The sequence below is a fragment of the Dendrobates tinctorius genome, unplaced genomic scaffold, assembly GCF_039654945.1.
Source record: "Dendrobates tinctorius isolate UK_male_01 unplaced genomic scaffold, ASM3965494v1 ptg000111l, whole genome shotgun sequence".
Taxonomy (NCBI): Eukaryota; Metazoa; Chordata; class Amphibia; order Anura; family Dendrobatidae; genus Dendrobates; species Dendrobates tinctorius.
In genome coordinates, this window is record NW_027361779.1 from 19,232,943 (window position 1) to 19,377,121 (window position 144,179).

The window sequence follows — 144,179 nt, forward strand, 5'->3', positions numbered from 1 at the left end:
GATATGGTGGGTTGTATCAAGTTTATCAATAGAAATGTATTTTTTTAATCTGCAGGAGCTATGCAGACAGTTGAATTTCACCGCCAGTACATGACAAGGTTATATATGGCATGCTGAATCACAACAGCAACTGCCCCCTCCAAATTATTTTCCCGGTCAAGAATTCAAATCATAGAACAACATCACCACCAATAAATTACAAGGTGACATATGCCTTGCAGTATCACATTTTGCAACCGAAAAAAATAAAATTAAGAAATGTCTACTCGTGCATGGAACAAAATAGAAGCATTACACAAGAAAATTCTATGAAATGTGCCCTGTAGTGATGAGCGAGTATACTCGTTGCTCGGGTTTTCCTGATCATCCTCAGATGTCCTCCGAGTATTTTGGCATACTTGGAGATTTAGTTTTCGTCGCCGCAGCTGCATGATTTGCGACTGCTAGACAGCCTGAATACAAGTGTGTATATATATTTTATGTATCTATTCTTTCATTCAAGCCACCATACAGCTCCATCAGCACAAAAAAAGTTATAGTTCCTTAAAAGAAAGTGATGAAAAAATAATTTTTTCTATAAAATAGTTTTTATTGTGTAAAAGTGCCAAAACATGTCAAAAAGTGACACTAAAAAATTATATAAATGTGGTATCACTGTAATCTTTCTGGCCCAAAAGAATAAAACTGCCTTATCAATTTTACCACATACATTTTAAACCCATCCCCCCAAAAAATTCCTGAATTGCTGGTTTTTATTCATTCTGTCTCCCAAAAATTTGAATAGAAAACGATAAAAAAGTCTTGTGCCCAAAAATGTTACCAATAAAAAAAGTCAACTCGTCCTGCAAAAAACAAACCCCCACTTGACTCTGTGGGTCGAAATATGGAAAAATTATAGCTCTCAAAATATGATTATGCAAAACTATTTTTTTTGCAATAAAAAACATATTTTAGTGTGTGATAGCAGCCAAACATAAACACCCGATAAAAATCATATAAATCTGGTATCGCTGTAACCGCACTCAACTAATCACTTATACTACACGTGGAAAGGCATAAAAATTAAATAAAACCAATTTTTCACCTGCTGCTTTGTTCCTTCTGCCTCCCAAAGATCGCAGTAAGGCCTGGCGTACATTTATCCTGCTCTCTGCGCTGAGCGCTTGCACAGGGGTTTCCGTGAAAATCTAAGAAATATGTGATTCAGACAGAAGATTCCCTTTAATGAGGCAGATGGAGGCACTGTGGATGCCATCTGATCTGTGATCCGGTGGAGTATGCCTTTTTAGGATTGCATAAAAGTGCCAACGGCCACAGTTTTGTGCACTTCTGAAAAGAAGGACACCACTGAACAGAGGCCAGATGGCATCCAGAATAACACTGCTGCCTCATTATAGTGAATGGATCCCTCAGAGATTTAGATGCAAACCCCAGAGTAAGTGGTCAGTGTAGAGCGCCGGATAAATGTGATCACAAACGTTATGTAAAATGTTCCCAATAAAACCTTCAACTCAATCCACAAAAAAGACATGCCCTCAATCAGGCCTGTCATCTTTTAATGTAAATATGGGGGGCTTACTGGTAGCACAAAATCTCTGGAAAAGTGAAATTGCTTCTCACCCACCAAAAGAAATTCAAAAAATTCTCCGTTCCCAAATCCAAATGCCTCCTCCCTTCTGAGCCCCACAGTGTGCCTAAACGACATATAGCATCCACGGTTGCCATTTCTGATGCACTGAGAGCCCATCAAAATTATGGTTACATGCCTCAAGAAGCACAGGCTAGGCATAACGTACTGGTGACTGCAACGTACTGGTCACTACAGCATACTGGTAACAACAATGGTTGTTTGAAATTTTCACTCTCCAACATTTATTGTTGCTTGTTTCTGGAAAAAATACCTATGAAGTCAAAATCATCACTACACCTGTAGATAAATTCCCCAAGGGATATAATTTCCAAAATGGGGTCACTTGATGGGGGATTCTGCTCCTCTAGCAATTAGGGGCTTTGTATATGGAGTCTGCAAACTGTTTTAGGAATATCTGTGCTCCAGCAGGCAAACAGTGATCCGTTCCTAACCCATCTCTCCATATGGCTAAGTAGTACAGAACAGCCACATACCGGGTATTGCCACATTGAGTAGAAATTATGGGACAAATTTTCGTGCCATTTTAACCCACTTCTTGAGTGAAAATTTAAAATCTGAGGCTGAAACAAAATTTTGGTAGTAAAAATGCAGTTAGCTTTTCTTCACTGCCCAATGGTATAAAATTCTGTGACATACCCGTAGTGTCAATATGACCACTGCACCAATAGATGAGTTCAATGAAAGGTGTAGTTTGTAAAATGGGGTCACTTTTGGGGTTTCTGCTGTTCTGGCACCTCATGGGCTCTTCAGTTTGTCATTGCACCTGCAAACGATAAAGGTAAAATCTGGAACTCCTTGCCTTCTGAGCTTTGCACTATGCCTGAAAAATAATTTCCGATTGCATGTAGTGTATTGGCGCACTCAGAAAAAAATGGACCTAAGTTTGTTGTAAAAAATACCTATTAGCCCTTAGAAAAATTTAACACTTGGGGCTAAAACAACATTTTAGCAGTAAAATTGTAATTTATTCTTACTTCACTGCTCAAAGGTATAAATTTCTGTGGCACATGCGGTGTCAATATGATCACTGCAGTCCTAGTTGAATTCATTGGGGAGTTTGGTTTGTAAAATGAATTCACATATGGGGGTTTCTGTTGTTCTCGCACCTCAGGGGCTCTGCCAATGTGACATGGCACCCTCAAACCATTCCAGCAAAATATGAACTTGTACATGTTGACTCTTCCCTTCTGAGCTTTGCACTGTACCTCAAAAGTAGTATTCTTCCACATATGGGGTATCGGCGTTGTAAGGTAGTGCTCACTGAGGGTATTGGTGAACACTCACTTGGCTGCAGATAGACCAGGTCCAGCACAGGCTTTTTCATATAACATAGTCCATACGGTTTATTGTGCAGCATAAACCATAGCAGCATGAGGAAAACGAGAACAGTCTTACAGCAGACAAAAACTAATGTTCATAGTGGAGCTCCGCTCCCTTATCACTATGTTCACATAGGCTGTGCTTTATCCAGCAAACAGGCTCTACAGTCTCTCAGATAATTCCTTACCTCTTAGCTGCTTCTCAGTCCTGACGTCCCTTCCTTCCTGGGGACTGGCGAGCACTCACAGGCTATTACACACAGGCCACAAACGGTCAGCGGCGTCCACATGTGCGCATAAGGAAGGTAGCACACCTCCTAGCACGTCGGCCTTCCGGGACCTTCCACATGGACTAATCAGATCCAGGCATTCACTCATGTGACCTACCCTTGTCACGTTATATGGTCCATAGCCACGCCCACAGCATCACATGGCTATGACCTCATTGCAGGTCCTTCACAACCACAAATATAGGCTTTACTTCAGACACACGCCCCTGGGTGGGTTTGTAGGTGACTGGTCCCACCCATCTCACCAGCCACCTGGAAGCTCTCCCTAATGCAGAGTAACAAACCCTCAGCAGAATATCTGCTGATTAATAGCAGTTCCAGCTTCCATCACAAGGCCACCCACCTTGTGATACAAAACGGTCATTTACCATCCTTTCTCCATTACAATAATGGATATGCCTGAGTGCATGACCCATACAGCGCCCCCTAGCTGTCACAGCGGTCACTGCACCACAGCATGCACAGGAAAAATTGTGCAACAAATTGCATGGTGCAATTTCTCCTGTTATGAAAATGCAAAATTTGGGGTCAAAATAACATTTTTGTCTGGAAAATGTGATTTTAATTTTCACAGGCTCAATGTTATAAAATTCTGTCAAGCAACTGGAGTTCAAGGTGCTCACCACACATCTAAATACATTCCTTGAGGGGTCTAGTTTTTAAAAATGTGGTGACTTGTAGGGGGTTTCCACTGTTTAGGCTCATCAGGGGCTCTACGAATGGTACATAACATCTGCTAATAATTCCAGGAAATTTTACATTCAAAAAGTTAATTGATGCTGCTTCCCTTCCTAGCTTTGCTGTGCACCCAAACAGTAGTTTTCATATGAGGTATCGGCATACTCAGGAGAAATTTCTCAGCAAATTGTATAGTGCAATTTCTCCTGTTACCCTTATGAAAATGCAAAATATGGGACTAAAACATATTTGTGCAGAAAATTTGATTTTTTTTATTTTCATGGCTCAACATTTTAAATTTCTGTGAAGCACCTGAGGGTTCAATATGCTCAACACACATCTAGATCAGTTCCCTGAGGGGTCTAGTTTCCAAAATGGTGTCACTTGTGGGGAATTTTCAAGGTTTAGGCACATTAGAGGCTCTCCAAACGCAACATGTAATCCACCAATTGTTTCAGCAAATTTTGCATTCAAAAAGTCAAATGGCACTCCTTCCCTTCTGAACTCTGCCGTGCATCAAAACAGTGGTTTTTTTCCCTGATATGAAATTACACAACAAGTTTTGGGGTACATTTTTTCTTGTTACCCTTGTCAAAATAGAAAAATTTGGATCTGAAGTAAATTTTTTTGAGAAAAAAAGTTATTTTTTTCACATTAAAAACATTCATGTGATGCACCTGAAGAGTTAATAAACTTATTGAGTGTTGTTTTGAGCACCTTGAGGGGTGAAATTTTTAGATTGGTGTCACTTTTGGGTATCTTCTTTCATATAGAACCCTCAAAGTGACTTTAAATGTGATGAGGTCTGTAAAAAAAATGGTTATGTAAATTTTGCTGGAAAAAATAAAAATCGCTGGTCAACTTTTTACCCTTATAACTTCATATAAAAAAATATTTAGTTCCAAAATTGTGCTGATGTAAACTAGACATACGGGAAATGTTACTTATTAAATATTTTGCGTGACATATCTCTGTGATTAAAGGACATGAAAATTCAAAGATGTGAAAATGTGAAATTTTTAAAATATTCACCAAAATATTCACCAAATTTGTTTTTTTTCCACAAATGAACGCAAGCCATACCAAAGAAATTTTACCACTATCTTGAAGTACAATATGCCACAAAAACATTCTAAGAATCTCCTGGATCAGGTGAAGCATTCCAGAGCTATTGCCTCATAGACTGACAGTGAAGACCATAACGCACCAGGGTGTGTGCCACAGTAGTGATGGGCAAGCACTAAAATGCTCGAGTGCTTGTTGCTCGGATCAAGCAAATTGGAATGCTCGGGTGCTCGACCCAAGCAACAAGCCCAATGTAAGTCTGTGGGAAAACCATTTTTGGCATGAACCCCCGACGGTCCTTTTTATTGTCTAAGAACGTCTGAAATCAATGGAAACAGTGCTCAAATGCCATGGGATCATCATGGGGAATACCCCTGGAAGCATTTCTGACTCCCAGTTCACAGCTGTGAACAATGTTGTCAGAGTATTACGCCACTTCTACAGACTCACAATAAAACATACAAAAATGAAACCAAAATGGATTTTCCAGGGAAATATGTTAAGGAACATCCTTTCCAGGGTAATGACTTGTATATAAGACAAAATAAATGACCAAAAACAAAAATGCTCCTCCACACCTTGGGCTATGTTCACACGTAGCGCTTTTAATGTGTTTTTGATCATTAGTTTGCTCTCAACCAATACAAATGCAATCACTGGGAAATGTAATTTTAACATTTAACAACCTTATCTGGCCATGTGGTATTTGACACATCATCAGACACATCCTGTTTCATTTAAGAAGGAGGGGCTTTGAAAGTAACAAAGCCTAAGATTATAGGGTCATCAGGCTTACTTTACTATTCTTAGAGAGCCATCAGCCGACTATGCTTTGTTGTTTCCATTATTAAACAGTGGGTCTCCTATACTGCTATTGCCTATGCAGCAAGTGGCAAGGCTGCCCAAAATTTGGATGCACCCCAATACTAGAGTCGAGCGACTTTGGTCGGATCAGGTTTCGTGAATCCCAACAGAAACAAAATTTTAGTCAGATGAAACTGGTCCGTTTAGGGCAAAAAAAGTCAGAGTTTTGTCCGAAACCCAATCCCAATGCAAGTCAATGGGAATAAAAGTCGGCATTTAGCGGATGACATTCATCCACTCAGTGCTGACTTTTATTCCTCATTGACTTGCTTCCTCTGGGAACATGGACGTCGGGAAGATGGCTGCCGGCCCGGGGACGGCGCATACTCCGATTCAGATCTCGTCCCGAGATCTCGTTGCCGAGATTTGAATCTTGCCTCCCGAGATCTTGGGACGAGATCTGTAGCTGAGCATGCGCCGTCCCTGGACCAGCAGCCATCTTCCCGATGTCCATGTTCCCGGAGGCCTCCGCAACATGGCAGCCTCCGGTCTTTGAGAAAATGCCGCCGGAGCTGCTGCCTCTGCATCGGAGCACAGCGCCCCTGCATTGGAGCACAGCGGCCCTGCACCGGACCACAGCCCACCACCACCTTACCACAGAGCCACACGGCACCCGCACCAGCCACCCAGCCACAGAAAGTGAGTATATTGCGACCATAAGACGCACCCCCCACTTTCCCCAAAAATTTTGTGGGAAAAAAGTGCGTCTTATGGTCTGAAAAATACGGTATATCACAAAATCATTATCACACGTTAATTTTTGCGTGATTGCTATGGTTTCAACCGTACGATATGACGTAATGTATTGAGTCACATGACTGATTTTTCAAAAATGTAACCTTTTTCAACAAGTACCAATATTTATTTAAAATATTTCTTATCTCTGTATTAATACGATTAAAAGCGGTAATAAAATTGTACTGCCACCCATCTTTTTTTCTTTCCTTATTCCTATTTTTGTTTTTATTAATTATCTGCTCAGATTGTTCTCCTCCTCCTTTAGTTATCCCCTCTTCCACTTTCTTGTTTTTATTGTTCTCTCTAGATAAACACTCCTGCCGAGTTCTTTCTAGATTAGTTCTGTATGCTGCCATGATTAATCGTTTTGGATATTTCTTATCCGTAAACCCATCAATGAGAATTTTCGATTGTTCCACATAATCTTCCTTATTTGTATTGTTGCTCCTAATTCAATGGAATTGGCTATAAGGAATGTTTTGCTTCCATTTTTGATGGTGTGCAGTTCGATTATCGAGGGAACCATTGGTGTCAGTTTTCTTGAAATAAGTTTTTGTGCTAATTTTTTTTATTTTTATGGGATATTTCTAGATCAAGAAAATGTAGCTTTTCCTTATTAATCTTTGCAGAAAAAGTAATACACCAGTCATTCCTGTTTAATGCCACAATGAATTCTTGAGCTTCAACTTCAGTGCCTTTCCAAAATACAATCAAATTGTCAATAAAATGATGATAATATAGTATGTTGTTACAGTAGGGTTGCTGACACAGGGGTGATGAGGACTCGAAGCACCCCATGAAAAGATTTGTGAAACTTGGGGCTACCCGAGTCCCCATCGCGGTACCAAGCCGCTGTATATACAATTGCCTCTGGAAAGTAAAAAGGTTATGTTCTAATATGAATTTTAAACCCCTTATTAAAAATTGTCTCTGTTGTTCTGGCATATCTACTATCCCATTCAAATAATGTGAAACTGAATTAATCCCCAATATATGATCAATATTGGAGTAAAGAGCGTGTACATCTAAAGTTATAAATATGTACTTTTCTTCCCAAATGAAATTTTCACATTCTTTTATTAATTGACTGGAGTCTAGGAGAAAAGAAGGTAATTTTCTGACTAGATCCTGTAAGTAAGTAAGTCGATATAATGTGGCATTGTGGCAATTGTGGCATTAAACAGAAATGACTTGGGTATTACCTTTTCTGCAGAGGTTAATAAGGATGTATTTACATCTCCGTGGCACCTATTTTTTCTTTTATTGTATACAGACTGGTCATTTGTACCTTTGACATATCTAGTGTTTGTATCCAGATGTCTGTATAAGGCCGGCGTCACACTAGAGAGGAATACGGATGAGTGAGAGGCGTTAAAAAATGCATTGCACACGGACCAATGATTCTCCCATCAGCCATATTTTTGTTGCGTATTTTATACGGTCCGTGCCAAACGCAGCATGCTGCGATTGTCAGCGTACTACGACCATATTACGCCAATGCAAGTCTATGGGCGCGCAAAAAATACGCATTACACACTGACCACACGTGTGACTTGCGAGAAATACGCAGGACTTCTCCTGGTGACAGGAAATGTTCCAAGCAATTATCAGGAAGCTTAGCCATGCTAATCAGCTCAAAAAGCACTCCAGACATCCAGGAAGTACGCCTCCACAGAGTACAGCATCATGGCACCCTACCTGAATCTGAATGTGGAGATGCTATTTGTTCTTGTGCAGGATCGCCCGGAATTATGGGACCAACGGGATGCACATTATGCCGACCGGGCAAGAAAGGAGGCTGCATGGAGGCACATATGTCACCAAATGTTCCCCGATTTTGGTGATCGGCCACGTGAGGAGCAGCAGCACATAAGTAAATGCCCATAAATTATGTATGTCAAATTACCTGCAATCAAAAAATTATTTTACAAGTAGGCCCCCCACATCCTGTGCTTCTGATATTGGGCTCTTGTGGCTTGAATATTATTTTTGGACCCACTGTTTCACCCTGAGAGAATTTTACCCTGTCCCCAAGCTCCTCATAATGACTAGCAAAAACAGTTTAAAGAGTTGCTACTTGCCACATGAGCTACTGTGACCCTGTGCATCTGGCCTGGTTGCACCAATGCTATATGCCACCCTGGGTAGAACTCACACCTTAGTAGGCCACATGACTTTGATACTAGTTCAAAAACTTGTTTTAGGCAAATTGTAATTCATTCTTTTATGTCACATTGCAGTCGAAGATGTGATGAGACGCTAGCTCAGCATCCGTGTCCAGTATCGCCGTGAGCGGCAGCAGAGGGCAAGAAGTGGTTCTGCGGCCCCCACAAAGCGGAAATATATTTATTTCGACCGCCTCTCATTCCTCGCTCCAATTATGGATCTCAGACCGTAAGTATACCAAAAACACCACATGACACAAATGTGTTGTGAACTCATTTTCTGGTCTACCAGTTGTGAGTTCTCCTTCTGGGCTCCCTCTGGTGGTAACAGGAGGTAGTGAGGTTGATTTAATTTGTAGAGATCTGCCATCTGATGATGAGGATAACGATTGGATCTCTGGAATCTCAGACTGGATTTAAGACAGCCGACGCCCTATTCTGGTGCTGGTGATTCCTTCTGGCTTTTCAGGTCTTGGTTTTCAGCTCTGTTCCAGTCCTCTCAAGCTAAGTGCTTCTGCTAATGTTCACACTTGATTTTGTTGGTCAATTCAGCTTTTTGTGTGGTCAGCCAGCCCAGGCTGGGGCTGTGCTGAATTTCCACTCTTATTTATCTGTATTTGCCAATTTGCTTTTTGTCCCTTATTAGATTGGCCTCTTTTTTGCTCTGTATCAGAATATTTCAGAGTGCTGATATAGTGGGAGAAGTCTAGTGACTTCAGGGTTAATTTTGTTATCAGAAGTGTTGGACATTATTTTTGTAGGGTTTTTTGGGCAGATTGCAGACAGTGTCTTTCCTTTCCTGTCCTTTCTAGTTAGTTTGGGCCCCATCGTTTGCTCAGCCTATTTTCCTGCCTGTGTTTGTGTTTTCATCTTGTTTCACCGTCAATACATGTGTGGGGGCTGTCTATTCCTTTGGGGTCTGCTCTGGGGCAGTTAGTTTTCCCCTTTTCTTGCTTTAGGCTTGTTTAGTCCTCCGGCTGTGACGAGGCATCTAGATTCATCGTAGGAACGCTCCACGGCTGCTGCTAGTTGTATGGTTAGGATCAGGGGTCTACAATCTGCATAGTTACCAACCTCTCTGGTTTTCTGTGATTTAGCTTGTTTAGTTTTCCTCCTCGGTGACCCATTCATAACACAAATGCTTTATAGGGCCCACTCCAAATTTTCATTTTTCTACATGTTATATTTAGTCACAGAACTCAGTCTAACCTCACTGAAAGGGAGAAAGAGTCTGATTCAGAGGCAATCCTCAATCCTGTAGGTGGAGGGGTTGAGGTGTCTGGCCCATTTTGTGACCTTCTAAGGAGCAAGGCCCAAGTGACTTCTCCTGCTTGACCTGATCCTGCCCTAGAACCTGGCCCGCCACCAGAAACACCACCACCAGGAACAGAGCCACTACAAGGACCGTCAGCTGCAGCCCCACCCGACATCAAGGATGAATAGAGCAACAGCAGCAGCCCAACTGTTCGGCTAGAGCGCTCCCCCCAGCCTGCTGTGCCATACCAGCGAGGTAGACGGAGGCGCCATATCCCTGCCACTGATACCAGGACCAATGTGGATACAGGGGACCAAAATTATCTTACCAGAGTTGCCACTGATGATGAGGAGGAGGAGTACTCACGCAGCCTTGCCCATTATCTTTGTTCCCTTTCCCGTGAGGTGCGGCTACATGTGCGAGGATCCATTCAGATCCTAATTGACGCAAGCACACCCCTCAATACGCCTTATGAGGTGTTTGAGTTTCTGGAGAGGTGGCAGCTGTCACCCAGGAATCTCATGAATCTTAACCCACACCCCCAAGTGCTTGCTCAATCAGAGTCTGAGGATCCTCCTACACATGGGCCTACACCTCAACCCCTTCCCCCCTACCCAACATTGGCAACATCATTCCCAAATGTCAGGGTATAACCCAGCACACCAATATGGCCACTTGTTCCCAGCCAATGTTGGAGGCTGGTCCCAATCTGTTAGGGATGACATGGCCATTTTGGTGGTTTAGACTCACGGCCCTACCAACCCCAACAGGAGAGTCGTCTGCAAAATCATAGTGCTCAGTATTCACCTCAAGCCCATGGGCCGGCCCACTACCACCATCATGGGCAAGAGTATGCCCCCATACAGGCCGAGGGACAAGTTGGCCAAACTAGCCATCAGGCAACACAGGCTGGGCAGCCGCCTTCTCCCCCCCTACATACTACAATTTATAAGTTTGTGTGTTTTTTTGTGGTTGTAACATTTTATCTTTTTTTTGTTCTAAGGCCAATTAACATATGGCTTGAATATGGTTTCACAAGGCCTTGAAAAAAAGGATACATAAAAATTTTAACTTTCAATTGTTGTTGTCTTTATCAATGATGCACTTACATCACGACATGTTGCCATATGCTTACACAGTGATTTAGAAACAGAGAAAACACATAAGGGGTTGTAATATATATAGTTTCCCAAAGGCCAAAAAGAAAAATTTACAACATAGACGTAGCATGCTCTTGCCAAGAAGTTTCCCCCTTAGGTGACAAAAAGTAATTTGTGAAAATATCACGCACTTTGAGCCCAGAGTCTATGTTGAGGATTGATAGGTGGTCTCGCCCTACGTACATTGTCTGACCCACGCACAACACCAGCAGAGGAGGAACAATCATGTATTCTGGTGAAGTTATGAAGAATGCCACATGCTTTAATTACTTCATTTACATTTTGTTCACTCAGCTGAATGGCAACCTGTAGGACCCGCCATTTGGCCCAAAGAATGCCAAAGGAACACTCCACCAGTCGCCGAGCACGTGATAGGCACAAGTTAAAAATTCTGCGCCGCGGGTCCAGGTTGCGCCTGGGATATGGCCTCATGACATTGTGCATTAACTGAAATGCCTCATCTGCCACAAGGACATAAGGGACTGATTCTTGAGTGGAGCCTGGTAGCTGGCATGGTGGTGGTAGATCCAACTGGTTGGTGCGTAGCCGCTGACCCATAATGGAAGTATTGAAGACTCTAGAGTCTCCCTTCCTTCCATAGGCCCCAATGTCAACAATTATAAGCTTGAATTGAGGGTCAGCCAGAGCCAACAATACAACAGAAAGGTATTGTTTATAATTGAAGAATTGGGAGCCAGAGTTCGGCAGCTTACACACCCGGATATGTTTGCCATCAAGGGCCCCAATACAATTAGGAAACTGGCATTCCTCCTCAAAGTCCCTTGATATCCTCAACCAGTCTTCCATCCTGGGCTGGGGCATGATGAGTTGATGTAGTCTTGACCATATTTGACTACATGTCGACCTGACTATGCCAGAAATGGTAGATCTTCCAATGAGAAACTCATGGTGGAAGGCAGCATAAGACAGGCCAGTGGACAAGAAGCTGAAGAACAACAGAAATGGAACATTTTAGAATGCACAAAATAACAAAACACCAGGTACATACATACCAAACTTGTTAGTGATTCATATCTGCTAACACACATATATTTGGTCGCACTACGTGATATTCAGTACATATTACACATAACATTCTGCTGTGTAAGTTTATATATATATCTGGAATAAGATGAGGGCATTAAACTTACTAAAAGAAAAATATACTTTGGGCAACACATCATGAACATAGAGAATGTGGTTGTGTAGTACATACCACAATGTGAGTAGAAGTCGCTCCTCTGCAGATATAGCTTTGCACATCCTTGTGTCCTGAAAGGTTATCCCAGGGTGCACTGTCTCCAAGAGTAGATCAAATGTTGCAAGGCTCATGCGACAGTATTGGTAAAATTTTTCCAGATGATCCCGCAGAGAAGAATAGAGGCGGTGAAAATGACATCTTGTGAGTCGTTGCCTCAAAAGTGGATGGACCCACATGCTTCTCCTCGGATCCACAATCACTGGGTATGGCTGGCCAAAGCGGCGGGACAAAACCCAGTTGGAGAGAACACGGTGAGTTGGGGTGAACTGAAGTGTGTCTGACATGTTTTCTACCAACCACCAATACACCAACAGAAGCACAGGACCAAAATGGGCAGATTGGAGACTGCCACCTGATGTTGAGGTAATAAATAGGGTTGGTGCTGATGATTTAAATTATGTGCAGACCTCAAAACCGTTAAATGTCCATTTTGCAAGGTTGCGAGAAAAAACGCTATACGGATCACATACGGATGTGTTGTGAGCTCATCTGTTCATTCATCTTTTGTGTCCGAGGATCTCCCTCTTCTGGTGAAGGAAGGTAGTGAGGATGATTTGGATGAAAGAAACCAAACACCTGATCAGGTGGATCGTGACTGGGTAACGGGAACTACAGACTGGATATAAGGCAGCCGACGCCCTTCTGAGTCGCTGGTGATTTCACTGCTGGATTCTTGGAGACCAGTCTGATTCCTGCTTCCCAAAGATAAGTTTTTGCTCTGCTATTGAACTTATTAGTTTTGGTTTTGTTTACCTTGTTTTTTGAGTTCAGCCATCCTCGGCCGGGGGTGTGCTGGATTCTTTTCCTTGATCAGTGTTCTCTTTTGCTCTGCTTCCAGAATATTCTGAGTGCTGATATAGGTTTTGAAGTCTAGTGACTTCAGGGTCCTTTTTGCTTATCAGTTGTGTTGGTAGTATTTTTTGGCAGGGTTTTCTCGGATTGCAGACAGCAGCTTTTCTGTCCTGTCCTTTTTAGGTAGCTTGGGCCCCATCATTTGCTCAACCTATCTTTCTATCTGTGTTAGTGTTTTCATCTTGCTTCACCGTCATTATAAGTTGGGGGCTGCCTATTGCTTTGGGGTCTGCTCTGGGGAAGTCAGTTTTTCTCTTTTCTCTTTATGCTTATGTAGATCTCCGGCTTTGACGAAGTGTCTAGGATCACCGTAGGAACACTCCACGGCTACTGTTAATTGTGTGATAGGATCAGGGGTCTGCAATCCGCTAGTTTCCAACCTCTCTGATTTTCTGGGCTGAGCTTGTGTTTTGTTTTTTTCCTCCTCGGTGACTCAATCATAACACGGATGCTTACATGAGAAAAATACGTGGCCACACCCTGACGACGGATGACATACGGAGCACTGTTTAGGGACCATTTATGCGTATTATGGCCGTACAATACGGTCCATATTTTTCTACGTTGTGTGTGACTCCAGCCTTAGGCTGGAGTCACACTAGACGTATAATAAAATCGGTCCATTTTTCACGGACTAGAATTGCACAAATGTTTTATGAACAGTGATTCTTTTGTTATCCGTGTGCAATGCAAGTATGCGATTTCCTCGCATCAAAATATCTGTGTGACATTCATATACCATCCGTATGGCATCCGTACGGCGACATTTCATCGCCGGCTTGCAAAATGGACATATAACGGGTTCATTGCCTCAAATATTCGTGAAAACATATATACAGTCTAAATATATATATATATGTGTCAGTGAGACACACACACATATATATATATATACTGCTCAAAAACAATGCATTGTATTGTATATATATGCATATATTTATATTTCATACAGAGGTAGATAGCAGAAGAGCCGATAATTCAATTGTCGGCTTGTCTTACTGAGGCTGCGCAGACTCCCCGCCTGACCCGTGGTGAACTGACATCGTGGGAAAGTATTCAGAAATTTTTCCACGCTAATCAGTTCATCTCCGGTCAGGCGGGGAGGCTACGCAGGCAGCTTCTCAGTCATTCCTCCGTGGTTTACAGCCGGGCCAGTCGCTTCAGATGGATTGCTGCATGGGGCTTGACTGTGCAGCACACAGGTATGGGATATTGTTGCTTTTTTAATTTGGATTTTTTTACAGGAGAACGATGGCTTCAAATGGATTGGGAGTGAAATAAAGATGGAAAAAATGTGTGTTTATTTATTTCACTGAAAGTCTTTTTTCTTAATGTGTGTGTGTTTTTTTTAATCCTTTCAGACTAGTGGATTAATAATGGATAGGTGTCTTATTGAGACCTCCGTTATTAACCAGGCTTAATGTCACCTTATAATAGCAAGGTGACATTAACCCCTTATTACCCCATATGCCACCACTACAGGGCAATGGGAAGAGAGCGGGTAAGTGCCGGAATTGGCATAAGATGCGCCTTTTCTGGGGTGGCTGAGGGTGGCCAAAAACAATGGTCCCTGTCTAGGCTAATAATTTCTGCCCTCAGCCAGAGGTGAGATGGCTGGGGAGGATGGAGGGGGGAAATGACTAGTTCCTTACTAGGTGGGGGGATTACAGGAGTTAGGGAAAAATAAAGTAGTATGGGTGGAATAGTAAGAAGAAGCCTTACTGGCAAATTCCAGTCCAATTCTAGTCTAATTCAGAGTAGTGTAATTAGAAATCTATTTTTTCTCTGAATTAATCCTTTAATTAAACACCTACAGCTCCAAATTTTACACACACACACACACACACACACACTACTAATATTATTAGTGAGGGACATATAAAAAATAACGTGTATTCATTGGTTTACTATATGTAAACCATGTTTCATATCCTGTTGGGTTCTGTAATGATTTTACAGATGCCGACAATTGAATTTTAACCTATTCTGCTATCTATATCTCTATGAAACATAAATATATATATGTGTATTCATGTATTCTATATTTTCTATTTTAACCTGTCAGTGTGATTTTACAGTATAGCGCACTGAATTGCCGGCTTTTGTAACGGACACCGGTGCATATTTCTCGCAAGTCACACACATGGTCCATGTGTAATCCATTTTTTTCTCGCCCCATAGACTTGCATTGGCAAGTCTTGGCCGAAATACGATGGAAATCGCAGCATGCTGCGTTTTCTCTCGCACGTATATTACGGGTGAGAAAAAAAACGGATGATGGGAGCTGCCCCATAGATTAACATTGGTCCAAGTGCTATGCGATTTTTTTCTCGCATAGCACTTGTCCGTAATTCTCTCTAGTGTGACTCCGGCCTTATTATGCCAGTTATACTGATAGTGTGTCCTAATCGTAGTCACATTATCACTGTGAGGCCCTTCTCTTTTAGGCCTTTGTTATCCCTTGAATTGTTTCATTAACTTGCTATTTATGCTTATATATTTATATATTTTTTCAGTTTATTTGCTTGCGGTTCCATTTTTAATATATTTTTGCTTTTTTATTTAATAATGTTTCATATTTCATCCTTAAATCTATTGTACTATTCTTTGCTTCTTTGACCATAAAGTTCGGGTTCTCTCTTTTTTGTCTTCACAATTTCCGAATGGTCTTCCATTCTCCCACCTACAGCAGATATACTGTAGTGAAATAACTGCTGTTTTACTGCGTGGACTATTCCGTCCTTTATATAACAACCATAATGATAAATAAATATGATAAATATGAGAATGCAGGACTACTAGATCCCACCTGTGCTCTGAAGTGGTTCACACACTGCTTTTTTATGTCAGTTTTCTGCTAAAAAAAAATGCAGAGTGTTGTCAGAAAAAAAGGCTGTGCACAGTATGTGCATTTTTGATACATTCATTTAAAAAGGTAAAAGAAATGCAACAAAAACACTGGAAGACTTGACATGCTGCAATTTTTTAAAACAAGGCACAATGGCTCAAAAACGCAAAAAATATTTTGCGGCTACTGTAAAATGTTCACATATATATATATGTACAGTGTACAAGTTTGTGACGTCTGCTCATTGTAGATGAGGTATGTTATTAAAGATAAGACTCATTGAGGGTGATAATTCTTGATCATACACACGTGTGCTGGCATTAGGGCAAAGAGCGCAGCGCTCATGTGGAGACATGGCAGCTCTACAGTCCCTTTACACTGATAGCACCACATACAGTATACCAGTACCCAGCAGGGGATTATTTATTAGGGGGGGGTCTATTACATCAGGTGTCCAATGGGAATCTGTCAGGAAGGGTTAATTATGGCTTCAAGCCTTATCACACATACACTAGAACATAGGCAGTATAGGCTCACTTATTTATCAACAGGAAAATACATATACTGTGCACTATACATTACATAGAACATACACTACAGATACACTATTACATATAGAAGGATCATCTGTAGTATACCCATGCACACTCATTTACAAACAAGAAAATACATATATTACACATTATATATTGCATACACTATATACACATACTATCATCCTCACACTATTATTTATACTTACCTATGCTGCAGCAGGACCTTCACCACCTACCCCATCATCCCAGGAGAGCAGACAGCCAGGGCAGATATCAGTAGGAAGAATCCACAGCACAGCAGAAGACTATGAGCAGCTGCTTCCTCTTCCAGAATAGACACTTTGTCACCCCCTCCCCTGGTCCTGACTGCTGCTGGTGATGTGAGTTCAGGGAAACTTGTACGCTACAGTTTCCGCACCAGTATTTGTGTTAAAGTGAAGGTGCCATCAAATTTTTTTTCAGCAACTGAAAAAATGTAAAGAATTAATGTTTAAATTTGCTTAAAAAATATTATCATTTCTTTATAATTTAGTAAAATATGAAAAATAATTTTAAAAGGTTTGGTATTTCCACTTTTAAACACTAGGGGGAGCAGCTACTGAAATTTGACAAAACCTAGCGCACATTACTGCCCTGCAGTAATTATGGGCTGAATCTGCTGACATGTGTGTAATATCACTCCTCTCCTCCCCTTCTGAGTGTTTGCTAAGGGATAAGAGAGGATGACATTTAGGCCGGGGTCACACTGGCGAGGAATACGGGAGAGTGAGAGGCGCTAAAAGCACGCATTAGACACGGACAAATGATTCTCTATGGGGTCCCTCGCACCAGGCGTATATTTCTCCTCCGTATCCTACGCTCCGTGCCACTCGCAGCATGCTGAAATTGTCAGCGTACTACGGCCGTAGTACGCCAATGCAAGTCTATGGGTGCGCAAAAAATACGGATTACACACGGACCACATGTGTGACTTGCGAGAAATACGCACCAGGTTTCTTTTAGCAAAGCCGGCAATTCAGTGCGCTATACAGTAAACTCACACTGACAGTTTTAATAAAGAAATGAAAGAATAGATATAGACACACAGAATACATATATATATATATATATATGCATTCTATGTGTCTATATCTATATTTTCATTTCTTTATTAAAACTGTCATAGGGCTCCATTATATGTCCATTTTGAAAGCCTGCGAGAAAATCTCGCCATACGGATTACATACGGATGCTTACATGCGCAAAATACGCGACCACACCTTGATTACGGATGACATACGGAGCACTGTTTAGGGGTCTGTCTTCCGTATTACGCATGTAAAATACTGACCGTATTTTGCACAGGTTAGTGTGACTCCAGCCTTAGGAACACAGTGCCATTTTGTTTGTGACTGCAAAGTTATACTGACAAGTAGACGGTCACGCAGGATGCCAGGTAGCAATGATTCTGTTAGTTGGTGCTGCTCGCTGTATCACGCAGACATGCGGGGTTGAGAGGAGTGCATAGGAGGGAGAGCAACCCATGGGGAGAGAGACATGCAGGGTGGAGAGAAGTGCATAGGATGGAGAGCGACCAGGCACAGGGGGGATAGAGAGCACACATGGGGAGAAAGACCAGACACAGGGGGATAGAAAGGACACATGTGGAGAGAAACCAGGCACAGAGGATAGAGAGCACACATGGAAAAAGAGACCAGGCACAGGGAGATTGAGAGCACTGTGCTGTTCTATGGGAGGTCACAGAAGGAGATATATGGTGGAAGGAGCAGGGTGACAGCAGCACATAGTATTTCAGGAGAGCAGTGTGCTGGTCTATGGGGGGAGTGTGCTCACATTCACGCTGACGCACACTCATGTTGCACAATGCAAAGTGATGCGTACACAAAACTACATGCAGATCCTTATGCTGCAAGGTCTGAGGTCTGATACTAGAGTGTCAGTCCTGTGGCCCCGGCCTGGATATACAGTACAGAGTGGACACTAAGGTCTGATATTAGAGCATCAGCTCTACGGCCCAGGCCTGGATATACAGGAGTATATAGTACAGAGAGGCCACTGAGGTCTGATGTTAGAGCGTCAGCTCTGCGGCCCAGGCCTGGACTGAATATTGTCTTTGTGTTGTTACTATTTATTTTGAATATAATGTATTTAAATGTTTCAGTTTTATTTAGTAATTTGTACTTTCATTATTGATTCAAATGTATAGGGTCACCAGTCAAGTGACATCTCATATTATGGATTAGGTATCAGTGACATGTAACAGCAGAATTGACTGCAGCTCTGGAGATGACTGTCTCTCAACATGTGTGCTGTCTCTCTCCCCATTTGTGCTGTCTCCATCACCCTGTGCCTGGTCTCTCTCCTCATGTGTGTCTCTATCCCCGCCCTACATATGTCTCTCCCCATGGGTCACTCTCCCTCCTATTTACTCCTCTCCCCCTGCCTGTCTCTCCCCTTGGGTCACTCTCCCTCCTATGCATTCCTCTCCCCCTGCATGTCTCTCTCCCCATGGGTCGCTCTCCCTCCTATGCACTCCTTTCCCCCCTGCATTTCATCTCTCCCCCTGGGCACTCTCCCCCATTCCATGTTCAGAGCACAGTGTGTGATGATCACACTCCTGCACTCTGAACACTGCAGGTTTCAATATTTAAAATATGGGATGCCAGTACTATGAAGGTTTATTACTTGTTTGTAAGATGCAGTCTGAAAGATGCTTAATCCCATCTTTTTCCCAGGATGCTGGCTTCATACTTGCGCTGGGCAGAGCTGCGGAGGGCTGCGTACTTCCTCCGTTAAGCACCGCCCACTGCCGCACCTCTTCCATTCAGCTCCGCCTATGTCTGCATGCGTCCTGCATAGCTATCTTTAACATTGGGTATGCAAGCTATACGAATGTATGCAGATGCCTCCGCATGGGTCGTTTTGATGCTGCACCGACTGCAACAAAATGCAACATGTTGCGTTCTATGCAGTTCGGCGCAGAGTCAAAACGATGCATGTGGAGGCATCTGCATACATACGCATGGTCTGCATACCCATTGTTAAAGATAGGTACGCAGGATGCATGACGACATAGGCGGAGCTGAATGGAAGAGGTGCGGCAGTGGGAGGGGCTTAATGGAGGATGTACGCAGCCCTTCGCAGCTCTGCCTAACGCAAGTGTGAAGCCAGCCTTAATTTGATGATTTAGTGGGAGGTTCGACTGCTGGGACCGCCAAAGATTCTAAGAAAGGGTCTCTGCAGAGCTTCATCCGAATGGAGCACTGGTTGGACACACACCAACCAATGCTCCATTCACTCTCTATGGGACTGTCAGAAGAATCTGAGCTCTGTGCTTGGCCATCTTCTGCAGTCCCCTAAGGAACTAATGGAGCTGGGGTGCGCATGTCCATCCAGAAGTGACACCTCAGAGCAGTGTTCTTCGGATTGTTGGGAGGGCCACCAGTCATACCCCCTCCAATCAGCAATTTATCCCCCACTTGTATGTAAAAGTGAGAAATTATTAAGATTGGAATAATCCTTTAAGTGCACTCTATACAATTTGTAACATAGAAATATATTCTCCTCTATACACACATTTACTATCAAATATTGGTCAAACATACAGGAAAAAGTGTCATTAAGATTGGCCAGTGTACATCTAAAGGCACATGGCCGTATGCTTTGGTATGTTTTCTAATGAATATACTGACTATGCAACATAACATGGGGTGAGCAGAATCCTTTTGAATATTACAGACTGCAGATTAGTTTGCATGATTGATGGCAATAATTTTATAAGCTATTTACTGCACTTTAACCCCTTCATAACCCAGCCTATTTTGACATTATTGTCCTGGCCATTTTTTGCAATTCTGACCAGTGTCCTTTATGAGGCAATAACTCAGGAACGCTTCAAGGTATCCTAGCGATTCCGAGAATGTTTTTTCGTGACATATTGGGATTCATATTAGTGGTAAATTTAGGTCGATAATTTTTGCATTTATTTGTGAAAGAAACAGAAATTTGGCGAAAATTTTGAAAATTTCCCAATTTTCAAATTTTGAATTTTTATTCTGTTAAACCAGAGAGTTATCTGACACAAAATAGTTAATAAATAACATTTTCCACATGTCTACTTTACATCAGCACAATTTTGGAAACAACTTTTTTTTTTTAGGAAGTTGTAAGGGTTAAAAGTTCACATTTCAAGTCACTTTGAGAGGTCTATATGCAGAAAATACCCAAAAGTGACACCATTCTAAAAACTGCACCCCTCAAGCTACTCAAAACTACATTCAAGAAGATTATTACCCCTTCAGGTGCTTCACAGGAACTAAAGCAACGTGGAGGGAAAAAATGGACATTTTAATTTTTCCAACATAAATTTTCTTTTAGCATCAATTTTTTCATTTTCACATGGGTAATAGGATAAAATGGATCCTAAATTTTGTTGGGCAATTTCTTCTGAGTACACCGATATCTCATATGTGGTCATAAACCACTGTTTGGGTGCACGGCAGGGCTCACAAGGGAAGGAGCGACATTTGACTTTTTGAATGGAAAATATGCTTGAATATTTAGCGGTTGCCATGTCGCGTTTGGAGAGCCACTGTGCGCCTAAACATTGGAGCTCCTCCACAAGTGACCCCATTCTGGAAACAAGACCCTCCAAGGAACTTATCTAGATTCATAGTGAGCACTTTGAACCCCCAGGTGCTCCACAAATTGATCCGTAAAAAAAAAAAAAGTACTTTTTTTCACATAAATTTTATTTAGCCTCAGTTTTTTCATTTTCACATGGGCAACAGGATAAAATGGATCCTAAAATTTGTTGGGCAATTTCCCCTGAGCACACCAATACCTCATATGTGGTCATAAACCACTGTTTGGGTGCACGGCAGGGCCCGGAAGGGAAAGAGCTCCATTTGACTTTTTGATTGGAAAATTAGCTCAAGTCGTTAGCGGACACCATGTCGCGTTTGGAGAGCCCCTGTGTGCCTAAACATTGGAACTCCCCCACAAGTGACCCCATTTTGGAAACTAGACCCCCAATGGAACTTTTCTAGATGTGTGGTGAGCACTTTGAACCCCCAAGTGCTTCACAGAAGTTTATAACGCAGAGCAGGGAAAATAAAAAATCATTTTTTTTTGCTCAAAAATGATTATTTAACCCACTATTTTTTATTTTCACAATGGTAACAGGATAAATTGGACACCAAACGTTGTTGTCCAGTTTGTCCTGAGTATGCTGGTACCCGATATGTGGGGGGGAACCACTGTTTGGGAGCACGGCAGGGCTCAGAAGGGAAGGAGCGTCATTTGACTTTTTGAATGGAAAATTAGCTCCAATCGTTAGCAGACACCATGTCACGTTTGGAGAGCCCCTGTGTGCCTAAACATTGGAACTCCTTCACAAATGTCCCCATTTTGGAAACTAGACCCCCTAAGGAACTTATCTAGATGCATAGTGAGCACTTTGAACCCCAAGGGGCTCACAGAAGTTTATAGCGCAGAGCCGTTATAAAAATATTTTTTCCTTAAAAAATTATTTTTAGCACACTATTTTTTATATTCACAAAGGTAACAGGATAAATTTGGACCCCAAAAGTTGTTGTCCAGTTTGTCCTGAGTATGCTGGTACCCCATATGTGGGGGGACCACTGTTTGGGCACATGTTGTGGCTCGGAAGGGAAGTAGTGACATTTTGAAATGCCGACTTGATGGAATGGTCTGCGGGTGTCATGTTACGTTTGCAGAGCCCCTGATGTAGCTGAACAGTGGAAGGCACCCTCAAGTGACCTCATTTTGGAAACTAGACCACCCAAGGAACTAATCTAGATGTGTGGTGAGCACTTTGAACCCCCAAGTGCTTCACAGAAGTTTATAAAGCAGAGCCGAGAAAATAAAAAAAAATTTTTTCCTCAAAAAATGGTTTTTAGCCTACAATTTTTTATTTTCACAAGGGTAACAGGATAAATTTGGACCCCAAAAGTTGTTGACCAGTTTTTCCTGAGTATGCTGGTACCCCATATGTGGGGAGGACCACTGTTTGAGCACACATTGGGGCTCGGAAGGGAAGTAGTGACGTTTTGAAATGCCGACTTCATGGAGTGGTCTGCGGGTGTCATGTTACGTTTGCAGAGCCCCTGATGTACCTAAACAGTGGAATACACGCTCAATTGACCCCATTTTGGAAACTATATCACCAAAGGAACTAATCTAGATGTGTGGTGAATACTTTGATCCCGCAAGTGCTTCACAGAAGTTTATAAAGCAGAGCCGAGAAAATAAAAAAAATGTTTTCCTCAAAAAATGATTTTTAGCCCACAATTTTTTATTTTCACAAGGGTAACAGGATAAACTTGGACCCCAAAAGTTGTTGTCCAGTTTGTCCTCATTTTTCACAGTCTTCTACTAGGCATTGTTCCTACTGGCCAGTTTCCTACTCCACACTGATGAGGGGCAATACCCCGAAACAGCTGTTTATGGATGGATACCATGTTTTGGCATAGGTGGTTTCCTTCATTGGAGACTGCCCTTCCCGTGGTTGTTCCTTCCCGGGGAAAGACCTGGCTAGTCATTGCTTGTGTTGAGAAACATGTGATGGTGTCTCCGCGGCTTGTGTTTTGCATGTTTCTACATATTTCACATAAGGGATGGGGGCATTGCTCTAGAATCACTGCATTGAGAAACACATGATGGTGTCTCCGCAGTGTTGGATGTTGATCTCCATGAGTTCATTCATCCTCATTTTTCACAGTTTTGAAATGCCGACTTGATGGATTGGTCTGCGGGTGTCATGTTACGTTTGCAAAGCCCCTGATGTACCTAAACAGTGGAAACCCCCCACAAGTGACCCCATTTTGGAAACTAGACCACCCAAGGAACTAATCTAGATGTGTGGTGAGAACTTTAAACCCCCAAGTGCTTCACAAAAGTTTATAAAGCAGAGCCGTGAAAATAAAAAAAATTTTTTTCCTCAAAAAATGATTTTTAGCCTACTATTTTTTATTTTCACAAGGGGAACAGGGTAAATTTGGACCCCAAAAGTTATTGTCCAGTTTGTCCTGAGTACGCTGATACCCCATATGTTGGGGGGTAACAATATCAAACAATGTAGGATAGATCTTCAGCTCACCTGGTTCAGCCTGCCCAGTCCTCCTTTCCATAATCTCGGTGCACCGAGTGGATCCATCCCCATCTGGGAGAAATGCTCAATGAAAAAAAGTTTTTTATAGTTCCAGCACACGATGTGAAAAAATTAAGAAAAGCCTTTATTTAATCCATAATTAAAAAATGCAATTCCAGTGATGATAAAAGCATGTGTAGGCTTACGTGTTTCGGATCATATTTGACCCTTAATCATAGCATAAAATACTGAATAAATGTTGGACTTATCAAGGAAAAGCAACCAGAGAAGGCTGCCTTGGGTAACACCCACCAAAATCAGCTGTGAAACTGACACCACTAATTCAAAGGTACCTCACTGGTTTAACCCTATGATGCATTCATCTTATACAAACATATTACAATGTGAATTCTCACTTAATAATAATCTGATGATTAAACCAAAAACAAAAACAAACAAACTTCAGCCTCCCTAGTAGCTGGGATTAAAGGTACATACCACCGCACCCGGCAAAAAAAAAAAAAAAAACCTCCAGAAAAAAAAACAAAAAAAACCTCGAGAACAAAAAGATTGTCGGAACACATTTATGACATCAATAATATTACTACCCGTAGTCTTTCGGGGGCTTCTAAACATTTTTTGTATGAACATAAGGGAGAATTGAATAGCCTGCGAGTAAGTGCTTTGGAATTTGTTCCTGCTCCTCGGCGTGGTGGCGATAGAATTAAATTACTCCAGATGATTGAAGCTCGATGGATATTAAAACTTAATACTAGATATCCAGCAGGATTAAATTTGAAGCATGAATTGATGTATCTATATTAATATGGTTTTATTTTTTTCTCGATTTTTTTTTTTTTTTTTCGGAGTTTTTTTCTTTTTTTGGAGTTTTTTTTTTTTTTGGAGGTTTTTTTTTTTGCCGGGTGCGGTGGTATGTACCTTTAATCCCAGCTACTAGGGAGGCTGAAGTTTGTTTGTTTTTGTTTTTGGTTTAATCATCAGATTATTATTAAGTGAGAATTCACATTGTAATATGTTTGTATAAGATGAATGCATCATAGGGTTAAACCAGTGAGGTACTATTGTTAACTTTGAATTAGTGATGTCAGTTTCACAGCTGATTTTGGTGGGTGTTACCCAAGGCAGCCTTCTCTGGTTGCTTTTCCTTGATAAGTCCAACATTTATTCAGTATTTTATGCTATGATTAAGGGTCAAATATGATCCGAAACGCGTAAGCCTACACATGCTTTTATCATCACTGGAATTGCATTTTTTAATTATGGATTAAATAAAGGCTTTTCTTAATTTTTTCACATCGTGTGCTGGAACTATAAAAACTTTTTTTCATATGTTGGGGGGACCACTGTTTGGGAACACATTGGGACTCGGAAGGGAAGTAGTGACGTTTTGAAATGCCGACTTGATGGAATGGTCTGCGGGTGTCATGTTACGTTTGCAGAGCCCCTAATGCACCTAAACAGTGGAAACCCCCCACAAGTGACCCAATTTTGGAAACTTGACCACCAAAGGAACTAATCTAGATGTGTGGTGAGTGCTTTGAACCCCCAAGTGCTTCACAGAAGTTTATAAAGCAGAGCCGTGAAAATAAAAAAAAAATTTCCTCAAAAAATGATTTTTAGCCCACTATTTTTTATTTTCACAAGGGTAACAGGATAAATTTGGACCCCAAAAGTTTTTGTCCAGTTTGTCCTGAGTACGCTGGTACCCCATATGTGGGGGGACCACTGTTTGGGCACACGTTGGGGTTCGGAAGGGAAATAGTGACGTTTTGAAATGCCGACTTGATGGAATGGTCTGCAGGAGCCATGGTACGTTTACAGAGCCCCTGATGTATCTAAACAGTGGAAACTCCCCACAAGAGACCCCATTTTGGAAACTAGATCACCCAGGGAACTAATATAGATGTGTGGTGAGCACTTTGAACCCCCAAGTGATTCACAGAAGTTTATAACGCAGAGCCGTGAAAATAAAAAATATTTTTTTTCCACAAAAATAATTATTTAGCCCACTAATTTTTATTTTCCCAAGCATACCAGGAGAAATTAGACCCCCAAATTTGTTGTGCAATTTTTCCTGAGTGAGCTGATTCCCCATATGTGGGGGTAAACCACTGTTTGGGCGCACGTCGGGGCTTGAATTGGAGGGAGCACTGTTTAACTTTTTGAATGCAAAATTGGCTGGAATAAATGGTGGCACCATGTTGCGTTTGGAGACCCCGTGATGTGCCTAAACAGTGGAAACCCCTCAATTCTATCTCCAACCCTAACCCCAACGCACCCCTAACCCTAGTCCCAACCCTAATCATAACCCTAACCACAACCCTAACCCCAACACACCCCTAACCCTAATCCCAACTCTTACCCTAACCATAAGCCTAACTGTAATCCCAACCCCAACCCACCCCTAACCCTAATCCATCCCTAATTCCCACTCTAACCGTAATTCCAACCCTAACCCTAATTCCAGGCCTAACCCTAATTCTAACCCTAACCCTATTTCTAATCCTAACCCTTATTCCAACCCTAACCCTAGCCCTAACCCTAATCCTAGCCCTAACCCTAGCCCTAACCCTAACCCTAGCCCTAACTGTAACCCTAATGGAAAAATATAATAAAATAAAGAAAATATTTTTATGTCCCTACCTATGGGGGTGATAAATTTGGAAAATTTCAAAAAATGATTTTTAGCCTACAATTTTTTATTTTCACAAGGGTAGCAGGATAAATTTGGACCCCAAAATTTGTTGTCCAGTTTGTCCTGAGTACGCTGATACCCCATATGTGGGGGGGACCACTGTTTGGGCACACGTTGGGGCTCGGAAGGGAAGGAGTGACATTTTGAAATGCCGACTTGATGGAATGGTCTGCGGGTGTCACGTTACGTTTGCAGAGCCCCTGATGTACCTAAACAGTGGAATACACGCTCAATTGACCCCATTTTGGAAACTAGATCACCAAAGGAACTAATCTAGATGTGTGGTGAATACTTTGAACCTACAAGTGCTTCACAGAAGTTTATAAAGCACAGACGAGAAAATTAAAAAAAAAATTTTTCCTCAAAAAATGATTTTAATCTACAATTTTTTATTTTCACAAGGGTAACAGGATAAATTTGGACCCCAAAAGTTGTTTTCCAGTTTGTCCTGAGTACGCTGATACCCCATATGTGAGGGGGACCACTGTTTGGGCACACATTGGGGCTCGGAAGGGAAGTAGTGACATTTTGAGATGCCGACTTAATGGAATGGTCTGCAGGTGTCATGTTACGCTTGCAGAGCCCCTGATGTACCTAAACAGTGGAAACCCCCCACAAGTAACCCCATTTTGGAAACTAGACCACCCAAGGAACTAATCTAGATGTGTGGTGAGCACTTTGAACCCCCAAGTGCTTCACAGAAGTTTATAAAGCAGAGCCGTGAAAATAAAAAAAAATTTTTTTCTCAAAAAATGATATTTAGCACACTATTTTTTATTTTCACAAGGGTAACAGGATAAATTTGGACCCCAAAAGTTGTTGTCCAGTTTTTCCTGAGTATGCTGGTACCCTATATGTGGGGTGGACCACTGTTTGGGCACACGCTGGGGCTCGGAAGGGAAGTAGTGACGTTTTGAAATGCCGACTTGATGGAATGGTCTGCGGGTGTCATGTTACGTTTGCAGAGCCCCTGATGTACCTAAACAGTGGAATACACCCTCAAGTGACCCCATTTTGGAAACTAGACCACCCAAGGAACTAATCTAGATTTGTAATGAGCACTTTGAACCCCTAAGTGCTTCACAGAAGTTTATAAAGCAGAGCCGAGAAAATAAAAAAAATGTTTTCCTCAAAAAATGATTTTTAGCCTACAATTTTATATTTTCACAAGGGTAACAGGATAAATTTGGACCCCAAAAGTTGTTGTCCAGATTGTCCTGAGTACGCTGATACCCCATTAGTGGGGTGGGGACCACTGTTTGGGCACACGTTGGGGCTCGGAAGGGAAGAAGTGACGTTTTGATATGCCAAAATACAAGCCACGGAGACACCATCACATGTTTCTCAATGCAAGCAATGACTAGTCAGGACTTTCCCCGGGAGGGCACAACCACGGGAAGGGCAGTCTCCAAAGAAGGAAACCACCTATGCCAAAGCATGGTATCCATCCACAGACAGCTGCTTCGGGGTATTGCCCCTCATCAGTGTGGAGTAGGAAACTGGCCAGTAGGAGCAATGCCTAGTAGAAGACTGTGAAAAATGAGGATGAATGAACTCATGGAGATCAACATCCAACACTGCAGAGACACTGTCACATGTTTCTCAAAGCAGTGATTCTAGGGCAATGCCCCCACCCTTATGGGAAATATGCAAATATATGCAAAACACAAGCCACGGAGACACCATCACATGTTTCTCAACGCAAGCAATGACTAGCCAGGTCTTTCCCTGGGAGGGAACAACCACGGGAAGGGCAGTCTCCAATGAAGGAAACCACCTATGCCAAAACATGGTATCCATCCACAGACAGCTGTTTCAGGGTATTACCCCTCATCAGTGTGGAGTAGGAAACTGGCTAGTAGGAGCAATGCCTAGTAAAAGACCGTGAAAAAATGAGGATGAATGACCTCATGGAGATCAACATCCGACACTGCGGAGACACCATCACGTGTTTCTCAATGCAGTGATTCTAGAGCACTGCCCCCATCCCTTATGGGAAATATGTAAAACATGCAAAAAAACATAAGCCGCGGAGACACCATCACATGTTTCTCAACGCAAGCAATGACTAGCCAGGTCTTTCACCGGGAAGGAACAACCACGGGAAGGGCAGTCTCCAATGAAGGAAACCACCTATGCCAAAACATGGTATCCATCCACAGACAGCTGTTTCGGGGTATTGCCCCTCATCAGTGTGGAGTAGGAAACTGGCCAGTAGGAGCAATGCCTAGTAGAAGACTGTGAAAAATGAGGATGAATGAACTCATGGAGATCAACATCCAACACTGCGGAGACACCATCACATGTTTCTCAACGCAGTGATTCTAGAGCAATGCCCCCATCCCTTATGGGAAATATGTAGAAACATGCAAAACACAAGCTACGGAGACACCATCACATGTTTCTCAGCACAAGCAATGACTAGCCAGGTCTTTCCCTGGGAAGGAACAACCACGGGAAGGGCAGTCTCCAATGAAGGAAACCACCTATGCCAAAACATGGTATCCATCCACAGACAGCTGTTTCAGGGTATTTCCCCTCATCAGTGTGGAGTAGGAAACTGGCAAGTAGGAGCAATGCCTAGTAGAAGACTGTGAAAAATTCATCCTCCCTCCTTTCCTCTGATCACTGTTCTCCATACACAAGTACGGGTAGTAATGCCCTGATGGCAGCCCTGCTTCTGCTAAAAGAATACATAGACTCCTAATGGAGGTCAAAAAAGTGTCCTTTTAGTCACGGTTGGATTCCTAGATATCGGTATACCATTGCTCTGTTGAAGAGCATGTGGATCTATTGGCAAAGAATTCCAGTGTATGCCTATACATTAGCATCTGTTAGAGGCATCTGCTGGAGATTTACAGAAACCCCACCGAGGCATAAGAGTATACCTCCAATGGATACTGCAAATGTTGTGTAGTGGGTTGTTTAATTGACAGAGAGTGAAGTGATAATATGGATGCTGAAATATGCCCACGTCATTGACATCTGAAACTAGATGATTGTATTAAAACAGCTGCCATGTGTCTATAATGCTGACAATTATCATGGTACAATCTAGCAGCCAATATATCCAAGCTCTGTCACTTATTTCTGCACGTGTTGATGAGACTGCCAGTCAGTTACTGTATCAGTCTGTCCCATAGCATCTGATTTGTGCAACTATGTTGAATATTTTTTTCCCACTTAACATAAGCAAGCGAAAATAATACACAGCTACTTCCAGAAACTTGAAAAATCATTATTCTCAAAATATATTTTACATTAAAATATCACTAGCTGACAATAAATGTGGATGAAAATTAAATACTTTATCCCATATGTTAGTTGCCATAAAAGCAACAAAAATGAAAACTGGCTTGTATCTTGCTGTGAATGCCAAATTACCATGCAAATCAATGAAACAGGTGCAGAATTAAGGTATCTAGGAAAAATATGACATTACATCTGATGAGATTTCATTCTGCCATTCCCTACAGTGGAGGATTCAAATATATTGCTTCATCACGCATCATATTTCACTTTGCATTTTATGAGTCTTGTTAATACATATACAGTGTCTACTTTTTACTGAATGGAATATATCAACATGTAGAGAAATCTTAAATCACATCTAATGTTGTGTTACTGCTCCAAATAAATGGTGCAAGTCAACTTTTTTTCTTTTAAGCCGTTTGATAAAGAAATGTTTGCAATGTTTAAAAGCACATTATGCCAATTCCAAAATGGAGGTGACATAATGTGTAGGTTTATATTACTGACCATTAGATTTTTAATGCATATTTTCAATGTAAAAAATACCTTTTATATTTTCAGAAACAGAGCTTAAGTTTAACAGGGTTTTTTATGCAGCACTTTTGCAATTTTTGTCACTTAAAAAAATGAAAATGCTGTATTAGTTAAAAGTTTGTAGTAAAAAAATAAAAATAACTTACATGCCGTCTTGGTTGTGGTATTCATAATTTTCATAGCCAATGGTTAGGACTTAAAAAAAGACTGGAAGAAAACATTGCACAAAATTTTATTTATTAAAAATGGCATTAAAAACATATGAACAAAAACCCCATAATAATATACAACTAACTGCAAATGTTTTACATGTGCTAAAAACAACTAGGAAATGCTGAGACCAGTCTGCTGAGCTACAATCATCAGAATTCTACCTTAATTTGTGGCAAAAACTAATTTTAGGTTAAATTCTCACAATTAATTATTGGTTGGTTTTTGACGCATAGCATTTTCACTGAGCAAAAAATGCAGTGTCGTGCAGTTCAAGCAGAGTGGGTGGGATTTTTAGAACTCTCATGCCCACCATGCTTTTCTTTAAGCAGTGCTATATGCTGAATCTTTGAGAAAGCGAAAATATGCAGCTTCAAAAACACATCAAAAATTCACTGTCGGAATCTAACTTCACAGTGCCCAAACCTTGAAGCAGTTAAAAAAAATTAAATCAATCTTATTTTAATTTTTCATTTGTTGCAATAGTTTTCCCCTGGAATCTTCCTGAAAAGACATCACATGCACTTTAGGGTGAGTCCTTAGCCACCAACATACTTCTTTACTTGTATTTACTTGTATCCAAGTGGTCCTGTCAAGTCACAGTCATCTGAATGTTGGGTATTCTGATATCGTGCTCTATTACTGGCTCGTTAATGCTGATCTGAGCCGGCAACAGAGCACGCTGTCATTCTGCACATCACACAGGGAATATCGCTCAAGCAATAGCCCAACCCCTGACACCTCATTTCAGAGAGGGGGCAGATTTTGCAGCACTGACATCAGCCTCTGTCGCCTGATGTCACTTTGTTTGAGTATCATAGCGTGCACCGGGATTCTTAAAAAAAGCATCGTCAAAAAGGAAGTATGGAAAAAAGCAGAAAAACAGTTAGTGCAGTTAGGGAAGGATAGGGAATGCAAGTGCATATAATACTTTAGATTCAGAATGCAAATTACTTTAGCCTTCGGACCACCCCTTTAAACCTAATGAATCATGCACTGGCCCATCAGGCCTTGCACCTGGAATAGAATAGTGTAAGAATTTCTACTGGATCATATATACACTTTATTTGATATAATAGTTGCCACAAAACCAACATAAAAGGAAGCTGGCATGTATCTTGTTGTGAATGCCAAATTCATAGAATCATAGAATGGTAGAGTTGGAAGGGACTTCCTGGGTCATCTGGTCCAACCCCCTGCTTAATATAGGATGCACTAAATCATCCCTGACAGATGTCTGTCCAGCCTCTGTTTGAAGACTTCCATTGAAGGAGAACTCACCACCTCTCGTGGCAGCCTGTTCCACTCATTGATCACCCTAACTGTCAAAATGTTTTTTCTAATATCTAATCTGTCTCTTCCCATTCAGTTTCATCCCATTGCTTCTAGTCTTTCCTTGTGCAAATGAGAATAAATATCCTTCTACAATGTGACAGCCCTTGAGATATTTGTAGACAGCTATTAAGTCTCCTTTCAGTCTTCTTTTTTGCAAGCTAAACATTGCCAAATCCTGTAACCGTTCCTCATAGGACATGGTTTACCATTCTGGTCGCTCTTCTCTGAACTTGCTCCAGTTTGTTGATGTCTTTTTTAAAATGTGGTGCCCAAAACTGGACACAGTATTCCAGATGAGGTCTGACCAAAGAGGAGTAGAGGGCAATAATGACTTCACGTGATCTAGACTCTATGCATATGTTAATACATCCCATAATTGCATTTGCCTTTTTTGCTGCTGCATTACACTGTTGATTTATGTTCAGTTTAGGATCTATTAATATATCCAAGTCTTTTTCACGTGTGCTGTTGCTTAGCCCTTTTCCTCCTGTATATGCTTTTTTCATTTTTATTGCCCAGATGTAGTACTTTGCATCTTTCCTTGTTAAAAACCATTCTGTTAGTTGCTGCCACTGCTCTAGTTTATTTACAGTATATCTTTTTGAATCCTCTCTCTCTTCTATAGTATTAGCTATCTCTCCTAACTTTGAGTCATCGGCATATTTAATAAGTGTACCCTCAATTCCTTCATCTAAATCATTGATAAAGATGTTGAACAATATGCTGCCCAGGACAGAACCCTGTGGTACCCCACTTGAGACAGTCTTCCAGCTGGATATGCAGCCATTTACGACCATTCTTTGGGTCCAATCACTAAGCCAGTTATGAATCCACCTAACAGTTGCCATGTCCATTGCATAATTAGTCATTTTTTCAATAAGGATGGTGTGAGATACTTTGTCAAATGCTTGGCTGAAGTCAAGATATACTATATATACAGCATTTCCCTGATCCACCCAGTCAGTGATTCTGTCATAGAAGAAAATTAAGTTAGCCTGACATGACTTATTAGTTACAAACTCATGCTGACTTCACTTCACTTCACTTCATTCTTATCCAGGTACTTACATAAATGGTGTTTAATAATTTGTTCAAAGATCTTTCCTTGCATAGAAGTCAGACTCACCAGCCTATAGTTCCCTGGGTCCACCGTCTTCCCCTTTTTGAAGATAGGAATCATAGAATCATAGAATCATAGAATCATAGAATCGTAGAGTTGGAAGGGACCTCCTGGGCCATCTGGTCCAACCCCCTGATCAAAGCAGGATTCGCTAAATCATCCCAGTCAGATGTCTGTCCAGCCTCTGTTTGAAGACTTCCATTGAAGGAGAACTCACCACTTCTCGTGGCAGCCTGTTCCACTCATTGATCACTCTAACTGTCAAAAAGTTTTTTCTAATATCTAATCTGTGTCTCTTCCCATTCAGTTTCATCCCATTGCTTCTAGTCTTTCCTTGTGCAAATGAGAATAAAGTTGATCCTTCTACAATGTGACAGCCCTTTAGATATTTGTAGACAGCTATTAAGTCTCCTCTCAGTCTTCTCTTTTGCAAACTAAACATTCCTAAATCCTGCAACCTTTCTTCATAAGACAGGGTTTGCAGACCGGTCACCATTCTGGTCGCTCTTTTCTGAACTTGCTCCAGTTTGTTGATGTCTTTTTTAAAATGTGGTGCCCAAAACTGGACACAATATTCCAGATGAGGTCTGACCAAAGAGGAGTAGAGGGAAATAATGACTTCACGTGATCTAGACTGTATGCTTCTGTTAATACATCCTAGAATTGCATTTGCCTTTTTTGCTGCTGCATCACACTGTTGACTCAGGAACAACATTTGCTCTTCTCTAGTCTTCTGGGACTTCTATTCTATAAGAATTTTCAAAGATTATGGAGAGTGGTTCAAAAATTTCTTCTGCTATCTCTTTTAGTACTCTCGGGTGTAATTAATCTGGACCTGGAGACTTGAATTCATTTATGTTGCTAAGTGTACTTTTGACATATCCCCAAAATCCTTTTTTATTGCTTTTGACATCTATTGCAAGCTTTAAATCATTGTCAGCTTAATGATATCCAGCCATTGGATCCCTCCAATTCTCTTTCTTAGTCCCTTAAAATCTGCCTGTCTGAAATCTAACCTTGAAGTTTGAGTCTTCACAGGTCTTCCTCCTCTAGTTATCCAAAATTCTAAAATAGCATGGTCGCTACCTCCTAGGGTCCCAGGCTCCAGCCACTCTTACCTCCTCAACCAATTTCTCCCTGTTTATGAGGATTAGATCCAAGGTAGCAGATCCCCTTTTTTTCTCCCCTGCATTTTGGAATATAAAGTTGTCAGCAAGAGAGGATAAGAATTTGCTTGACCTGTTAGGTTTGCCTGAGAGAGATTCCCAACAAATGTCTGGATAGTTGAAATCTCCCATGACTAGTGTTGAGCGATACCTTCCGATATCGTGAAATATCGGATCGGATTGGATCGGACCGATACCCAAAGAGTATCAGATATCGCCGATTCCGATACCGGAACCCAATACAAGTCAATGGGACAGAAATATCGGAATTAAAATAAACCCTTTCTTTCCTTGTAGGTTAATTCTACATGAAGAAAAGCAACTAAGAATAATGTAGAATGTATTGGGGGAGGTGGAGGAGACACTAAAGGCATAGAGGTTTAGCCCAATCAAATGGAATAGCAGGAATAAATTTTTTTTTTAAGACGTTTGGAGTTACAAAGATATTGACTATGTTAACCTTTGTTATATTTTGGCAGATATGTATGTTTCACTACTTCCATGCTCTTCACCTTCTTTTTTACTACTCTCCCACACTTTCTCCTTCATGATCCTCAGCAGCAGCATCATTTTCATCAACTTCTTCTTCACCTTATTCATCTTCTTTTTCTTCACCTTCTTCCAATTTTTCTTTTTTTTACATTCTTCATCTTCTTCTTATTCAACTACTATTCTTCTTCATATTCTACTTCTTCATCTTCTTCCTATTCTTCTTCATCATATTCTTATTTGTGACAGGCATTCCTGTAGTTGTTATCTATAAAAGTTTGAAGATTACACCTTCCGTTCTGCCTGTCACAAAAGATTTACAACAGGATTTGTCCGTGTTCAGTTTGGCCTGCAGTAGCAGGCATTTTCCAGGGGCACCATGAGGAGGAACGGACTCACCCCCATACACTGCTTTGTCTTCTTCTGCTTATAATTTAGATAATATCTTTTGCTCTGATTTTTAGTCTTATGCTTAATGTTTTCTGCTTTTTGTTCTTCTGCTTCTTGGTCTTCTGTCTCTTGTTGTTCTGTATCTTGGTGGTTGTCTTCATGTTCTTTGTCCTCTTGGTCATCTTCTTCAGGGTCATCTTTTTGGTCTTCTTTGGGGTGGTCTTCAGGGTCGTCGTCAGGGAGATCCAGAGTGATTACCAAAAACCATTTCAAAAAGCTTGAACTTGGAAATGTAGCAGAAGGTACAAGAAGGCTGAGGAACTGCCGATAACCAGCTGACGGTACTGGAACCCGGATGGGTAGCAGAAGGAACAAGAGCCAATGGCACTACAGAGGACCAGCTGACGGTACTGGAACCTGGTTACTAAGCAGGAGGTACCTGTGCTAGAAAGCACTACCAAGGACCAGCAGACGTTGCTGGAACTCGGATACCGAGATGGAAGCACCTAAGCCAAAGGCACTGCCGGGAACCAGCTGGCGGTGCAGGAACCCAGGGTAAATACTACAAAGAGAGTGGAGACAGAGGTCTATTTGGAGCAAGTTTAAAATCAGTTGTTGTGTGAATGTGGAGGGAGCAGGAGATATTGCCGGACACACAGCAGGGGAGCAGCTGACGTTACTGAACTCCACTAACACAGGAGCTAGTGTTTTTCTCTGTGCAGATGGCACTTCTGAGCAGCAACTGGCGGTGTTGGAGCCCAGGGTCAATCATGGAGTAGGCTGAGGCCTATTTGGAGCAAGTTTAATATCTGATGTTGGGATGAATGTGGAGGGAGCAGGAGATGTTGCCATACACACAGCAGGGGAGCAGCTGGCGTTACTGAACCCCACTAACACAAGAGCTAGTGTTTTTCTCTGTGCTGATGGCACTTCAGAGCAACAACTGTCAGTGTTGGAGCACAGGGTCAATCCTGGTGTAGGCTGAGGCCTATTTGGAGCAAGTTTAAAATCAGTTGTTGTGTGAATGAGGAGGGAGCAGGAGATATTGCCGGACACACAGCAGGGGAGCAGCTGACGTTACTGAACCCGACTAACACAGGAGCTAGTGTTTTTCTCTGTGTAAACAGCACTTCTGAGCAGCAACTGGCGGTGTTGGAGCACAGGAATTACAGTTCAGGTGGTAGAAACATGAACACAACAGGAGACCTGGATACTGTTGCCAACCAATTATTTAATCTGGAAGAGGACTGGCAAATTCCGGTGAGATTCAGGCCTTGTTCATTTTCAGAAAAGTTAGCCGGTCAATGTTATCGGAGGATAGTCGCATGCGACGGTCTGTTAGTACACCACCTGCGGCACTAAAGACGCGTTCCGATAATACACTAGCAGCAGGGCAAGCTAGCACCTCCAACCTCCAATGCATACTGGCTAAGCTCTGGCCATGTATCCAGCTTAGAGACCCAAAACTTGAAGGGGGAAGAGCCGTCTGGGAGTACACTGAGAGGGCAAGACATGTAGTCTGTCACCATTTGACGGAAACGTTGCCTCCTGCTGACTGGAGCCGTCTGTGATGGTGTAGACATTTGTGGCGGGGACACAAAACTTTGCCACATTTGGGCCATACTGGTCTTGCCTTGTGCTTAGGTGCTGCCTCTGCTCCCTCTTTGTGCAGAGCTTCCTCCACTGCCTTGACGCACAGAGCTGCTTTGTAAAGCACTAGCAGCACTGTTCTCGGGTGGAATGGAGAACATGATGGAATGCACCAGTGTGTCTTGCTACTCCTGCATTTTATGCTCCCGGTTCAACTTTGTTATGAGGCTTTGTAAGTTGTCGTGGTAGCGAGGATCTAGGAGGGTGTACACCCAATAATCAGCCGTGTTGAGAATGTGGGCGATGCAGCGGTTATTTCTCAGGCACTGCCGCATGAAATCAACCATGTGCTGCAGACTCCCAACTGCCCAAGAAACGCTGTCCCCTACTTGAGGCATCATCTCTGCCTGCTCTGCATCACCCCACCCTCGCTCTACATACTGACTACTAGAGCATTGTGTACCTCCCTCCTCTGGAGAGATGTCTTCCTCCTCCATTGACTCCTCCTCATCCTCCTCACAAAGTGTCCCCTGCCTAGGCCTTTGTGAGGAATCACGTTGCGCAGACTGTCCAGAAGCAGATGGCATTTGTGACTCCTCATCCTCCACCTCTTCCAAAACCTCCTCCCTTAGTGCGTGCAGTGTTTTTTGAAGCAGGCAGATAAGGGGGAAAGTCATGCTGACTAGTGCATCATCTGCACTCGCCATCCGTGTGGAATCATGGAAGGCACGCAAAGCGTGGCAGATGTCCTTTATAGAGGCCCACTCAGTGGTGGTGAAGTGTGACCGGCGCGCAGTGCGACTTGTTTGCGTCTGATGCAGCTGGTACTCCATTACTGCTGCCTGCTGCTCACACAACCGCTCCAACATATGTAACGTTGAATTCCACCTGGTGGGTAGGTCACATGTGATGCGATGTTCCGGAAGGCGGAATCGGCGCTGCAGAGCTGCAATGCGCGTTCTTGCCATGCTGCAATGCCGCAAGTGATCGCACTCTATGCGGACCTTGTGCAGCAGTGCATCAAGATCCGGATAGCCCCTAAAAAAACTCTGCACGACCAAGTTGAGCACATGTGCCAGACATGGGATGTGAGTGAGGTTGCCTAGGCCCAGAGCTGCCATCAGAGTTCGGCCATTGTCACACACTACCCAGCCTGGCTGGAGATTCGCTGGCACAAACCACACATCGCTCTCCTGCTTGATGGCATTCCAGAGCTCCTGCACTGTGTGGCTTCGATTCCCCAAACAAATTAATTTCAGTACGGCCTGTTGACGTTTGGCCACGGCTGTGCTCATATCGGTCGTAACAGGTAAGCGTTCATGGGTCCCTGTGGAGGTAGACCGTGACAGCTCTTGCAGCGCTGATTCTGAGGAACTGGAGTATGAGGAGGAGTCAATGTGTACAGACTGGATTCCTGCAATCCTTGGCAGAACACGTACAGAGCCACTCTCAAGATCTGTACCCGGCTCCACAACATTTACCCAATGGGCAGTGAGGGAAAGGTATCGTCCCTGTCCATGGTTACTGGTCCACGCATCGGTGGTCAGGTGGACATTGCTACTGACGGCGTTTAGTAGCGCATGTTTAATTTTTCCCTCCACATGCTTTTGCAGGGCAGGGACGGCTTGCCTGCTGAAATAAAAGCGGCTGGGCACATTGTATTGTGGGACTGCCAATGCCATGAAGTTACGGAAGGTGTCAGTCTCCACCAGCCTGACTGAGAGCATTTCAAGGGCCAGTAGTTTTGCAATGCCAGCATTCAGTCTGAGTTCGGGGATGGTTTGCGAATATGGCCACCTTTTCTCCCATGCCTGTGCTACCGATGTCTGTAGAGTGGCCTGGGAGTGTGAGGATGACAGGGAACATGGTGCTGTGGGTGTAATGACACTGGATCTCTGTACAACAGTGCTAGAGGTTCTTCCATGGCGATCCTGTGAGGAAGCCGAACCAGCTGTGTGTGAGCTGGAGGAAGAGGCTACAACACGAGCTGAAGAGGTGGTTGGTGGCGCTGTAGGTTGGCCTACGTCTTCAATGTGTCTTTGTAACTCCACCACGTGCTTGGTCCGCACATGTTTCCACATATTTGTGGTATTGAGGTTGCTGACACTTTTCCCTCTTTTGACTTTCTGATTACACAGCTTGCATTTGACAAAGCAAATGTCATCTGCAACTGTGTCAAAAAAGGACCATGCACTGCAAGAACTGGGAGCGCCCATTTTGGGTTTTGGAAGAGGAATGCTCCTAATGGGTGCCGAAGTGGAGGCCACAGGCAACCAAGTCTGCCCCCTCCCTCTCCCTCCTTTTTTGGCCGTTCGGGGAATCTCTTTCTCAGAGCTGCTCCCACCACCTTCCTGTTCCTCATGCCATGATGGGTCAAGGACCTCATCATCTACACTCCCCTCTTCAAACACCAGCTTCTCCTGGGTAGTCTCGCCTGCACAGTACGCACCAGAAAGTGGCACCTGAGTCTCATCATCAGATGTGTACTGAGGTGTGCTGATCATAGGCAGTGGCCCACCCGCCTCTTCAGATTCAGAGAGACAAAGCTGTTGCGCATCTCTGCATACTACCTCTTCTTCACATTATAGAATGCTGCTTGGCTGGCCTCCTCTTTCCAAGCCAAGAGATTCAGAGAACAGAAGTAGAGAATGAGATGGCTCCTGTCCAGGGCTCTCTGACTGCCTGGGCAATTTGGCAGGTGGTGAAGAGACAGATGGTTGCTCTTCAGTGCTCTGGACCTGAGAGGATGTGGAAGTAATTGAAGTCGATGCGTTAGCTGCCATCCATCCGACAACGGCTTCAATTTGTTCCTCCCGCAGCAGTGGGGTACGGTGAGCTCCTACAAAGCTGCGCATAAAGGACTGTTCCCTGTTAAAACTGGGGTATGCTGAGTCATTGGTGCCCACAGCAGGCACAGAATCCCCACGTCCTCTCCCTGCTGAAACTCCACGCCCACGACCACGTGCCTTACTCCCTGCCTTCTTCATCTTGGTAGACTGATAAAGATAGGCAGAAAAGTACTAAGGGCTTAGTGTGCTTATTCCTGAACAGCTGCTAACAGGTATAAGAAACACTAATTTTATAAAGTGTGTGGACTACACTTTAATATGAGCTAATGTGGCCTACACAACTGTAAAGTGGAGTGTTTGGTGAACTTTATTTATGTGTTTTTTTTCAAAAAAACAAAAAGGATGTGACCAAAGATGTAAAAGCGATAGTATCACAAACTTTTTGGAGCTATTACAATGCAGGAAGGTGTCCTACAATGCAATAGATGAGGCTCCAAACAATAGGCTAATACTAATCTGGCTGGGGCTGCAGGGCACAAGCCAGCAAAAAGGCTCCTCTATCTACTCCTATATAGTGTTTGCAACCAATCTAGCTGGATACGGATGGAAGCACACTAATAGGAGAAATTCAGGAAAAATAAGCAGCACTACCTTAAAAAAGGACAATGTATGAGGCAGTGACGCACGCTGAGCAGACTACAACCAGAGGTGGCTGTAGAACACACTGCAGCGTGTGCTGCACTCACACACAGAGACCTCACAGACAGCCGTGAACACAACAGTGCAGAGAACTGGGCACTAGCACTGAAAGGCTGCAGAAAATCTCCGCTAGCTACTCCTATATAGTGTTTTCAACCAATGTAGATGGATACGGATGGATGCACACTAATAGGAGAAATCAGTAAAAATGAGCAGCTATAAAAAAAAATATGTATTGCTTAAAAACTATGTATGAGGCAGTGACGCACGCTGATCGGCCTACAACCAGAGGTGGCTGCAGAACACACTACACCGTGAGCTGCACTCACACACACAGACCTTGCAGACAGCTGTAAACAGCGCTGCAAGGCAAAAGAAAGCTTCACACAGGGGTTGATACAGTAGCCTGGGTAAAGCACTATATAGCAAATCACAATCTCTAACTGTCCCTCAGAGCTAGAAGAGCAGCGTCCTGTCCCTTACTGAATTCACAGCAGAGTGAACCCAAAATGGCGGCAGCGGCTTTTATAGTGTATCATGACATCATTTCAGCAGCCAATCACAGCCATGCCATTAGTTAACATGCCTACATGCCTAACAGGATGTGCCCACACTTCTTAGGATTCCTCATTGGCTGAATCAAATCAAACTGGCTCATAGCATTATGGGAACTTCCGATTCCGGTATTCGATATGCTAAAACTATTGGAACTCAGTATCGGAATTCCGATACCGCGAATATCGGCCGATACCCGATATTTGCAGTATCGGAATGCTCAACACTACCCATGACCACTTTGTCATATTTTTTGGAGAACTTGGCCATTTGATGCATAAAGAGTTCATCCATATCTTCAGCTTGCACAGGCGGCCTGTAGTAAATGCCTACAATGGTGTCCTTTCCGTTGTTCTTTCCTTGTATTCTTACCAAAACAGTTTCCACAGAACTCCCAGTCTTTGAGGCTTCAATCTCTGTGCAGATATATGCTTTTCTCACATAAAATGTGACACCTCCTCCTTGATTATCAAATCTGTTTCTTGCAAATATGTTGCATCCTTCTAGCCTTGTATTCCAATCATGTGTGTCGTCCCACCAAGTTTCCGTGATTCCAATGACATCATATTTCATCCCCTGCGTCAGTAGTTCCAATTCTCCTTGTTTGCTGCCCATGTTTTGTGCATTTGTATGGAAACATTTTAGTTTGTGATTGGTTTCTCTTCCTCCAATATTTTTATTATTTACATTTTTTTCTCTTTTTTCTTCCTTTCCACTTCTAATAGAGTTCTCAATAGTATTTGTCAGGTGTATGGGTGACTTAATTGCTTAATTCATAAACAAAATAGGTACAGAATTAGAGTATTTTTGAAAAATATGACATTACTTCACACAAGATTATCGTTTTGCTATTCTCTTCAGTGTAGGATACAGATGTGGCACCCCTGCGGGTCCAGTCGCCACAGAGGTACTGCACCTCATCCAGAGGTGTGGTATCTCATGACCAGGTAAGATGGGGGCACCTCACCAAACTCTTAACACTGCATTCAACACACACACTAGCTAGTCAGGGCACCTGGGCGTACCCTACAGGAGGATGGCCTCATCCCAGACTGGCTAGGAAAGGGTGTGGGGAGCTAGTGGGGAAGGTAGGTAATGGGGAGGAGCTTAGACAGTGGACTGATGAAGAGCAGCCAATGGGAACAGCGAGTGGGCAGAGCTTAGAGAAAGAGTGGGAGATTTGAAGACAATTGAGAGAGTTCCCTCAGTGGAAGAGCAGGTATAAGGATGCGCTTGGAGCAGCTCCTGTCAGGAGGAGCTGCTGGGTAGATAGGCTGGGAGGAGAAGCTCCTGGGAGAAAAGAAAGGAATTTCTAGAGACCCACGCTGATTGCTATCAAGTGGGAGAAGAAAATAGGTCGCAGAAGGTTCTCAGCCCCTAGCCTAGCGAAGTAAACAACGAACTTAACTAGCAAGCTGACACTTGTGATTGCTGTATGGGCCACAGCGAATCCCACAGTTGTCTTCCCAGAAAGGCAGCCATATAGGATCAAGGAACCGCGTGAGTGACGAATTCTGACAGGATCTGCTGCAGCTAGCCTGAGACACTGACTGTGAAGGTGCTGGAAAGGGAGAAAGGAGAGGAAATCAGCACAGTGAGACGGCCTAGAAAGGAACATACTTAAAAGGGAGTGTTAGAGGGGTCTACTCATCTACCTGGAAGTTTACTGAACCCCTGACCTGGAGGACTCAGTACCGAAGCGGGCGTCTGTGTGCACCAGACAGTAAGTAAAGCCCATTGAACTACATGCGACTGTGTCCTTCATTTTACTTCTGCACCACTCCTTCACTCCACTTCACATCTACCAACTCTACTAACAACTACATCTATTCTGCCCTGGGACTACAGCCCTACTTGTGAAGGGCTACAACATCACAGCTGCACACAACATCCATCCCAGAGAAGCAACACTGCAGCGCTGGTCACCTCTGACCAGATTACCTCAGGTGGCGTCACGTATTCTACTATAAACTTTATTCTCATCTCCTTATTTACCCCCACCACAAACTATAGCCATTCACCTCCTGGGGCCACGGACCGGGTCGCCGCCGCCGTGACACCGTCCCCCATTGAAGTCGACGGGCCTGGTACCGAGTACCCCGCGGCCCCTCGGGCGCATCACAGATATATTGCTTTACCATTGGCCATATTTCACTTTGCATTTTATAATACAAAAAAATAATTAATAAGCCTATACAAAATTGCATGAATTTAAAAACGCTGTTTAAAATGTATTGTATGTAAAAAACAGCATAAAAATTATGCTTCAAACTGCACGTGTTTTTGATGTGAGCTAGATGGATTCACTCTCTGGGCTGTTTGTTTGCTTTTTCAAATGTCTATTTATTAGGTCATGTCTCTTTTTAATGTACATATTTGTGTTTCTTCAGATATTTTGTCAGACTTCTTTCACACGTCAGTGTGTCTGGTACGTGTGGTGACACTTTTCACATGTACCCGAGACACTTACACTTGTAGACCCATGGGCAAAATATGCTGACATGTCCATTCTTTAACAGCGGCACAGGCCGAAAATCATACCTCACACGTGCACATTGATGACACACGGATGACATCTGCGTGTCATCAGTGTGACACATGTCAGCGGTACTGGTCATGCTGTTTCCCGGCTCCGTTTGCTGAAGACAGATCGAATCATTCTCCCCTGCTCACACAGCGATCAACGCTAACAAGGGACAATGTTGAGAGTTGTATTCAACTGATAACAGCAAGAGCATGTGTATGTTTAATACGTGTGGCATACGTGTGGCAAACGTGTGTCGCTCGTGTGCCGTATCAGTATATCAGTATCACATGTACCGGTGCCTGGAAATTAACGGTACTGTTTATGCTCTTCCTGATGACAGCTCACATCATTATCCCCGGCTGGTGCTGTGATCAGCACTAGCAGAGGACAATGTTTAGAGTTGTATTCACCTGTTAACAGTGAGATCAGGCGGCGGCTGCTGGGAGCATTTTGCCTGGCTGGTTATCAAAAATACAGGGGAACCCCTCATCATTTTTTAAAATTATTTTATTTATACTGCAGACAGCAGCTGATGAATGTTCTCATCAGCCAGCGCCTGCTCTCGCTGTACTCCAAAGATATCTCTTTCTGTCAACAAGCACAAACACAGGCCGAGAAAAGACATAGTTCAATCTACCTACATTCTCTATTGCTATATTATTTATAACTCACAATCATGTTTGTTCTGAGATAATGCTCTAGTCATTTTTTAAATACTAATATATCTGGGGGGATTTAGAAATGTACAATAGTGGTTGTGGCCTCTCCTGGGTAGTGCTTCCATATCCAACCATATATACCAAAAAGGTTTTGTTAAGAGCTAAGGCTGGTTCCTATCATTTCCCCATTATACCTGAGGCCTGCCCAGGCACATAAATAGTTGAGTCATTAAAAAATTTAACTAAGAGCCTTATGCTTTTCAAGAGTATGGCAATATTGAAATACATGTATTGATTAATCGTTGCCTGAGAGGGTCCTTACTCACCCTGGGTCTTTACCCACCCATCTTTCTCCACACACCAATGGAAACTACAAAAGAAAAAAGGCCTACACACCTTTAGTATTAAATTACTATACAGGTGTACAAATACGTTGAGGCCAATATACAACCATATACACATACATAATGAATCCGTTATCATTTATTCAAGTGAAAGTGTAGGAAGATGGACCAGGCCAGTGGTGCCTCTCCTGTGCTGGTCCCGGAATCAATGGGACTGTCACCTTTGTTGCAGGAGGGAAGGCATTCAGACCTTTGCACTGGACGGAAGGGGGTATGACTGAGATAAAAGGGGCTGTGCGTGGGAACTGGGGAGACTTGGCAGGAAGACACAGTACGCAGCAGGAGACAGTTAACTCTCTCTCCGTGAGATGACTCCTGGATACCGTTCCTCACTGTTGTACTCTGCCGGACATCTCCCCTGACCATGAAGGCATTGACTGTGTGCCTATACCTAACTCTGAGACAGAATTGACCATGCATGCTGATCCGCAGACCAAATTGGGCACTCGGCCTACCCTTGAACAGTGTTGTCAGACGGTGCCAGCTGGCTTGCATCCCGACTCCGACACTGAATTCTGCGTAACTCCGGTTGAGTTAGAGACTGCTCTGCGATCCGTACATTGCTCCGTCTCCGCAGGACCTCACCCAAGTTAATCCAGACACACCACTTTCGTCAGGAGACAGTGCCTCGACTATCTTCAGGACCAAGCCAGAGACTTCATGCGCTTCCTTCGGTGCCACTGTGGGAGCACCAACCGGCTATGTTTTGCATAGTTTATCAAAACATTTTTCCCTAGTGCATCAGAAAGACCCGAAACACCTCAAACTGATTATTATTGATCAAATACCTTATACCACTTCTAACCGTTAGAGAAGTTTGATTAATCATGAGAGCTATTGGATATTTAGATTAGGTACACTAGCTCCCGATGGTCTGATTCTTACCATTGAAAATGCAGTAAGGTAGAAATATGATTGGAATTATTGTAAATTTTGATGAATATATAATATGCATATTTTACAATTATTGGTATTGTTATTAACTTGTTTTTATGTTGATTTTATGGTATTTTATATTGATTTTATGTTTTTATTGATTCTTGAAATTGATTGGTGCACTATGTATATATATACCCCCTCCTCCCTATCTAATTATGTACCCACCTGATGAAGACAGCGTTTTTGCTGTCGAAATGCGTTGTGGAATAAATACATCAAGCAATCCTCCTCATCCTTGGCGCCCTTCTGACCGCAGTTTATTGCTACACAGTCTTCATCTCTCATCAAGAGTCTGCGGCTGGTGCGGCCTTGGACTTGGCATTCACTTTCCCCTTTATCGGTGTGGCTTATGTTAGCGCTCCATTGAGACCACGTCCAGCTTATTTTAATTATCTGATATCACAATGTCATTGTTACTTCACGTGTAACATCACGATGTGCATTGCCCAAGACTTAAGGGCCCTTTACACATAGCGATATCGCTAGCAATATCGCTAAAGCGCCACAAGTTTTGTGATGCAGCAGCAACATTGCTAGCGATATCGCTACATGTGATACTTACCTCCGACCAGCTCCCCCGCTGGCTATCGCAGATCGCGCAAGATCGTCCTGGTCCATTTCTCGTCGGCTGCTTCCTGCTGGGAGGACGTCATCATCGCCATGTCTGAAAGGTAAGTAACGACCGCTGCTGCGTCGCTGTGTCGCTGGTGAGATCTGCCTGTTTGGCAGCTCACTAGCGACCATTTAGCGATGCACCAGCGATCCTGACCGGGTCATATCGTGGTCCGGATCGCTGGTGCATCGCTAATGTAAAGGGGCATTTAGTCAGCACCTTGATTGAAACATGTTGCAATGACTTACTCAGCATTGGATGCCTTGATGAAGAGTAAAGAAAAGGATGTTGAGTGCTCGAAGAAAGTGACCGAACAGAGGACCATTTCAGTTCCTTTGCAAAAAGACATTGCTTAGAGAGGTCACATGTCACTGAGTTGTCAGTTCCCTTTGGCCCTGTGCCCTTATGAATTGTGAATCTACACATGATAAAAAATGCAAATTCTGTACTAAGTCAATTTTTTTATAATAACATCCATACAAGAATCCCATATTTGTATAAATTATAAAGTTCACTAACTCAACATTTATGTGCATCAAATTAAAAAGTCGGATCATTGAACAATTTAAAATACATGTACTTTATGACACCTGCTAGTAATACCGATTACTAGCAGGTGTCAAAAGAAATTTGCAGGTCACAGCAAACTCAATTTATTTTCCAATTTGATTTGCGTACATCACCAAAACAAAATACCCCTAAATTTGTAATATGTACTGTGTATACACAGTGGCTTTCAAACGTGTTCACCCCTTGGCTTTTTACCTATTTTGGTACAATACAACCTGTATTTAAATATTTTTGCAATCTGATTTGTGTGTAATGCATCAGCACTGAATAGTCTAAGTATGTGAGGTGACGTGAGAAAAATATAGACATAAATTGAATTTATTTGATCAAAAATCTAAAGTATGTCATGTGCATATGTATTCACTAGTGATGAGCGAGTATACTCATTGCTCGGGTGTCCTCCGAGTATTTTGGCGTGCTCGGAGATTTAGTTTTCACCGTCTTATCTGCATTATTTGAGACGTGTAGACAGCTTGAAGACGTGTGGAATGCCTGTTTGTTAGGGAATTCCCACATGTATTCAGCCTGTCTACAAGTCCTAGCATGCTCGGAAAAACCCGAGCAACGAGTATTGTCGCTCATCACTAGTATTCACCCCTTTTGCTGTGAAGCCCATAAAAATTTCTGGTGCAAGCAATTACCTTCATAAGTCACATACTTAGTGAAAGTGTCACATCGTCCATCAGTATAAACACACCTTTTCTGAAAGGCCACAGAGGCTGCCAAGTGAGGGCCGCCCACCAAAATTCTCAGCCCAGACAAGGAGGGCACTAAACAGAGAGGCAGCACAAAGGAAACCTTGAAGGTAACCTTGAAGGAGCTGCAGAGTTCTCAGAGGCTGGAGGGCAAGAGATTACTAGGGTAAGCGGACGTTGAGTGGTGGCACTACTGTCATGACGCAAGGGTACCAAACTTCCGTGGCTCAGGCAGGGATCCTGAGTAGGTTGAGATCCCACCTATAGGACCTACACAGGTACTGTGACCATCTTCTTAATTTTATTCTCAAAAATGGGATTTAACGTAATTTTTTAATAGTTGTACTTATTGTGTGTTCATTATGGGTACTTTTAATATATATTTAGCAAAGAAAACTTGATGAAGTTGAATTCATGTTCTTTACATGGACTGATGCAAACCCTTAAAAAAAGTGAAATTCCAGGTTGTGAAGTAGAAAAACATGAAAAATGTCAAGGGGGTGAATACTTCCACAAGCCACTGTATGTATGTACACTGATCAAAAAAATAAAAAAGGGAACACTCAAATCACACATCCTAGATCTGAATGAATAAAATATTCTAATTGAATATTTTGCTCTGTACAAACTTGAATGTGCTGACAACAAAATCACACAAAAATCATCAATGGAAATCAAATTTATTAACCAACTGAGGCATGGATTTGGAGTCACACATAAAATTAAAAGTGAAATGTAATGTCTTTAAAACAAGTCAAAATGAGGCCTAGTATTGTGTGTGGCCTCCACGTGGCCGGAATGACCTCCCTCCTGTACAATGCCTGGGCATGCTCCTGATGAGGTGGCAGATTGTCTCCTGAGGGATCTCCTCTCAGACCTGGACTAAAGCATCCGCCAACTCCTGGACAGTCTGTGGTGCAACTTGATGTTAGTGGATGGAGCAAGACATGATGTTCCATGTGCTCAATCGGATTCAGGTCTGAGGAACTGGTGGGCCAGTCCATAGCTTCAATGCCTTTATCTTGCATGAACTGCTGACACATTCCAGTCACATAAGGTGTGGCATTGTCCTTCATTAGGAGGAATTCAGGGCCAACCGCACCAGCATATGGTCTCACAAGGGGTCTGAGGATCTCATCTTGGTACCTAATGGCAGTCAGGCTACCTCTGGCAAGCACATGTAGGGCTGTGCGGCCCTCCAAAGAAATGCCACCCCACACCATTACTGACCCACTGCCAAACCGGTCATGCTAAAGGATGTTGCAGGCAGCAGATCACTTTCCACGGTGTCTTCAGACTCTGTCACATCTGTCGCAAGTGCTCAATGTGAACCTGCTTTAATCTGTGAAGAGCACAGGGTACCAGTGGCGAATTTGCCAATCCTGGTGTTCTGTGGCAAATGCCAAGCATCCTGTATGGTGTTGGGCTGTGAGCACAACCCACATCTGTGGACATCGGGCCCTCAGACCATCATCATGGAGTCGGTTTCAAACCATTTGTGCAGACACATGCTCATTTGAGGCCTGCTGGAGGTCATTTTGCAGGGCTCTGGCAGTGCTCCTTCTGTTCCTCCTTGCACAAAGGTGGAGGTAGCGGTCCTGCTGCTGGGTTGTTGCCCTCCTACAGCCCCTTCCACATCTAATGGTGTACTGGCTTGTCTCCCGGTAGCGCCTCCAGCCTCTGGACAGACACAGCAAACCTTCTTGCCACAGCTCACATTGATGTGCTATCCTGGATGAGCTGCACTACCTGATCCACTTGGGTGGGTTGTAGAGTCCGTCTCATGCTACCACGAGTGTGATAGCACAACCAACATTCAAAACTGACCAAAACATCAGCCATAAAGCATTGGTACTGAAATGTGGTCTGTGGTTCCCACCTGCAGAAAACACTCCTTTATTGAATGTGTCTTGATAATTGCCAATAATTTCCATCTGTTGTCTATTCCATTTGCGCAACAGAATGTGAAATTTATTGTCAATCAGTGTTGCTTCCTATGTGGACAGTTTGATTTCACAAAAGTTTCATCCACTTGGAGTTATATTCTGTTGTTTAAGTGTTCCCTTTATTTTTTTGAGCAGTATATATATATATATATATATATATATATATATATACACACTCACTGGCCACTTTATTAGGTACACCATGCTAGTAAGGGGTTGGACCCCCCTTTTGCCTTCAGAACTGCCTCAATTCTTCGTGGCAGAGATTCAACAAGGTGCTGGAAGCATTCCTCAGAGATTTTGGACCATATTGACATGATGGCATCACACAGTTGGCGCAGATTTGTCGGCTGCACATCCCTGATGCGAATCTCCCGTTCCACCACATCCCAAAGATGCTCTATTGGATTGAGATCTGGTGACTGAGGAGGCCATTTGAGTACAGTAAACTCATTGTCATGTTCAAGAAACCAATCTGAGATGATTCGAGCTTTATGACATGGCGCATTATCCTGCTGAAAGTAGCCATCAGATGTTGGGTACATTGTGGTCATAAAGGGATGGACATGGTCAGCAACAATACTCAGGTAGGCTGTGGCGTTGCAACGATGCTCAATTGGTACCAAGGGGCCCAAAGAGTGCCCAGAAAAAATTCCCCACACCATGACACCACCACCACCAGCCTGAACCGTTGATACAAGGCAGGATGGATCCATGCTTTCATGTTGTTTACGCCAAATTCTGACCCTACCATCCGAATGTCGCAGCAGAAATCGAGACTCATCAGACCAGGCAACGTTTTTCCAATCTTCTACTGTCCAATTTCGATGAGCTTGTGCAAATTGTAGCCTCAGTTTCCTGTTCTTAGCTGAGAGGAGTGGTACCCAGTGTGGTCTTCTGCTGCTGTAGCCCATCTGCCTCAAAGTTCGACGCACTGTGCGTTCAGAGATGCTCTTCTGCCTACCTTGGTTGTAACGGGTAGCAATTTGAGTCACTGTTGCCTTTCTATCAGCTCGAACCAGTCTGCCCATTCTCCTCTGACCTCTGGCATCAACATGGCATTTCCGGCCACAGAACTGCCGCTCACTGGATTTTTTTTCTTTTTCGGACCATTCTCTGTAAACCCTAGAGATGGTTGTGCGTGAAAATCCCAGTAGATCAGCAGTTTCTGAAATTCTCAGACCAGCCCTTCTGGCACCAACAATCATGCCACGTTCAAAGGCACTCAAATCACCTTTCTTCCCCATACTGATGCTCGGTTTGAACTGCAGGAGATTGTCTTGACCATGTCTACATGCCTAAATGCACTGAGTTGCCGCCATGTGATTGGCTGATTAGAAATTAAGTCTTAACACACAGTTGGACAGGTGTACCTAATAAAGTGGCCAGTGAGTGTATATTACATTGGTTCCTGTCTTATTTTGTGTTGCCCAATCTTTTACTACATAGACTATCATACTCCATAATTCAAACATCTCATTTCCATCTCCAAGACATCTATTGTGCTGCATTCAGTTTTCTAGAATTCGCTGCACCAGACGATCCAATTAATACCTAGTCCCTTCATTTTTAAGTGTGCTTTAACCCCTTTCTGACATATGACGTACTATCCCGTCCATGTGCTCTGGGACTTAATTTCCAAGGACGGGATAGTACGTCATAGCAATCAGCGGTGCTCACGGGAGGAGCGCCGCTGATTGCGGCCGGGTGTCAGCTGATTATCACAGCTGACACCCGGCACTATGTGTCAGGGGCAGTTACGGACCACCCCAGGCACATTAACCCCTGGCACACTGCAGTCAAACCTGATCGTAGTGTACCAGAGGATCAGGGAAGCATCGGCGGGGAGGGGGCTCTGACATATGACAGTGATGTCCCCCCTGGGACAATGTAATAAAGTAAAAAGAAAGTGTAAAAATAATTTATAAAAAAATCACTAAATAAATTAAAAAAATATGTATTCCCTAATAAATTCATTTTTTGGAAATAAAAAACCAAAACAATAAAAGTACACATATTTGGTATTGGCGCGTCCGTAACGACCTGCCCTATAGAAGTGTCCCACTAGTTAACTCGTTTATTGAACCCCTTAAAAAATAAAAATAAAAAACAAACCAAAAAATAATGCTTTATCATCATACTGCCGAACAAAAAGTGCAATAACGCGCGATCAAAAGGACGGATATAAATAATCATGGTACTACTGAAAACGTCATCTTGTCCCGCAAAAAACGAGCTACCAAACAACGTCATCAGCGAAAAAATAAAAAAGTTATAGCTCACAGAATAAAGCAAAAATAATTATTTTTTATATAAAATTGTTTTCATTGCATAGAAGCGCCAAAACATAAAAAAACGACATAAATGAGGTATCGCTGTAATCGTACTGACCCGAAGTATAAAACCACTTTATCAATTTTACTAGACGTGGAGCAGTGTAAACGCACCCCCAAAAGAAATTCATGAAATGCTGGCTTTTGTTCATTCTACGTCCCAAAAATCGGAATAAAAAGCGATAAAAAAAAGTCACGTGCCCGAAAATGGTACCAATAAAAACATCAACTCGTCCTGCAAAAAATAAGACCTCACAAGACTCAGTGGGTCAAAATATGGAAAAATTAGAGCTCTCAAAATGTGGTGATGCAAAAACTATTTTTACAATGAAAGCATCCTTTAGCGTGTGACAGCTGCCAAACATAAAAACCCGCCATAAACAGTAAATGAAACCCCCCTTTATCACCCCCTTAGTTAGGGAAAAATAATAAAATTTTTAAAAAATTTATTTATTTAAATTTAGGGTTAGGGCTAGGGCTAGGGTTAGGGCTGAGATTAGGGTTAGGGGTGTGTTGGGGTTAGGTTTGGAGTTAGAATTGTGGGGTTTCCACTGTTTAGGCACATTAGGTGCTCTCCAAATGCAACGCAACATGGCATCTGATCTCAATTCCAGCCAAGTCTGCGTTGAAAAAGTGAAATGTTGCTCCTTCCCTTCCAAGCTCTGCCATGTGCCCAAACAGTGATTTACCCCCACATATGGGGTATCAGCCTACTCAGGACAAATTTTACAACAAATTTTGGGGCCCAATTTCTCTTGTTACCCCTGGGAAAATAAAAAATTGGGGGCAAAAATATCATTTTTGTGGTAAAAAAATGATTTTTTTATTTTTATGGCTCTAGGTTATAAATTTGTGTGAAGCACTTGGGGGTTCAAAGTGCTCACCACAAATCTAAATAAGTTCCTTGGGGGGTCTAGTTTCCAAAATGTGGGTCATTTGTGGGGGTTTCAACAGATTAGGCACTTCAGAGGCACTCCAAACGTGACATGACACCTGCAGACCATTCCATCAAAGTCTGCATTCCAAAATGTCACTACTTCCCTTCCAAGCCCCGACGTGTGCCCATACAGTAGTTTTCTCCCATATTTGGGATATCAGTGTTACTCAGGACAAATTGGACAACAACTTTTGGGGTCCAATTTCTCCTGCTACCCTTGGGAAAATAAAAAAATTGGTGACTAAATGATCATGTTTGTGGAAAAAATATGATTTTTTAATTTTCACGGCCAGGCGTTATAAACTTCTGTGAAGCACTTGGGGGTTCAAAGTGCTCACTACACATCTAGATAAGTTCCTTGGGGTGTCTAGTTTCCAAAATGGGGTCACTTATGGGGGGTTTCCACAGTTTTGGCACATCAGGGGCTCTCAAATGGCAACATGACTCCCGCAGACCTTTCCATCAAAGTCTGCATTCCAAAACGTCACTTCTTACCTTCTGAGCCCCGACGTGTGCCCATACAGTAGTTTTCTCCCACTTATGGGACATCAGCGTACTCAGGACAAATTGGAAGACAACTTTTGCAGTATAATTTCTCCTCTTTCCCTTGGGAAAAAAAAGTAGGGACTAAAAGATCATGTTTGTGGAAAAAATATTTTTTTATTTTCACGCCCGGGCGTTATAAACTTCTGCGAAGCACTTGGGGGTTCAAAGTGCTCACCACACATCTAGATAAGTTCCTTGGGGGGGTCTAATTTCCAAAATATTTTCATTTGTGGGGGGTTTCCACTGTTTTGGCACATCAGGGGCTTTCCAAACGCGACATGGCATCCGATCTCAATTCCAACGAAAAAAGTCAAATGGCGCTCCTTCCCTTCCGAGCTCTGCCATGCGCCCAAATAGTGGTTTACCCCTACATGTGGGGTATCAGCGTACTCAGGACAAATTGCACAATAAATTTTGGGGTCCTGTTACCCTTGGGAAAATAAAAATTGGGGGTGAAAAGATAATTTTTGTGGAAAAAATATGATTTTTTAATTTTATGGCTCTACGTTATAAACTTCTGTGAAGCCATTGGGGGTTCAAGGTGCTCACCACATATCTAGATAAGTTCATTGGGGGGTCTAGTTTCCAAAATGGGGTCACTTGTGGGGGGTTTCCACTGTTTAGGCACATCAAGAGTTCTCCAAACGTGACATGGCGTCCGATCTGAATTCCAGCCAATTTTGCAGTGAAAAAGTCAAATGCCGATCCTTCCCTTCTGAGCTCTGCCATGCACCGAAACAGTGGTTCCCCCCACATATCAGGTATCATTGTACTCAGGACAAATTGCGCAATAACTTTTGCAGTCCAACTTCTCACCCTTGGTAAAATAAAAAAATTGAACCTGAAGTAATTTTTTTGTGAAAAAAAGTTAAATGTTCATTTTTTTTAAACATTCAAAAAATTCCTGTGAAGCACCTGAAGGGTTAATAAACTTCTTGAATCTGGTTTTGAGTACCTTGAGGGGTGCAGTTTTTAGAATGGTGTCACCTTTGGGTATTTTCTATTATATAGACCCCTCAAAGTGACTTCAAATGTAATGTGGTCTCTAAAAATAAAATGGTGTTGTAAAAATGAGAAATCGCTGGTCAACTTTTAACCCTTATGACTTCCTACCAAAAAAAAATTTTGGTTCCCAAATTGTGCTGATGTAAAGTAAACATGTGGGAAATGTTACTTAAGTTTTTTGTGTGTCATATCTCTGTGATTTAAGAGCATAAAAATTCAAAGTTGGAAAATTCCAAAATTTTCAAACATTTTTGCCAAATTTCCATTTTTTTCACAATTAAATGCAAGTTATATGAATGAAATTTTACCACTAACATGAAGTACAATATGTCATGAGAAATCACTGGGATCCATGGAAGCGTTCCAGAGTTATTACCTCATAAAGGGACAGTGGTCAGAATTGTAGAAATTGACCCTGTCATGAACGTGCATACCACCCTTGGGGGTAAAGGGGGTAAAAACAAATCAGAGACAGACCTATCATCTCACTTCACTAATCTAACTGTTCCCTGTTCTCTATTTCTACACTTTCCTCAGAATCTCATACCTTCCCTTCGTCTGTCTCCACCCCCTACATGCATGCACTTAGTAATTGTACTTAGACAGATGCTGGCTGATAATTGCTAGTTCATGAAGAATTATTTTAAATGCCCTATTATAATGATGGCTGGACCTTACACGACAAGCACTTTTTACCTATTATGTCCCCCCTATTTTTTTATAGATTGTAAGCTTGTGAAGAGGGCCTTCACTCCACCATTCATTGTTGAACTATGTGTTACTTTTTAATGTTATAATTATTTGTACTTGTCCCTACTTAAATGTAAAGTTCTGCAAAATATTTTGTGCCATACAAATAAAATTATTATTACGTAGCATCCTCTCATTACGTACATCGTCATTCCTTACTATGAATCATCTACTTTTTTTTAAGTAGAACTCTGTTCCTTACATATCGTATTCTCTTGTTATTTTTGTTAATCATATTGCTCTCTTTTTATTACATAGCACCCTGTCAATATTTCATAGCATCTTTTCTTGTATATAGATATACTGTATAATGAAATGACTGCTGATAGAATTTGGGAAAGCGTCTTTTCTAAAGGAGGAACTGATGGACTGGTCTTCTGGTCAGATGCTTCTACAACAGCATTAAACGTGTAGGGTAAGCTCGCAGCACTCTTCAAAGGTCAAAAGAGCAGATGAGAGTATTTTCTCGTATAAAGGCGCAAGGTGCAAAATCCAAGGAACCCACTTGGATATGGCATGCACAGGAAAATAGTAGACACCGTTCAACCGGTGATGAAGTTCAAAACATCTTTATTCTGCCATGCACAAGAAGCTTGAAAAAGAGCTGTCACAAGTTGAAACGTTGCATTTTGTGTATGGCAAAATAAAGATGTTTTGAACTTTATCACCTGCTGGACGCTGTCTGCTGCTCAACCAGCATTCATTTCATGTCTAATAAAAGAGGACTCTGTAATAAAGAGAGGGCGCTATTAATCACAAAAGTAACAAGAGAATATGCTATGTAAAAGATGATACTATAAATAACAAGAGATGATATCTATAATATAACGGGCTAAGCGCCACTCTGTCTGACGCCTCTATAGACTGCGCAAGTGTGACATGCCTGCGCAGTCTGGACCCAGAGTGACGCATCCCCCACAGAGTGACGCAGACCCCCAGGAGATCGCAGTAATGCGTAAGCACTGAACGCATACCGCGATCTCCACAACACCTTACCAAACCTGGTGAGGCTGTTGACGGCGGGGTCTTGCGTCTTCAGGAGTCTGGAGTGGCGTGTTGTAGCGCCGGAATTGGCGCCTGCGCAGTCTGCGCTTACCGCCGCCATTTTGTTGAGCACACACTGCAGTGTGTCTTCAAGAACATGGTGGCGGAAAGTGAGGGCTGCGCATGCGCTGAGTCCAGCATCACAACACGCCCACTCCAGACATGAATCGGCGCCTGCTCAGTCAGTCTGCAGTGTGTCTTCAAGAACATGGAGGTGGAAAGCGAGGACTGTGCAGGCACCGAATCCAGCACCACAACACGCCCAGAGCAGGACAGCGCTGGACACAGGGAAGAAAGGCGAGTATAAATGTTTTTTTTAATGTGTGCAGCTTAATAGGGGTGAGGGGGACCATTCATATCAGGATTAGGGGTGAGTAGACCATGTATTCCATGAAAGGGGTGTGAGGGGACCATGCATACCACAAAAGGGGGGTGAGGGGACCATGCATACCAGGATGGGAGGGTGAGAGGGCCATGCATACCAGGATAGGGGGGTGAGAGGACCATGCATACCAGAATTGGGGGGGTGAGAGGATCATGCATACCTGGATAGGGGGGTGAGGGGACCATGTATGCCAGGATAGGGGGTGAGAGGACCATGCATATCAGGAATGGGGGTGAGGGTACCATGCATACCATGATTGAGGGTGAGAGGACCATGCATACCAGGATAGGGGGGGTGAGAGGACCATGCATACCAGGATTGGGGGGTGAGAGGACCATGCATACCAGGATTGGGGGGTGAGAGGATCATGCATACCAGGATTGGGGGGTGAGGGCACTGTGCATATCATGATAGGGATGAGTGGTGCAGCACATACCAGGATGGCAGACCACATACCAATAAAAATGCCCGCCACCTGTGCGTAGAACGGGTTCATAGCTAGTTATGTAACAATGGGACAAAGCTGTTCATAGTAACAGTGGACACTATGGAATACAGGACGGTGCCATATATGACTAATCATACGCAGAGTGGCAGATCATGCTGAGAGGAGAGAGAACAAACACCTACAAAACATAACAATAATAGAGAATTCAGTGTGCCTGAAAGGGTGAGATGGAATAAAAAGGGAATAATAAAAATTATTTTACCATTTTATAGATAAAGCAGCACAGGTAAAAGAAAGATGGAAAGCCAGGAAGTAAGACAGAGGGGTAGGAGGGTTGGATACTTAGTGGAGCCTGCTAATTTAGTGACAGGCCTTGTCTCTGCTGCATGACAATGTAATCGAGTAGAGTTGCAGGTTGAAAAAGATAACATGAAAAGGAAAAAAAAAAAAAAATCACAGTTTATGGTACAGTTTACTTGAAATTTTTTTATACTGTATAAACATTTTTTACTAAAATGGAAAACCCATTTAAATGGGTTGTCCTCTACAGGACAACCCCTTCTTGATCAAAATGTTTGACCCCATGAAATAATACAGCTTATACTCACCTCCCGTGCTGGCGCCATTCCTGCCATGACGGCACGTTCTCTCCCCGGGGTTCTTGTGCGGTGTTGTGAAACGTGACCCAAACAGCGCTGGCATAACTGTCCCATCTTCAGACAAATCGATCATGAAGAGGAAGTCAGAGATTAGCTGCAGCTGTCACAACACCACATAAGAACAGCGAGGAGAGGGAGTGCCGACACCACGGGATAGACAAATAGTTATAGTATTGTTTAAGCATTTAAAAATGTAGTAAATAACACTAAACCAGAGGGAAAAAAAATGTTTATAATTACACACAAACAGTACAATCTTAATCTTCAAAATGTTCATAAAGTCTAATTATATGTAGAGCAAATACTTACAGTCATTTCAAGAGATAATTCAGTACTTGGGTCCCTCTGGTCTTGTTATATTCGTGTATTGTTTTTTTCAGCAATTAATTAATGTAGTCCTGTGCAAAAAGAACTAGAGAGTAATTTGTAATTTTCTCTTAGGCATTTGTGCATGGTACACTATTTTAAGGTAAAAACAACTTTTTCCTGACTCAGGGATTTTCATTGCTTTTTTCTTTAATTTCTTAAGTGCAAGCTTCCAAGGGCAATAATTTTTTATTTTTTTTTCCATCATCATATTCATATGTGGGTTTCTTTTTTGATGGATAAGTTGCATTTTGTAGGTGGATGCGCCATTTAACGTGGATGTATTACCAGATTTCACAATAAAAACATCATACATTAATACACAGTTCTCTTAGATTTCAGGACGATTTGAAAATCAATGTCAAAATGGCTGATATTAACATAACCATTCTAAGAGTCCAGTTTTTCAAATAATCACAAGAATTTCAGGCTTCAGTTTATGGGGATTAAGACAATGGTCAAGTTGCCTCCTGATGCATGGCAGCAATTCTTACATCTTGTGGCTTTTTTTCCTCATGTTTTCAAGCTGTGAAAGTGCTTGTCAGTACTTTTCCTTGCTTGAGTGCGAGCGGTACTATCTTGAGAAAATCTTTAGAGGAAAAAAATTTCCTCCTCCAAGATGGCGCTGCCTATGCATGCGCAGTAGCAGCTGTTGGCGATCGCCGAAAGCTGCTATTGCGCAGGTGTGGGTGGTGCCATCTTGGAGGAGGAAATTTTTTTCATCTTCCCCAGCAAGATGGCGCCATCGGTGCCTGAGCAATAGCAGTTATTGGATCACCTCTATATACACCGATAACTGTTACTGGGCAGGCATGGTGGGCACCAATTTAAAATTGAGGCCTTTTTTGCACTGGATAACCTTAAGAAAAATTATTAAGACAGTAAACATGCGATTATGCTGCAGAGTAGGTGCCTTGGCTGGTGCCTGCCTGCAGGAGGGTTTTCTTTTTCTTCAGTATGCGCATATATTCATTATGTAAACTAGGGGGCAGGTCACTGAGGGATCAGTGATCTGTCAGCAGTCTGCATTATGAGTAGCTAATCAGAGCACCACATGAAGACCCCCCACAGACCTCCCTAAAGCACATGCATGTCATTAGCTCAAAACTGAAAATAAAGATTAAAAAACAACCATAAGATGGATTTCATCAACCAAGGTATCTTTTTAATCAGTATAATGGTGCAGACCTGACACTGTGTTTAGGTTACTGTGCACAATCCTGCTGACAGGTTCTCTTTAAGTAATGGTCATAGTGGCAAACTAGTTCTCCTAAAATAATGGAAGATGCTGAACAATGGGTTGAGGATAGGATTCTCACTTACTGAACTGTAGTACAGTGCTGGGTTATGGTGAAGCCAGAGGGACTTGGGGACAAAAACAAGTAAGCCTGGAAGACGAAGAGAAACCATGTGTGAAGATGATCAACGTTATTGAGGAAACATTCATGAAGTTACCCACTATGTATTGTACATAACCCCCATCAAGTTGATGTTCAGTAAAAGTCTGTTTCTATATGGTTGTGGTGGTGTCCCTCATTGAACTTTACACCATCTGGTCCTGGGCAGCCAAGGTAAACAGCATAATGCAGCCTGCAAGGGTGTAGCAGCCGCATAGACAAAGCCCACATACCCAGCAATGATCCTTATCTTCATGTACTAGCCAGTTCATGGAAGACCAGTACCTCATCCACGGCTAATTTTCTATACCACATTACATATATTTTGCCCCATTTTAATCCCTTGTGTTACCCCCAAACAAAACAGTACATACTGTCTTCTCCTGACTTTTAAATCAATTAACCATCAATTCATTGTGTTTTGCAGTACTGTTTTAGAGACTCTCTTAATTCCCATTATGGAATGCTAGAAATATTTATTCTCACCTATACCAGTGGTCTAGGTGCACCTACCTTGTCTTTTAGGTCAATAAAACCATCTCCATGCATTTGACAAATTTATTTTCATTGAATCAATAAACTATTTTATTAAAGTTTTGCTATTCTCAATAATGAAATCTTCACAAACTTATGAGAAAAAAATAAAAGGTCAGCAATGTTTAATAACAGTTTAATTTATGTGTTAGTATTTTTTGATAAACAACCTTGGAGAGAGATTGAACAAAACTACTACAAAACAAAAAAGGTGTTAATAAGTAGAGATGAGTGAATGAATTTGAGTAAAATTAAATTCTACTCAAAGTTTACAAAAATCCCCATTCACCAAACTGCAGATTTTTTTGAAAATTTCTCCTGTGCTTATTTAGCAAAAAGTTGCCATTTTTCTGAACCAAAAGCCATCAAAAAGTTATAAAAAATCCTTATACTCACCTCACAACTTACCTCTTTGCCCCTTAGGCTACTTTCACACATCCGTCTTTTTGAATCCGGCACGATTCGGCGAAAAGTGTGAAAACCGGATCCGGAATTGGATCCGGTTTTGTCACATAGAAAGTAATGATCGCCGCATCGTGCCGGATATGGCAAAAATGCGCCATCCGGCGTCTGCAAAAAACGTTCCCTGCAACGTTTTTTGGCAGCGCCGGAACGGCTTTTTAAAGTGCGCATGCCCGGACACTGTGTGATTTAACCCCACAGGTGCCCGGCAAGCACAAGACTCTCTCTGTATCTCTCTCTCTCTCTCTGTATCTCTCTCTCTCTCTCCCTCTCCTTCCATACCTTTCTTTGTCTGACTCACTCATCCCCCGCTCTATCCAGATGGCTCTCATCGCTGCAGCTCCCCTCTCTACAGCTGGCTCTCATCGCCCGGTGCTGCGGCTAATTTAAATTTTATCCAGGCTGCATCCGGCGACGCATCCCATCCGGTGTCAGCGCTACAGGCCGGTTCCAGCGGCACGGCTTTTCGCCGCACGCCGCCGGAACCCTGAAACCGGATGTGTGAAAGAGGGCTTATGCTTCTTATAGTCACCTACCTGTTCGCTTCTCATCTTCTGATCAGCAGCACTTGTGCTTCAATCACCAGGCCTCTCACATTGAGCCTGGACATGAGGCTCTGATGAGGTCTCAGATGGTTTTGGGTATGCATGACCATGACGTTGTGAGCTTTTGCGCTCCTTCATAGAACCCTCCTGGGCTTCATTTGAGCCAGATGACCTGGTTTATTGTGAGAGGTCTGGGGATTTCAGCACAAGTGGAAGAGATCAGAAGATCTGTCGTTTACTGGATGGGTGACAGTGAGACGTGAAGGGGCCAGAGAAGTGAATGGTGAGATGAGAAAATCGATATTTTTTTTACATATTACATTATGTTCTGGGGTCAGGAGGGCCCCCAGAGCATAGTAAGGGACAATCTATTTGTGGAGAATAACTCTGTTCGAATTGAATTTCCCGGTATAAAACACACAATCAGGTGAATTTTAATTTTGCATGATCTGATCATTTCTGTTAAAGAAGCATTTCCATCAAAATTGTATCCTCTAAATATATTGCAATCATATTATATAGCACTGTACTTACATTTGCTCCTTTGGCCATTCTACCCAGCTAATTCTTCTGTTTTTCTTTAGGTCTATTACATAATGTGATTAAAAACTGACTAGCTGAATCCTTCTAAGCTCCACATAGAAACAGGTAGTCAATTTTCTCTGTATGACTGACTCATCAGTCAATGAAGAAGTCAATGGCAGGGTGGAGGGAACAGTGGGGTCAGGGGTTAAAGAGGGCAATGATTTTTACAGGGTCAAGAGAAATCCTGTTTCTACATAGAGCAAAGACACAGAAGAATTATCTGGATAGAAAACCAAAATGAGCAATTGTAAGTACACAGTGCTACATAATATGAAGACTGTAATATATTAAGAGGATAAAAACTTTGAAGAGAGTGCTTCTTTAATATTCAGAACGTCAGGCATCAGGTTGCTGCTTTCATTGTTCAAAAGCAAATAGGAGTGATTGAATGGTTAACACTTCCACTTTTCGACTACTTTTCCTATTCTCTACTGTGTTCTAGCAAAATGGTACATTGTCTACACTTTTTATAGTGTTTTTAACCCCTTCACATCCAATGACGGACGTCGGCGATCCACCCACGGCTGTTAACATGTTAAATGCCACTGTCAAACTCTGACAGCGACATTTAACATGCAAGTGCAGGAAGCGCATCATTACCTCCTCCCATTGGTGCCCGTGTCTCATGACTGTGGGTCGCCGATGTGTTCGCATTACAACCCGGGGTCAGCAGGAGACCCCTGTGGTTGTAATTGCTGGATCGCTATGAGCACCACCTGGTGGTCTTCACTTATAGCAAGTGAGCATATCTGCTACATAGAGCAGGGTTGCAGCTCTATGCAGCAGAGCTGATCGGACAAATGCAGCTTCTAGTCTCCCATGGAGACTATTAAAGCAAGTAAAAAGTAAAAAAATGTTTTTAAAAATAATAAAAAAATATAAAAATCTAAAAGTTCAAATCATCCCCCTTTTCCCCCATTCAGCATAAAACAATAAAAAAATCAAATATACACATATTTGCTATCACCGCATTCAGAATCACCCGATCTATCAATATATAAAAATAATTAATCCAATCGGTAAACGGCGTAGGAAGAAAAAAAACTGAAAAGGCAGAATTACTTTTTTTGGTCGCTGCAGCATTGCAATAAAATGTCACAACGGGCGATCAAAAGATCGTACCTACACCAAAATGGTATCAATAAAAATGTCAGATTGGCGCACAAAGAGTAAGCTCTCACTCAGCTCCAGATCTCAAAAAATGGAGATGGTATGGGTCTCGGACAATGGAATTTTTTTTTCCTATTTACAAACTTTGGATTTTTTTTTTCACCACTTAGATAAAAAAGAACCTATACATTTTTGGTGTCTATGAACTCATAAAGACGTGGAGAATCATAATGGCAGGTCAGTTTTAGCATTTAGTGAACCTAGTAAAAAATCCAAACAAAAAACAAGTGTGGGATTGCACTTTTTTTGCAATTTCAACGCACTTGGAATTTTTTTCTTATTTTCTAGTACATGATATGGTAAAACCAATGGTGTCCTTCAAAAGTACAACTCGTCCCACAAAAAGCAAGCCCTCACATGGCCATATTGACAGAAAAATAAAAAAGTTATGGCTCTGGGAAGAAGGGGAGCGAAAAATGAAAATGTAAACCCGAAAAAAGCTTCGGGAGTTAAAGGGTTAAACAGTCTTGGAGAATATGCAAGCATGCATATTATCAGATTGTGCAGTTTCCTCATACACGTTTCTTCTTGTGGGAATTCATTATGGGCCTTTGGAAAACAATGTTAGTTTTTCCTCGAGTAAGGCCGGGGTCACACTAGAGAGAAATACGAGTGAGAGGCGCTAAAACCACGCATTGCACAGGGACCAATGATTCTCTATGGGGCAGCTCCCAATAGGCGTATATTTCTAGGCCGTATTTTACGGGCCGAGACAATCGCAGCATGCTGCAATGGTCAGCGTATTCCAACCAAAATATGCCAATGCAAGTCTATGGGGGCGCAAAAATATATGGATTACACATGGACCAGACGTGTGACTTGCGAGAAATACACACCCAGTGTCCTTTAACAAAAGCTGGCAATTCAGTGTGCGATACAGTAAAATCACACTGACATGTTTAATAAAGAAACAAAAGAATAGATATATACACATAAAATATATATATACACACACATGTTCATTGATGTCATTGAGACACATATAAATATATATATAAATCCAACAATGTAGACCAGCTCACTCCTGTGAACCACCTGGAACCTCAGCTGACCTGGTTAACTCCTTTGTGCCCGGATCTGGATGTAGGAGTCCATCCATACAAATGTGAACAACGACAAAGCAAAGTCCAGCAATAACGTGAGCAATCCAGGATGCTGTTAAAAATTTTTTTCTTTTTATTCATAAATCCAATAAAATGCAATGGTCCAAGCAGTTCAAAACAGCAATAACGCAGGAAAGTCGTGCAGATAGGACTACACGTTTCAGCGGTAGAACCCGCCTTCTTCATGGTCCAGACTCCGTGCAGTTCCGTAGCAGATTTGGCCCTGCAGAACCGCAGCAGAAAAGCAACAGAACAGCCCGTGATGCACAGTACAATTTAAGGCTATGTAAAACAAAAAAGGCTGTGCACATGCTGCAGATTTTTCTGCGCAGATCTGGTGCAGAATAAAAGAAGCAGCATATCGCTTCTCCTGTGCGGCTCTGCTGCAGCTCTCCACCCGCTCCATTACAGAAATCTGCAGGCGGAAACTGCAGGGGAAATCCGCACAAAAACTGCACCAAATCTGCAGGCAAAACGCAGATCATCTTACCTAAAGATTTAGCAAAATCTACGCGGAAAATTCCACAGCAGAATCGGCACCGTGTGCACATAGCCCCAGTGGTACAAAAACATAGTTTCCGCCTGCAGATTTGCTTTTCTGCTGCGGTTCTGCAGGGCCAAATCTGCTGCGGAACTGCACGGAGTCTGCACTGTGTGCACAGGGCCTTAAATCTTATGGTCAGGTTATTGGTAGAGTTGAGCGATACCAGCCGATACTTGAAAATATCGGATCGGAATGGATCGGCCGATCTTAAAAAAAAGTATCGGTATCGCCGATTCCGATACCGGGAACCAATGCAAGTCAATGGGGCCAAAATATCGGAATTAAAAAAAACCCTTTCTTTCCTTGTAGGTTAATTCTACATGAAGAAAAACAACTAAGAATAATGTAGAATGTATTGTGGGAGGTGGAGGAGACATTAAAGCCATAGAGGTTTAGCCCAATCAAATGGAATAGCAGGAATTAAACTTTTTTTTTTAAAGATGTTAGGAGTTACAAAGATATTGACTATGTTAGCCTCATTTATATTTTGCCAGACATGTATGTCTTCTTCTTCTACTTCCTTTTTTTACATTCTTCTTCTTCTTCTTCTACTTCCTTTTTTTACATTCTTCTTCTTCTTCTTCTACTTCCTTTTTTTACATTCTTCTTCTTATTCCTTTTTTTACATTCTTCTTCTTCTTCTTCTACTTCCTTTTTTTACATTCTTCTTCTTCTTCTTCTTCTTCTTCTTCTTCTTCTTCTTCTTCTTCTTCCTTTTCTTACATTTTTCATATTCTTCTTATTCAACAATTATTATTCTACATATTCAGCTTCTTCATCTTCTTCCTATTCTTCTTCATCATATTCTTGTTTGTGTCAGGCATTCCTGTAGTTGTTATCTAGAAAAGTTAGAAGTTTACACCTTCCGTTCTGCCTGTCACAAAAGATTTACAACAGGATTTGTCCGCGTTCAGTTTGGCCTGCAGAAGCAGGCCTTTTCCAGGGGCACCACGAGGAGGAACGGACTCACCCCCATACACTGCTTAGTCTTCTTCTGCTTATAAATAAGATAATATCATTTGCTCAGAGTATTAGTCTTATGCTTAATGTTCTTCTGCTTTGTTTTTTTTATGCTTCTTTGTCTTCTCTCTCTTGTTGTTCTGCATCTTGGTGGTTGTCTTCCTGTTCTTTGTCCTCTTGAACCAGCTGACGGTACTGGCACCCGGAGGGGCAGCAGAAGGAACAAGAGCCAATGGCACTACCGAGGACCAGCTGACGGTGCTGGAACCCGGTTACTAAGCAGGAGGTACCTGTGCTACAAAGCACTACCAAGGACCAGCAGACGTTGCCGGAACTCGGATACCGAGATGGAGGCACCTAGGCCAAACGCTCTGACGAGAACCAGCTGACGGTGCTGGAACCCGGAGGGGTAGCATAAGCTGCAAGAGCAAATGGAAATAGCGAGGACCAGCTGACAGTGCTGGCACCCGGAGGGGCAGCAGAAGGAATAAGAGCCAATGGCACAACCGAGGACCAGCTGACGGTGCTGGAACCCGGTTACTAAGCAGGAGGTACCTGTGCTACAAAGCACTACCAAGGACCAGCAGACATTGCCGGAACTCGGATACCGAGATGGAGGCACCTAGGCCAAAGGCTCTGACGAGAACCAGCTGACGGTGCTGGAACCCGGAGGGGTAGCATAAGCTGCAAGAGCAAATGGAAATAGCGAGGACCAGCTGACAGTGCTGGCACCCGGAGGGGCAGCAGAAGGAATAAGAGCCAATGGCACAACCGAGGACCAGCTGACGGTGCTGGAACCCGGTTACTAAGCAGGAGGTACCTGTGCTACAAAGCACTACCAAGGACCAGCAGACGTTGCTGGAACTCGGATACCGAGATGGAGGCACCTAGGCCAAAGGCTCTGATGAGAACCAGCTGACGGTGCTGGAACCCGGAGGGGTATCAGAAGTTACCCCTGAAAAGCAAAGTTGGCATGCCGCAAGCTGGCCGCAGTTACCGAATCACACAGTCCTACAGGGGGTGCTTGTCCTACTGGCACTATGGAACAAACCTTTCTTACCAGAACCCGCAGTCCACATAGGAAGCACCTAAACTGCTGGCACCCTAGCCTCGGCTAACCCAACCGCAACACGACATGGCAACTTGGGGTGGCAAACTGACATTGACACTTCCCGGAAACAGCAGGCAGGGCTGGAACCAAGCTGGGCAGGAGGGAGTACCCGTGCCAAAGTCAGTTATGAGCAGCAACTGGCGATGTTGGAGCCCAGGACAAGCACTTAGCAGGCTGAGGCCTGATGTGCTGTCAATTGGGAGGCAGCAGGACAGATTGCCATCAAAACAGCAGGGGAACAGCTGACGTTACTGAACCCCACAAACACAGGAGCTAGTGTTTTACTCTGTGAAGACGGCACTTCCGAGCAACAACTGGCTGTGTTGAAGCCCAGGGACAAGCACGGAGCAGGCTTAGGCTGCATTGAAGAAATTTTAAGATCGGTTGTAGACTACTAATTTGAACCAAGCTCCACTTAGGCCTGTGGATTCACTGATTTTCGTATTTCCCCTGTCCTCCAACCCCGCCAGTTACAGCTCCGAAGTGGCGTCTGCACAATCCACACTTGTTCCTGTGTTACAGGTGTTCAGTCCGGTCAGTTAATCCCCTGATGTGTGTCCGGCAATGTCGCCTGCTCTGTCCACATTCCGATAATGGGAATGTGGACAGAGCAGGCGACATTGCCGGACACACATCAGGGGATTAACTGATCGGACTGAACACCTGTAACACAGGAACAAGTGTGGATTGTGCAGACGCCACTTCGGAGCTGTAACTGGCAGGGTTGGAGGACAGGGGAAATACGAGAGACAGTGGAGCCACAGGCCTAATTGGAGCACGGTTAAAAATCAGTAGTGGTACGACTGTGTAGGCAGCAGGAGACTTTGCCATCCACACAGCAGGGGATCAGCTGACATTACTGAACCCCACTGAGACACGGGAGCAAGTATCTCTTTCCGTGTGGACGGCACTTCCGAACTACAACTGGCTGTGTTGAAGCCCAGGAAATAGGAGGGTGTAGGCAGAGGCCTACTGTATTTTGAATGAGTTTACAGCAGGAGAGACTGCCATCCACACAGCAGGGGATCAGCTGACGTTACTGAACCCCACTGAGACACGGGAGCAAGTATCTCTTTCCGTGTGGACGGCACTTCCGAACTACAACTGGCTGTGTTGAAGCCCAGGAAATAGGAGGGTGTAGGCAGAGGCCTACTGAATTTTGAATGAGGTGACAGCAGGAGAGACTGCCATCCACACAGCAGGGGATCAGCTGACGTTACTGAACCCCACTGAGACACGGGAGCAAGTGTCTCTTTCCGTGTGGACGGCACTTCCGAACTACAACTGGCTGTGTTGAAGCCCAGGAAATAGGAGGGTGTAGGCAGAGGCCTACTGTATTTTGAATGAGTTTACAGCAGGAGAGACTGCCATCCACACAGCAGGGGATCAGCTGACGTTACTGAACCCCACTGAGACACGGGAGCAAGTATCTCTTTCCGTGTGGACGGCACTTCCGAACTACAACTGGCTGTGTTGAAGCCCAGGAAATAGGAGGGTGTAGGCAGAGGCCTACTGTATTTTGAATGAGTTTACAGCAGGAGAGACTGCCATCCACACAGCAGGGGATCAGCTGACGTTACTGAACCCCACTGAGACACGGGAGCAAGTATCTCTTTCCGTGTGGACGGCACTTCCGAACTACAACTGGCTGTGTTGAAGCCCAGGAAATAGGAGGGTGTAGGCAGAGGCCTACTGAATTTTGAATGAGGTGACAGCAGGAGAGACTGCCATCCACACAGCAGGGGATCAGCTGACGTTACTGAACCCCACTGAGACACGGGAGCAAGTGTCTCTTTCCGTGTGGACGGCACTTCCGAACTACAACTGGCTGTGTTGAAGCCCAGGAAATAGGAGGGTGTAGGCAGAGGCCTACTGTATTTTGAATGAGTTTACAGCAGGAGAGACTGCCATCCACACAGCAGGGGATCAGCTGACGTTACTGAACCCCACTGAGACACGGGAGCAAGTATCTCTTTCCGTGTGGACGGCACTTCCGAACTACAACTGGCTGTGTTGAAGCCCAGGAAATAGGAGGGTGTAGGCAGAGGCCTACTGTATTTTGAATGAGTTTACAGCAGGAGAGACTGCCATCCACACAGCAGGGGATCAGCTGACGTTACTGAACCCCACTGAGACACGGGAGCAAGTATCTCTTTCCGTGTGGACGGCACTTCCGAACTACAACTGGCTGTGTTGAAGCCCAGGAAATAGGAGGGTGTAGGCAGAGGCCTACTGAATTTTGAATGAGGTGACAGCAGGAGAGACTGCCATCCACACAGCAGGGGATCAGCTGACGTTACTGAACCCCACTGAGACACGGGAGCAAGTGTCTCTTTCCGTGTGGACGGCACTTCCGAACTACAACTGGCTGTGTTGAAGCCCAGGAAATAGGAGGGTGTAGGCAGAGGCCTACTGTATTTTGAATGAGTTTACAGCAGGAGAGACTGCCATCCACACAGCAGGGGATCAGCTGACGTTACTGAACCCCACTGAGACACGGGAGCAAGTATCTCTTTCCGTGTGGACGGCACTTCCGAACTACAACTGGCTGTGTTGAAGCCCAGGAAATAGGAGGGTGTAGGCAGAGGCCTACTGTATTTTGAATGAGTTTACAGCAGGAGAGACTGCCATCCACACAGCAGGGGATCAGCTGACGTTACTGAACCCCACTGAGACACGGGAGCAAGTATCTCTTTCCGTGTGGACGGCACTTCTGAACTACAACTGGCTGTGTTGAAGCCCAGGAAATAGGAGGGTGTAGGCAGAGGCCTACTGAATTTTGAATGAGGTGACAGCAGGAGAGACTGCCATCCACACAGCAGGGGATCAGCTGACGTTACTGAACCCCACTGAGACACGGGAGCAAGTATCTCTTTCCGTGTGGACGGCACTTCCGAACTACAACTGGCTGTGTTGAAGCCCAGGAAATAGGAGGGTGTAGGCAGAGGCCTACTGTATTTTGAATGAGTTTACAGCAGGAGAGACTGCCATCCACACAGCAGGGGATCAGCTGACGTTACTGAACCCCACTGAGACACGGGAGCAAGTATCTCTTTCCGTGTGGACGGCACTTCCGAACTACAACTGGCTGTGTTGAAGCCCAGGAAATAGGAGGGTGTAGGCAGAGGCCTACTGTATTTTGAATGAGTTTACAGCAGGAGAGACTGCCATCCACACAGCAGGGGATCAGCTGACGTTACTGAACCCCACTGAGACACGGGAGCAAGTATCTCTTTCCGTGTGGACGGCACTTCCGAACTACAACTGGCTGTGTTGAAGCCCAGGAAATAGGAGGGTGTAGGCAGAGGCCTACTGAATTTTGAATGAGGTGACAGCAGGAGAGACTGCCATCCACACAGCAGGGGATCAGCTGACGTTACTGAACCCCACTGAGACACGGGAGCAAGTATCTCTTTCCGTGTGGACGGCACTTCCGAACTACAACTGGCTGTGTTGAAGCCCAGGAAATAGGAGGGTGTAGGCAGAGGCCTACTGAATTTTGAATGAGGTGACAGCAGGAGAGACTGCCATCCACACAGCAGGGGATCAGCTGACGTTACTGAACCCCACTGAGACACGGGAGCAAGTGTCTCTTTCCGTGTGGACGGCACTTCCGAACTACAACTGGCTGTGTTGAAGCCCAGGAAATAGGAGGGTGTAGGCAGAGGCCTACTGTATTTTGAATGAGTTTACAGCAGGAGAGACTGCCATCCACACAGCAGGGGATCAGCTGACGTTACTGAACCCCACTGAGACACGGGAGCAAGTGTCTCTTTCCGTGTGGACGGCACTTCCGAACTACAACTGGCTGTGTTGAAGCCCAGGAAATAGGAGGGTGTAGGCAGAGGCCTACTGTATTTTGAATGAGTTTACAGCAGGAGAGACTGCCATCCACACAGCAGGGGATCAGCTGACGTTACTGAACCCCACTGAGACACGGGAGCAAGTATCTCTTTCCGTGTGGACGGCACTTCCGAACTACAACTGGCTGTGTTGAAGCCCAGGAAATAGGAGGGTGTAGGCAGAGGCCTACTGTATTTTGAATGAGTTTACAGCAGGAGAGACTGCCATCCACACAGCAGGGGATCAGCTGACGTTACTGAACCCCACTGAGACACGGGAGCAAGTATCTCTTTCCGTGTGGACGGCACTTCCGAACTACAACTGGCTGTGTTGAAGCCCAGGAAATAGGAGGGTGTAGGCAGAGGCCTACTGTATTTTGAATGAGTTTACAGCAGGAGAGACTGCCATCCACACAGCAGGGGATCAGCTGACGTTACTGAACCCCACTGAGACACGGGAGCAAGTGTCTCTTTCCGTGTGGACGGCACTTCCGAACTACAACTGGCTGTGTTGAAGCCCAGGAAATAGGAGGGTGTAGGCAGAGGCCTACTGTATTTTGAATGAGTTTACAGCAGGAGAGACTGCCATCCACACAGCAGGGGATCAGCTGACGTTACTGAACCCCACTGAGACACGGGAGCAAGTATCTCTTTCCGTGTGGACGGCACTTCCGAACTACAACTGGCTGTGTTGAAGCCCAGGAAATAGGAGGGTGTAGGCAGAGGCCTACTGTATTTTGAATGAGTTTACAGCAGGAGAGACTGCCATCCACACAGCAGGGGATCAGCTGACGTTACTGAACCCCACTGAGACACGGGAGCAAGTGTCTCTTTCCGTGTGGACGGCACTTCCGAACTACAACTGGCTGTGTTGAAGCCCAGGAAATAGGAGGGTGTAGGCAGAGGCCTACTGTATTTTGAATGAGTTTACAGCAGGAGAGACTGCCATCCACACAGCAGGGGATCAGCTGACGTTACTGAACCCCACTGAGACACGGGAGCAAGTATCTCTTTCCGTGTGGACGGCACTTCCGAACTACAACTGGCTGTGTTGAAGCCCAGGAAATAGGAGGGTGTAGGCAGAGGCCTACTGTATTTTGAATGAGTTTACAGCAGGAGAGACTGCCATCCACACAGCAGGGGATCAGCTGACGTTACTGAACCCCACTGAGACACGGGAGCAAGTATCTCTTTCCGTGTGGACGGCACTTCCGAACTACAACTGGCTGTGTTGAAGCCCAGGAAATAGGAGGGTGTAGGCAGAGGCCTACTGTCTTTGTAATGCGGAGACAGCAGGAGAGACTGCCATCTCCACAGCAGGGGAACAGCTGGCAGTGCTGAACCCCACTAACACTTGAACGAACGTGTTTGGTTCTGTGGAGACGACACTTCTGAACACCAACTGACGCTGTTGGAGCCCAGGATTAGGCGAGGAGCAGGCTGGGGCCTACTGGATTTTGGCAGGTGAAGGCAGCAGGAGACTTGCCATCTCCACAGCAGGGGAACAGCTGGCAGTGCTGAACCCCACTAACACTTGAACGAACGTGTTTGGTTCTGTGGAGACGACACTTCTGAACACCAACTGACGCTGTTGGAGCCCAGGATTAGGCGAGGAGCAGGCTGGGGCCTACTGGATTTTGGCAGGTGAATGCAGCAGGAGACTTGCCATCTCCACAGCAGGGGAACAGCTGGCAGTGCTGAACCCCACTAACACTTGAACGAACGTGTTTGGTTCTGTGGAGACGACACTTCTGAACACCAACTGACGCTGTTGGAGCCCAGGATTAGGCGAGGAGCAGGCTGGGGCCTACTGGATTTTGGCAGGTGAAGGCAGCAGGAGACTTGCCATCTCCACAGCAGGGGAACAGCTGGCAGTGCTGAACCCCACTAACACTTGAACGAACGTGTTTGGTTCTGTGGAGACGACACTTCTGAACACCAACTGACGCTGTTGGAGCCCAGGATTAGGCGAGGAGCAGGCTGGGGCCTACTGGATTTTGGCAGGTGAATGCAGCAGGAGACTTGCCATCTCCACAGCAGGGGAACAGCTGGCAGTGCTGAACCCCACTAACACTTGAACGAATGTGTTTGGTTCTGTGGAGACGACACTTCTGAACACCAACTGACGCTGTTGGAGCCCAGGATTAGGCGAGGAGCAGGCTGGGGCCTACTGGATTTTGGCAGGTGAAGGCAGCAGGAGACTTGCCATCTCCACAGCAGGGGAACAGCTGGCAGTGCTGAACCCCACTAACACTTGAACGAATGTGTTTGGTTCTGTGGAGACGACACTTCTGAACACCAACTGACGCTGTTGGAGCCCAGGATTAGGCGAGGAGCAGGCTGGGGCCTACTGGATTTTGGCAGGTGAATGCAGCAGGAGACTTGCCATCTCCACAGCAGGGGAACAGCTGGCAGTGCTGAACCCCACTAACACTTGAACGAACGTGTTTGGCTCTGTGGAGACGACACTTCTGAACACCAACTGACGCTGTTGGAGCCCAGGATTAGGCGAGGAGCAGGCTGGGGCCTACTGGATTTTGGCAGGTGAAGGCAGCAGGAGACTTGCCATCTCCACAGCAGGGGAACAGCTGGCAGTGCTGAACCCCACTAACACTTGAACGAACGTGTTTGGTTCTGTGGAGACGACACTTCTGAACACCAACTGACGCTGTTGGAGCCCAGGATTAGGCGAGGAGCAGGCTGGGGCCTACTGGATTTTGGCAGGTGAATGCAGCAGGAGACTTGCCATCTCCACAGCAGGGGAACAGCTGGCAGTGCTGAACCCCACTAACACTTGAACGAATGTGTTTGGCTCTGTGGAGACGACACTTCTGAACACCAACTGACGCTGTTGGTGCCCAGGATTACGCATGCCGCATGCAGAGGCCAATGGGCAGCGGTTTTTATGGAGGTTGTGGACTACTACTGATTCTAACCATGCTCCACTTAGGCCTCTGGCTCCACTGTCTCTACTATTTACCCTGGCCTCCAACCCCGCCAGCTACATCTCTGAAGTGGCGTCAGCACAATCTACACTTGTTCCTGTGTTACTGGTGCTCAGTCCCATCAGTTGATCCCCTGATGTTTGTCCGGCAAGTTCGCCAGCTCTGTCCTCATTCCCACTACTGGTTATGGGAATGTGGACAGAGCAGGAGACCTTGCCGGACACACATCAGGGGATAAACTGATGGGACTGAGCCACAGGAACACAGGAACAAGTGTAGATTGTGCTGACGCCACTTCAGAGATGTAGATGGCGGGGTTGGAGGTCAGGGGAAATAGTAGAGACAGTGGAGCCAGAGACCTAAGTTGGGCACGGTTAAAAATCAGTAGTGGTTTGAATGTTGATGGAGCTGGTGACTCTGCCGTCCACACAGCAGGGGATCAGCTGGCATTACTGAACCCCAGTAACACAGGAGCTAGTGTGTTTCTCTGTGCAGACGACACATCTGAGCGACAACTGGCTGTGTTGAAGCACAGGGATTATAGTTCAGGTGGTAGAAAAATGAACACACCAGCAGGCCTGGATACAGTTGCCAACCACTAATTTAGTCTGTAAGAGGAATGGCAAAGTCTTTGGAGATCCAGGCCTTGTTCATTTTCAGAAAAGTCAGCCGGTCAACATTATCGGAAGATAGTCGCGTGCGACGGTCTGTTAGTACACCACCTGCGGCACTAAAGACACGTTCCGATAATACACTGGCAGCAGGGCAAGCCAGCACCTCCAATGCATACTGGCTAAGCTCTGGCCATGTATCCAGCTTAGAGACCCAAAACTTGAAGGGGGAAGAGCCATCTGGGAGTACAGCGACAGGGCAAGACATGTAGTCTGACACCATCTGACGGAAGCGTTGCCTCCTGCTGACTCGAGGCGTCGCTGATGGTGTAGACAATTGTGGTGGACACACAAAACTTTGCCACATTTGGGCCATAGTGGTCTTGCCTTGTGCTGCGGCACTGCCTCTGCTCCCTCTTTGTGCAGAGTTTCCTCCACTGCCTCGACGCACAGAGCTGCTTTGTAAAGCACTTGCAACAATGCTGTCGGGTGGAATGGAAAACATTATGGACTGCACCAGTGACTCTTCGTACTCCCGCATTTTACGCTCCCGGTTCAACGTTGGTATGAGCCTTTGTACGCTGTCCCGGTAGCGAGGATCTAGGAGGGTGTACACCCAATAATCAGCCGAGACGAGAATGTGGGCGATGCGGCGGTCGTTTCTCAGGCACTGCAGCATGAAATCAACCATGTGCTGCAGACTCCCAACTGCCAAAGAACCGCTGTCCCCTGTTTGAGGCGTGACCTCGACCTGCTCTGCATCACCCCACCCTCGCTGTACATACTGAGTAGAGGTTTGTGTACCTCCCTCCTCTGGAGAGATGTCTTCCTCCTCCATCGACTCCTCCTCATCCTCCTCACAAAGTGTCCCCTGCCTAGGCCTTTGTGAGGAAACACGTAGCGCAGACTGTCCAGAAGCAGATGGCATTTGGGACTCCTCATCCTCCACCTCTTCTGAAACCTCATCCCTTAGTGCTTGCAGTGTTTGTTGAAGCAGGCAGATAAGGGGGACAGTCATGCTGACTAGTGCATCATCTGCACTCGCCATCCGCGTGGATTCATCGAAGGCACGCAAAACGAGGCAGATGTCCTTCATAGAGGCCCACTCAATGGTGCTGAAGTGTGAACGGCGCACAGTGCGACTTGTTTGCGCCTGATGCAGCTGGTACTCCATGACTGCTGCCTGCTGCTCACACAACCGCTCCAACATATGTAACGTTGAATTCCACCGGGTGGGTAGGTCACATATGATGCGATGTTCTGGAAGGCCAAATCGTCGCTGCAGAGCAGCGAGGCGCGATCTTGCCGTGCTGGAACGTCGCAAGTGAGCGCACTCTATGCGGACCTTGTGCAACAGTGCATCAAGATCCGGATAGTCCCTCAGAAAGCTCTGCACGACCAAGTTAAGAACATGTGCCAGACATGGGATGTGTGTGAGGTTGCCTAGGCCAAGAGCTGCCACCAGATTTCGGCCATTGTCACACACTACCAAGCCCGGCTGGAGATTCGCTGGCCCAAACCACACATCGCTCTCCAGCTTGATAGCATTCCAGAGCTCCTGCGCTGTGTGGCTTCGATTCCCCAAAGAAATTAATTTGAGTACAGCCTGTTGACGTTTGGCCACGGCTGTGCTCATATCGGTCGTAACAGGCTCCTGCTCTGCTGTTTCTGAGGAACTTGAGTAGGAGGAGGAGTCTATGTGTACAGACTGGAGTCCTGCAATCCGTGGCGTTGGAAGAACACGTACAGCGCCACTCTCCAGATCCGTACCCGGCTCCACAACATTGACCCAGTGGGCAGTGAGGGAAAGGTATCGTCCCTGTCCATGGTTACTGGTCCACGCATCGGTGGTCAGGTGGACCTTGCTACTAACGGCGTTTAGTAGCGCATGTTTTATTTTGCCCTCAACATGTTTCTGCAGGGCAGGGACGGCTCGCCTGCTGAAATAAAAGCGGCTTGGCACGTTGTATTGGGGGACTGCCAATGCCATTAAGTCCCGGAAGGTGTCAGTGTCCACCAGCCTGAATGACAGCATTTCAACTGCCAGAAGTTTGGCAATGCCAGCATTCAGAGACTGTGCTCTGGGATGGTTTGCCGAGTAAGGGCGCCTTTTATCCCATGCCTGTGCTACCGATGGCTGTGATGGATGGGAACGTGCTGTTATGGGTGGAATCTGACAGGGTCTCCGGACAACAGTGGCAGAGGTTCTTCCTTGGCGATCCTGTGAGGAAGCCGAACCAGCAGTGTGTGAGCTGGAGGAAGAGGGCCCAACACGAACTGAAGAGGTGGTAGGTGGTGCTGTACGTTGGCCTACGTCTTGAGGGTGTCTCTGCAACTCCAACTCGTGCTTGGTGCGCACATGTTTCCACATATTTGTGGTATTGAGGTTGCTGACATTTCTCCCTCTTTTGACTCTCTGATGACACAGCTTGCATTTGACAAAGCAAATGTCATCTGCAACTGTGTCAAAAAAGGACCACGCACTGCAACTCTTGTGAGCGCCCGGTTTGCCTTTGGAAGGAGGAATGCTCCTAACGGGTGCCGAAGTGGAGGGTACAGGCAACCAAGTCTTCCCCCTCCCTCTGCCTCCTGTTTTGGCCGGTAGGGGAATCTCTTCCTCCGAGCTGCTCCCACCACCTTCCTGTTGCTCACGCCATGATGGGTCAAGGACCTCATCATCTTCCCTCCCCTCTTCAAACAGCTGCTTCTCCGGGGTTGTCTCGCCAGCACCGTACGCACCAGAAAGTGGCAACTGAGTCTCGTCATCATCTGATGCGTACTGAGGTGTGCTGACCATAGGCACTGGCCCACTCGCCTCTTCAGATTCAGAGGGACAAAGAAGTTGCGCATCACTGCATACTCCCTCTTCTTCACATTCAGGAATGCTGCTTGGCTGGCCCCCTCTTTCCAAGCCAACAGATTCCGAGAACAGAAGTAGAGATTGTGATGGCTCCTGTCCATGTCTCTCTGACTGCCTGGGCACTTTGGCAGGTGGTGAAGAGACAGATGGTTGCTCTTCGGTGCTCTGACCCTGAGAGGATGCGGAAGTAATTGAAGTCGATGCGTTAGCTGCCATCCATCCGACAACGGCTTCAATTTGTTCCTCCCGCAGCAGTGGGGTACGTTGAGGTCCTACAAAGCTGCGCATAAAGGACTGTTGCCTGCTAAAACTGGGGGATGCTGATCCACTGGTGCCCGCAGCAGGCCCAGAATCCCCACGTCCTCTACCTGTAGAATCCCCACGTCCTCTCCCTGCTGAAACTCCACGCCCACGCCCACGCCCCCGCGCCTTACTCCCTGCCTTCTTCATCTTGCAAGACTGCTTAAGATAGGCAAAAAAGGACAAAGGGGGGCCTTAGTGTGCTTATTCCTGAACAGCTGGTTACAGGTACAAGAAACACTAATTTTATGAAGTGTGTGTGTGTGGACTAGACTTTAATAGGAGCTGATGTGGCCTACACAAGTTCAAAATGTAGTGTTTGGTGAACTTTTTATGTGGTTTCTTTGTTTGAAACAAACTCAAAGTATGAGAACAAAGAATTGAAACTGATAGTATCACCAACTTTTTGGAGCTATTACAATGCAGGCAGGTAACCTACAATGCAAAAGATGAGGCTCCAAAAAAATTGGGTAATACTAATCTGGCTGCGCCGGCAGGGCACAAGCCAGAAAAAAAGGCTCCTCTATCTACTCCTATATAGTGTTTGCAACCAACCAATGTTGATGGATACGGATGGATGCACACTAATAGGAGAAGAAAAAATGAGCTGCACTCAGAGACAAATATGTGTGAGGCAGTGACGCACGTTGAGCGTCCTACAACCAGACGTAGCTGCAGGACACTCTACTCAGCGTGAGCTGCACTCACACACAGTCAGAGACCTCTCAGACAGCCGTCAACAGTGCAGCTAAGTGGGCACTGGCACTGACAGGCTGCAGAAAGGCTCCGCTGTGTACTCCTATATAGTGTTTGCAACCACCGTAGATGGAGACGGATGGATGCACACTAATAGAAGAAAAAATGAGCTGCACTCAAATAAAAATATGTGTGAGGCAGTGACGCACGCTGAGCGTCCTACAGCCAGACGTAGCTGCAGGACACACTACTCAGCGTGAGCTGCACTCACACACAGTCAGAGACCTCTCAGACAGCCGTGAACAGTGCAGCAAAGTGGACACTAGCACTGAAAGGCTGCAGAAAGGCTCCGCTGTCTACTACTAGTGTTTGCAACCAACGTATATGGATACGGATGGAAGCACACTAGATTGAAATTATTTAAAAAATGCAGCTCAAAAAATAAAAGATGTATGAGGCAGCAGTGATCACACTGGGTGGCCTACAGCCTGACGTGGCTGCAGGACCCACTCCACAGCGTGAGCTGCACTCACACAGCCCTTGCAGACAGCTGTGAAAACAGCGCTGCTAGGGAAAAGCAAGCTACAGTGGTGGTTTATGTAGCCTGGATAAAGCACAATATTGTTTTTAGAATCGCTATTTCTAACTGTCCCTCACAGTCTTCTACAGCAGCCTGTCCCTAACTGAATTCACAGCAGAGTGACCAGAAATGGCGGCTGCGGTGGCTTTTATAGTGCATCATGACATCATTTCGGCAGCCAATCACAGCCATGCCAATAGTTAACATGCCTACATGCCTAACAGGATGTGCCCACACTTCGGAGGATTCCCATTGGCTTAATCAAAGCAAGCAGGCTCATAGCATGATGGGAACTTCCTATTCCGATTCCGATCCCGGAATCCGATATGAAAAAAGTATCGGAATTAAGTATCGGAATTCCGATACCGCTGATATCGGCCGATACCCGATACTTGCGGTATCGGAATGCTCAACACTAGTTATTGGACATTCCTAATGTACTTTTCTCCAATATGTTGAATTCTTTCCTTATAATCTTTATGCATGTTGTATACTGATCAATATGTGGATAGTTTATATGTTTGATCTGCTTTTATAGCACGTTTTTAAGTCTCTCACATATGTTTATAATTACCCTGATGGGAGTGGGATGTATATAAGGTTCCATGTTTGGAAAGCAGATTAGATTCTGGACCGTGAAGAAGGCGGGTTCTACCGTTGAAACGCGTAGTCCTATCTGCACGACTTTCCTGCATTATTGCTGTTTTGAACTGCTTGGACCATTGCATTTTAATGGATTTATGAATAAAAAGAAAAAATTTTTAACAGCATCCTGGATTGCTCACGTTATTGCTGGACTTTGCTTTGTCGTTGTTCAAATATATATATATGTATATATATTTTTACATTTCATAGAGTTCTACATAGCAGAGTAGCCGCAAAATCAATTGCCGGCTTCTGTAAAATCATTCTAAAACCCGACATGAAATGACACATGGTTTACAAACAGTAAACTATTTCATTTCATGTATTTTTTATATGTCCCTGGTAAAGCAGGTGAGTGAGGGCAGATTTTAATAGCCTTGAGAGAGACCATTGTTTTTCCCCCCCGCTACAAAAATCTGCCCCCAGACAACCCTGACACTGGCACTTATCCTCTCTATTCCCATTGCCCAGTAGTGGTGGCTAATGAGTTAATATTAATGGGTTAATGTCACCTTGCAATTGGAAGGTGACATTAAGCCGATTAATAATGGAGAGGTGTCAATTAGACACTTATCCATTATTAACCCTAGACTATTAAACGGTTAAAAAACACACAGACATTAATTAAAAATGATCTTAATGAAATAAAGACACCTAGTTTTTTACAAGATTTAATGCTATGCTAATCCAAAAAAAACCATCGACCTGTAACAAAAAAAAAACAAAAAAAAAAAAAACAACAATATCCTTACCTCTCCGCTGCTGAGTCTCGTTCCCCACTGCAATCCATCAGAAGGGGTTAAGTGGTTTACACAGGGACAGGTGCAAATGCGACCAGCCCCATGTAATCCACTGACAGAATGAATTAGTTTATCTCTCTGCAGCCTCCCCGGCTGACCGGAGATGAATTAATAAGCGTGGGAAAGTTTCTGCATTTTTTCCCACACTCATCAGTTCACCTCAGATCAGCCAGTGACGTCACTGAGGCTGCGCGGAGTCCCCTGGCTGACCTGAGGTGAACTAATGAGCATGGGAAAAAATGCAGAAACTTTACCACACTTATTCATTCATCTCAGGGCAGCCAGGGAGGAAGTGCAGAGATGAACTAATTCATTCTGGCAGTGGTTTACATGGGGATGGTCGCATTAGCACTGGTCCCTGTGTAAACAACTTAACCCCTTCTGATGGATTGCAGCGGGGGACCTGACTGACCAGCGGAGAGGTAAGGATATTGTTGCTTTTTCATTTTATTTTTGTTACAGGTCGATTGTCTATTTTTTGATTAGCAGAGTAATAAATCTTGTCAAAAACTAGGTGTCTTTATTTCATTAAAATAGTTTTTAATTAATAAAACCAAAAAAAGCTACATATCCAAAGAGTCAATAACATAATTACAACATTGAAATCAATATAACTAATTTTATTATGGACACAATAGGACACATTAAAATCACAACACAAAAAGACATATAATAAAAAAGCAAAAAGAGGGGGAAGTGAACCAGCACATGTATTCCATATAATAGCAATCCAATTCAGTAAATTATATTATATTTAGAAATATTGACCAAAAAATACATCAAAATTAAAGTGCAGTGCATTTATAAAGAGATTTTTAGTCAATAAAGTGCATAATAGTGAATAATAAATCCCATAATAGATTAAATATAAAGGAAAAGTTTCAAATACTAACCAGGATTCATCATAAATGTGCCGTCACTGCCTCCCCACACTCCAACGCGTGTTTCACACGTTGCTTCCTTCACTCCTTGAGGAAGCAACATGTGAAACGCGCGTTTGAGTGTGGGTTGGCAGTGACGGCACATTTATGATGAATCCTGGTAAGTATTTGAAACTTTTCCTTTATATTTAATCTATTATGGGATTTATTATTCACTATTATGCACTTTATTGACTAAAAATCACTTTATATATGCACTGCACTTTAATTTTGCTGTATTTTTTGGTCAATATTTCTAAATATAATATAATTTACTGAATTGGATTGCTATTATATGGAATACATGTGCTGGTTCACTTCCCCCTCTTTTTGCTTTTTTATTATATGTCTTTTTGTGTTGTGATTTTAATGTGTCTTATTTTGTCCTTAATAAAATTAGTTATATTGATTTCAATGTTGTAATTGTGTTATTGACTCTTTGGATATGTGGCTTTTTTTGGTTTTATGATGTTTTCTTGTCCATATCATTGATTGATGTTATAGGTTATTCGTACTCCTATATTTTTGGCTAAGTATAATTTTTAATTTACGTCTGTGTGTTTTTTAACCATTTAATAGTCTAGGGTTAATAATGGATAAGTGTCTTATTTACTAATCGGATTAATGTCACCTTCCAATTGCAAGGTGACATTAACCCATTAATATTAACCCATTAGCCACCGCTACAGGGCAATGGTAATAGAGAGGATAAGTGCCAGAAAAGGCGCATCTTATAGATACGCATTTTCTGGGGTGTCTGGTGGCAGATTTTTGTAGCCGGGGGGGCAAAAACAATGGTCCCTCTCAAGGCTATTAAAATCTGTCCTCACTCACCTGCTTTACCTCTCTGGTTGTGATTTTACCGCAATTAACCCCTTTATTTAACATCTAGATGTACAAAATTTTACACACAAACCCAAATTTAATTATTAGTCAGGGACATATAGAAAAATACATAAAATGAAATGGTCTACTATATGTAAACCATGTGTCATTTCATGTCGGGTTTGGCATTGATTGATTTAGCGGCTATTCTACTATGTAGAACTCTATGAAATATAAATATATATAAATATATGTGTCTCAATGACATGTATATATATAATATATATATGTATATATATATATATATATATATATATAAATATATATATTCATTCTATGTGTATATATCTATTCTTTCGTTTGTGTTTTAACCTGTCATTGGGCTCCATTATATGTCCATTTTGCAAGCCTGCGAGAAAATCTCTGCATACGGATGCCATACGGATTACATACGGATGCTTACATGTGCAAAATACGTGGCCACACCTTGACAATGGATGAAATACGGATCACTGTTCAGGGACCATTTCTGCGTATTACGACCGTACAATACGATCCGTATTTTTATACGTTAAGTGTGACTCCAGCCTCATTGTCTCAAGCTGAAGGAATTTCAAGTTCTCTCCATCCTCCCAGAATGATGTCACAAGTTGTGGAATCACTGTTTTAGCTAAAAATGTGTAAGTCAATTAGAAGAAAGCTTCTCATATTTTGCCTTCTGCATGTGTACGTTTTTAATACAATTAATTCAAATTTTACTGTTTTGCAGCTTTCATTTTAACTAAGACTTGTTTTTTAGTAGACCTATGCCTAGGTAGAAGCAATTATTATCATGGAAGTGTCTTTTCTCTCAAACTGCTGTGACTTTGAACTTGAAACATGGAAACACAAATTAAGCATACACATTTTTTTGTTTTGTTAAAATAATGCCTTAGGGATTATTTTGTTTGAACACAAGCCAGATGGTTTTCGCAGTATCTCCTAGAATCCCACTGGCTTGGCTATCATATCATGGACAGTCTTACTCCATATCACTTGAGGTGTTTGACTGCCAAAATGTCCATTCCACACACAGCTTGAATAAATATGTGTTCACATCATGTGGAGAGTAATGCCAGCTCCGAATTATTGCCAGAGCTTTGTAAGGTAGACACATGTGCCTCATCACAGCTTCCTGCAAATGAGCTTCTGAGTGAGAACTGACTTCTTCACTGTTCTCTATCAGGATGTTTTCCAACTCCCACCACACGCATATTTGTTTTCTGCTGGCTAAGTACTTCAAATACTTCCCTTTCTTACTTATAAGCTTATTACTGGGTCTGCACATTTTTTCCTTAACTATCTTTATCATTTTGTCCTCCTCTTACAAATCTTGCATCTGGTAAATTAATTTATGGCACTTTTTATCGTTTTCTGTTTTTTCCAGAGATTATTTTTCGATTTAATATCAATAACAGAAATGTAAAAAAAAAAAATAATGTTCATTTTTCCATATCTTATTTTTATGTAACTTGTTTAATGGAAAATAATGAAATAAATTATCTGCCTTGTAAAGTAGCCACCTCCTAAAATCTTTTGACTTTTAACTTTAGTCATTTTTTATAGTTAGAGATCATTGTGAATAACCTCATGGATTTGGCCTTTTGCTTAGTTTTCTTCGGTGAAACAGATCAGTTTTATATTTTCTTTGCCCAGTGTTTAGTTTTAACTACTTGGATCCATTAAAATGTTACATTCCTTGCTAGTCCTGCTTTCCTCAAGACAAAAGTGCAGCTCATCTTAGTGAGCTAACTCTAAGGCTAGGGTCACACTTGCGTGTGTAATGCGAGAAACTCGCGCATTAATACCCAGCACTGCCACCAGCACTCGGGACCGGAGTGTGCGGCTGCAGGTATTTCTATGCAGCTGCACACTCCGGTCCTAAGTGTCAGCAGCAGTGCCAGGTATTGATGCAAGAGACTCTTGCGAGTTTCTTGCATTACACATGCAAGTGTGACCCCGGCCTAAGGGTATGATCGTACTACTGTATAACACTGCCAAGTGCTTGATGTTTTATCCGCTAGCACTTGGCCTGATGTTATATTATGGTGCAGTGCAGATCTCCAATTATTTTCTTATTCTGATTCGGCATGAGAAAACAATCATGGCATGCTCTGGGTGTATGTGATTGGCTCACACTCACCCATTCAAGCCTATTGGTGCTTGTGAAATATCAGAATGCACTCAGATGCCCATCAGAGTGCAATCTGACATCCGGAGACACAGAGAATGGATAAGATGGAGAAATTAAGTTCTCCATATTCTCCGCACCTGTTATGCAATTCTCTAATGCTAGAGGATCAGAGCACAGTAAGATGACATTTGGTTCAATCTCTGACTCTTGCATGAGATAATTGACGGCCGTGTGAGCAAGCTCTGAGGCTACGCTTGCACAATGAGCTTTTGGTGAGTTTTTGAGGTTACAGATTTTCTGCACAATTTCTGCACCCATTAATGGGTTACTTAAATTTTTTCGAAAATACGCATCGTAAAACTCACCAAAAACTCATCGTGGGAATGTAGTCTGCGTTGAATTTTTGTTGATTTTTTGACGCTGCATATTTTTGTTATGCCATAAACTTAGTGTCTTACAGTACCAGTAAAATGTATGGGATTTGTAGAAATTTCATGGCCACTTGGCTTTTTTTTTTTACACACTGTAAACTGACCTGCGGTGCGTGTTTCAAATTGGCAACATGTCAGTTTCTCTTATGGGTACGCTGAGTTTTTTTTTCACATAAACTTACTTTAGATGTTGTGAGAATCATGTGGGAATAGTGGATGAGGGCAGGTATATCTCGCCCAGATTCCTTTCCTATGTGGCCTAGTCTGGTCAGTATCGCACCTGCTTGCTAATGAATAATGGGAGGTGGATATAAAAGGATGCCAGGTGGTTGTGTGAGTGTCTCAGCCTGGGAACACAGAGAGCCTGTCTGTGTGAGAGACACACGTGAGTGGAAGCAGTGCCCACTGCAACTGTGGTTTGGCTGGACGGGAGAAGCCCGCCAGTTGGTAGTTAGGTTGTCCATTGTTTAGTTAGTGCCGGACAGGCAAGGATTTGTTTTATGTTTTATTTCCTTTTGCATTGCTTTCACCATTGATAAACCTGACCCAGGGTCAGTTATACACGAATCCCAGCTCTGCGCCTGAGTTTCATGCTGAACGCACATGACCTTTGACCCCAGCAAAGGCGATCCCGGAGTGTTTTATCACATTGTGGTGGAGAACGCGGGCACCACGTTGCAAGCATGAGCATGGAGGACGTGGTGAAAGTGCTGGTACAGTCCACCGCCGTCCAGCAAGAAGCTAATCGGGTGATGATGGCCCAGCTGAAGGAGTTGGTGGACATGACAGTTACCGATCGTTCGCTTCTCCAGCAGGTGGCGCAGCGCTTGGCAAGCTTACCTGAGCTTAACCTGGAAGCCGAGTCGAGAGTGATTCACGTGAGTCGGTACTGGCAGAAAATGACGCCTGATGATGACGTCGAGGCATATCTGACCACGTTTGAACGGACGGCGGTGCGAGAAAAATGGCCGAAGGCACGATGGGCCTGCCTGATTGCCCCGTTTCTTTCCGGTGAGGCCCAAAAGGCGTATTATGACTTGGAACCTGAAGCTGCGCAGGACTTTGACAAATTGAAAGCCGAGATCTTGGCCCGGCTGGGAGTGACGACCGCTGTCCGGGCACAGAGAGTGCATCAATGGACTTATCAGCCGGATAAACCACCGCGGTCACAGATGTTCGACCTGATCCACGTGACGAAGAAGTGGCTACAACCCGAGGTGTTGACAGCGCCAGAGATAATCCAGAGAGTCGTCCTGGACAAGTACCTGAGAGCTCTACCGCCAGCCCTGACGAAGTGGGTAAGCCATGGAAATCCTACGACGGCAGATCAACTGGTGGATCTGGTTGAACGTTACTCCGTGGCGGAAGGACTCCGAGATGACGCTACCCCACCTCATTCTTCATCATCTCCACGTGGAACCGGTAAGACTGTTCCAGGGAGTAGGGGAGATGGAAAAATCCCTAAGACAGTGGGGGAGGAAAACGGGACTGCCCGCACTGCGAGGCCGAGAGTAATGAACTATGGTCTAAGCAAGGGGCCCGTTAGGTGTTTCCGCTGCCAAGAGATGGGACATATTGCTGCGAACTGTCCGGTCACTTCTGAACCCATGCAGTGCGACGTCACAGACTCTAAAAACCGCATGTCTATGGTTGCACGGGTAGTGAGTGTGAATGCCGGTCAAAAGGATGTGGAAAAACACTTGTGTGATTTAACTGTTGATGGCAAAAATGTGGTGGCATTGTTAGACTCGGGAAGAGTGGTGACTCTGGTGAAGGCCAGTCTGGTGCCAGCCCCGACTGGACCATCAGACAAATTCTCTGTAACGTGTGTGCATGGAGACACCTGTTCGTACCTCACCACGGTCATATGCATTACAACTTCCTATGGGTCTGTGCAACATAAAGTGGGACTCGTCCCGGCGTTATTGCATGATGTTATCCTGGGCCGGGATTTTCCCCACTTCTGGCAATTGTGGGAGAATCAGTTGATGCCTTCGGGTAGTAGTGTACATGATTCTTCTCCCAGGGAGCGTGTGGGTCCCGAACCCCGGGAAGAGGTCTCCCCGGAAGACTCGGGGGAAGAGTCTGCGGGAAATGACCTGCAGTTCCCGTTTTCAGTCATGGCGGGTGATAATGAGGAGACCGGGAAAGAGGAGGAGGCCGACAGCCGTCCACCTCCCCGTTTGCCGGATTTAGAAGTTCAGAAAGATGACTTCCAAAGCGAGCAAATAAAGGATCCTACCCTTTCTCAGGCTAGGACAAATGTAAAAGTGATAAATGGGGTACCCGTAGAACCTGGCTCTAGGCTGGCACATCCTTACATGGTTCTGGAGAATGATTTACTCTATCAGATAGAGTAAAAGGGGGAAGATACGGTGCAACTATTAGTCGTGCCAAAACCCTACCGGCGGCAGGTGCTGGACCTGGCCCACGGACATGTGATGGGAGGTCACCTGGGAGTCCAGAAAACCACCGAAAGGATATTACACTGTTTTGTTTGGCCAGGCATGCATCACGATATCCGTGTATATTGTGAGTCTTGTCCTGACTGCCAAGCCTCTGCACCTAAGCCCCGGTTCTGTAGCCCTTTGGTACCCCTACCTATTATTGAAGTCCCGTTTGAGAGGATTGGGATGGATTTAGTTGGGCCCCTTCCACGGTCTGCACGTGGACACCAACATATCCTGGTCATCTTGGATTATGCCACTCGTTACCCGGAGGCCATCCCTTTGCGTAACACGGCCACCAAGACGATTGCCAAGGAACTGGTGCATGTGTTTAGTCGGGTCGGTATACCAAAACAGATACTCACCGACCAGGGGACCCCCTTTATGTCCAGGGTAATGAAGGAGCTCTGCCGATTGTTACAAATCAAACCGTTACGCACATCCGTGTACCACCCTCAAACAGACGGGTTGGTCGAACGGTTCAATAAAACTCTGAAGCAGATGCTGAGAAAGGTGATAGACAAGGATGGGAAGAACTGGGACTATTTACTTCCGTATTTGCTTTTTGCCATCAGGGAAGTACCCCAGTCTTCCACGGGATTCTCGCCTTTCGAGTTATTGTACGCCCGACGTCCTCGCGGACTGTTAGACGTTGCAAAAGAAACCTGGGAGGGTCAGGTCACTCCGTTTAAAACAGTGATAGATCACGTCACACAAATGTAGGACCATATTGCGGCTGTTATGCCTATCGTCAAAGAACACATGATACAGGTTCAAGGAGCCCAAAAAAGAATCTATGATAGGGGCGCCAAGATCCGTACGTTTGCACCCGGAGATAGGGTGTTGATCCTGGTCCCCACGGTGGACAGTAAGTTCCTGGCAAAGTGGCAGGGCCCCTTTGAGATCAAGGAAAGAGTTGGTGAAGTAAACTACAAAGTATACCAGGCAGGTAAACGGAAACCTGAACAGATTTATCATGTAAATCTGATAAAGCCCTGGAAGGATCGGTCTGCCTTGTCAGCGGAGCTGGCCCGTCCTGTCTGCTCGCATACCGTACCGGAGGTACGGGTTGCAGAGACTCTCTCGGAGCGGCAAAAGACTGAGGTCAGGCAGTTTCTACTTCACAACCAAAAGTTTTTCTCAGAAAAACCCGGGCAGACTACGCTAATAAAACATGACATCGTAACGGAACCTGGTGTCACAGTTCACGTAAAGCCCTACCGAATCCCGGAAGCGCGCCGTGAAGCCGTTTCCCGAGAAGTGAAGGCAATGTTAGAGTTAGGTGTCATTGAGGAATCGCACAGTGCTTGGTCCAGCCCGATTGTGCTAATTCCTAAACCGGACGGCACCATCCGGTCCTGCAATGACTTTAGGAAACTGAATGCGGTCTCAAAATTTGATGCCTACCCCATGCCCCGGGTCGACGAGTTAATAGATCGGTTAGGAAAAGCCCGGTATATTACGACCCTAGACCTAACAAAGGGGTATTGGCAGATCCCTCTGGTGGAGGCTGCCAGAGAAAAGACAGCATTTGCTACCCCAGAAGGTCTATTTCAGTATGTGTATATGCCGTTTGGACTGCACGAAGCACCGGCGACCTTCCAGAGACTGATGGATCGAGTCCTGAGGCCACATAGGCAGTACGCTTTGGCCTATTTGGACGACATTGTCATTTACAGCTTGGACTGGGAGACTCATCTCCAGAAAGTACAAGCTGTGATTGACGACCTGTGGGAGGCAGGTCTAACCGCGAACCCCAAGAAATGTCACATCGGGCTAGAAGAAGCCCGGTATTTGGGGTATGTAATTGGGAGGGGTGTTGTTAAACCCCAGGTTGATAAGATTCAGGCGGTTCAGGACTGGCCACAACCTGTCAACAAGAAGCAGGTGCAAGCCTTCCTGGGGATCGCCGGTTATTATCGCCGGTTCATACCCAATTTTGCAGCCATCGCTACCCCCCTGATGGATCTTACAAAAGGGAAAGACTCTGTCATGATTAAATGGAGTTTAGCGGCTGAAGAAGCCTTCCATAGCCTAAAACGGGCACTTTGCTCTCAGCCCGTACTGGTGACTCCGGACTTCCGCAGTGAGTTTGTGGTACAAACGGATGCCTCTGATACCGGTATCGGGGCCGTACTCTCACAAGTGAGGGACGGAGTGGAACACCCAGTCCTCTATCTCAGCAGGAAGCTGAATAAACACGAGCAAAGATATGCAGTCGTAGAAAAAGAGTGCCTCACCATTAAGTGGGCTCTAGAGGCCCTCAAATATTACCTGGTGGGCCGAAAGTTCAGGCTGATCACTGACCATGCCCCTCTCAAGTGGATGCACTTGAACAAGGAATGGAATAGCCGGGTGACCCGGTGGTTCCTTGCCCTGCAGACCTACACTTTTACGGTGGAGCACCGCCCAGGGGTACAGATGGGAAATGCAGATGCCCTGTCCCGAGTGCACTGTTTGGCGGGTGTCATTGCTCGACCGGAGTGGTCTGAGCAGAAGGGGGAATATGCGAGAATCATGTGGGAATAGTGGATGAGGGCAGGTATATCTCGCCCAGATTCCTTTCCTATGTGGCCTAGTCTGGTCAGTATCACACCTGCTTGCTAATGAATAATGGGAGGTGGATATAAAAGGATGCCAGGTGGTTGTGTGAGTGTCTCAGCCTGGGAACACAGAGAACCTGTCTGTGTGAGAGACACACGTGAGTGGAAGCAGTGCCCACTGCAACTGTGGTTTGGCTGGACGGGAGAAGCTCGCCAGTTGGTAGTTAGGTTGTCCATTGTTTAGTTAGTGCCGGACAGGCAAGGATTTGTTTTATGTTTTATTTCCTTTTGCATTGCTTTCACCGTTAATAAACCTGACCCAGGGTCAGTTATACACGAATCCCAGCTCTGCGCCTGAGTTTCATGCTGAACGCACGTGACCTTTGACCCCAGCAAAGGCGATCCCGGAGTGTTTTATCACAATGTGTAAAATCCACAGGTAGGAAACACGTATGGGTTTTTAGTGTTTTTTCAAATCTGAAATGCATAAAAAATGCATGTAGGTCACATATGACTATATCAATGAAAAGCAATCAAAGCCAAAAACCAGGAAATATTAAACACAAAGCAGTTTTTTTTACTAAATGACATACCAACAAGAAACAAAAACTGGTATGCCAAAAATGTAATAAAACACATGTTTAAAAAAAAACACACTGGTGGAGTGACTCATTATGGGTGGAAGAAAAGCGATTCCGGCAGCTAAATAGGAAATGGTTCTTTACTGTAGAGCAGTCAGACTGTAGAATGCTCTACCACACTATAACAGTTTTAAAAAAGGTCTGGATGATTTCCTTGATACACATAACATTGTGAGTTATGCCGGGGTCACACTTGCGAGTGCAATGCGAGAAACTCACGCAACTGCCGCGGCACTCGGGACCAGAGTGTGCGACTGCATGTATTTCTATGCAGCCACACAGTCCGGTCCCGAGAGCCGGCGGCAGTGCCAGGTATTGATGCGCGAGTTTCTCGCATCACACTCGCAAGTGTGACCCAGGCATAACTCACAATGTTAGTTAATTCAGTGACAAAAAAATGTATAATTGGTGAAGAAAGGTTGAAGTTGATAGACCTAGGTCTTTTTTCAACCTATATAACTCTAAAAAAAAACGCAAGTAGCCTAACTTACTTAAGGCTACATTCCGAAAAGCTGATCACTGGAACAGTTCCAGCAAAGAAGACATGATTTGAAGAAATCTCATGCCCTCTGTGCTTTATTTTTTGCTCCACATAACCTGACCTGTGGTGCCTGTTACAAATTCAAAATATGTCAATTACTCTTGACAGGATGCTGAGTTTTGTGCATTGATTTACCCCATAGACTTGCACTGAATGCGGAAGACTTACAGATAAAACAGGCACATGTGCTTTTGATGAGTTTTCGTGGCGGAAAATACATGTAGTCCACTCAAGACTATAAACTTTTGTCAAAGTCTGACGACTTATGTCATTGGATTTCCTTAAAAAAGGCTATCAGACTAAATCTTGAGAATTTTAAAGGGTTGTAGGCAGAAGGATCCAAAATGGCAAAATTAGGAAAGATATTTTATAGCGAATGGATGAAGATCTATAGGAATGTTAATTGCTTTCTGTCTGCATCACTCACCAGGATGATCTTTCCCAACATTTGTACGCTTTTTTTGCCCTTTATATTATAAAATGTTACTCATTTGCACACTAGGTTTGAAAACGTCCAGAGGTCAGATTCACAGTCCGAGAACAGCTATGCTCGGGAATAGGAAATGATCACAGGTCACAGCAGTTGATGCTTATACTGGTTATTTATCTATCGATCCGATCGAAGAGTAAGCATGGGAGTAATAAAGCGAATATTATCAGAAAAAACTATGCTAAAAGTACAGTTTACATTAGTATAGTTGAGCATTCCACAGGAAATAATAGTGTGCACCTGTCTGAGAAGTCAAACTGGTTTTAGCTGTTTTCAACATAGAAAGATAGTTTTGCAGGTGGCAAGAAGCACTTCTCTGAGGTTCATAAAGAGTGGAATTGTATCATCTGCATTGAATGTATAGCGCAGGATAAAGCAATAGGGAAAGCCATAAACACCTGTTTCCAAGTAAATTAAATATGCAGTTACAATTACTCAGTATGCAATCCTATAATAAAAAGTCCAGAAGTCCAACTAGAATAACTGGTTTATTTGCATCAACCAAGTACATAAAAAACAAACATCCAAGTACTTTAGAATGTCATGTTAATGATAACAAATAAAAAAAGAGCAAGAAGAATAAAACCCACTAGAATTATAGGGTTTAAAACAGTAATCAAATAAGCAATTTGTAACACTGCTGCCAAGAGAGGACACAAATCCTCTCTCCCTGAGTGAATCACCAAGGTAAATTGTGACCAGTGGAATGCTCCCAGAAACATGAACACCAAAAGAATGGAGTAAAAAATCTGCAAAAGTAGATGAAAATGAGAATAATTTATTAAGCAAATATCACATATAAATATGATGTAAAACGAACAATAAAGTACAGAAAAGAAAATATTGAGGAGACATGTTGATACAGCAAGGGGGAGTGGGCAACATATAACTAGAGGCGAGCAGGATCACATGTAAAATTCAAATACAAACACTGACAGTTGCAAACATAATAAGAGAGGCTGGTGAGCAATCAAAAAGATGTAAGTAAAAAACCCCAAGCACCTATACCCAAAAGGGTTCATTAGCCTACCCATTACTGTATAAGTGGTAGCGTTCACACATCTCCCTGCTGGCCCCTTTGATGTGTGTTTTGCGTGGCAGCTTTCTCAAAAAGATTTTATCACGTTTTAGACTCTGCATTTTTCTCTCTTTTTGGTAGTTGTATTTTACATAAAGCTCCTTTGTTTTTAACACTTCCTGGTATTTAACTTTGACAAATCTTTATTGATATACTTATGTCAGGATTACATGGGTTTTTGATCTGTTTCAACAGTGGAAATGTACTAATTACTTGTGTGCGTTTTCTACCTGTGGATTTTCTGCATCCAGTGCAAGTCTATGGGGAAAATATGTACTGAAAACCTAGCATTACCGCAAGAGAGATTGACTTGTTGGAGATCTAAAACACATGCTGCTAGTCAGTTTATGCTGTGGTAAAAAGAAGTGCAGTGGGTATGAGATTGCTATAAAGCTATCTACTTTGCTGGAACTGTAAGATGCTATATTTTTGACTTATCAAAGTGTGAGGAGACTGCAGGAACGTAGGATGCAGTAACGGACTGTACACAGACCAGGGGTGAAAGGGCTTTATTATACAGTATTTAGAATTGAGAGTCCTCAGTGATTGATACTACCTTTTAATGGCTAACTGAAAAGATGGTAACACATTGCAAGCTTTCGAGACTACTCAGGTCTCTTCATCAGGCTAGACTAATACAAAATCTGAAGAATCACATATTTATACACAAGACAGCACAGAAATAACGCAATAGATAAGACAAGTGATGTGAAGTGGAATAGTCATAATGGGAGAGGGATAAGCATAAATATTGGAGCAGTTCATTGCCGGTCTGATTCTGTGTTGTGTAATGACCCCAGAAGGTCTGAGGAGCAAATTCCTTAATTGATGTAAAAAGACATAAATCCATGTGACACATTCATACCTGCACTGAATGTGTTGAAAGTTTTCAAAAATTTGTACTCAGAGATTCTTCTCTCTCTCTGAGACTTGAAGTTACCTTTTAATACAAGTAATATAATGTCCGTCATGCTATGACCAGGGATACAAAAATGTTTTGCCACAGGTAGATCCATTCTTTTTTTTCTTATTGTGTGACGATGAGAATTCATCCTTGTTCTCAGTTTTTGCCCTGTCGACCCCACATACAGACCCCCAGTTAGACATTTAGTACAAATAATTAAGTACACCACATTAGATGTAATGCAGCTGAACGTACCTGGGATCTTGTAGTCCTGATGTGAGTTGGGGATCTTTATCTTGTCCGTGGTCATTATAAATAGACAGGTTTTACATTTTTTCTGGTTGCAAGGAATGGTTCCTGCAGCTCTTGGGGAGGACAGGGAGCTTCTGACAATTATGCTTCTTAAATTTGGGGGCTGCCTAAAACACAGCAGTGGGGGGTCTGGAAATATGGATTGTAATCGGGCATCTTTTTGCTATAAAGGTTGTAATTTCCGTGCAGTATGGGATACAAATTGATTTTAGTGGTCTGCCTGATTTTTACACTAAGGAATAATAATACATCTTGATTAGTGACTTATTTAGATGACCATTTTTCTATCCATTTTATCCATGCTTTTCACAGGAAAAAAATGTACTCATTATAGTCTATGGCGCTGTTTACACACCCATTCTATTCAGTGTGTCCGATATGTCATATATCAAATTCACTCCAGTCAGCCAAAGCACACAAGTTTATGGGTTCATAAAAATCATGGGCACCACATGAATGTCATTCACGTGCAATCTGGGTACTGTCAATTTTTAAGCATTGCCATGGGTAAGAGGGGTTTGATGGAAAACAGACACATTGACCTAACATGATGAAAATCTGATCCTATACACTTCTGAAAATTAGTTTGATTTTATACACGTGTTTGAAATAGAAAACAGAAGAGTGAATGAGGCCTTAAGCCTGCACAGTTTGTAAAACTTTAACAAGACAATATCTGTTGGTGATCTTTCCTAAACTAGTTGAGTACCCCTTCTGTAAACCATAGTGTTAATAATTAAATGGTATTTAGAAATGCAGTTAACAACAGATTTCCCATTACATGCTTTCTGTGATGCATTTGTATCAATAAATATTTTAATAAGCCAACATTTCCTTCAGTAAGTTTGCAGAAGTAAGCAGAGCGATGGTAGCAGTTTTACTTTGCAAAAGGGGATTCAAGGTGACACATAATTTAAATTATTTAGAAAAGCTTATCTTACAGGTCACCTGGGATGCAACCACTTAGTGCAGCTGAAGTTAAAAATCTAATTGTGTTTCCTGGACATGAGGCCATGGAATGTAATACCAGAAGGATTTCTAGAAACCTCTGACTAGTGAACTTCACACATTCTCATGCATTATTGTCTCAATTCTTCTGTTAAAAGAAAAAGCGCCTTTGAAAAAATAAAAAGGTTATTATGAACAAATACAGATTTTGTCAAGTTACTAGGCAAAGTGTTGTATTTTTTTTCTACTCGTTTTAATCCTCATCATTTAAAAGAGGGAGAAAAGGGACTAAAAGAGACCTCCGTGTATCAACTGTAAAATAACATGTTTTCTTTTTAATTTCTTTTTTATTTTGCGAGAGGAAAGGTGAGATGAATATATAATAAAATACCAGAGCAATCATCTCTGACTGGGATATAGAGGATATTAGGGCTTGGACATAGGCTGGAATATAAAGAATATTAGGGTAAATCAGAATGGATTGGGGAAATAGATATTTCTAAAAATTTCTACACAAATTCGATTTGCATCAATCATTTTGCTCATCTCTAATTTACAATATATACATTTTTACTGGCCATATTCTTTTTTTCCCCTCACCAATGGATCCAGTTCGTACACTCTGTGGTCAGGTGATAAATATGACCCAGATGATTCAGGATCTTGCAGGGAACACCAAAGACTAGAATCTCCACAATCCCAGCTGCAGGTTCAGTTTTTTAGTACTAGAAATGCTTCCCAAATCTCTCCACTATCAACTGTAGCAATGTCTCCTGTACTTTCTTATGTGCAGTTGGTCTTCCCCAAACCAATAGTGGCCCTTCTTGACAAATTTTTTGGGAGAAGGATCAGTTTATTGTATTCAGGGGGAGCTGCAGACTATTTTATACCTTATAACCCCAGTATTCAGGGGATGAGTCCCAGCGGGTGGTAATAATCATGTCTCTATTGAGAGGGTGTCCTCAGACTTGGGTATTATCTTTGCCATCACTAGCCCTAGTTTGGTCTTCTGTTGATGCCTCTTTGACACCTTAGGGATGATCTATGACAAACCTGACAATGTCTGGATCAAAGAGGGAAAGATCATGAACCTGACGCAGGGTTTGCACCACGGAGGACTCTGAGCTCCTACAATGGTCCTTTAAGGTTTTGTGGAACGATGCAGCTCTCTGGTGTCAGTTTCACAGTGGCTTTTTGGATACTTTTAAGGATGCTCTGGCTCTGTATATTTCACCCTGTTCTCTGGGTAACTCTATGACTCAGACCATTTGAATAATCGCAGAATTTGGGAGAGGTGATGAACAACAAGGGGTTTTGGTCATCATGCCAAAGTTGGTCCACTTGCCAGAAACGGAACCAATGGAGATGGAGCAGCCAGTTGTCGGATCATGGTGAGGAAGTGTCAGCATGATCTCAGACTCTGCCTTTAATGTGGTCGTGCCAGACATTTTCTCAAAGACTGATTAATACGTCCTCAACCCATTAAGCCATCAATAAATGTCTAAGTCTGGGTGATTGTCAAGGACGTCACCCAGACTTCCAGGTAACTTTTTACTACCCAGACAGTACTGCTGAAGGTGGAACTTTGTTTTCAGAATCGGTGATTATCTACTCTTTCATTGACTATTGGTCTGACGCCAATTTCATTGATTCCGAACAGGTACTTAACTAAGGATTAGGGACAGTTAGATTGGATAAATGCATTCAAATTGTCGCCATTAACAGGAATTGACACTCTTCACTCTGAGTCCATCTCCTGCTATGTGTTGGATAATTTACCTGCTGACTTGGTGTTGGAATGTCCATGGCGGTGTATTCATGCTCCTGTCATTGATTGGGGTCGGAAGAATATTGTTAAATGGAGTTCTCACTGTCATAAGAAATGTCTTAATTCTGTACAAATTTTCTCTGCTAGTCTGAAAGGTCTTCGTTCCTGAAAGAATTTGGAGATGTGTTCTCGGAAAATGATACAGAGATATAACCTCTCCATGGTCCTTATGATTGTGATATTAATCTTTTTCCTAATTCTAAATTGCCTAAAGCGCACCTGTATCATTTGGTGGGACCTGACCGAGCAGCCATAAAAGAATATGTAAAAAGTTTATGGAAGGGTCATATTTAGAGTTGAGCGATACCAGCCGATACTTGAAAATATCGGATCGGAATGGATCGGCCGATCTTAAAAAAAAAGTATCGGTATCGCCGATTCCGATACCGGGAACCAATGCAAGTCAATGGGGCCAAAATATCGGAATTAAAAAAAAACCTTTCTTTCATTGTAGGTTAATTCTACATGAAGAAAAACAACTAAGAATAATGTAGAATGTATTGTGGGAGGTGGAGGAGACATTAAAGCCATAGAGGTTTAGCCCAATCAAATGGAATAGCAGGAATTAAACTTTTTTTTTAAAGACGTTAGGAGTTACAAAGATATTGACTATGTTAGCCTCATTTATATTTTGCCAGACATGTATGTCTTCTTCTTCTTTCTTCTTTCTTCTTCTTTCTTATTCTTCTTCCTTTTTTTACCTTCTTCTTCTTCTTCTTATTCCTTTTTTTACATTCTTCTTCTTCTTCTTCTTCCTTTTTTTACATTCTTCTACTTCCTTTTTTTACATTCTTCTTCTTATTCCTTTTTTTACATTCTTTTTCTTCTTCCTTTTTTTAAATTCTTCTACTTCCTTTTTTACATTCTTCTTCTTCTTCCTTTTCTTACATTCTTCATATTCTTCTTATTTAACAATTATTATTCTACATATTCAACTTCTTCATCTTCTTCCTATTCTTCTTCATCATATTCTTGTTTGTGTCAGGCATTCCTGTAGTTGTTATCTAGAAAAGTTAGAAGTTTACACCTTCCGTTCTGCCTGTCACAAAAGATTTACAACAGGATTTGTCCGCGTTCAGTTTGGCCTGCAGCAGCAGGCCTTTTCCAGGGGCACCACGAGGAGGAACGGACTCACCCCCATACACTGCTTAGTCTTCTTCTGCTTATAAATAAGATAATATCATTTGCTCAGAGTATTAGTCTTATGCTTAATGTTCTTCTGCTTTGTTTTTTTATGCTTCTTTGTCTTCTCTCTCTTGTTGTTCTGCATCTTGGTGGTTGTCTTCCTGTTCTTTGTCCTCTTGAACCAGCTGACGGTACTGGCACCCGGAGGGGCAGCAGAAGGAACAAGAGCCAATGGCACTACCGAGGACCAGCTGATGGTGCTGGAACCCGGTTACTAAGCAGGAGGTACCTGTGCTACAAAGCACTACCAAGGACCAGCAGACGTTGCCGGAACTCGGATACCGAGATGGAGGCACCTAGGCCAAAGGCTCTGACGAGAACCAGCTGACGGTGCTGGAACCCGGAGGGGTAGCATAAGCTGCAAGAGCAAATGGAAATAGCGAGGACCAGCTGACAGTGCTGGCACCCGGAGGGGCAGCAGAAGGAATAAGAGCCAATGGCACAACCGAGGACCAGCTGACGGTGCTGGAACCCGGTTACTAAGCAGGAGGTACCTGTGCTACAAAGCACTACCAAGGACCAGCAGACGTTGCCGGAACTCGGATACCGAGATGGAGGCACCTAGGCCAAAGGCTCTGACGAGAACCAGCTGACGGTGCTGGAACCCGGAGGGGTAGCATAAGCTGCAAGAGCAAATGGAAATAGCGAGGACCAGCTGACAGTGCTGGCACCCGGAGGGGCAGCAGAAGGAATAAGAGCCAATGGCACAACCGAGGACCAGCTGACGGTGCTGGAACCCGGTTACTAAGCAGGAGGTACCTGTGCTACAAAGCACTACCAAGGACCAGCAGACGTTGCCGGAACTCGGATACCGAGATGGAGGCACCTAGGCCAAAGGCTCTGACGAGAACCAGCTGACGGTGCTGGAACCTGGAGGGGTAGCAGAAGTTACCCCTGAAAAGCAAAGTTGGCATGCCGCAAGCTGGCCGCAGTTACCGAATCACACAGTCCTACAGGGGGTGCTTGTCCTACTGGCACTACGGAACAAGCCTTTCTTACCAGAACCCGCAGTCCACATAGGAAGCACCTAAACTGCTGGCACCCTAGCCTCGGCTAACCCAACCGCAACACGACATGGCAACTTGGGGTGGCAAACTGACATTGACACTTCCCGGAAACAGCAGGCAGGGCTGGAACCAAGCTGGGCAGGAGGGAGTACCCGTGCCAAAGTCAGTTATGAGCAGCAACTGGCGATGTTGGAGCCCAGGGACAAGCACTTAGCAGGCTGAGGCCTGATGTGCTGTCAATTGGGAGGCAGCAGGACAGATTGCCATCAAAACAGCAGGGGAACAGCTGACGTTACTGAACCCCACAAACACAGGAGCTAGTGTTTTACTCTGCGAAGACGGCACTTCCGAGCAACAACTGGCTGTGTTGAAGCCCAGGGACAAGCACGGAGCAGGCTGAGGCTGCATTGAAGAAATTTTAAAATCGGTTGTAGACTTCTTCTAATTTTAACCAAGCTCCACTTAGGCCTGTGGCTTCACTGATTTTCGTATTTCCCCTGTCCTCCAACCCTGCCAGTTACAGCTCCGAAGTGGCGTCTGCACAATCCACACTTGTTCCTGTGTAACAGGTGTTCAGTCCGGTCAGTTAATCCCCTGATGTGTGTCCGGCAATGTCGCCTGCTCTGTCCACAGGGAATGTGGACAGAGCAGGCGACATTGCCGGACACACATCAGGGGATTAACTGACCGGACTGAACACCTGTAACACAGGAACAAGTGTGGATTGTGCAGACGCCACTTCGGAGCTGTAACTGGCGGGGTTGGAGGACAGGGGAAATACAAATATCAGTGATACTCGTATTTCCCCTGTCCTCCAACGCCGCCAGTTACAGCTCCGAAGTGGCGTCTGCACAATCCACACTTGTTCCTGTGTAACAGGTGTTCAGTCCAGTCAGTTAATCCCCTGATGTGTGTCCGGCAATGTCGCCTGCTCTGTCCACATTCCCATAACTAGTTGTTGCCGTGTTGACGGCACTTCCGAGCTACAACTGGCTGTGTTGAAGCCCAGGAAATAGGAGGGTGTAGGCAGAGGCCTACTGTCTTTGGAATGTGGTGACAGCAGGAGAGACTGCCATCCACACAGCAGGGGATCAGCTGACGTTACTGAACCCCACTGAGACACGGGAGCAAGTGTCTCTTTCCGTGTGGACGGCACTTCCGAGCTACAACTGGCTGTGTTGAAGCCCAGGAAATAGGAGGGTGTAGGCAGAGGCCTACTGTATTTGGAATGTGGTGACAGCAGGAGAGACTGCCATCCACACAGCAGGGGATCAGCTGACGTTACTGAACCCCACTGAGACACGGGAGCAAGTGTCTCTTTCCGTGTGGACGGCACTTCCGAGCTACAACTGGCTGTGTTGAAGCCCAGGAAATAGGAGGGTGTAGGCAGAGGCCTACTGTATTTGGAATGTGGTGACAGCAGGATAGACTGCCATCCACACAGCAGGGGATCAGCTGACGTTACTGAACCCCACTGAGACACGGGAGCAAGTGTCTCTTTCCGTGTGGACGGCACTTCCGAGCTACAACTGGCTGTGTTGAAGCCCAGGAAATAGGAGGGTGTAGGCAGAGGCCTACTGTCTTTGGAATGCGGAGACAGCAGGAGAGACTGCCATCTCCACTGCAGGGGAACAGCTGGCAGTGCTGAACCCCACTAACACTCAAATGTGTTTGGCTCTGTGGAGACGACACTTCTGAACACCAACTGACGCTGTTGGAGCCCAGGATTAGGCGAGGAGCAGGCTGGGGCCTGTTGCTTTTGGCAGGTGAAGGCAGCAGGAGACTTGCCATCTCCACAGCAGGGGAACAGCTGGCAGTGCTGAACCCCACTAACACTTGAACAAATGTGTTTGGCTCTGTGGAGACGACACTTCTGAACACCAACTGACGCTGTTGGAGCCCAGGATTAGGCGAGGAGCAGGCTGGGGCCTGTTGCTTTTGGCAGGTGAAGGCAGCAGGAGACTTGCCATCTCCACAGCAGGGGAACAGCTGGCAGTGCTGAACCCCACTAACACTTGAACAAATGTGTTTGGCTCTGTGGAGACGACACTTCTGAACACCAACTGACGCTGTTGGAGCCCAGGATTAGGCGAGGAGCAGGCTGGGGCCTGTTGCTTTTGGCAGGTGAAGGCAGCAGGAGACTTGCCATCTCCACAGCAGGGGAACAGCTGGCAGTGCTGAACCCCACTAACACTCGAACAAATGTGTTTGGCTCTGTGGAGACGACACTTCTGAACACCAACTGACGCTGTTGGAGCCCAGGATTAGGCGTGGAGCAGGCTGGGGCCTACTGGATTTTGGCAGGTGAAGGCAGCAGGAGACTTGCCATCTCCACAGCAGGGGAACAGCTGGCAGTGCTGAACCCCACTAACACTTGAACGAATGTGTTTGGCTCTGTGGAGACGACACTTCTGAACACCAACTGACACTGTTGGAGCCCAGGATTACGCATGCCGCATGCAGAGGCCAATGGGCAGCGGTTTTTATGGAGGTTGTTGACTACTACTGATTCTAACCATGCTCCACTTAGGCCTCTGGCTCCACTGTCTCTACTATTTACCCTGGCCTCCAACCCCGCCAGCTACATCTCTGAAGTGGCGTCAGCACAATCTACACTTGTTCCTGTGTTACTGGTGCTCAGCCCCGTCAGTTGATCCCCTGATGTTTGTCCGGCAAGTTCGCAAGCTCTGTCCTCATTCCCACTACTGGTTATGGGAATGTGGACAGAGCAGGAGACCTTGCCGGACACACATCAGGGGATAAACTGATGGGACTGAGCCACAGGAACACAGGAACAAGTGTAGATTGTGCTGACGCCACTTCAGAGATGTAGATGGCGGGGTTGGAGGTCAGGGGAAATAGTAGAGGCAGTGGAGCCAGAGACCTAAGTTGGGCACGGTTAAAAATCAGTAGTGGTTTGAATGTTGATGGAGCTGGTGACTTTGCCGTCCACACAGCAGGGGATCAGCTGGCGTTACTGAACCCCACTAACACAGGAGCTAGTGTGTTTCTCTGTGCAGACGACACATCTGAGCGACAACTGGCTGTGTTGAAGCACAGGGATTATAGTTCAGGTGGTAGAAAAATGAACACACCAGCAGACCTGGATACAGTTGCCAACCACTAATTTAGTGTGTAAGAGGAATGGCAAAGTCTTTGGAGATCCAGGCCTTGTTCATTTTCAGAAAAGTCAGCCAGTCAACATTATCGGAAGATAGTCGCGTGCGACGGTCTGTTAGTACACCACCTGCGGCACTAAAGACACGTTCCGATAATACACTGGCAGCAGGGCAAGCCAGCACCTCCAATGCATACTGGCTAAGCTCTGGCCATGTATCCAGCTTAGAGACCCAAAACTTGAAGGGGGAAGAGCCATCTGGGAGTACAGTGACAGGGCAAGACATGTAGTCTGACACCATCTGACGGAAGCGTTGCCTCCTGCAGACTCGAGGCGTCGCTGATGGTGTAGACAATTGTGATGGACACACAAAACTTTGCCACATTTGGGCCATAGTGGTCTTGCCTTGTGCTGCGGCGCTGCCTCTGCTCCCTCTTTGTGCAGAGTTTCCTCCACTGCCTCGACGCACAAAGCTGCTTTGTAAAGCACTAGCAACAATGCTGTCGGGTGGAATGGAAAACATTATGGACTGCACCAGTGACTCTTCGTACTCCCGCAGTTTACGCTCCCGGTTCAACATTGGTATGAGCCTTTGTACGCTGTCCCGGTAGCGAGGATCTAGGAGGGTATACACCCAATAATCAGCTGAGACGAGAATGTGGGCGATGCGGCGGTTGTTTCTCAGGCATTGCAGCATGAAATCAACCATGTGCTGCAGACTCCCAACTGCCAAAGAACCGCTGTCCCCTGTTTGAGGCGTGACCTCGGCCTGCTCTGCATCACCCCACCCTCGCTGTACATACTGAGTAGAGGTTTGTGTACCTCCCTCCTCTGGAGAGATGTCTTCCTCCTCCATCGACTCCTCCTCATCCTCCTCACAAATTGTCCCCTGCCTAGGCCTTTGTGAGGAAACAAGTAGCGCAGACTGTCCAGAAGCAGATGGCATTTGGGACTCCTCATCCTCCACCTCTTCCGAAACCTCATCCCTTAGTGCTTGCAGTGTTTGTTGAAGCAGGCAGATAAGGGGGACAGTCATGCTGACTAGTGCATCATCTGCACTCGCCATCCGCGTGGATTCATCGAAGGCACGCAAAACGAGGCAGATGTCCTTCATAGAGGCCCACTCAATGGTGCTGAAGTGTGAACGGCGCACAGTGCGACTTGTTTGCGGCTGATGCAGCTGGTACTCCATGACTGCTGCCTGCTGCTCACACAACCGCTCCAACATATGTAACGTTGAATTCCACCGGGTGGGTAGGTCACATATGATGCGATGTTCCGGAAGGCCAAATCGTCGCTGCAGAGCAGCGAGGCGTGATCTTGCCGTGCTGGAACGCCGCAAGTGAGCGCACTCTATGCGGACCTTGTGCAACAGTGCATCAAGATCCGGATAGTCCCTCAGAAAGCTCTGCACGACCAAGTTAAGCACATGTGCCAGACATGGGATGTGTGTGAGGTTGCCTAGGCCAAGAGCTGCCACCAGATTTTGGCCATTGTCACACACTACCAAGCCCGGCTGGAGATTCGCTGGCCCAAACCACACATCGCTCTCCAGCTTGATAGCATTCCAGAGCTCCTGCGCTGTGTGGCTTCGATTCCCCAAAGAAATTAATTTGAGTACAGCCTGTTGTCGTTTGGCCACGGCTGTGCTCATATCGGTCGTAACAGGCTCCTGCTCTGCTGTTTCTGAGGAACTTGAGTAGGAGGAGGAGTCTATGTGTACAGACTGGAGTCCTGCAATCTGTGGCGTTGGAAGAACACGTACAGCGCCACTCTCCAGATCTGTACCTGGCTCCACAACATTGACCCAGTGGGCAGTGAGGGAAAGGTATCGTCCCTGTCCATGGTTACTGGTCCATGCATCGGTGGTCAGGTGGACCTTGCTACTAACGGCGTTTAGTAGCGCATGTTTTATTTTGCCCTCAACATGTTTCTGCAGGGCAGGGACAGCTCGCCTGCTGAAATAAAAGCGGCTGGGCACGTTGTATTGGGGGACTGCCAATGCCATTAAGTCCCGGAAGGTGTCAGTGTCCACCAGCCTGAATGACAGCATTTCAACTGCCAGAAGTTTGGCAATGCCAGCATTCAGAGACTGTGCTCGGGGATGGTTTGCCGAGTAAGGGCGCCTTTTATCCCATGCCTGTGCTACCGATGGCTGTGATGGATGGGAACGTGCTGCTATGGGTGGAATCTGACAGGGTCTCCGGACAACAGTGGCAGAGGTTCTTCCTTGGCGATCCTGTGAGGAAGCCGAACCAGCAGTGTGTGAGCTGGAGGAAGAGGCCCCAACACGAACTGAAAAGGTGGTAGGTGATGCTGTATGTTGGCCTAGGTCTTCAGGGTGTCTCTGCAACTCCAACTCGTGCTTGGTGCGCACATGTTTCCACATATTTGTGGTATTGAGGTTGCTGACATTTCTCCCTCTTTTGACTATCTGATGACACAGCTTGCATTTGACAAAGCAAATGTCATCTGCAACTGTGTCAAAAAAGGACCACGCACTGCAACTCTTGGGAGCGCCCGTTTTGCCTTTGGAATGAGGAATGCTCCTAACGGGTGCCGAAGTGGAGGGTACAGGCAACCAAGTCTTCCCCCTCCCTCTGCCTCCTGTTTTGGCCGGTAGGGGACTCTCTTCCTCTGAGCTGCTCCCACCACCTTCCTGTTCCTCACGCCATGATGGGTCAAGGACCTCATCATCTTCCCTCCCCTCTTCAAACAGCTGCTTCTCCGGGGTTGTCTCGCCAGCACCGTACGCACCAGAAAGTGGCAACTGAGTCTCGTCATCATCTGATGCGTACTGAGGTGTGCTGACCATAGGCACTGGCCCACTCGCCTCTTCAGATTCAGAGGGACAAAGAAGTTGCGCATCACTGCATACTCCCTCTTCTTCACATTCAGGAATGCTGCTTGGCTGGCCCCCTCTTTCCAAGCCAACAGATTCCGAGAACAGAAGTAGAGACTGTGATGGCTCCTGTCCATGTCTCTCTGACGGCCTGGGCACTTTGGCAGGTGGTGAAGAGACAGATGGTTGCTCTTCGGTGCTCTGGTCCTGAGAGGCTGTGGAAGTAATTGAAGTCGATGCGTTAGCTGCCATCCATCCGACAACGGCTTCAATTTGTTCCTCCCGCAGCAGTGGGGTACGTTGAGGTCCTACAAAGCTGCGCATAAAGGACTGTTGCCTGCTAAAACTGGGGGATGCTGATCCACTGGTGCCCGCAGCAGGCCCAGAATCCCCACGTCCTCTACCTGCAGAATCCCCACGTCCTCTCCCTGCAGAATCCCCACGTCCTCTCCCTGCTGAAACTCCACGCCCACGCCCACGCCCACGCGCCTTACTCCCTGCCTTCTTCATCTTGCCAGACTGCTTAAGATAGGCAGAAAAGTACAAAGGGGGGCCTTAGTGTGCTTATTCCTGAACAGCTGGTTACAGGTACAAGAAACACTAATTTTATGAAGTGTGTGTGTGTGGACTACACTTTAATAGGAGCTGATGTGGCCTACACAAGTTCCAAATGTAGTGTTTGGTGAACTTTTTTTGTGGTTTCTTTGTTGGAAACAAACTCAAAGTATGTGAACAAAGAATTGAAACTGATAGTATCACCAACTTTTTGGAGCTATTACAATGCAGGCAGGTAACCTACAATGCAAAAGATGAGGCTCCAAAAAAATTGGGTAATACTAATCTGGCTGCGCCGGCAGGGCACAAGCCAGAAAAAAAGGCTCCTCTATCTACTCCTATATAGTGTTTGCAACCAACCAGTGTTGATGGATACGGATGGATGCACACTAATAGGAGAAGAAAAAATGAGCTGCACTCAAAGACAAATATGTGTGAGGCAGTGACGCACGTTGAGCGTCCTACAACCAGACGTAGCTGCAGGACACTCTACTCTGCGTGAGCTGCACTCACACACAGTCAGAGACCTCTCAGACAGCCGTGAACAGTGCAACTAAGTGGGCACTGGCACTGACAGGCTGCAGAAAGGCTCCGCTGTGTACTCCTATATAGTGTTTGCAACCACCGTAGATGGAGACGGATGGATGCACACTAATAGAAGAAAAAATGAGCTGCAATAAAAGAAAAATGTGTGAGGCAGTGACACGCTGAGCGTCCTACAACCAGACGTAGCTGCAGGACACACTACTCAGCGTGAGCTGCACTCACACACAGTCAGAGACCTCTCAGACAGCCGTGAACAGTGCAGCAAAGTGGACACTAGCACTGAAAGGCTGCAGAAAGGCTCCGCTGTCTACTACTAGTGTTTGCAACCAACGTATATGGATACGGATGGAAGCACACTAGATTGAAATTATGTAAAAAATGCAGCTCAAAAATTAAAAGATGTATGAGGCAGCAGTGATCACACTGGGTGGCCTACAGCCTGACGTGGCTGCAGGACCCACTCCACAGCGTGAGCTGCACTCACACAGCCCTTGCAGACAGCTGTGAACACTGCTGCTAGGGCAAAGAAGGCTACAGTGGTGGTTTATGTAGCCTGGGTAAAGCACTAGATGTTTGGTGGAATCGCTATTTCTAACTGTCCCTCACAGTCTTCTACAGCAGCCTGTCCCTAACTGAATTCACAGCAGAGTGAACCAGAAATGGCGGCTGCGGTGGCTTTTATAGTGCATCATGACATCATTTCGGCAGCCAATCACAGCCATGCCAATAGTTAACATGCCTACATGCCTAACAGGATGAGCCCACACTTCGGAGGATTCCCATTGGCTTAATCAAAGCAAGCAGGCTCATAGCATGATGGGAACTTCCGATTCCGATTCCGGAATCCGATATGACAAAAGTATCGGAAGTCAGTATCGGAATTCCGATACCGCTAATATCGGCCGATACCCGATACTTGCGGTATCGGAATGCTCAACACTAGTCATATTCATTCTTCCTCCTCTCATACAGCCGCGGGGTTCTTTTCTATGAAAAAAAATGGGGGTCTCCGTCTTTTGCCTCGATTTCTGTGAATTTTACAACATTTCAGTTAATAATACTTACTTATATTTACTGGGGCTAAATGGTTTTCTAAACTTGACCTTAGAGGGGCGTATAATTTTATACATATCAGGAAGGGTGATGAGTGGAAGAAACAGTGTTTTTAACATTGGAGGGTCTATTTGAAATTCTTGTCACTTTTGGGTTAAAAAGCACAAGCTTGGCACAATGTATGGGGGTTCTACAACACATGAAGGCACTACACTGTATGGGGGCACAGTATATGGTTACGAAACCATCAGGCTGTGTGCCCACAATGCGATTTTTAAGCGTTTTTGCCGCGATTTTTGGTGCAAAAATGCTGTGAAAATGTTTAAAAATCATGTACAGAACGCACCTGGCACCTGGCATTCCTATGGCATTCCGCACATGCTGTACTAATGCTGCGCTTTTTTCCTCGGCGGAAACGCATCGCGGAAAAAATCGCAGCATGATCATTCTTTTGTGCGGAATCGCAAAGAATTGCCGCGATTCCGCACCCATAGGAATGCATGAGAATCGCTTACTTCCCGCATGTGGCTATGCCCACCATGCGGGAAGTTAAGCGTCTCATGTGCGGTTGGTACCCACGATGTGGAGGAGAAGAGACTGTCCTCCAGGCCCTGGGTACCATACCCCTGTTAAAAAAAGAATAAAAAATAAAAAATCTGGGTATATTTACCTTCCGACGTTCCGCGCTGCATTCCCGGCCTAAGCGTTCCCAGTAATGCCTTGCGGCAAGATCCTGTGATGATGTAGTCTCGCGTGACTCTAGCGGTCTCGCGAGATCGCTATAGTAACGCGAGACCAATGTCATCACAGGTCTCGCAAGGCATTACTGGGAACGCTGATGCCTGGGATGGCAGCGCGGGACGTCGGAAGGTAAATATACCCCGATTTTTTATTTTTTTATCATTTTTCACATTCTATCTTTTACTATTGATGCCACATAGGCAGCCTCAATAGTAAAAACCTGGTCACACTTGTCAAACACTGTTTGACGAGTGTGACCAACCTGTCAATCACTTTCCAAGCGATGCTTCAAATCGCTTGGAAAGTGCTTGAGAAAATCGCGGCAAAATCGCGAACAGAATCGCTGTAAAATCGCGGTGAAATCGCACGGAAAAAAAACGTGCGATTTCTGGGAAGGAGTCCGGTTTTCTGTGTGCGTTTTAACATGCAACGTGGGCACATAGCCTCAATGTTACAAAATAGTCAACGCCGCCATAAATTAATTCATTGAAAGGTGCAATTTCTACAATAGGGTCACTATTGGGTTTTCTCTGCTGCTCTGGGGCTCTTCAAATGTCACCCACAAACTATTCTAGGACTCCAAAAGCCATATAGCACTACTTCCAACTCAGCCCTGTCATGTCGCGAAACATATGGGGTATCACAACATTTAGAAAAATTTGCGCAATAAATTGTTGCGTCCAGTTTCACCTTTTAACTTTCGTGTAAGTGACAAATTTACAACATTAAAAATAATACATTTTTACCACTAAACTTTTATATTTAACATTCCAATGCCATAAAATTCAGTAAGGCCACTGTGCATTCAAAAGTTTCCAATTTGCAACTTGTTTTGTGAGGTTTCTGCTGTTCTGGCACCTCAGAGGCTTGGTTAATGGAGCCCACGATCTACTCAAATGGAATCTGCTCTCTAGAAAAAAAAGTAGCGCTCTTTTACATCCGATCCCTGCACTTTGCTTAAACAGTAGTGGGCAACCACATATGGTAAAAATTACACGACAAATTATGGGGTCTATTTTGCTCTACAACCCTTCGTTTGGTGCTAAAACAGTATTTTAGCGGAAAAAAATGTATGTTTTTAATCACATCTAAATGTTATAAAGTTTTGATAATCACCTGAAGGTTAATAACGCTCTTTACACCCTTAGATAAATTCCTTGGGGGTGTCTAGTCTCCAAAATGGGGTCACTTGTGGGGGGTTTCTGCTGTTTTGGCACCTCAGGGGCTCAGCTAATAGAACCCATAATCTATTGAAGTAGAATCTACCATCTAAGGCTATGTGCACATGCTGCGGTTTTTGCTGCGGTTCCGCTGTGGTTTTGGCCGCAGCAGAACTGCAGCAGTTCTGCAGACAGTGTACAGTAGCATGTTATCCTATGGGATTTACATTCTGCTGTGCACATGCTGCGGATTTTTAACTGCGGAAAAGCTGCGGCTTTGAATCCGCAGAAAGAATTGACATGTCAATTGTTTCTGCGGATTTTGTTGCGGTTTGCCACCTATTCCATTGTCCAGGTGGCAAACCGCAGGCCAATCCACAGGTAAAACCGCAGGTCATTTTAGCTGCGGTTTTACATGCGGTTCCGCAGATAAGAATCTGCAGTGTGTGCACATAGCCTAAAAGCTAGTAGTTTCAACTCCCATCCAGTCTCTGTCATGTGCTCAAACAGTAGTGTACAACCACTTATGGGATACTGCCATGTTCAGTAAAAACTGCTCAATAAATTATTATGTCCATATTCTCCTATTACCCCCAGTGGAAATTATAAACTTGGTGGTAAAACAGTACATTAGTGGAAAAAATGTATTGTTTTGTTTTTCACATCTAAATGTTTTAAAGTTTTGTGAATCACCTTTAGGTTAAAAAGGCTCAGTGAACCCATAGATGCATTCCTTGAGGGATCTAGTTTCCTAAATTGGTTCACTTGTGCTGGGTTTCTGCTATTTTGGCATATCAGGGGCTCTGCAAATACGCCATGAAATTCCAGACAAATTTAAGCTCCAAAAATCAAATTGCACTCTTTACTTTCCAAGCCTTACCGTGTACGCCAACAGCAGTTTTTAACCACATATTAGGTATTTTTGTGTTCGCAAAAAATTGCATAACAAATGACGGTGTCATTTTCTTTTCCTGTTATCCATTATGAAACTTACAAATTTATGGCTAAAACAAAATTTTAACAGAAAAACATTGTTTTTACATCCATGCTTTAAAAATTTCTGTGATATCTATACTGGTTCAACAAGCTCAACAAAACTCTAGATGAATTCCTTTATGGGTCTAGTTTCCAAATGGGGTCACTTATGGGGTCTTTGTTGTTTTGGTACCTCAGAGGCTCTGCAAATGGGACTTGGTGCCTACAATCTATTCCAACCAAATTTACATTTCAAATACTAAATGTTGCTTCTTCCCTTCCAAGCCCTGCCGTGTGTCAAAACAGAACTTTATAACTACATGTGCGATATCAACACACTGAAAAAGAAATTAATAGCAAACTTTGCGGTCCACTCTTCCATGTAACCTGTTGCAAAAGTGAAAAATTTGCTGCTAAAGCTACATTTTCATGAAAAATATTAAAATTTAAAATGTTCAAAATAATAAAATTAGGTAATCTCTGTGTAGTACCTGTGAGTTCAAAATGCTCACTATACCCCTCTATAAATTCCTTGAAGGGTGTAGTTTCCAATATGGGGTTACTTGTGAGGGTTGTCTGCTCTTTGGAAATCTTAGGGGCTGTGCAAATGTGACATGTTGCCCACAATCTATTTCAGCCAAATTTCTGTTTCAAAATTCAAAAGGTGCTTCTTCCTTTCAAAGCCCTGTCGTTTGCCCAAACAGAGGTTTCTGACCACATGTGGAGTAATATCACGCTCAGAAAAAGCTAGGGAACATATTGTAGGGTCCATTTCATTGTTTTATTCCTTGTGAAGTGAAAAAATTTGGGATTGAAAAGCATTTTAGAGTAAAGGAGTAAAGATTAAATATGCAAATTGCCCCTTCAGAGAGGAAGAGAACGTGAACCCTAGTGCAATGCCCCAAAACACCATGCGCAAACTGAGATTCTTTTTTGGCTTTTATCCTAAGTCATATAGCAAGGCTCATTAAATAGTCAGTAATGACATTTAGGATTGCTATTTCCAATAGGTGGCACTAGACATCATCATGCTCTCTTCCTCTCTGGAGAGGCAATTTGCATATTTCATTCCCCAGAGGAGCATGCATGGTGTATTAATCTCCTTACTCTGAAATGCCAGTGCTGGCTTGTCACTCCCCACAATGAGAAATGTTACATCTTAGATCCAGTAAAGAAGCATTTTTTAAAAATTTCTTGAAAAAATTATAAATTGCTACTAAATATTTAACTCTCCTAACATCCTTACAAAATAAAGTGATGCATGAAAAATAATGAAGTTGTAAAGTAGACATGTGGGAAATGTTATTTATTAATTATTTTATACAGCATAACGAACTGGTTTAAAGATATAAAGACTGAATGTTTGAAAAGTGCACATTTTTCAAAAATTTTTGACTAAATTACAATATTTTCACAAATAAATTCGAAACATATTGACATAAATTTAACACTAAAATAAAGTACAATATTTCACACAAAAAGATTCTCAGAATCACTGGGATACATTGAAGTGTTCCAAAGTTATTACCACGGAAAGTGACATTGGTCAGATTTCAAAAATTTTGCCTGTTCATGAAGGTTAAAATTAGCTGTCACTAAGGGGTTAAGGATAACTAAACAATAACTGGTACCTAGCAGCATACTGCTCGAGTTTAAATAGGGCAAGTTGCTGCCCAATATGCCATATCAGGAAGCTTATTACACTTGCTGAGCAGCTGCACAGAACACCTATCCATTCTCCAAAAATAAGCTTTTTTTAAAGTCTCATCTGTACTATTTCTAGAAAAACAGTGCTAGCGCAGCCCAGTAATATTGGAAATGCCAACACCACTATCACCAGCACTTGCAGAGTAAATATGTTAGCACCTGGACACAGACACAGATGACAATGGATCACTTTCACCAAGGGCTTAGCACATGCTGGCTCTGTGCTCTCATGTGCAAAAGAATTGAGGGAACCTCACTGGACTTGTCATTGAGCTTGAACTCCCTGGACTTATCATTGAGCACCATAGACAATCAATTACCAACAGGGACTTTAGACATCTCTTAGCACATTACTAATAGAGAGGAGTGAACACTAAAATGCTCGGATGGTCATTATTCAAACCAAGCAATTCTTAATGCTCTGGTGCTCGTTTTTAAAAATAATGGGAGTCAATGGGAAATCCAAGCATTTTCCCGGCAGACACTACACTATTTACTGAGATAATGACTTTTGGGTTTTCATTGTCTGTAAGCCATAATCATCAACATTAACAAAAGAAAACACTTGAAACTAATTACTCTGTTTGTAATGACTCTATTTATATATATATATATATATATATATAAACGCCTTATCGTGTCTGTCTGTAACCGAAATCGCGGGCCGCTGATTGGTCGTGGCCGCCAGGCCCCTGCAAGGCCGCAACCAATCAGCGACAGGCGCAGCTGTTTGTAACGGTAAGCTGCGCCTGCCGCTGATTGGTCGCGGCTGCCAGGCTGAGACCAATCAGCGGCAAGCGCAGGCCTTAATCTCTAAAGAAGAGAATTAAAATAAAAAAAGTTATTCTCACCTTCCGACGGCCTCCTGTCTTCTTTCCACGTGCCCGGCCTCGCGTTCCCAATAATGCTTTGCGGCTTAGACCACTGATGACGTCACTCTCATGAGAGCGAGAAAGAAGACCGACTCACTCTCGCGAGAGCGAGAAAGAAGACCGATGTCATCAGCGGTCTAAGCCGCAAAGCATTACTGGGAACGCGAGGCCGGGCGCGTGGAAAGAAGACAGGAGGCAGTCGGAAGGTGAGAATAACTTTTTTTTATTTATTAATATTATTTTTGTACAGGGCCGTGGCAGTGATTGGTCGCGGCTACAGGGCCGCGTTGCTGATTGGTCGCGGACAGAGGGCCGCTACGCTGATTGGTCGTGGCTACATGAAAAGGGGGGTGAGGGGACCATGCATACCAGGAAAGGGGGGTGAGGGGACCATGCATACCAGGAAAGGGGGGTCAGGGGACTATGCATACCAGGAAAGGGGGGTGAGGGAACCATGCATACCAGGATTGGGGGTGAGGAGATCATGCATGCCAGGATTGGGGGGTGAGGGGACCAATGCATGCCAGGATTGGGGGGTGAAAATACCATGCATACCAGGATTGGGGGGGTGAAGGGACCATACATACCAGGAAAGGGGGGTGAGGGGACCATACATACCAGGATTGGGGGGTGAGGGGACCATGCATACCAGGATTGGGGGGTGAAGGGACCATGCATGCCAGGATTGGGGGGTGAGGGGACCATGCATACCAGGAAAGGGGGGTGAGGGGACTATGCATACCAGGAAAGGGGGGTGAGGGAACCATGCATACCAGGATTGGGGGGGTGAGGGGATCATGCATGCCAGGATTGGGGGGTGAGGGGACCATGCATGCCAGGATTGGGGGGTGAAAATACCATGCATACCAGGATTGGGGGGTGAGGGGACCATACATACCAGGAAAGGGGGGTGAGGGGACCATACATACCAGGATTGGGGGGTGAGGGGACCATGCATACCAGGATTGGGGGGTGATGGGACCATGCATACCACAAAAGGGGGGTGAGGGGACCATGCATACCAGGATAGGGGGTTGAGGGGACCATGCATACCATGAAAGGGGGGTGAGGGGACCATGCATACCAAGAAAGAGGGGTGAGGGGACCATACATACCAGGAAAGGGGGTGCGGAGACCATGCATATCAGGATTGGGGGTGAGGGGACCATGCATACCAGGATTGGGGGATGAGAGAACCATGAATACCAGGAAAGGGGGGTGAGGGGACCATGCATACCAGGAAAGGGGGGTGAGGGAACCATGCATACCAGGATTGGGGGGTGAGGGGACCATGCATACCAGGATTGGGGGGTGAAGGGACCATGCATACCATGATTGGGGGGGTGAGGGGACCATGCATACCAAGAAAGGGGGGTGAGGGGACCATGCATACCAGGACTGGGGGGTGAGGGGATCATGCATACCCCGAAAGGGGGGTAAGAGGACCATGCATACCAGGAAAGATGGGTGATAGGACCATGCATACCAGGATTGGGGGGTGAGAGTACCATGCATTCCAGGATTGGAGGGTGAGGGGACCATGCATACCCCGAAAGGGGAGTAAGAAGATCATGCATACCAGCAAAGAGGTGAGAGGACCATGCATACCAGGATTGGGGGGTGAGAGGACCATGCATTCCAGGATTGGGCGGTCAGGGGACCATGCATACCAGGATAGGAGGTTGAGGGGTAGCATGCATATCAGGATTGGGGGTGAGAGAACCATACATATCAGGATTAGGGGTGCATTATTGCATTATTATTAAATCTTCAAAAATAAACTGCATATATATTCTAGAATACCCGATGTGTTAGAATCGGGCCACCATCTAGTATAATATATCACTTTTTGTATTGAAAAACTGAAATAAATTAACCTTTTTATGATATTCTAATTTTGTGAGAAGCACCTGTGTATATGATAATGGCAAACTTTTGAACAACCAAATTTGTAGACCTGTAGCAGGACCATTTTTCCTTTTTGTTTGAAACAAAATTTCTCACAAAGCAGGTTATACAGTAAGTATGACAAAAGTAAACTTTTGGATCAAAAATATTTTGTGAACTGTACCAGGTCAAGTGGTTTTTAAAAATGTTAAAACACCAGAATATTGCACAAACCACATTAAACTGTATGAATGACTAAAAGTTTTTCAACAAATTTTGGGAGTGTTATACACCACCAAAATTTAACTGAAAGCATGTAATACTCTATGGATGTCTAATTGAATCTCAAAGTTTTTTAACACTTTTTTGGAGTGTTATATTCCACCATAATGAGTAGAAAAGGAGAATGGAGGGCACCACTAGCCAATATCCATCAGTGGGTCCACCCTGGGCATGTAAGAAACATGAAAAAAGGGTAGAAAAAGGGTAGAAAAAGAGTCATGCCCACAAAAAGGGAACACCAAAAACTGATACAATAAAATAAAAGGATTGTGCTTTATTAGATATCAAAATATACAACAGACAAAACACAGCAATGGATAAAAACACTAAAGGCAATTGGAGAAACCTATATTAGTCATGTCTCAATATGAAGACAATGACAAACTACACAAAGTTCCCTGGAAGCACAAGGCAAATGCAAATGTGAATACAAATACAAATGAAGCCCCAAGCAGATTGTTCACTCTAACATGAAAAAAGTTGTCTAATACAACTGACAAAGAAGCTCACAGTACCATATTGGCTTGAGGATCAGACAATATTGCAGTATTAAAACAACTCAAAAACCTGCAAATGTGGTGCCCCTGCAGGTCCAATGGCCACAGAGGTACTGCACCTCATCCAGAGGTGTGGTATCTCGTGACCGGGTAAGATGGGAGCACTTGGCCACACTCCTAACACTGCTCCCAACACACACTAGTTAGTCGGGGCATCTGGGTGTACCCTTCGGGATGATGGCCTCATCCCAGACTGGCTAGGAAAGGGTGTTGGGGGGTTAGTGGGGAAGGTAGGTAGAAGGGGAGGAGCTTAGAAAGTGGAGTGATTTAGAACAGCCAATTATTGACAGCGAGTGGGCAGAGCTTAGAGAAAGAGTGGGAGATTTGAAGTGAGTAGTAGAGGGGGTTCCCTCAGAGGGAGAGGATGTGGAAGGACGTGTTTGGGGCAGCTCCTGTCTGGAGGAGCTGCTGATCTGATTGGCTTGACACAAGGGAGAGGACGAATCCAAAATACAACTAGTGGTTATATTAAAATTGCTTTATTGAAGTGGTAAGGCAAGGTACAAACATAACATGCTATAAAGCCATAAAATCAAAAACAGCAGATAGGGACACAGAGGCCCACTGCACATTAAAGTACTTTTAGGTTTCATGGCATTAGTGTGTACCGTACAATAAAACAGAAAGCCTAACAGCTGGTAATACCTGATATTGTGCCCATAATATACAGAAGGGTGGCCAGGCTTAATGATAATAAATCCAGGCAACAGTCAGAATTACATATGCATATAAACAATATATATTTTTTACCTGAACGCAATGGCAGATGGCTAACAAGGGGTCCCTGGCCTTAGCACTTCAATAAAGCAATTTTAATATGACCACTAGTTGTATTTTGGATTCGTCCTCCCTCTTGTGTTATGTTTAGTATTGCAACTGGTCAATTATTGTCCGTGGGTGTACATATGGGTGGTATGTTGTTCAAAACTGCATTTGATGATTATAATAGTTTCCCCCACATGTTATATATACCGAGTTATACTACCCTCGCTCTTTATTGAACTGATTGGCTTGGAAAGAAAGGCTCCCTGATAGCCATCAGGTGGGGGAAGAAATTAGGTCGCAGAAGGGTCTCAGCCCCTAGCCTAGTGAAGTGAACATCAAACTTAACTAGTAAGCTGCCAGCTGTGGTTACTGTATGGGCCACAGCGAACTTCCACAGTTACCTTATCCAGAAAGGCTGCCACGTAGGATCAAGAAATCTCCTGAATTACGAATTCTGACAGGATCTGTGGCAGCTAGCCTGGGACACTGACTGTGAGATGCTGATAGGAAGTGTTAGGGACGGCGGAAAGCACCAAATATAAATAATAGGAGGTGCGTTCGCCGCCCGGGGTCCACCGTGTGGTAGATGTAAAGACTGCTGCTGGATAATGGCAGACTCGCCAGGAGGTGGAGTACTGCACTCGGGTTAGTGTCACCCGAGGTGCTAGGAGCGGCTCTGTTTAAGGCACAGAGACGCCCTAGAGTAAATTAGGAATAGATGCTGGGCCTGTTCACTTCACAGGGCCAGCCAGCGTGTGGTGTCGCAGCGGCGAACGCCACGAGGTGCTGCAGAGCGCAGCGCGGCGGTAACTACAGCAGCTAACGACGGTGCTGAGGAATCGGACACCGTCGGACGCTAGTGATAGGCACAGTGAGCACAGTGGCACATAGCTTGCCACTACCTGGCGCTGACTATAACATACACTCTGTACACATTCGTATTATCAGAGGGTAGGGGTTACCAATGAGTCATTCACCGGACACATGCATCCGTCGCCATACATACATAGCAGATAAGACTACACTAGCACATGGCTGAGCCGCCATGCGGGCCTTTTATAGCCATGTGCTTCCGGGACCTTCCAGTACTCTGGGAAGGACCAATCAGATCTGACGCAGGACCTGAGCATGTGACCCCTGCTGTCCACTGAGAGGTCATCTTGCGGGCATGCCCAGTAGCACGGCGAGAGGACTTAGCCTCTGGAGCGGTTCCCTGCAAAGCAGGTTGCGCTACCATTGCTGCACCAAAGGTGACAGCAACATCCAGACTCACAGAGCGAGTCTGAGCAGCATGCCTGGATCGCTGAGATTGCTGAGCAGGTCCCTGAGTGGTCGGAGGGGAAAGGGAGACCTCTGGATGTACGGCTCTGGATTCCTGTTGTGCAGTCTCAGAAATCTGACGCCTAACAGGAAGGCGTTAAAGCAGCATCGAGGAGAAGGCCTAGGAAGGAATATACTGATGGGGAGTGCTGGAGGGGTGGACTCATTTACCTGGGAGTTTACTGGACCTCTTTGCCTGGAGTACTCAGCACCAAAGTGGGTGTCTGTGTGCACCAGACTGATGAAAGCCCCTTGAAACTGCATTCAGCTGAGTCATTTGTCTCCTTTCTGCACCTAGCACCCAACACTGCTACATCCACCACTCCGCCTGACAACATAATCCCTAAAAACAACTCTCAACAGCCCTGGGACTATTGCTTTACCTGTGGAGAGCTATTTTCACCTCAGCTGCGACACACCAACAGTCTCAGAGGAACAACACCGCAGCGCTGGTCGCCTCTGACAGAATACCTCAGGTGGCATCACGTATTCATATATAAACTTTATTATCATTTTTACTACACTCCAATAATAAATCAACCAAACATTTTTGCATTTGACCGCCTGGGGCCACGGATCGGGTCACAGCCACTGTGACATCCCCCACTGAAGTTAACGGGCCTGATACCGAGTATCCCACGGCCCCTGGGGCGCGTCACAAACACAATACTAAGGCATGGATTATTCCTCAACCTGATATATACCACATAAGGTGAGCAAAGATTGTCAAACCCATTCCAGAAATAAGATGGAGCTTAAATCAACACATGTTGAGGTCCAGAAATCGTGGATGGAGCCATGAATGCTTACTGGTAAGATATACGTATATATATATATATATATAGAGCCCGGCGCTGCCCGGGCATAGTAACTAACTGTGGTTAGTTATAGCAAATTATAATTATCCTCCATCCCATAGTCCTGTGCCCATATACCCATCTTACATATCCACGATCCCATAGGCCCGTGCCCATATACCCATCATACATTTCCTCCATCCGATAGTCGAGTGCCCATACACCCATCACACATCCTCCAATCCATAGTCCCATGCCCATATACCCAACATACATATTCTCCATCCCATAGTCCCATGCCCATATACCCATCATACATATCCGCCATCCCATAGTCCCGTGCCCATATACCCGTCATACATATCCTCCATCCCATAGTCCAGTGCCCATATACCCATCATACATATCCTCCATCCCATAGTCCAGTGCTCATATACATATCCTCCATCCCATAGCCCTGTGCCCATATACCCGTCATACATATCCTCCATCCCATAGTCCAGTGCCCATATACCCATCACACATCCTCCATCCCATATCAACCATTATGACATCATATTGAGCGGCGGCAGGGCTTGCAACCTATGATGACATCAGCGTCAGCTGAAGAGCCCGGCGCTGCCCGGGCATAGTAACTAACTGTGGTTAGTTATAGCAAATTATAATTATCCTCCATCCCATAGTCCTGTGCCCATATACCCATCATACATATCCACAATCCCTTTGGCCTGTGCCCATATACCCATCATACATATCCTCCATCTCATAGTCGAGTGCCCATATACCCATCACACATCCTCCATCCCATAGTCCCATGCCCATATACCCATCATACATATTCTCCATCCCATAGTCCCATGCCCATATACCCATCATACATATCCTCCATCCCATAGTCCCGTGCCCATATACCCATCATACATATCTGCCATCCCATAGTCCCATGCCCATATACCCGTCATGCACATCCTCCATCCCATAGTCCAGTGCCCATATACCCATCACACATCCTCCATCCCATAGTCCCGTGCCCATATACCCGTCATACATATCCGCCATCCCATAGTCCCGTGCCCATATACCCGTCATACATATCCTCCATCCCATAGTCCAGTGCCCATATACCCATCACACATCCTCCATCCCATAGTCAACCATTATGACATCATAATGAGCAGTGGCAGGGCTTGCAACCTATGATGACATCAGCATCGCCATGGCAACCATTGCGACATCATAATGAGGGGCGGGGCTTGATACGCACACACTGTTTCCCCAGTATGCAAATAGAGGCATTATGACATCATAATGAGGGGCGGGGCTTGTCGCGCACAAACTTTTTCCCCCTGTATGTAGATAGGGGCAAAATTGTTTGGTGAATTGGAACGCGCGGGGTTAAAATTTCACCTCACAACATAGCTTAGGATGCTCTCGGGGTCCAGACGTGTGACTGTGCCAAATTTTGTGGCTGTAGCTGCGACGGTGTGGATGCCTATCCCGGACATACACACATACACACACACATACATACACACTTTGAGCTTTATATATTAGATATACACAAATACATCACATCAATTAGTCAATCACCTGCAAACAAGGGATCAGTCATGGAGTGGTGGAGTCACCGCTCCGTGACTGATCTCTCGTTTGCAGGTGACTGACTAATTGATGTGATGGATTTGTGTATACATATCTTACCAGTAAGAAACATAGTATGCTATTCTACCCTGTGGAAGCCACAGCTCATGTGGCGATACGCGTGGGTGCCTAACCAACACTCTTTTCCCTCCTAGCATTCATGGCTCCTTCCAGGATTTCTGGACCTCAACATTTGTTGATTTAAGCTCCATCTTATTTCCGGAATGGGTTTGACAATCTTTACTCACCTTATGTGGTATATATCTGGTTGAGGAATAATCCATGTCTTAGTATTGTGTTTGCAGGCTTTTGAGTTATTTTTCTCCTGCAATATTGTCTAATCCTCAAGCTAATATGGTACTGTGAGCTTCTTTGTCAGTTGTATTAGACATCTTTTTTCATGTTAGAGTGAACAATCTGCTTGGGGCTTCATTTGTATTTGCATTTGCCTTGTGTGGTTTGTCATTGTCTTCATATTGAGACATGACTAATATAGGTTTCTCCAATTGCTTTTAGTGTTTTTATCCATTGCTGTGTTTTGTCTGTTGTATAGTTTGATATCTAATAAAGCACAATCCTTTTAATTTGTTATATCAGTTTTTGGTGTTCCCTTTTTGTGGGCATAAGTCTTTTTCTACCCTTTTTTCATATACCACCATAATGTAACAAGATCCGCGTTACAACGTATGAATGAATTGTTGAATCCATAAAATTTTTTTTTCTAATTTCAGATACTATCGTAATATAACAAAGACCATGTTACAGTGTATGAATGAATCACTGAATTCATAAAAAGTTTGGGTAGGGTTTTTTCAAGTTTTATATAGCACTGTAATGTAAAATGAACCATGTTAAAATGTATGACTGAATCATTGAATCCGAAAAAAAATTTTGAAGGTTTTTTTGGAGTTTTATATACCACTGAAATGTAACAGAAATCACGTAATGCTCGAAGGATGAGTAATTCAATTCATACAAATTTTTCTATGCTTTTTTTACAGAAATGTACCACAAGTCGTGTAATACTGTATAGGTCACAATATAGTAAATTTTTTCACTCTTAAAAAAAATCTGGTCATGTGCATCTGCTATATAGTTTGCAGCAAACAAACTGTTCCTGAGCTGAGCAATGGTGTCAGTGGGGCGAGCGTAGCAGTGCCTGTACTTTTATAACCTCTAATGAGATAATATAGCCAGCCAATCACAGTAATGCCACTGCCAAGATGGCTAAGGCATTACAGTGACTATCAGGCAATCCCGCATGTTTATTGGCTCTGCAACAGGTGCCGAACATGCAGGGAGGGGATTCAAGCATTACACTCTTCGAGTGCTGAGCACATCTGAGCATCCAGATACTTGAGTGATATCCTAATATTACAGAGCACATTAGCGCATCTCTAATTACTGTGCTTAATGCTACAGTTTCTGAAGTTTTGTTGCATTTTTATAATAACAGCAGAAATCATTTCTCCTTTTTGCTGTAATAATGAAAATAAAAATAAATGTATAATTAAAGTTGCATTGGTTGAAAAAAAGACATGGTGAACTTGATGGACTTTTCATTATCAATGATACATTGTGTTCTGCTAGATTATTTATAGCTCACCATGTCATTAGTTACGGTATTAGAAAAGCATCCAGCCTTTTTTAAATTATTATATAGTGACTGTACTTACTTCTTCATGTGATAAGTAATTCTACAATCTGGTTACTCTAGCTGTAAAGAACCCTTTTCTATTCAAAGGCCTCTATGTGCTCTAGTCTTTTATAAAGTCTTTGGAATTAATAAATAATATGCCAGTTCTTCCAACTTACCACGCATGTATCTATACATATAATTGTCATCACCGCTGAGGTGTCTTTTTTCTAAGCTAAAGAAGTGCAACTTTTCTAACAACTCATTATGTAGGGAAAGTTAAAAAAAACATCCATTGTACAGACATGATAGTGACTAACACATTTTTGCGTCAGTTTTGCCAGAAATTCTAGTCCATTGAGTTGCATCAGAATTAAAAAAATCCTAACCTCAATGCCTTTCATTTTTTGCAAAAGATGTTCAACTATCTGAGATCTAATAGGACTGAATTCAACCTGTCAACATCTTTATCACAAGCAGTCTTAGAAATGTCATATTGACATCAACAAATATGGGTAAACAATGGTATCCAGTGGGACCCAATAACAACACACTGTACTAACAGAATTTTTAGACTATTTTACATTGTAAAAATGTTGCAAAAATTATCATTTTTTATGTTTATTAGCTGATGGCTGCTTTGCTCTTATACAGTTGTGGCCAAAAGTATTGACACCCCTGCAATTCTGTCAGATAATACTCAGTTTCTTCCTGAAAATGATTGCAAGCACAAATTCTTTGGTATTATTATCTTCATTTAATTTGTCTTAAATGAAAAAACACAAAAAGAATTGTCTTAAAGCCAAATTGGATATAATTCCACACCAAACATAAAAAAGAGGGTGGACAAAAGTATTGGCACTGTTCGAAAAATCATGTGATGCTTCTCTAATTTGTGTAATTAACAGCACCTGTAACTTACCTGTGGCACCTAACAGGTGTTGGCAATAACTAAATCACACTTGCAGCCAGTTGACACTGATTAAAGTTGACTCAACCTCTGTCCTGTGTCCTTGTGTGTACCACATTGAGCATGGAGAAAAGAAAGAAGACCAAAGAACTGTCTGAGGACTTGAGAAACCAAATTGTGAGGAAGCATGAGCAATCTCAAGGCTACAAGTCCATCTCCAAAGACCTGAATGTTCCTGTGTCTACCGTGCGCAGGGTCATCAAGAAGTTTAAAGGCCATGGCACTGTGGCTAACCTCCCTAGATGTGGACAGAAAAGAAAAATTGACAAGAGATTTCAACGCAAGATTGTGCGGATGTTGGATAAAGAACCTCGACTAACATCCAAACAAGTTCAAGCTGCCCTGCAGTCCGAGGGTACAACAGTGTCAACCCATACTATACGTCGGCGTCTGAATGAAAAGGGACTGTATGGTAGGAGACCCAGGAAGACCCCACTTCTTACCCCGAGACATAAAAAAGCCAGGCTGGAGTTTGCCAAAACTTACCTGAAAAAGCCTAAAACGTTTTGGAAGAATGTTCTATGGTCAGATGAGACAAAAGTAGAGCTTTTTGGGCAAAGGCATCAACATAGAGTTTACAGGAGAAAAAAAAAGAGGCATTCAAAGAAAAAAACACGGTCCCTACAGTCAAACATGGCGGAGGTTCCCTGATGTTTTGGGGTTGCTTTGCTGCCTCTGGCACTGGACTGCTTGACCGTGTGCATGGCTTTATGAAGTCTGAAGACTACCAACAAATTTTGCAGCATAATGTAGGGCCCAGTGTGAGAAAGCTGGGTCTCCCTCAGAGGTCATGGGTCTTCCAGCAGGACAATGACCCAAAACACACTTCAAAAAGCACTAGAAAATGGTTTGAGAGAAAGCACTGGAGACTTCTAAGGTGGCCAGCAATGAGTCCAGACCTGAATCCCATAAAACACCTGTGGAGAGATCTAAAAATGGCAGTTTGGAGAAGGCACCCTTCAAATATCAGGGACCTGGAGCAGTTTGCCAAAGAAGAATGGTCTAAAATTCCAGCAGAGCATTGTAAGAAACTCATTGATGGTTACCGGAAGCGGTTGGTCGCAGTTATTTTGGCTAAAGGTTGTGCAATCAAGTATTAGGCTGAGGGTGCCAATACTTTTGTCTTGCCCATTTTTGGAGTTTTGTGTGAAATGATCAATGTTTTGCTTTTTGCTTCATTCTCTTTTGTGTTTTTTCTTTTAAGACAAATTAAATGAAGATAATAATACGAAAGAATTTGTGTTTGCAATCATTTTCAGGAAGAAACTGAGTATTATCTGACAGAATTGCAGGTGTGTCAATACTTTTGGCTACAACTGTACACATAGAGAGGGTGTACTTGAAAGTAGACATGGCTTTTTGACAGGCAGTGGTCCAAAAATTATACTTGCTTGGGAAGTAGCAAAAAAGTGTGCTTTTGGGAAGAGGAGAAATACAAAAATGATACATACTCTAGGAATAGCAATAGCTTTGCTGCTTAAAAATGAAGAAACAAAGGCTTTTTACAATGCAGTCCAAACATATTCCCTTTTTTGGGAGCAGGAACAGAGTTGCTGTATTGACAGTGATGAAGCATTGGCTTATTAAAAAGCCACGTAAACATATCTTTTTTGGGGCACAAGTTTTTTTTTTTATTTTAAGAAGGGTAGGGGTACAAGAATCAAACAGGTATAGCTGTTCAAAATGGACATAAAGGATAAGGAGGTGAAGTGTATAACCATATATTGTCTGTGGCAACATCGCCAACTGCACAGTGTGGAATATGATGGGGCAGCCAAGTAGTTGTTGGAGATGTCAGTGACAGAAGCCAACCAGTACACAATGAGATTGGGCATGCAAAAGAAGTGTGTATGTGTGTGGCTGTCTTTGACAGCCTCGCAAGCAGCAGAACAGTCTAGATGTAATGTGATGGACAAACAAAGATGCTCCTCTGGCCATGGAGCTCTGGTGGCTGCTGAAGAGTGTAGAACGCAATTGATAGGCGAACAGTTGAATGATATATAGACACTGATTCAAGCTTTATTCATGACTCTGGAAAAGTTTATTTTTTCCGTGACAAAACCCCCCACCCCAACACCACTCCCACCTCTCCCGAAGGTCTCCCTTCCTACTCCCAAAACAAAGGACAAGCCACAACCATTAGCTTTGGATTATAACGGCCACAGCAGCCAATATATTAGTAATTAAAGACACTTGGTGAGGTCCTCGAAGTTACAAAAATTTGGTGATTTACCATGGCATTGCCCCTTCCCCCTAGCGTTACTCCCAGCCGCGTTTTATTTTTTGGCTCGGGAGCACCGTGAACCGAGGGATGAGGTTACCTCTACACCATTAACGTGCACCCGGCTTCCATTGCCAGATACCCCAAATCTCAAACCGTTAACATGCACCCGACTTCCATCGCCGAGTACCCCAAATCTCATAACAATGTGATACCGACTTCCATCGCCGGGTATTGCCCAAGCCTCACCAGACCATCACCAATAGATAAAGCAAGGGAGACACAAAGCGCAATAGGGTCTTATCCGATAGTAAGTTAGGACTTTTTAAGTAGGAAGCTGCTCACCTGGTATTAGGTGGTTAAATCACATGTAGGAGAGGCTGCCGTAGATCCACAGGTCGGTTAACGACCCGACAATACAATACACTGCAGAGAAGATGTGGATTTCGGTCTGCGCTGCCCAAATCATAGATTTCCAAGATGTAGTAACAGTTAAGAAGTGGTTTAATCTACGTGTTTCAGGGTGAATACCACCCCTTCCTCAGGAAAATACCAGATTAAATCTTGGATTCCCTAATTGTGATGACTTAATGATTTTTTCCTGTCTAATATATACTTATATGCACAACTATACTTTTTGTTCCCCACTCATTAATTAGATTGTACCATTGGTTGGTGTCCCCTTTATTTTGGGGTATATTTATTGTGATCATGCTGAAGTAACATTTTATGGATTTTTTTAATGTTTGAATAAGTAAAAATAATTGTAATAGTATTGTCATGATCCAGTGTTGGATCTGGCGGTATTAAAAGCACAAAGTGAACTTTTTTTACTTTGGTTAAGTTCAAAGGTGTTTTGACTGTCCCCGGTGGTGGTTAGTGGTATTGCACCTTAGGATAGGTTGCACTTAATTATGGTTCAGGTGTGACACTCTATAAATGGGTCTCAGGGTGTTCACTCACTGCTGGTGATATTTCTTGCTGAGTTGTTGGAGAGCCTGGTGGAAGGATGGAGCTGGATAGGAGTCCTGCGCAGTCAGCCAGAGAGAACGAGTGAAAGCTAATGGTGTCTGCAGGAAGGACTGGCATGGCTTGGTGGAGTCGCAGTTTATGGTGTCGGCGGGAAGTGCGGGCATGGCTTAGAGGAGTGGCGACTAGGAAGAGAGTTGCACTCAGCTTGCTCGACTTGGTTGTTGAGAACTGGACTCGAGCATGCTTGGATTCTTGGCAGAGGCTGGACTCATCTTGGGACTCTGTGTACTGGACTGCTGCAAGTGGTGATGGACTCTGCTCCCAGGCTGCACGATGGTGACGGATCCAGTTATGGTGATGGATCAGGGTGGAGGAGAAGATGCACACAGGTGGTGGGCTCTGTTGCTAGGAGCGTACGCAACAGAGCAAAGCTAAGTGGAGTTTCCCCTGTATTGTCTCTTTCCTCATGTGTGTTGTTAGTGCAGTGGTGGGATTAGTCTCCGCACCAACCCATTCCCTAGTGAGGGTTTAGGGTCAGGGCGAGCAAGGGGTTAAGGTTCGCGTGTGGCGACAGGTGCGGAGCCTGTATAGGGAATGTTAGGAGTGCAGGGACACTGGCTCAGGGGAGCTTAGGAGGTCTCCACGTCCCCCATTCCCTATCGCAGGGCCCACCATTGTTAAAGTTACCCAGGTTCCCCCCTTATTATTTAAATGCGCCTTACTGGAGGCGGTGTTTCCAGATATATATGCATAACGTGTAATACCTAAATTCGCCAGGTGGAGGCGGCGTATCCACCTGCACGTTCTATTGTTTAAATTCGCCCCACTGGAGGCGGTGTATCCAGGGTCACGTGTGTTATGGGTTCGCCTTGCGGCATCATCTGCGACCTGACACACGTGATCATGACAAGTATATGGTTCTCTTCTTTTTAGTGATGGTTTTCATAGCTGTCCTATGGATTTATAAGTTAGTTTGGAAGTGCCATGGTTGATATTTGGACAATATCGATTTAATTAAATATACAAAGCCTCTAAATGCCAGATGAACAGAATCCTCCCTCAAGTGACCCCATTTTGGAAGTTATACCCCTTGGGGAATTTATCTACTGGTGTAGTGACGATTTTGACTCCATAAGTGTTTTACAGAAACAAGCAGCAATGGATGTTCCTGAGTGAAAATTGCAAACTGTCATTGTAGTGACCAGTACATTGTAGTGCCCTGTAAGTTATGCGCAGCTCATGCTTTTGAAGACATGTACCCATAAATAAGGTGGGCTCTCATCACTACAGAAATGCCAAACATGTGGACACTAAATGTTGATTACGCATACAGGGGCTCAGAAGGGAGGGGGTATGTCACGATATATATATAGCGACCCCATGGGAGGTCAGTCAGCGAACGGCACAACAAATAGGGAAATGAAGGAAGATACACCCTTGAGCTCAAACCTGAGCCTGTCCCTGAACTCCCCTAATGCCCTAAGTGGGGACTTCCCCCCTACCGCCATCAGAAACCTCACCCCTCGCTGTCACCTCACACTGCCCTGGCTAGTGCACTAGCCGGAAAGGGGCACTAGCCTCACCACTGAAGATGGTACCACACAGGGGATAGTGACAAACACAAAAGGGATAAGGAATAAACAGAACACTTAACTTCCAGACACCACTGCCAAGCTCCACACCCCAGATGACACAGAAGCCGGACTCCAAACTCCAGAAACAGCAAACACCAGAACGCTGCAACTGCAAGGCTGGTCTTCATAGAGAAACTCTATCACCAACAGTCAGCTGATGCATCAGGTTACCATTTAAAGGTTGGTGGGAGTGGTCACCACCCACATCAGCTGAGCCAGCTACACTGCAGTTACACCAGATTGCCAGCGGGGGAAACTGACTTTAACCCCCGCTGGTCCTGAAAGGAAAAAAGCTACTTTTAAAGCAAAGTGGAACAAGAGCTGCCAAGAATCCAAAAATTGATGGTGACAGGGGCATTTGGATTTGGGAGAGCAGAATTTGCTAAATATATTTCCATTAACAGATGAAGGAACTGAGTGCGGTCTTACATTTTTTGTGGATTGAGTTGAAGCTTTTATTAGCAACGTTTTTATGCTGTTGTTTTTTTGTTCGGCAAGATGACATTTAAGATGACTTTTTTATCTGTACCATTTTTATTTTGATTTTACTTTTTGATCGCGTTTTATTCTACTTTTTATTTGGCAACATGGTAAAATGCAAAGCTTTTTGCTCCATTTTATATTTTTTACGGTGTGCACTGAAGGAGCTAATTAGTGTGACAGTTTTATAGGCCGGTCATTCCAGACACGACCACCCCCACCTTCCTATATAAGGTCACCTGAGGCATCAGCTGGGTTTGGGTAATACACTTCCTTTTGGATACCAACCATGGTCAAGACAGGAGCTGGCTGAGAGCAGTGGTGCTTCTGCTGAATTCTGATCTGGTGCCTTAATCTGCTGCTTGGTGCATTGCAGCAGAGAAAGCTAAGTGTTGTTTTGCTTAACCCTGTCTGTTGTATCTTCCCTTTGTGTTTTATTAGTGCAGCGGTGGGACCAGTGTCCGCACTTACCAATTCCATAGTGAGGGATAGGTGCAGGGTAAGTGAGGGTCAAAGTATCCTGCTCGGCAACAGGTTGAAAGAACCCGTATAGGGACGTCAGGCTAGTCCAGGACTCAGTCGCAGCAGTGTGCAGGAGGTGTCCCTTTCCCCATTCCCTATAGCAGGGCCCAGTGTTGTAATTGTGTCCCTGGTGTCCCCTTGTTTGTCCAGTTGTTTGGTGACCTACCGATCATCGGGTCACGTCACGCAGGGCCAGTCACATATCGTGACACTGATAAACATATTCTGTAATACTTCTAACAAGGAAATAGTCTTTGGCCAAGCACTTCATAATAGAACTCTAAAAGAGAAGAGGAAGTCAAATAACAGGAAGTTCCCTTTTCAATATGGTAATGCAGGTGTTTCTTAAGAGTTCATATTATTATTACAAGACCTAGAGTCCTTATGTGATCACCACTGAATCTCTTTGACCTGACAAAGTTTTCTGAATGCCGAGTCTTCAATAGGAAGTAGTGTTAACTTAAACTTTGGACTAAATACAAAATTTAAATCTGCTTCAATTGCTTTTCTTTGTTGCTTGCTTTAGCGCAATGACGTCACAGGCCGCGGGCCGGTCAGAGGAGGACGCCGCCGCCGAAGCAAGGGGGAGCGAGGCTGCTGCGCTGGGTAAGCATGAGAGCGCATGGCGGGGGGCCCGGCAAGGTGCGCGACGGGAGGCATGGCGATGGGGGCCGTGACAATATATTATCAATTAAATTATCATTTGCTTTCCCGTGTAGCAGTGAGAATAAATATGTCTATTACACAATGTCATTTATTTAAAACAAATGTAATTTTACCACAGGGTTCATGAAAATGTTAAATTATATTAAAATTCAACCAAGAATCCACTCAGTAGGTGGTAATGATTATATGTCAATAAGCGGCTTTTATATATTTGGCTCCAAGCTGTTTTTTAAGATCAATATCATAAACTTCAGAGATAGGGAGATTTTGACTCCATTGGAGGTGGGATAGAAGCTGTCTTGTCAATTAAACTCGTAATTTAAAATACAAAGAGAAATCTCTGAAGCTGTGGGGATCATATCTCAAATCCTTTCCTCTTAATGTGCTTCGCTCAATGAAATACATAAAGATAGTGTTTAACCTTAGAGCTTGCCAGAGGAGTAATCATGGCCTCATCCAACCTTTGTTATTGATATTGCTCTTTTTTATTAGATGTTTAGATGCTTTTTTAAAGCTTTGGTGACAGCCAGAAATGAGACAACTTAATTAAAAATCCAGAAAGTTTCTTATGTCTTTGCTTCATTTATTAGGCAATATTTTTTAATTATTACATGATTAAGCACTCATTAACACAAAGTTATACAGGTGTTCCATTAAAAGCAATTATACTGAACAAAAAAGATTTCATTATATATTCAATCCACTTTCTCAAACTTTACTAGAAGAATTAAAATGATTTAAAATGTTTTGAACGCTACTTTATATTGAAAAGAATTGCAGAGCGGCGTACAAAATGCCAATAATTATTAGTGGGATAATAGATTTCTCTCAGGGAGCCACCATAGAATGGCAGAAAATGCAGGAGCTGTGGGAGATTTGCTAAACTGTATGAACTTGTGCCCTCCCCTTCTGCAAACATAAAGAATAAAGAATTTGGATTTGATTGCATGCTTCTTTTATTGAGGCAATGTGGCCAACATGGTAGATGCCCTAATCCATTGACCTCACTCAGAGTCTTTGTCTGAAATATATATTACTGGATAATAAATTCTGAATTTGGGTGCTTAAAATTAGTGTAATTAGTATGTTAATAAGGCAGCAAGATTTCTTAAATACATTATACGGCAAACTGAGCAGGATTAATTGCACTTTGTTCAGAGCAAAATGGCTAAAACTAAATTAGCCTTCACTGATGGAATATACTGTGTATATATATATATATATATATATATATATATATATATATATATATATTGGTGGCTTCCAAAAGTATTCAGCCCCTTGGCATTATTCATATTTTGCTGCCTCACAATCTGGAATTTCACTTTTTTTGAGTGTTAGCATTAGTCTAAAGAACATGCCTACAACTGTGAACATTTGGTTTTCCTTTTATTCCAAAGCAAACAACAAGTATGGCAAATAACTGAAAACTTCAGTGTGCATAACTATCCACCCCTCTTAACTCAATACTTTGAAGAATCTCCTTTTGTGGCAATTATAGCTGCAAGTCACTATAAGCTTTCCACATCTTGCCACTGGGATTCTTCATCTTCAACAAACTTGCTTACCCACAATAATTTTGTCCAGCCCATTTGTAGGGGTTTGTGTGAAATTCTGTGAAATTTGTTTTTCTTTCTATACTTTCTTTGTGCAAAAGAAGCAAACATGATATCACTCTCTATAAAGGAGTGGTTTTGCAGGGGGTGACAACAGACTATTTCTCTGTTCTCATCCTTTTTGGCTGTTGTTTTGGTTACTTCTGCACTTTGTCATTGCTTTCACCCCTAGAGGTACTGTACAGTAGCATGAGGCAGTAACTACAACCCACAGAAGTTGCTCAGGTAGTGCAGTTCATCCAGGATGGCACATCAGTGCAAGCTGTATCAAAAAGAGTAGTTGTGTCTGTATCCACAGTGTCCAGAGCATGGAACAGATACCAAGAGACTGGCCAGAACACCAGGAGGACAAATTTAGAATATCATCAAAAAGTTAATTTACTTCAGTTCTTCAATACAAAAAGTGAAACTCATATATTATAAAGAGTCATTACAAACAGAGCGATCTTTTTCAAGTGTTTATTTCTGTTAATGTTGATTATTATGGCTTGCAGTCAAGGAAAACCCCAAAGTCATTGTCTCAGTAAACAAGAATAATTAACAAAAACACCTGCAAAGGCTTTTGAAGTGTTTAAAAAGGTCCGCTAGTCTGTTTCAGTAGGCTCTACAATCATGGGGAAGACTGCTGACTTGACAGATGTCCAGAAGGCAGTCATTGACACACTCCACAAGGAGAGTAAGCCACAAAAGGCCATTGCTAAAGAAGCTGACTGTTCAAAGAGTGCTGTGTCCAAGCATATTAATGGAAAGTTGAGTGGAAGGAAAAAGTGTGGTAGAAAAAGCAGCACAAGCAACTGGGATATCCGCAGCCTTGAAAGGATTGTTAACAAAAGGGCCATTCAAAAATTTGTGGGAGATTCACAAGAAGTGGACTTCTCCTTGAGAAAGCCACAGCAGGCGAAACGTACGTTGGAGGGAGCTGGAGACACATTGAGCCACTGATCACAGGTATTTATGATCCTATTGCATTTCCTATGCACTTTATCGGGGTATACTGACTTTAGGTCTGTTTACTACATGCACTTTACATTGCTTATGGATTTTTTTTTTTTATGATCACTGAACGTATGTTTGGCCCATGTGTTTACTATGTAATTATTCTCTGATATTATGATATTTTATGGTATTGTACTGTGTCCACTTGTTTGGTTTGCCTTTTACTTTGTAATTAAATAAAAATAATTTTAAGTCTTCATAAATTGGACTCTCTTTGTCTACTCATATACATTTGAGAAGGTTATAATTGTTTTTTATGAATATACATATATGCTATATGATTATTAAGTGAGTGATTCTCACTAGGTTGTTGATCTAAGGTCCGTTAGTCTGTTTCAGTAGGCTCTACAATCATGGGGAAGACTGCTGACTTGACAGATGTCCAGAAGGCAGTCATTGACACACTCCACAAGGAGGGTAAGCCACAAAAGGCCATTGCTAAAGAAGCTGACTGTTCAAAGAGTGCTGTGTCCAAGCATATTAATGGAAAGTTGAGTGGAAGGAAAAAGTGTGGTAGAAAAAGGAGCACAAGCAACTGGGATATCCGCAGCCTTGAAAGGATTGTTAACAAAAGGGCCATTCAAAAATTTGTGGGAGATTCACAAGAAGTGGACTGCTGCTGGAGTCTTTGCTTCAAGAGCTACCACACACAGACGTATATAGGAGATGGGCTACAAGTGTCTCATTCCTTGTGTCAAGCCACTCTTGACAAATAGACAATGCCAGAAGCATCTTACCTGGGTCAAGAAAAAAAATAACTGTACTGTTGCTCAGTGGTCCAATGTGTTGTTTTCAGATTAAAGTAAATTTTGCATTTCATTTGAAAATCAAGGTCCCAGAGTCTGGAGGAAGAGTTGAGAGGCACACAATCCAAACTGCTTGAGGTCTAGTGTGAAGTTTCCACAATCAGCGATGGCTTGGGGAGCCATGTCATGTCTTTTTCTTCACTCATGGTTAGTGGTTGGGTGAAGTCATTTATTGTCAAACTACCGTGTTTTCGCTTTTTAAATCATAATGACAAACTAAAACATCCAAGTGACCCTGATCAAAAGTTTACATACCCTGGTGATTTTGACCTGATAACATGCAATAGGTTTGAATGGCTACTAAAGGTAACATCCTGACCTGTGACCTGTGCCAAATGCCAGGAAAATTGTTCAGGATGCAAAGAAAACCCCACAAATAACATCAGCTGAAATACTGGACTCTGTGAAAACTAGCGGTGTGGCTGTTTCAAGATGCACAATAAGGAGGCACTTGAAGGAAAATGGGATGCATGGTCTAGTCACCAGAAGAAAGCCAAATGACCCTGATCAAAAGTTCACATACCCCATTTCAAAATACCGTGTATTGCCCCCTCTAACATCAATGACAGATTGAAGTCTTTTATGGTAGTTGTGGCTAAGGTTCTTTATTTTGTCAGATGGTAAATATGCCCACTCTTCTTGGCAAAAAGCCTCCAGTTCCTGTATATTCCTGGGCTGTCTAGCATGAACTGCACGCCTGAGATCTCCCCAGAGTGGCTCAATGATATTGAGGTCAGGTAACGGAGATGACCACTCCAGAACCTTCACTTTGTTCTGCTGTAGCCAATGACAGGTTGACTTGGTGTTGTGTTTTGGATCGTTGTCATGTTGAAACGTCCAAGTACGTCCCATGCGCAACTTACGAGCTTATGATTGCAAATTTTCCTCCAGTATTTGCTAATAATGTGTCGCATTCATCTTTCCTTAAACTTTGACCAAGTTTCCTGTGCCTTTGTAGCTCACACATCCCCAAAACATCAGCTATCCACCTCCGTGCTTTACAGTAGGAATGGTGTTCCTTTCATCATAGGCCTTGTTGACCTCTCTCCAAATGTAACATTTATGGTTGTGGCCAAAAAGTTCAATTTTGGACTTATCACTCCAAATTACTTTGTTCCAGAAGTTTTGAGGATTGTCTCTGTGCTGTTTTGCATATTGTAGGCTAGATACTTTGTGGCACTTGCGCAGTAATGGCTTTCTTCTGGTGACTCAACCAGACCATGCAGCCCATTTTTCTTCAAGTGCCTCTTTATTGTACATGTTGAAACAGCCACACTGCTAATTTTCAGAGAGTCCAGTATTTCAGCTGATGTTATTTGTGGGTATTTATATATACATTGGGAAAAAAAGTATTTAGTCAGCCACCAATTGTGCAAGTTCTCCCACTTAAAAAGATGAGAGAGGCCTGTAATTGACATCATTGGTACACCAGAACTATGAGAGTCAAAATGAGAAAACAAATACAGAAAATCACCTTGTGTGATTTGGCAAGATTGATTTTTCAAATTATGGTGGAAAATAAGTATTTGGTCATTAACAAAAGTTCATCTCAATATTTTGTTATACTGTATATATCCTTTGTTGGCAATGGCAGAGGTCTAACGTTTTCTGTAAGTCTTCACAAGGTTGGCACACATTGTTGGTGGTATGTTGGCCTATTCCTCCATGCAGACCTCCTCTAGAGCAGTGATGTTTTGGGCCTGTCGCTGGGAAACACAGATTTTCAAATCCCTCCAAAGGTTTTCTATGGGGTTAAGCTCTGGAGACTGGATAGGCCACTCCAGGACCTTCATATGCTTCTTATGAAGCCATTCCTTCATTGCCCTGGAGTTGTGCTTGGGATCATTATCATGCTGAAAGACCCATCCACGTTTCATCTTCAATGCCCTCGCTGTTGGAAGGAGGATTGCACTCAAAATCTCAAGATACATGACCTCATTCATTCTTTCATGTACACGGATCAGTCGACCTGGTCCCTTTGCAGAGAAACAGCCTCAAAGCATGATGTTGCCTCCCCATGCTTCACAGTAGGTATGGTGTTTTTTGGATGCAACTCAGCATTCTGTCTCCTCCAAACACGATGAGTTTTGTTTCTACCAAACAGTTCTACTTTCGTTTCATCAAACCATATAACATTCTGCCAATACTCTTCTGGATAATCCAAATGCTCTCTAGCAAACTTCAGATGGGCCTGGACATATACTGGCTTAAGCAGGGGGACATGTTTTGCACTGCAGGAGCTGAGTCCCTGGCAGCGTAGTGTGTTACTGATGGCAGTCTTTGTTACGGTGGTCCCAACTTTATGCAGGTCATTCACTAGGTCCCCCCGTGTGGTTCTGGGATTTTTGCGCACCGTTCTTGTTATCATTTTTACCCTCATGGGGTGAGATCTTGCGTGGAGCCCCAGATCGAGCGAGATTATCAGTGGTCTTGTATGTCTTCCATTTTCTTATTATTGCTCCCACAGTTGATTTCATCACACCAAGCTGCTTTCCTATTGCAGATTCAGTCTTCCCAGCCTGGTGCAGGGCTACAATTTTGTTTCTGGTGTCATTCGACAGCTATTTGGTCTTCATCATAGTGGAGTTTGGAGTGTGACTGTTTGAGGTTGTGGACAGGTGTTTTTTATACTGAAAACAAGTTCAAACAGGTGCCATTACTACAGGTAATGAGTGGAGGGCAGAGGAGCCTCTTAAAGAAGAAGTTACAGGTCTGTGTGAGCCAGAAATCCTCCATGTTTTTAGGTGACCAAATACTAATTTTCGACCATAATTTGCAAAATAAATCTTGCCAAATCAGACAAGGTTATTTTCTGGACTTGTTTTCTTATTTTGACTTTCATAGTTGTGCTGTACCTATGATGTCAAATACAGGCCTCTCTCATCGTTTTAAGTGGGTGAACTTGCGCAATTGGTGGCTGACTAAATACTTTTTTCCCCACTGTATATATATTTAAAGAAAAGGAATATATATATTTCTGCATATATCTAGAGAGAGATAGATACACACACATAATGTCTACTTGGTTTCTTCAATAAGAAAAAAATTAATTATATTTCTAAGAGATTGAATTCCATTTCCTATTACAAATGCAGCAATATCTGCACAATATATGTGTGGATATTACAGCTGTTAATTTGTTGTTGATTTCCATTGCAGAAATTCTGCAGCAAGTACATTATGTGAATGCACCCTCTAATAGTGGTCGGGGCCATAAATCACTTATGTATGACACTGTAGTGATATCAAAATAGCTTTCCCCCACGATCCTCCATATACTTTACACAGAAATCTGTCACCTAAAAGGCCATACAATTTTATGAAGGGCCTCATTTTGTTAGTGGTGGGGAAAAAATGAGGTGATGCAGGAAGATGGGGCTCAGTCAGTCAGGGGTGTGTAGCAATATGTTATATGTGATGTGGCCTCTAGGGGTCTCACTACCTCTATGTGTGTACTATAGAGTTTAAGAACTTGTTGCTTAGTTGTTGTTAGCAGACATCTTGTATTAGAGGAATGCTTCACAAGTCTCATGTAATAAAAAGCCTGGAGATATCCAAGGAGTTTGATCCATGACAGGAAACAAATAACAGAACAGGGTGATACAGGGAGAGGGGGATCAGTCACTCAGGGGTGATACAGAGAGAGGGGGCTCAGTCAGTCATGGGTGATACAGGAAGAGGGGGCTCAGTCAGTTGGGGATTGAATAGGGAGCTGCAGCAAAGTCATTCATACGGGTGATACGGGGATGGGGACTCAGTTAATCAGAGGTGATACAGTGAGGGTACCGTTACACCTAGCGATGCACCAGCGATCCCGACTAGCGATATGACGCGGTCAGGATCGCTGGTGCATCGCTAGGTGGTCGCTAGTGAGCTGCCACTCAGGCAGATCTCACTAGCGACATCGCTGGGGACGGGGGTCGCTACTTACCTGTCAGATGCGGCGATCCTGCGTCCTCCCGCCCGGCTCCACGCGTCGCTCGTCGTCACAGCAGGAAGCGCCGCAGGAAGTGACCGATGAGAAATGATCCAGCAGCTTCTCGCGCGATCAGCGATAACCAGCGGGGGAGCCGGTCGGAGGTAAGTATCACATGCAGCGATATCGCTAGTAATATCGCTGCAACGTCACAAAATCGGTGACTTTGCAGCGATATTGCTAGCGATATCGCAGTGTGTAACGGGGGCTTGAGAGGGGACTCAATCAGTCAGGGGTGATAGAGAAGGAGGGGGCCCAGTTAATCAGGGATAATGTGGGGAGTTGGGGCTCAGTCAGTTAGAGGTCATACAGGAGGAGTGGGCTCAGTCAGTCAGGGCTGATAAAAGGGAGGGGGCTCAGTCAATCAGGGATGATACAGGCAGAGGAGTCTCAGTCAGTCAATGGCGATACAGGGAAAGGGGCTTAGTCAGTCAGGTGTAATACAGGGATAGGGGGCTCAGTCAGTCAGAGGTGATACAGGGAGAGGAGGCTCAGTCAGTCAGGGGCGATACAGGGAGAGGGGGCTCAGTCAGTCAGGGGTGATACAGAAGGAGGGGACTCAGTTGGTCAGGGGTGATACAGGGAGATAGGGGCTCTCAGTCAGGGGTGATACAGGGGTAATGGGCTCAGTCAGTCAGGGGTGATACAGGGAGAGGGGGCTCAGTCAGTCAGAGTTGATACAGGGTGATGGGGTTCAGTCAGTCAGAGGTGATACATGGGGAGGGGGCTCAGTCAGTCAGGAATGATACAGAAGAAAGGGGTTCAATCAGTTATGGTTGATACAGGGAGATGGAGGCTCAATCAGTCAGGGGTGATACTGGAGGAGGGGACTCAGTTAGTCAGGGGTGATACTGGGAGATAGGGGCTCTGTCAGTCAGGGGTGATATAGGGGAATTGGCTCAGTCAGTCAGGGGTTATACTTGGAGAGGGGGCACAGTCAGTCAGGATTGATACAAGGGGAGGGGGCTCAGTCAGTCAGAGGTGATACAGGGAGATAGGGTTCAGTCAGTCAGAGGTGATACAGGGGGAGGGAGCTCAGTCAGTCAAGCGTGATACAAGGAGAGGGACTTAGCGAGTCAGGAGTCATGCAAGGGGAGGGGGCACAGTCAGTCAGGGGTGATACATGGGAAGGGGTCAGTCAGTTAGAGGTGATACAGAAAGAAGGGGCTCTGTCAGTGAAGGGTGATACAGGGGGAGAGAACCTCTCCATTCTTTTTAGGTGGGAAAACTTTCAAAATCGACAGTATTTCAAAGACTAATTTTCCCCATTATTTTGCATGAGTGCTTATTTTTTGTGGGACAAGTTATACTTTTGAACGACACCTTTCAGTTTACCACATAATGTACTCGAAAACAGGAAGAAAGCTCAAGTGCAGTAAAGTTGTTAAAAAACACAATTCTGACATTAGTTTTTGGGAATTGTTTTTACAGTGTACATTTTTTGGTAGCAATGACAATGCAATATGATTCTCCTCATCAGTATGATTAGAGTGATACCCAACATGTTCAGTAATTATTTTAGATCTGAAAAAAATCAGAAGTTTGCAAAAAATTGGAGTAAACAGGAGTAAAACAAAAATGGCTACAATAGCACAGCCAAACTCTGAATCAAGCTGATTGTGGTTGGACGTAGACCGCAACAGGGTAGTGGTCTGGTAAATATCACCTTTTCCTTAATATGGTATAAAATATATTTTATAAGAACTAATTTCACAATGTATCAGGATATAACGAATTTAGCACTTATGGTTTAGTAGTTCTTTTTATATTTACTAAAGGTACATTATACTTTATCTCCATCAACTATTTTTCTATAAACGCATTTGTTATTCTCAGTATAAATATCCACTGTGCACCTTATTTAAAATGGGATTTAACTGAATCGATGAACCAGTGTGACTGTTAATATTGTCTAATTGCTTTGTGTATTTCGTGGCATACAATTGTATATATGGACTACTTACCATTTAAGATGATCTTGTTTAGAGAGTTTCTTTTCTTATCTTTTTTTATATTGAATATGCATAATAAAATGAATTATTATGGCAGTGTGTGGGTCTGTTTCTTGTAGAATATCTAACTGTGGTTCATGCAGCTTGAATCTCCTGGCAGATTCCATTTAACTATACCTGGTTCCTTGAGTTTGGAAAATCTGCTCCAGTTCTAGGTTTGGCAACTCCACTTTCCGTTGTGTAATTTCCACAGGAGAGTGTTTCCTTTATCACCACATGACCAGTGAGGTTTGTGAGGAGGGCACGTTGACTAGTGATTTCTGTAAGGGTACCGTTACACCTAGCGATGCACCAGCGATCCCGACTAGCGATATGACGCAGTCAGGATCGCTGGTGCATCGCTTGGTGGTCGTTAGTGAGCTGCCACTCAGGCAGATCTCACTAGCGACATCGCTGGGGACGGGGATCGCTACTTACCTGTCAGACGCGGCGATCCTGCGTCCTCCCGCCCGGCTCCACGCGTCGCTCGTCGTCACAGCAGGAAGCGCCGCAGGAAGTGACCGACGAGGAATGGTCCAGCAGCTTCTCGCGCGATCAGCGATAACCAGCGGGGGAGCCGGTCAGAGGTAAGTATCACATGCAGCGATATCGCTAGCAATATCACTGCAACGTCACAAAATCGGTGACTTTGCAGCGATATTGCTAGCGATATCGCAGTGTGTAACAGGGGCTTAAGGGTCAAACTGGCCCAGTGGGAAACCAGAGGATCATCCGATGGCTCCAGACACCCCAGTATGACCCTGATTTCTGTGATATATGTGAAATGACTCCCTACTGTGTAATGTACCCTATTTCTTAAAGCAGAAAACAAGCTATCAATTCATTTCCAGAGTAATATGATAAACAAACCTTTGGCATGGTTTCTCCTTGCTTTTCCGTTAACATTCATTCCAGAAACCGGATTTCAAAGCAAGTTGATGTAGAAAACTTTCGGTTCATATCATGTGAAGGAAATGAGTTTCGTATTACAGTTCAGAAATATTGTGCATTGATCTGCAAAGAAAAGCTTTTCCTTGCATCAAATCTGCTATATATGTTACTCCTATGTTGTAAAATATGCTAAATACAATTACAGGAGTAGACATCTCCAGAATTTCCTGGCAGTTTGGTTAGAATGACTCATATTGCACAGATTAGTCATACTTGGTCTCATAATTTAAATCATTTCCAGGATTCAACCTAGACAGAAGATTAGATTTCTGTTGTGTGTCAATACTATTTAACCTGTTCATGTGTGGTAATTTAGAAGCACAAAGGTCAACAAAACCTTGATATTAAGTCAAAGACCTACAGATTATTGTCTACAATGTAGTGTCACGCATGCCCATTCACTCACCCATGCCTATTCACATACATATAGCTGTGATAGTACATGTAGCACATCTTGCATGCTGTGTAAGTCATTTTATATACAGTGTTACTAGTTATGGAAAAATTTAAAAAATGCATTCTTAGAGATGACCGAAATGTCTCCTTTTAAGTGCTGCAAAATGAGCAATTATTAAGGTCAAGATAATTCAAACACAATGTTTCCTCCATTTTACAGACACAACTAATGCAACACTCAAGTATGAAAAGTCAGGAAAAAAGCTCCATAGTTAAATATTACAAGTATGGCAAATCAAGTTTTATTATCTTTTTTTGCTATACAAGTCAAAGATCTTTTTATGTCTTAATTCCCCATGCTCTAAAAATCTCTGCTGGCAGTTTTTCAATAGTATGCAGCCTGTATATTTGCAAATCTCTTACATAAATGGGACATATACACAAGTGAAAAGGGGTGGTCCGAAATATACAGTAAATTGATTTTCATCCTAAATGACATAATTAGTGTTGAGCGATACCATCCGATACTGAGAAATATCGGATCGGATCGGACCGATACCAAAAAAGTATCGGGTATTGCCGATTCCAATACCGGAATGCAAGTCTATGGGACAGAAATATCGGAAGTAAAAAAAACCCTTTCTTTCCTTGCACATTCAGTTCGGGAGGGAGGAAGAGTGTGGGCGGACACTGTGCGTGTCTGTGTGTGCGGGCGGGGTCTGTACGGGCCTCTTGGGGGCCTATGCAGGCCTCTCGGGGGTCTGTGCTGCCTGCCAGGGCCTGTACGGGCCTCTCGGGGGTCTATGTGGGCCTGCCTGGGCCCTGTGCGGCCCTGTGCGGGCCTCTCGGGGGTCTATGTGGGTCTGCCGGGGGTCTGTGCAGGCTTGCCTGGGCCTGTACGGGCCTCTCGGGGGTCTATGCGGGCCTGCCGTGGCCCTGTGCGGGCCTCTCGGGGGTCTATGTGGGCCTGCCGGGGCCCGGTGTGGCCCTGCCGGGGCCTGTACGGGCCTCTCGGGGCCCTGTGCGGGCCTGCCGGGGCCTGTACGGGCCTCTCGGGGGTCCATGCAGGCCTGCCGGGGGTTGTGTGTGTGTGCTGGCATCGTCTGATGGGACTACAAGTCCCATCGGGCGATGCCTGCTACAATGACAGTGATTGACACATTAGCCAATGATGGGACAGTAGTAGTCCCATCATCCGGCTAATGTGTTGAATGTAAAAAAAAAAAAACATACATACTACATACATACTACATACTACATGCATAGTACATACATACTACATTCATACAACATACATACATACTACATTGCTGTGTGAGAAGGCTCCCACGCAGCTTTTGCCATAAAGTGAGACTAGGGACTTTTTTTCTACAGTGGCGGAGGAATACAGTGCGGAAGGATACCTACCTCCCGTCATTGTATTCCTGGGGCCCGTAGAGAGCGGTGGCATCAGCTGATGCTGCTGTTCTCCACAAGAGATCGTAGTGGGACACTCGTGGATTTCTGCGATCAGGGAATATAAAAGTTGTTTGTTATTTTCATATTTTTCTCACAGATGACACTGGCTTCGGGGAATAAAGTGACAAGTGATGGTGAGTATGTACTCTATGTTATATGTACTGTATGTCTATATGTATGTATTGTATGAATGTATTGTATGTAGTATGTATGTAGTATGTATGTTGTATGTATGTTGTATGAATGTAGTATATATGTTGTATGTATGTAGCATGTATGTATGTTGTATGAATGTAGTATATATGAAGTATGTATGTAGTATGTATGTATGTTGTATGAATGTAGTATGTATGTAGTATGTATATAGTATGTATGTATGCTGTATTATTGTAGTATGTATGCAGTATGTATGTATGTTGTGTGTATGTAGTATGTATGCAGTATGTATGTAGTATGTAGTATGTATGTTGTATGTATGTAGTATGTATGTTGTATGAATGTAGTATATATGAAGTATGTATGTAGTATGTATGTATGTTGTATGAATGTAGTATGTATGTAGTATGTATATAGTATGTATGTTGTATGAATGTAGTATATATGAAGTAGGCATATAGTAAGTATGTATGTTGTATGAAAGTAGTATGTATGTAGTATGTATGTATGTTGTATGAATGTAGTATATATGTAGTATGTATGCACTATGTAGTATGTATGTATGTTGTATGAATGTAGTATGTACAGTATGTATGATGTATGAATGTAGTATATATGAAGTATGTATGTAGTATGTAGTATGTATGTTGTATGAATGTAGTATATATGTAGTATGTATGTAGTATGTATGTTGTATGAATGTAGTATATATGTTGTATGTATGTAGTATGTATGTTGTATGAATGTAGTATATATGAAGTATGAATATAGTATGTGTGCATGTTGTATGAATGTAGTATGTATGTAGTATGTATGTTTTTTTTTACATTCAACACATTAGCCGGATGATGGGACTACTACTGTCCCATCATTGGCTAATGTGTCAATCAATGTCATTGTAGCAGGCATCGCCCGATGGAACTTGTAGTCCCATCGGACGATGCTTGCACACACACAGAACCCCAGGCAGGCCCACATAGACCCCCGAGAGGCACGCACAGGCCCCGGCTGGCCCTCACAGGGCCCCAGCAGGCCCGCATAGACCCCCGAGAGGCCCGTACAGGCCCCGGCAGTCCCGCACAGGGCCCCGGCAGGCCTGCATGGACCCTCGAGAGGCCCGTACAGGCCCCCGACAGCCGGCACAGGCCCCCAGCAGGCCCGCACGGGCCCCGGCATGCCCGCATAGACCCCCGAGAGGCCCGTACAGGCCCCCGACAGCCAGCACAGGCCCCCGGCAGGCCCGTACAGACCCCCGCAGTCGGCACAGACCGCGCATCATGATGCGCACAGACCCCGCATCATGATGACATCATTTCAGCAGCCAATCACAGCCACAACAGTGGCTCATTGCATTATGGGGACTTCAGATTCCGGTATCCGATACTGAAAAAATATCGGTACTCGGTATCGGAATTCCGATACAGCGAATATCGGCCGATACCCGATATTTGCAGTATCGGAATGCTCAACACTAGCCATAATCTAAACTTTATTCTAACATAGTTTAATTAGAAATTCCCTATCCTTCCCTAACTACACTATGTAACTGCTTTTCTTCTTTGTACTACTTCCTTTTTGATGATGTTTTATTTGAAAATCCCAGTGCATGCTGGCATACTCAAATGAAGTGTCACTGCGGCAGCCTCTACCTCCTCCAGGAAATGAAGTGTTATCTGTGGCCTCCCTTTCAAGGGCTTGGCTAGTCCCTGTGCAATGTGCACTATGACATATGCACAATGACAGTGACCTGTCTCGCCGGTTCAGATCATCAGTAACAAGCCAACAATAGCACTGTCAGTACGCATTTTAAGAATACCCAGCATGGAGAAACCAGCGCCGCCTCTACAATTAACGCTACTTGCGTGAGCGGTCAAAGTCTAAGAACACTATGTAGTCTTCTTACAACAAGCACTGACAATGTGCTCTATTTCCAGCTCATTATTTCTGATCTCATTCTGTGAGAGAGGGCGCTGTCATTGTGCACATTGCGCAGAGATTTGTTTCAGGGTGTGGTCAAGGGGTACACCAGTGACTGCAGCCTGATGATGCTTCATTTGAGTATCCCAGCATGTATTGGGATGCTGAAATGAAGCATAATCTTAAAGGAAGTAGAAAAAAGAAAGCAATTAGATATTTTAGTGAGGGAAGGATAGGGAATTTTGAATTCAAGAATATTAGAAAATAGTTTGGAATATGGCATTAAATACAGAGGGATATAGGATAAAAATTAATTTATATTTTGGACTACCCCTTTAACTAATCAGCGGGTAGCATTCTCAAGGCAGGGTGAGAAAATGCAACCCAGCCTTTTAATTCTTCCTGAATTAACGGTTTAATTACATGCAAATACATTAACCCTTTAGTGACTGAGCCAAATTTAACCTTAATGGCCAGGCCAATTTTTACAATTCTGAGGACTGTCACTTAAAGGTTATAGCTCTGGAACACTTCACTGGATTCCACTGATTCTGTTATTGTTTTTTCATGACATATTGTACTTTATGTCAGTGGCAAAAATTTCTTTAATAGAAAAAAATGGAAATTTGGCAAAAATGTTGAAAATTTTGCAATTTTCAAACTTAATTTTTGTGCCCTTAAGTCAGACATTTGTGTCACACAAAATAGTTAATAAATAAATTTTCCACATGTCTACTTTACATCAGCACAATTTTGGAAGCATAATCTCTTTGGTTAGGACGTTATAAGGGTTAAAAGTTGACCAGCGATTTCTAATCCAACAAAATTTACAAAACCATTTTTTAGGGACCACCTCACATCTGAAGTGACTTTGGGGGGTCAATATGGCAGAAAATACACAAAAGTGACACTGTTCTAAAAACTGCACCCCTCAAGGTGTGCAAAACCACATTCAAGAAATTTATTAACCCTTTAGGTCCTTCACAAGAACTAAAGCAATGTGTAAGGAAAAAATTACCATTTAACTTTTTCACAAAAAATTTACTTTAGACCCAAACTTTTTTAATTTTCTCAAGGGTATCAAGAGAAAACAGAACAGAAAATGTGTTGTGCACTAATACACCGTATCTGGGAAAAGCCACTGTTTGGGCGCATGGCAGGGCTCAGAAGGTAGGGAGCACCGTTTGAGTTTTTGAACTCAAAAATGGCTGGAATCAATGGCGGGCACCATGTCGCATTTGGAGAGCCCCTGATGTGCCAAAAAAGTAGAAGCCCCTCAATTCTAACTCCAACCCTAACACAGTCCTTACCCAAACCCTAACCCCAACACTTCCCTGTTATGAGTGGGTCACCGAGGAGGAAAACAAGACCAAGCTAAGTCACAGAAAACCAGAGAGTTGGTAACTATGCGGATTGCAGACCCCTAATCCTAACCACACAACTAACAGCAGCCGTGGAGCATATCTACGATGATTCTAGACATCTCGTCACAGCCAGGGGACTAAATAAGCCTAAAGCAAGAAAAGGGGAAATCTAAACTGCCCCAGAGCAGACCCCAAAGGAATAGACAGCTCCCACACATGTATTGACGGTGAGACAAGATGAAAGCACAAACACAGGTTGGAAAATAGGCTGAGCAAATGATGGGGCCCACACTAACTAGAAAGGACAGGAAAGGAAAGATACTGTCTGCAATCACGCCAAAAAAACCTACAAAAATGCCCAACACTTCTGATAGCAAAAAATACCCTGAAGTCACTAGACTTCTCCTACTATATCAGCACTCTGGCATATTCTGAGAACAGAGCAAAAAGAGGCCAATCTAGGCCAATCTAATAAGGGACAAAAAGCAAACTAGCACATACAATGACATAAGAGTGGAAATTCAGCACAGCCCCAGCCGGGGCTGGCTGACCACACAAAAAACTGAATAGACCAAACCAAATCAAATGTGAACATAAGCAGAGAACAACTTAGCTTGAGAAGGCAGGAACTGAGCTGGAAACTAAGACCTCAGGAGGCAGGAAAAAATCACCAGCATGGGAATAGGGAGTCGGCTGTCTTAAATCCAGTCTGAGACGTCCACTCCTCATCCTCATTATCAGGTGGTAGGTCTCTGTTAATTAGATCAGCTTCATTACCTCCTGCCACCACCAGAGGGAGCCCGGAATGAGAACTCACAACTCCTCTGTCAGCATAACCTGCTCCCTCGCCAGAAACCAGAGGCAGACCAGAAAATGAGTTCACAACACTTCCCCAACCCTAATCCCAACTCTAACTCTAATCCAAACCCTAAACCCAACCCTAACCACAACCCTAACCCCAATACCACAACCGTAAACCCAACACCACAACTGTAACCCCAACACAACCATAACCCCAACACAACTGTAACTCCAACACAACCGTAACCCCAACCCTAACTCCAACACAACCCTAACCCTAACAAAGCTAGCACCAACCCTAACCCCAACCTTAACCCTCACTGCAAAGAATGGACAAAGTTACATATTTTTATTTTATTATCTTTATCTACCTAAGGGGGTGGCAAAGTGGGGTTTGATATACTA

At 44.0% G+C, this 144,179-nt stretch overlaps 1 long non-coding RNA gene across 1 annotated transcript; it reads right to left on the reverse strand.

Annotated features, from left to right (window-relative positions):
• Positions 1–30,463: 30,463 nt before the first annotated feature.
• Positions 30,464–61,058, reverse strand: LOC141100944 (uncharacterized). Its single transcript, XR_012234822.1, has 4 exons — positions 60,937–61,058; positions 58,788–58,852; positions 57,408–57,510; positions 30,464–30,502 (listed from the first exon to the last, which is right to left on the reverse strand). It is a non-coding gene; the product is annotated as an uncharacterized lncRNA (long non-coding RNA).
• Positions 61,059–144,179: the final 83,121 nt, after the last annotated feature.